This window comes from Euleptes europaea, chromosome 12 (assembly GCF_029931775.1).
Source record: "Euleptes europaea isolate rEulEur1 chromosome 12, rEulEur1.hap1, whole genome shotgun sequence".
NCBI classification, from domain to species: Eukaryota; Metazoa; Chordata; class Lepidosauria; order Squamata; family Sphaerodactylidae; genus Euleptes; species Euleptes europaea.
In genome coordinates, this window is record NC_079323.1 from 18,596,642 (window position 1) to 18,725,489 (window position 128,848).

At 45.0% G+C, this 128,848-nt stretch overlaps 2 protein-coding genes and 1 non-coding gene across 4 annotated transcripts; 1 reads left to right on the forward strand and 2 right to left on the reverse strand.

Moving 5' to 3' along the window:
* Positions 1-21,477: 21,477 nt before the first annotated feature.
* TRNAS-GCU (transfer RNA serine (anticodon GCU)) lies at positions 21,478-21,549 on the reverse strand. Its single transcript has one exon. It is a non-coding gene; the product is annotated as a tRNA-Ser (tRNA).
* A 6,099-nt stretch (positions 21,550-27,648) lies between these two features.
* On the forward strand, positions 27,649-68,850 carry ELMOD1 (ELMO domain containing 1). Of its 2 annotated transcripts, XM_056858596.1 has the most exons (11): positions 27,649-27,742; positions 42,600-42,745; positions 43,579-43,607; positions 48,191-48,288; positions 51,153-51,282; positions 52,994-53,127; positions 54,050-54,118; positions 54,441-54,464; positions 58,901-58,951; positions 60,292-60,425; positions 68,289-68,850. In XM_056858596.1, exons 1-11 carry the CDS (start codon positions 27,726-27,728, stop codon positions 68,459-68,461), a joined length of 1,005 nt encoding a protein of 334 aa, XP_056714574.1. In that variant the 5' UTR covers positions 27,649-27,725; the 3' UTR covers positions 68,462-68,850. The 2 variants fall into 2 exon arrangements, with proteins under 2 accessions (XP_056714574.1, XP_056714575.1); XM_056858597.1 differs by lacking the exon at positions 54,441-54,464.
* A 20,275-nt stretch (positions 68,851-89,125) lies between these two features.
* Positions 89,126-94,333, reverse strand: SLN (sarcolipin). The gene is made up of 2 exons (XM_056858599.1): positions 94,216-94,333; positions 89,126-89,581 (listed from the first exon to the last, which is right to left on the reverse strand). Exon 2 carries the CDS (start codon positions 89,482-89,484, stop codon positions 89,389-89,391), a length of 96 nt encoding a protein of 31 aa, XP_056714577.1. The 5' UTR covers positions 89,485-89,581; positions 94,216-94,333; the 3' UTR covers positions 89,126-89,388.
* Positions 94,334-128,848: the final 34,515 nt, after the last annotated feature.

Below are 128,848 nucleotides of genomic sequence, written 5' to 3' on the forward strand. Positions count from 1 at the left end.
CTGGGAAGCCAACTCTATTTGCCCCCTAGCTCCTTTGAGCCCATAGCTCAATGGGTGAGCATCTGCTTTGCATGCAAAAAGCCCAGGCTCAGTCCATGGCAGCTGTAGTTTAAAGAAGTAGGTATCTGAGTTACGTGAAATGCGTCTACCTAAGACCCCAGAGATCCACTGACAGTCAGAGTAGAGAATAATGACCTTGACAGGTCAGTGGTCCAACTTGGTAGAAGGCAGCTTCATGTGTACAGGGTAGGGTTGCCAGCTCTGGATTGGTAAATACCTGGAGATTTTGGGGGCGGAGCCTGAGGAGGACGGAGTTTGGAGAGAGACTTCAGTGCCATAAAATCCAATTGCCAAAGCGGCCATTTTCTTCAGGTGAACAGATCTCTAGCAGCTGGAGATCAGTTGTAATAGCAGGAGATCTCCAGCCACCCCTGGAGGTTGGCAACCATAGTAAAGGGCCCTTTCCGATTAGGAAAGCAGCACGGGAGGAAGGCTTAAAGGCTTCCCTCCCTGCTCTTCACAGTCCTTACAGGAATCGTTCCCCTGCATTTGTGATTTTCAAAGATGTCCATTCACAGAAATGTCACCTGTAGTAGAGCCAAGATGTGTGAATTGGCCCTGAAGCCACTACTTTTGTTCGGCCTCATTAGCAATTCTTGCTTGACAGAATCAACAGCCAGAGCCCAAGCATATTTACTTGGAAATAAGTCCCACGCAGGAGATGCATGCATCAAACATTTTCTTTTTAAGACTGAACACCTTTTCTTGCATATTAAAACCGGAAGATCACTGTCTCGTCTTCAAAGAGAATGATTTACAGGTTAGAAATTGTAAATGCTTTGGTGAGCCTACGGGTGGTGCAAACACCTCTCCTTCCAGGGTTGATATCTGTTCTGGCAGGGGAGATGAAGCGAATATTTTACAGAATCTCTCTGATTCAAACGGATATTACAGTATTCTCTTCTGCCCCTCAGTCAAATTCCTACACAAGCCTGGCAAAACCCAGTTCTGTCACAAAACATTCGATTTCGGCAGACAGTTGGAAAGCTATGCAGCCGTAGCCAGATATCGTCGTGCTAGCTACGCTAAGTGAGCAATATTTTTACAATTTGCATCCCAACCTTGACAAGGAAGCAGCGAACCAAATGCAACCCCATTGTGCTAGCCTAGCGGGTTTTCAGATGGGTGGCTTTTCAGAAGCTTATCAGGGATTCACATGAAGCTGCCTTATACTGAATCAGACCCTTGATCCATCAGAGTCAGTATTGTCTACTCAGACCAGCAGCGGCTCTCCAGGGCCTTAGGCAGAGGTCTTTCACATCACCTACTTGCCTAGTCCCTTTAACTGGAGATGCCAGGGATTGAACCTGGGACCTTCTGCATGCCAAGCAGATGCTCTACCACTGATCCACGGACCCTCCCCGTGGTGAAGATGAATCATGGCAAGCAAGCTTCCCTCAAAGACCACCTGCCCATCTCTGTGATTGACCTGTGCACTGGGAAGCTGCAGGAAAGGTCTACTACACCTTAAGATCACATGGAGGCAACCATGAAATACAAGTGCTTGGACGCATGAATTGACTATGCCCAAGGTCCTCTGCAACGAGGTTCCCATGGCAGAAGCACAGGGCCAATACGTTTTATCATCCATACAACATTGGAAATACATTGTAAGACCTCTGTGTGAGCCAATTTAAATGGAAAAAATTCCATGTTTTACAACAAGAAGTGACAACGGGCCACACAATATAGAAGGTTATCACTTTACAGCATACCTTTATATGTATATGTATTTCTGGATGTGTTTCTAAAAGATGTAAATGTATATATGACCACTGAAGAAGGCCACATAGGCCTAAATGCGTTTGGGTTGTTTATTGGTCATTTACATTGATTTTTTTTTTATCATCAACTATGTTGGAAAATTAGCAATGATTTTTATATATTATTTTAATTGATCAGCCTGTATGTTTAAGGCCCAGTCTTTTTAATTTAGTGTACACTGTGTAATAAATAATATCAGTATTTTGTTATAATTTTCAGCTCAACTTTTAGGTTCGTTGCACCGGGTTTCCTTGACAGAAACGTCCATGTGGAAAATTGTCCCCTGAAAATGTCTATACTGCTGTGTATAGTTTGCTGTAAGTTAGATCCTATTATGTAATTTTGCATAATTTAATGTGTCATGTTACCATTTATGCGTTGCTTCAGTTGTTTTTTAGACTTTGCGTTGGTCCTACAACTAGGGTTGCCAACCTCCAGGTACTAGCTGGAGATCTCCTGCTATTACAACTAATCTCCAACTGATAGAGATCAGTTCACCTGGAGAAAATGGCCGCTTTGGCAATTGGACTTTATGGCATTGAAGTCCCTCCCCTCCCCAAACTCCACCTCCTCAGGCTCGGCCCCAAAAACCTCCTGCCGGTGGCGAAGAGGGACCTGGCAACCCTATCTACAACCCAAATCCTTATTGCATGTCCCATCTTGTTGATTGTGTTGTCTTACTCTGTGTAATCCACCTTGAGACCAAGTGAGAAAGGCAGACTATAAATAACGTAAATAAAATAATATGCATAACGTAAATAAAATAAGTGAGATGCTGAGTACATGCCATGTCACATGTGTAAGCTATTCTGTCTTCCCAGCATCCCATTTATATCAGACCTTAAATCTTCACTGGGAAGCCAATCCTATGTGCAAGATTTCCTAAGTAAAAATATTACAAAATGGTATCCATCAAACAGTTCTGGATATTCAAAAGCCTTTGAATTTAAGATGATACAACAAGGGAGGGTATGTATTTCAGGACCCTACAAACTCTAATCTGGAGAATCAGGTTCAAGTCCCCACACCTCCGCACGAAGCCTGCTGGGTGACCTTGGGCCAGTCACAGTTCTCTCAGAACTCTCTCTCCCACGCAGAGGCAGGCAATGGCAAAACCACCTCCGAACGTCTCTTGCCTTGGAAACTCTACGGGATCACTATAAGTCAGCTGTGACTTGACAGCCCTTTCCACCACCACTGAATGTTGAGTGCCTCTCTCCCCACACGCGCACTGTCCTTTGGCAAGAGCATGTGTGATTCTTGTTAACACCCTGCCATTTGCTGAATGGGCAGAAAACCTAATTGATATTTATGTCAATGGCACGGCTCCCATTGATTTAAGCAGGGTCAGAGTTACATTAACTGGCTTCAGTCCACCAAAGCATTTAAGGCTCTGCTTATAGGCTGCAGTGTGAGACTAATCCCCCTGGTTACCAATTCCTTGAGGCGGGGTGTCTTAGTCCGTGAGTCACTGTGTCAGTACAATAACTCAAGCGAGTGAGGTTTGTATTGCTGAACTCCTGGGAAGCCGGAGCCATTCCTTGCGAAACACTGAAGATAAAAGAAGCACGCCCTGTGCTAGCAGAGAAGCTGACAGAAAGAAGGATGGGCACAGCAAACCCCCTACATTAGACAACTGGGTCAGCCTTACATGGGCTGGCAACATGGTGATCCATCCCAAATTCTTGGCAAATAGGTACATCAATGTCACGATAGCTAAAGGAGTGGAACCTCCATGTTCGAGAGAGCATACCTCCATCTGTATTTATTTATTTGTTATACCCCTTTTTTCCCCTAAGGGGGACCCATAGTCACTTATGTCATTGTTCGCCCCTCACAACAACAACCCTGTGAGGTAAGTTAGGCTGAGAAGGTGTACCTGGCCCAAAGGCACCCAGCGAGCTTCCGTGACAGAGTTGGGATTCAAACCATGCTCTCCCAGATCCAAGTCTGACAATCTCTCCACTGCACCACCTATCCACTGCTCCATATGCTAAATGTTTGGGACAAGCAAGAGGTGAGGATGCTTCCCAAAAGCATCGAGCTAATTTGTCTTCCCCCCTGATGCTGCTGCATACTAAATCAACATTTTCACTGATCTCACCACCATTATCTCTTTCCTAGTCAGTCAGATATCAGTTCATGACCTACCATAGGGTTGCCAACCTCCAGGTACTTGCTGGAGAGCTCCTGCTATTACAACTGATCTCCAGCTGATAGAGATCAGTTCACCTGGAGGAAATGGCCGCTTTGGCAATTGGACTCTATGGCATTGAAGTCCCTCCCCTCCCCAAACCCCGCCCTCCTCAGGCTCCACCCAAAAACCTCCTGCCGGTGGCGAAGAGGGACCTGACAACCCTAGTCTACCAGCATATATATTAAAGTTAAGATTTTTTTGCCCAACGTGCATTACTTTAACACCGATTTACCTTGAACCTCGTTTGTCATGTTGTAGCGCACTCATCCAAGTTGGAGATGTCCTCTCAGAACCAGAGCTCTATGAATTTCACTATCCCAAATAAATCTGGTGTCATCTCATCTGCAAACTTGGCCTATTTACTGCTCAGCCCTAAACCATTTATGAACAAATGAAATAGCACCAGTATGAGGGTTACCAGCCTCCAGGTGGGGCCAGCAGGTTACAGCAATCAGTTCCCCTAGAGCCGTGTTGGCGAACCTATGGCACGGGTGCCACTTCCGGCACGCGTAGCCCTTTCTGCCGGCACGCACTGTTCCTCCAAGCCGCTGGCCTTTCCGGCTCTGCCCCGCCCCGGATGGGGGAGGCTGTAGCCCAGGGGTGGGGAACCTCCGACATCATTGGCGGTGGCCCCCGGACTCTCCCACAGAAGCTGCCGCCATTGCCGCCGCTGGAGCGTGCGCGGCCGGCCAGGCGGGTGGGAGAGCGGGGAACAGAAGCCGAGCGCTCACACTCGGCATGGCCGGCGGCTTCTCCGGCGCCCTCTGGGCCTGTGCAGGCGGAGGGGCATGGCTGGTCGGTGGGTGCGAAGGAGGCGCCCTCTGCCCCACCCTGCTCGCCTCTCACAAGCCTGCCACCGCGCCCCACCGAGTGGCAAATCCAAGGCAAAACCTCCCATGCATAAATGGCCTCTTTCTTTTTCTGTCTCCCTCTGTCCTTTTCTTTCTCTCCCTTGCTCCATTTCTTTCTCCCTTTCTCTCTCTTTTTCTTTCTTTCTCTCCCTCCCTCCCTTCCCTTTCCCCCTCCCTTCCCTTCTTCCCTTCCTTCCTTCCTTCTTTCCCTCCAGCGGCTTCTCCGGCACCCTCTGGGTCTGTGCGGGCGGAGGGGCGTGTAGTCCTATTCCACCTTTGAAGTGCCCACAAGCTATCTCCAAACACCTTTCCATTTGTCTTGATATGTAGAGAGAAAACACTAAGGAACTAGTTGCCAATCTCCAGGTACTAGCTGGAGATCTGCTATTACAGGTGATCTCCAACCAATAGAGATCAGTTCCCCTGGAAAAAATTGCCACTTTGGCAATTGGACTCTATGGCACTGAAGTCCTTCCCCAAACCCCACCCTCCTCAGGCGCCACCCCAAAAACCTCCCACTCATGGCGAAGAGGAACTTGGCAACCCTAGCCTCTCCCTCTGGGCCCCCTCTGGGGGTGGTATTCAGGTTAAATTGCCGCATTGGCACTCGGCGATAAATAAGTGGGTTTTTGGTTGCAGTTTGGGCACTCGGTCTCTAAAAGGTTCGCCATCACTGCCCTAGAGGAACCGGCAGATTTGGAGAGTAGACTCTATGGTATACTATAGAGGGAGAAACCAAAATCCTACAATGACATGAGAGAGCGTTTCTTGCCAGCACAATCTGTGTTAAAAAGGTAAAGGTCCCCTGTGCAAGCACCAGGTCATTCCTGACCCATGGGGTGACGTCACATCCCAACATTTCCTAGGCAGACTTTATTTACGGGGTGGTTTGCCAGTGCCTTCCCCAGTCATCTTCCCTTTACCCCCAGCAAGCTGGGTACTCATTTTACTGACCTCGGAAGGATGGAAGGCAGAGTCAACCTTGAGCCGGCTACCTGAAACCGACTTCCGTCGGGATTGAACTCAGGTCGTGAGCAGAGCTTGGACTGCAGTACTGCAGCTTACCACTCCGCGCCACGGGGCTCTTTACAATCAGTGTTAGTTCTTGCTAAATTTGTGCTCCTGCCTGTTATAAAATCTTCATAAGCGGTTACACCAGCAGAGATCCCTTCTTACGTCTTAGGATACTCCTTCAGTATATCAAGAATTAAGTTTCAAGTGATGAAGATTTTCGAAATGGGAATACATCCGGATTCCTGTACCAACTACTGCAAACATTTTGTCTTAATACCGTAAACAGTGTTATGAACATTGTGGCTTTTTACTATTTGACCACAGTTTGTCATTCTTGTAGACATATGTTTGTTACTTGTTCAGTCTAATGTTTTAATTATTTATAAGATATTTATGAATTTTAATTGTAATCCTATGTTGTTAGCTGACCGGAGTCCAGCTTTATAATAAATAAATAATCTTCAGCATAGTAAATAATTGTTGATGTGGTTTTTTTATCACGGTGTATTGTGTTTCTGGTTTGTATTTCACACTGTGATCCCTCTGTTTTCCCCCTATACTTTTAAAGACTTTTGCATTCCATTGGGCATCTAACAGCCCATTCCTGACCTTGAGGACTGAAAGTCCTCAGGAGGAGCACAGGGGCCCTCGTCGGTGTCCATGCCACTTGCACCGGTGCCAGAGCCCATTGTGCTGGTAAGACTGGCATGGATGCCGGCGTCGGGCCTCTAACACGGCAGCGTAGCCCTGGGATGCTGGCTCAGCCTCCCACCGTCATCCTGATGGCGCACTTCCTTGTAGGCAGCCTCCTAAGCCCTTTTGGGCTGGGAACGCCCCCTTTGCCCTTACTTCGATGTACGCCTTTTTAGGTGGGATATCCTCGTGGGAACCCTATGGAGCGGTTCCGCAGGGTTCAAGGGTAAGGGCAGCATTTTGGCTTCGGTGTGAGGGGGGGTGAATCCTCCTTTGGAGGTGGCGCGGTGCCGCCACCTCCAGCTACTGGCTCAGCCCTTCCCCTCAGGAATGGGCTGTTAGAGACATAGGTTGTGACATTTTCTACTGGATGGGGCTTCCATTTTTATTTCTTCATCCCAGAGTGCCTCAGGTGCAATCTGATACCATCTAGGCACACCCTGTGCCCAAGTAAGCATCCTACACAGGGTGCAGATAAAGAGGCCCTTAACACCAAGGCCTGAACGATGCATTTCTCTCTCCCCTCTTTTTCTTTGATTTTCAAAAGCCAGCTGGAGAACTTGAAAGCTTCCACTATGTGTTGTGTTATTGTGGTTGGTTTTAATAAAATGTATTACTCGGCATTTGTTTCTGGATGTTGATTAAGCGGTTTCTAATCCATGAGAGGACACACATCCTTTTACTCCCGTGAATACTAAATTAACTCATGAGCCTTGGGTCAGAAGTCCAAGTATACACTGTCTACACTCTGAAAGAACGCCAAAAGGCTGGTGAGGCAGGACTTCCCTTTGCAGAAGTTTTTCCTCCCCTATACAGCTCTTCTATATGCTTTAGATTTATGTCTTTAATAATGGTTTCTGCTAATTTCCTCATAACAGACGTTAGTCTGGTTTGCAATTTCTGGGATCTCTCTCTCTCTCTTTTAATGGTGCTACATTTGCTATTTTCCAAGCCTCTGGTAAGGAAAGGAGCAAACAGAGACATTAAAATAGCCCAGGAGCAAACTGAACTGTGTGGCCCCATGCATTCCTTATAGCACCATAGAGGCTGTTCATCTCCCACCTGGCCAGTAGCGACAATGAAGACGGATATAGGCAGAGGTGCTTCTTGGCTCCAACCTGGCCAACAGCAGCACTAGAGAAGGTAACAGGAGAACCAGTGACATCATCACCACCACTAACCAGGTCCAAGCCGAGCAGCTAACACCACTGGAACTCACCTCAGGTTGCTCCTGGCTTCCAGCAGTCCTCCAGAGCAATGGCCCACCCCACCAGGGACGTTTCCAGTAAGTTAAATAGCCAGCGTGGTGTGGTAGTGAACAGCAGCGTCCACCTTCCAAAGCTGCCATTTTCTCCAGGGGAACTGATCTCTGTAGTCTGGAGACTGGCTGTAATTGCGGGAAATCTCCAGGCCCCACCTGGAGATTGGCAACATTATTTACAGCTGTATCATCTTGTCCACACAGTACAATTGAGTTGTGAATAAATAGGGTTGCCTATTTATTCACAACCCGCGGGAGGTTTTCAGGGCAGCGCCTGAGGAGGGTGGGGTTTGGGGGAGGGGTTTGATTCCCCACTCCTCCACATGAGCGGCAGAGGAAGGGGCTGTGGCTCAGTAGTACAGCATCTGCTTGGCATGCAGAAGGTCCCAGGTTCAATCCCTGGCATCTCCAGTTAAAGAGACTAGACAAGTAGGTGATGTGAAAGATCTTTCTCTGCTTGAGAGCCAGGAGAGCTGCTGCCTGTCTGAGTAGACAATACTGACTTTGATGGACCAAGCCGCTGATTCAGTATAAGGCAGGTTCGTGTGTTCATGTGACGCTAATCTGATGAACTGAGTTGGTTTCCCCATTCCTACACATGAAGCTAGCTGGGTGACCTTGGGCTAGTCACAGTTTTATTAAGAGCTCCCTCAGCCCCACCTATCTCACAGGAGGTCTGTTGTGGGAGGGGAGGTAATTGTAAGCCAGTTTGATTCTTCCTTAAGTGGCAGAGAAAGTCAGCATATAAAAACCAAGTAGGTGATGTGAAACACCTCTGCCTGAGACCCTGGAAAGCCACTGCCGGTCTGAGTAGACATACTGACTTTGATGGACCAAGGGTCTGATTCAGTATAAGGCAGCTTCATGAGTTCACTCTAAAAACACATACAATTTTGGGAAGGGGCCATGGTTGAGTGGTAGAGCATCTGCTTGGCATGCTGAAGGTCCCAGGTTCAATCCCTGGCATCTCCAGTTAAAGGAACCAGGCAAGTAGGTGACGTGAAAGACCTCTGCCTGCGACCCTGGAGGGCCGCTGCCGGTCTGAGTAGACAATACTAACTTTGATGGACCCAGAGTCTGATTCAGTGTAAAGCAGCTTCATGTGTTCAACTCTTCTTCTTCAATGCCATAGAGTCTAATTGCCAAAGTGGCCATTTTTTTTCCAGGTGAACTGATCTCTATCAGCTGGAGGTCAGTTGTAATAGCAGGAGATCTCCTGCTAGTACCCTGGAGGTTAGCAACCCTATGAATAAATACTTTGGCACAACAGTACTGCAAGAGATGTAGCTGTGCATGGCTGCGGGCTCCTATTCGTTTGTCAGTCCTCAAGGGGACAGCTAACCAAGGCAGCAGGGGGGACCGTGGCTCACGTTGCCCCTTGCATGTATGACCCAGGCCCCAGTGCCAAGGCCCTACCCAGGGGTCGGCAAACTCATTAGTCAAAAGAGCCAAATATCAAAAGTACAACGATTGAGATTTCTTTTGAGAGTCAAATTTCTTAAACTATATAGGTAGGTACACTGTTTATTATGACCCAGGCCCTAGCGCCAAGGCCCTACCCAGGGATCAGCAAATTCATTAGTCAAAAGAGCCAAATATCAACAGTACGATTGAGATTTCTTTTGAGAGTCAAATTTCTTAAACTATATAGGTGGGTACACTGTTTATTAACTTAATAAACTTTAATTAAAGTTTTAAGTCTTAATTAAACTATAGGTACACTGAATAAAACTTGATATCATACTTAATAGTGATCTTTTTTATTGATACAAATTAAATTGTAAGTCCCTGCCATTTCCCCCTCCCCGTCCGGAATCCTCGTCTGGAGGCCTGCTCTACCGCCATAAAAGCCTATGGGTAGACCTGGCCTCCGGCTGAGCCCCATTGGGAGGTCAGGTTCACCCATTGGCTTTCTTGGCAGTAGACCTGGCCTCCGGAGGCCCATAGAAGCCAATGGGTAGACCTGGCCTCTGAAGGGGGACTTTTTCCCCTCCTCGGAGTCCAGGTTTACCGCCAAGAAAGCCAGTGGGTTGGCCTGGCCTTCCAATGGGACTCCAGCCGGAGGCCAGGTCTACCAAAGGAAGCCCGCCCCGCCCAACAGGCAGGCAGCCAGCCGAGTCTCCGTCCCTCTCTCGGCCCGCAGTGCCGGCTTCTCACCAGCAGAGGGCGAAGCGGCCGCGTCCTCCATTCAGCCTCCCCCGGAGCTGCGCCTCGCCTCGCCTCGCCAGGGCGCAGCGGCTGCCTTGCCTTGCGCGCGTCTTCCTCCTCCTCCTCGTTTCCCTTTCCTTGATCCCTGCGGTGACCCAGATTCCGACCGGGCCGTGGGGCTCCCGCCGCCCTTGTTGGAGGGAAAAAAAAAAAAGGACGCTGGGCAGGCGGCTTGAGCCTCTGCGGCGCGATGGGACTGTGATAGGCAAGAGGAGAGGTGAGTAAGCAGCCTGGTGGGTGGGTGGGTGGCTGGATGTGGGGGCGGGTGGAGCAAGGAGGCTGCCCTTTTGCACCCTCCTTTTTTTTTCTGATTGCAGCAAGGGGCCCCGGGAGGGGGGCGTCGGCGCCTGCAAACTCCAGACCGGAGCCTTCCCCCCACCCAACCAACCCACCCCTTTTGCATTTTGGCATGCGGTAGAGATGCGATGCTGCATCGCCTCTGCCCCCCGACGCCTGCACCCGGAGGCTCCCAGCCTTCCCTTGCAATGGCCGAGCCCGCTGCTGCTGCTGCTGCACCGGGGAAACGGCAAAAAAGCCCGGCGCGGGTCGCCTAGCGACCGGCGATCAATTAATGGTGGGGAGAGCGCGCGCGCGCTTCCCGGGGCGCCCCGCTCGCCCCGCGCCCAGCGCCACCATCTGCCTGGCTGAGCCAGCAGATGGGGAGGGACGAGGGGGGAAGGCGCGGCGATTGATTGTGGCTTGTGGCTGCAAATAGAGGGGGGGGCGTCTCTTTGCATTGATCCGTTCTTGCTGGCTTGGCCGGGTACGGTTGTTGTCATTGGGGAGGGGTGGGGGGGGGATTCCTTGCGGGCCACCTTGGCTGGGGCTGCATCCTCGTGGCTCTCTCGTCGGGGGAGGGAACTAAAGGAGGCCAGGAAGGTAAGCGGTGGTCGGAAATGCGTTTCCCTTTAGGGTATAACTTGCTCTTTAAAACAAAAACAAAACTCCTGGAGGATTCCTTGTTGCAACAACCCAGAGGCTTATGCCACCTTAAAGGGTTACATTGTGTAGATTGGGTTCTAGTCCTTGAATGCTTATACAACAGTACAATTGTTTGTCATTATTATTAATGACAATTAATAATATATACATTTGTGTATATATACATATATACACATGTATATATACATACATATATACATGTGTGTACGCACACACATATTAACGTTAATAATACACACTTGCCATTTTGCTCTACTGGGTCCTTAATAATATATACATTTTATATTATATATACATATGTGTGTGTCTGTGTGTGTATGTGTATATATATGTGTGTGTGTCTGTGTGTATATATATATATACACACACACATACATACACATACACACACCACTGCCATTTTGCTCTCCTGTGTGTGTATACACACACACACATTAATATTAATAATACACACTTGCCATTTTGCTCTACTGGGTCCTTAATAATATATACATTTTATATTATACACACACACACACACACACCTGCCATTTTGCTCTCCTGGGTCCTTAGGGCAGCTTGCAAAATAAGTTAAGACTGGCTTAAAATCCGTCTTGAAAAAAAAATCAGACTTTGCAAATTATAAAAGGACACTTTCATAATGCTTTGGCACAACACAGAGCAGCAGGATGGTAAAGCCAGTCAGCTTGAGGGTCCCACAGGGCTCCTTGCTGGTTTTTGCGACAACACGCTAACTGGGCTACCCCTCTGAAATTCCCTTTCGAGGGAAAGGAGGCCCGTTTGCCCCTCTCCCCCCATGTGGTAATGAACACGATGATTCTTAACAATTCTATAATATTTTAACTTGTGTGTGTTTTGAACTGCCTGTAGCGCCTTTATGGCTGAGAGAAGGTGGCCCTGATATACCTCAAGTAAATAAATAAATGCTCCATCAGACACATGCCAGGCCTCTTTTCCTTAATGTGTCGATCTAATGTTGTTTTGGAGTAAAAAGCTGACTTGGGGGAGGCTGGCTGAGGCACACAGATGTTTGCTTCTGGACAGACAAGCTCTGAAGTGCTTCTTAGTTTTCTTCTGTGAACTAGCCGGATGGGTTGAATAGGTCCCCAGGTTTGTGAGTCTGAAATACTTGGGAGTTGCTAGCTGTGCTTACCTGATCCTGTTTGTCTTTCCTTGGGTGGCTTAATGGGGTTTACTTCCCTGTAACGTTGCCCAGGATTGCAGCTTGGCAGCGCATCCTTTTTACATGGTCGCAGAAGAGTAAGCCTGGCTTTATTATTCCACGTGACTCCTTTCTGAGTGTGCAAAAATGTGGCAGGCTTAGTCCTTGTGATTAAAGCCGCAATCTTATATAGACTGACCTGGGAGTAGATATTCACAGGGCTGCACGAAAGCGGGTATGAATCTGTTGATACGGGATGTGGATCAGCGTGTGATATATTGAGTGGTTGAGCGCCCATCGATTTTCTCATGAAGGATGGTCACGGAGAAATATTGCTCCCAGCACTACGAGTGGCATAATAATACCTTTGAAAAGCCCAGTATGTTCGCGGATGGGTTTTTGTTAACCAGTTCTGGGCTGGCATCCAGGTGCCTCATGCTGCAGTGTGTGTGTGTCGTGTCGATGGCTCTGAGCACAAGTGGAGGAGGCAATATGGTGGAGATCGGGTCATGAAAACGATTGTAAGAGGAAAGCAACACCTGGGGGCCTAGCCTGGGTTGTAGCAATGCATGGCTGAAATCATCGAGGAAGAAGAGGAGACAGAAGACGTGTGTGTTTCACAGCCATGCCTCCAAGCTGTTAGGAATTAAATTGAATTGGGAGTTGGATGGTTAACCCAGTTACAGCCATTGGCAGTGCAATGATGCTGGCCCGCTCTGTTCCTTTAAAAATATTGGGGTGGGGGGGAACATATTGGTTAACACAACTGTAAACGTGGGATCCTAGTAGGTCAGTCCATTCCAATTCCGGTAACAAAAACATTTGAATCCAAAGGAGACTGTCAAATTCTTAAAAGCATTTACCTGCGTGGTTAAATATAAACCAGGTTGCCCCTTAACGGTCTTGCCCAATAAGTATTTACAAAAAAAAATACTGAGTGTCCTTTGAATGTGAGACAAAAAGTGAGCATCCGTTACATTACAGTTGTCTCATCCCCCTTTCCAAATATTTAATACATCGTAAATCTTAGTTTTTGGTTATTCTACATGAACAGCTGGGGGGGGGGAATGTCAGGGTGGCTCTTCTTCATCGCTTGACTGTAGCCTGATTCCATCACAGCGAAAGCCTGCTTCTTGTAATGAATATGTGAGCAATGTCAGCTTGGCTGCTTGTCGTCCTTCTGCGCAGTGATAAATAACTTGTATCAGCGGAGCAATGATACAAGAAGATGGTGCCTTCTAGCTTGATAACCCCTTTATATTTTGAGTAATTTTCTGAAAGCCTGATCAGCTTTTAAGCTTCCAAGAACACAATCTTCTGATAAGAAACGTTTAAAAACTAAAATGAGACACTTGTGGTGTTTGGCGTTTCATTTGCTCATGGTTTTTGGCTCAGACTGTGCAGTCAGATTGTATGTTTTCAGCATGTTCATGTGTTGAAAACGTAACCTGTGTACAGTCAAAAGGACCTTTGGGAAATCTTTGACCTGTGGTTTCTAATTTTATTTTATTATTCCAAGTCTGCAGCCTATTTCTCTCCCCCCCCCCCAATTTTGGAAAATACAAGTTTATTGGTTGTCCATCTGAAGGTGATCTATGCAGTTTACCTGTTGTCAGTAAAATATCCTGAAGGTTGCTGCGTCTGGGTGGGGGCTAGATTACTATCCTGAGCTCGCTTACAGTTTCCAAATTCTCCACTGAATAGTAATGAATCTTTAATTTTTACCTAGACAGAATGCCAGAAAGTTCCATTGAATAGAGATTACATAAAACCACAGTACACATAACTGAAGTATCTTTTGCTGAGCTGAAAAGTCTGTCGAATGACAAGCTATCTTTTCTCTGTTGCCTTTGTCTGAGGAGCCCTAACCTATTGGGTCTGGCACATCTGACAGAGCTGACATCCGTGCTGTGTTCTGCGTTCGAAATGCCAAGGTAGTGCTACGCTGGGTTATTTTCCTTTTTCCACTTTTGTTTTTTTACCCGCTTCGTGGTGACAGGAACAACAGTGGGAGTGCTAATGTACACATAGCTCCAGATGGTAGCTGGTGTCTTAAACAGGTAATCTAACATTAGTTTCTTGGCATGGTCTTGCGTGCTTGCAGAGAATTTGAATTCGCAGTGACTGTTGCAGATCTCTCTGTTTGGTATTTCTCAAGATCCTGCATCAGGGATCAAATATTGCCAAATATTTGAGGAAGATTCTAGGGTTGAGGCTGGAACTTTTGGCAGGCGACCCAAGTCCAGGAATACCTGAAGGACCATCTCCTTCCGTATGTCCCTGTGCTCCAACTGTGCCCCTCAGGCAGCCATCTGTGGGCTCTATGCCACCACCTGAGTTGGCCCAGCTGGCATTGACCAGAGCCAAGGCCTTTTCTGTCTTAGCTCCTGCTCTGTGGAATGGGCTCCATGAAGAGTGAGGGGAGCCCCCTCCTTGGAGATCTTCAGGAACTGCTGCAATGGCTGCTTGTAGGCCAGGGGTTTTGAGGGGTTTCGAATGGAAGGCATCTTTTAAGGAGAGGGGAGGGAGAAATTTGGGGTTTGTTATTTTATTCTGCTTTTTATTGGAATTTTTTAAAACTATTAGGGTAAGCCACCTTGAACCATGAGGAAAGGTAGATTACAACTGTACAGAGAGCCAGTGTGGTATAGTGGTTAAGAGCGGTGGTTTGGAGCGGTGGACTCTGATCTGGAGAACCAGGTTTGATTCCCCACTCCTCCACATGAGCGGCGGACGCTGATCTGGTGAACCGGGTTGGTTTCCCCACTCCTACACATGAAGCTGGCTGAAAAATAGGAAGCAGATAGTAGGAATCAATGGTCAGTTCTCACAATGGTGGGATGTGAGCAGTGGGGTGCCTCAGGGATCTGTGCTGGGACTGACAAATCTATGGTGAGACCACACTTGGAATACTGTGTACAGTTCTGGTCACCACACCTAAAAAAGGATATTACAGAGCTTGAGAAGGTGCAGAAAAGAGCAACCAAAATGATTAGGGGACTAGAGCAACTGTCCTATGGGGAGCGGTTAAGACGCTTAGGGCTGTTTAGCTTGGAAAGAAGGCGGCTGAGGGGAGACATGATAGAGGTCTATAAAATGATGCATGGTTTGGAGAGAGTGGACAGGGAGAGGTTTTTCTCCTTCTCCCATAATACTAGAACACGGGGTCATCTGCTAAAGCTGGAGGGTGAGAGATTCAAAACAGATAAAAGGAAGTATTTTTTCACACAGCGCATAGTTAAATTGTGGAACTCCCTGCCCCAGGATGTGGTGATGGCTGCCAGCTTGGAGGGCTTTAAGAGGGGAATGGAGGAGAGGGGTATTCATGGCTGTTAGTTAGAATGGATATTAGTCATGCTGCATACCTATTCTCTCTAGTATCAGAGCAGCATGCCTATTATTTTGGGTGCGGTGGAACACAGGCAGGATGGTGCTGCTGCACTCATCTTGTTCGTGGCTTCCTAGAGGCACCTGGTTGGCCACTGTGTGAACAGACTGCTGGACTTGATGGGCCTTGGTCTGATCCAGCAGGGCCTTTCTTATGTTCTTAAGCCAGCTGGGTGGCCTTGGGCTAGTCACACACTCTCAGCCCCACCTACCTCACAGGGTGTCTGTTGTGGGGAGGGGAAGGGAAGGTGATTGTAAGCTGTTTTAATTCTTCCTTAAGGGGTAAAGAAAGTTGGCATATAAAAACCAACTCTTCTTCAATAGGAATGTGGGTCTCAGTGAAAAAGTCGCAAAATGGTGGGAGAAAGGGATAATTTTCAAGAAAGAAGTGGCATGGGGGAAGGGCGTGCTTAACCCCCCCCCCCCGGCTTTTCCTCCATCCATGGTTATGGAAAACAAAACAAAACGCACCTGCCTTGGATAACCATGGTTGATGCAAGCAGTGCTTATTTCAGCACTGTCTGCCCATAAAAACGTTTGACTACATTTAAGACAAAGCTGGGCTTCAGAACTTCAACATGAGAACAGCTAAGAGGATATAGTGCATGTGGTGGTGGTGGAAAGTGCCGTCAAGTCACAGCTGACTTATGGTGACCCTGTAAGGTTTTCAAGGCAAGAGACATTTGGAGGTGGTTTGCCATTGCCTACCTCCGCGAGGATGGAGAGAACCTGCTGGACTGCCTCTCCCGATACGCCCCTCAAAGAGCTTGGCGCTCAGCTGGAGAAAATCTACTGGTGATCCCTGGCTCGAAAATTAGGCGATCATTAGAGATACAGGAATTCATACATCCTGATAATGGTTACAGATTTAGACTTATGCATTATTCAGGCTGCAATTCAATGGGTGTAGTTTCTGTACTGATTTGCCCATGTGAATTGTTATATGTTGGTATGACCACTCGGGCAATGTGTACTCACATAGTAGAACATCAAAGTACTATAAAGAAGGGCTCTTTAGTGACTCCTTTGGTTTCACACTTTAAAACTAAGGGACATGGACCAACTGAGTTCCAATTTTTTGCCATAGAGAAATTGTTCAAACATCCGTACAATCAAGTGGATGTTGATAGGTGCTTATGCCGATGCGAATCCTATTGGATATATACTTTGCAAACTTTCGTAAGCGGCTCTGAGCCACTGACTGGCCCAAGGTAACCTAGCAGGCTTCATGTGGAGGAGTGAGGAATCAAACCAGGTTCTCCAGATTAGAGTCTGCCTCTCTTAACCAGTACACTACGCTGTCTCACAGCCGCAAAGAGATGCCAGTTGCGACAGTATCACAATCTGGAGCATCTGCTGTTCAGAGTGAGATGGGAGGGCGTACATCCTAAAACTCATGCTGGGAAACAGCAGGAAGCCTCTCTGCTTTCTGATGTCTCCCAAGCCCAGTGCCCTGAACTGAGGCAAGATCAGGATTGATGGCGTTTTCTGAGCCAGCCGACCTGGAGATTTGGATTTTCTTTTTTGGCTGTTTCGCATCCCGATATTAACAAAGCCCACCCCACTCTCTGTGGTGCAGCAGGCCAAAAAAGCTCCCCTGATCTTCTGTCAGAGAACTGCTTTTCAAACACTCTTCCCTCTTCGCCAAACTATCTGTCATGACAGGAAAAAGCTACAACATGTTATTCACTGGCTGTCTCCTGGAGATCAGCAGTCAACAGAGAGACTGACTGTGCTCAGTAATTAGTGCTTTCCACTCGGAAGAGTTCAGTAATTCACAGACCGCATAACCCTTGAGTACAGTCCTGTGGGTTATCATTACTGCGGCTCTTTTTTTTTTTTTTTTGGTGTATTGTCGCTCGAGACTTGCTGTCATGTGTTGCAGTGGGTTCTATAAAACGCCGAACAAAAGGACTTCTGTGTGCCTGTTGTTCATACCTCTTGATCCACCCCACCCCCTTGACATTCCTTTTTTCTGGGTTTTTGGTCTTGCTTTACCCATTTTACAGCCCCAGTAAAGTTCTCAGATTTTGGCTGATCTTGGCAATTGGCTAGTATTGGTGGTTGCCACTGACCCCTGACCCACCCCCCTGAGCATGCACAGAGGACTTGCACGAAGAGGAAAGGTCTCAGCTCAGACTTTGCACAGCTCCTTGTAGAAGGACTCTGAAGCCAGGGATTGCCCCTGCTCCTCTCCCCACTTAAAATAATAAGTACCACACTCAAATCAGTTGCAGATTCCCTGCTTGGCTGATGCCCAAGTTGTGACCACATTTTCTTATAATGAAAAAATGTCACTTTCACATGCCATGACTGTGCTGATGCATTATAATCAATTCTCCCATGCTCAGCTTCTAATTTAAGGAAGAGTGGGGTGTAGAATAGTAGGCTGATAAAAGAGCATCCGGTTCCTAGTTCCTTCAAGAAGCGTCTCAAGATCCAGGGGGGCCATAAAACACCTGATTTTGGTAGACTGTAGACAGCTCAGTCTTGTATCAATTTCACTATATTTAACAAAAGAATGGTCTCTATTTGATGTTGATCCTTCCCTGATCTGCTTGGAGGAAGGTTGGCATGTGTGGTTTTACCACTCCCGTGCATACACATTTTGTCCTCACAACAACCCTCTGTGGTAGGTTAGGCTGAGAAAGGATTACTAGCCTAAGGTTACCCAAGGAGCTGTTTGAACCTGGGTCTCCCTGGGTTCTGATAGAGGTGGGGGAATCTCCCCTCTTTGTGTTTCTGTAAATCTAATGTAATCCATCTCTCTTTTTCCTTTTTAGAAATAGAGAATGTGGCAGTCAAGTAACAAAAGATTTAGCTTTGTCCAAAAAGAATTACTTTTATTTAGAAATAACATTATTCTCCATGACCACAACCCCCACCTTTTAAAGAATCGGCTAAATTAACTAAGTACAAGTCAATAGTGCTTACAGCAAATTTCTGGAGCTATTGTTATTTTTTTCTTGTGGTGTCTCATCTCTGCGATTGCAAAACGGGAAGCCCAGGTGTGTCTCTTTCCCTGCCCCCAAGACACTCTCCCCAGCAGTTACACACTCAGCTAAAAATGATCAGGTACATTTAAACCAAAGCACTAATTTTGATGAGTTGCAAAATGTTCACATCTTAGTACTTAGGGCATAACATATGCACAGGAAACCTGGAAGTGGCTTGACTTTGTAACTTACAAGTCTTACATTGGAGAAGTTGTAGCTCAGCAATACTCTGCATGCACAAGGTGTCAGTTTCCGGTGTCTCCTTTGTAATAGCCACAGGTAGCTGGAAGACCTCTACTTTAGACTTTGGAAAGCCGTTGCCAGTCACAGTAGACAGGATTGGAGTAGCTGGGCCAATAGCGTGCCTCCATATGGGGTGCCTTTTATTAGTTCAAATGCTCAGCTGTGAGAACTCCTGGAAGCTGGTTGTTTGGAACCATGCAACTGACCCCGTCAAATTTGCAACAGTGAATGCTGAGTAGTAGGTATTCCAGATTCATAAATCTGCAAAACTGATTTTTTTATTGATGTTATTGAGTTATACATTATATTTAAATCCATATGATGTTATAAAAAAATTTCCCCACCCAACATTTTCACACCGAAATCTTTAACCAGGAGCACAAGTTTCTAAATTTCTTAGTTATATTAGGGTTGACTTCCTCGCATTTTATCCAATTCAAGTACAGAGACCACTTGTCCTTTATTTCCCTTATTTTACTATCCCACAGTGAATCTTTAGCCAATTGTGCCACAATATCTGATTGTATATATTCATACAAATAATCATTCCAACATTCAAAAGTCCATTTGTTTGCTTCTTTCCAGCCTTTTGCTATTGTAGCTTGTGCTGCTAGGATCATAGCTTTACAAAGTTCCTGGGCATTTCCAGTTATTCTTTGCTGTCTCACTGCACCCATAAATAGAAATGCAAAACTGATTGACCTCCCATACTTGACTTTCTCAAACAGTGGAATTAACCACAAAAAACCAAAAGGATGTGAAAATATTTGCCGCCTTTAACCAAACCTACCATACCAGTAGAATGCCGTGTTATGGTCAACAAGTATTTAAAATTCAGTATTTCGTCTTTTGAGATAACCAACTTGAGAAAGTGTTCTGTGTAATCGGAAAAAATTTAAAGGAGAAAGTCAACGTTCCTACTATTGCGACATTTATACAGCATGTTTCAGATATCCAAAGCACTTCATAATATCTCGCTACATTTTAAAAAAGATTTAGAAAGTGAGCTCTTAATAGCTTTTTTGTCCGTTTGTGTAGTTTGGGACCTTAATACATGGCAAAATTTTAATTTTGCAAGAGCTCCCTCCACTGCCTTCTTAAAACTAAAGCATTCTTCAGAGATTTCCAGCCTGAAGAAGAGTTCAGTGTAATATTTGAAAGTTGCATAGAGGATCAATACAAAAAGGATTCAGTTGCTTTAAAATGAGTATGTGATTTCAGACTGGGCTTACCCACTATCAAGATGTGCAGACCGTTATCAGTAGCAGGCATGAAAACGTTTCTGTGCTTTTATGCAGAAAGTTCCAAGGGGGACCTCCATGGTAAACCTGCTGAACTGTTATTGTTAGTCTTTGGTTGGAAAGGAAGCATCCATCATAGAAGTGCTGTATTCGGAAAAATACTGTATTAAAAGAAAGCGAATAAAAACCAAACCAGAAAATACAGAATGATTAGGTAACCCAAAACATTGAGAAACAGAAGGAAAAAAAAACACCAGTCAGATCCATGGTTGGTGATGTCAATTAACTATGTAACCCTATTACTAGCCATGTGACGAAGGGTGGGGGTCAAAAGTGAGATGGTGTGGCTAAGCTTATCTGCAGCTAACCCTGCCCACTTTTGGTCTTGCTTTACCCATTTTACAGCCCCAGTAACAAGTTCTCAGATTTTGGCTGATCTTGGCAATTGGCTAGTATTGGTGGTTGCCACTGACCCTTGACCCCCACCCCCCCGAGCATGCACAGAGGACTTGCACGGAGAGGAAAGGTCTCATCTCAGACTTTGCACAGCACCTTGTACAGGTGCTGTGCAGGTTTTGGCTGTCATGATGTCATCGCTAATTGGAAGGAATGCGGCTCCACTGTTCTCTGCCTTTTTTAAAAAAGGGTTACTTCAGGGAGAAAAGAAAACAATTTCAGCAGATTTTACTGGACAGAAGCAAAGCCCAGGCAGTTCACACGGCAGGCACAAATAGCCAGCCTAAGTGGACCCTGAAGGTTTCTTTCTACCACAGGGAATTCTGCTGGCTGCACGGTAGTAAAGAAGTAGAGATGGACAGATGAGTGTTTTGAGTTTCATTTTGGGGTCAGATTCTGTATATGTGAAAGCGGGTCTGTTTATGCAGCGGCATGCTGAAGTGGTATTTTTAAGCTGGGGCAGATTGGCCATTATGGCCATTGAAACTTCTCCCGTGGTCCAATGGCCAACCCAGTTCCAGGGAAGGCAGCACACATGAATACATGAAGCTGGCTTATACTGAATCAGATTCTTGGCCTATCAACGCCAGTATTGTCTACTCAGATCGGCAGTGGCTCTCCAGGGTCTCAGGCGGAGGTCTTTCATATCACCTACTTGCCTAGTCCTGTTAACTGGAGATGCCGGGGATTGAACCTGGGACCTTCTGCATGCCAAGTAGATGCTCTGCCACTGAGCCACTCACAGGCCCGGCTGGGCACACAAGCTGGCTCTTTCTCCCTATTTCCAGGCAGGGCCCTTTTCCAGGGCCGATTTTTCCTCCCCGACTCCCCATTTAAAGAACAAACTTGTTGTTTTCTTATTCTGTTTAGACATGAAGCTGCCTTATACTGAATCAGAGCCTTAGTCCATCAGAGTCAATATTGTCTACTTAGACCGGCAGCAGCTCTCCAGGATTTCAGGCAGGGGTCTTTCACATCACCGACTTGGCTAGTCCCGTTAAATGGAGATGCCAGGGATTGAACCTGGGACCTTCTGCATAGCAAGCAGATTCTCTACCACTGAGCCACAGCCCCTCCCCAGAGGATAATATGATATCGTCGATATAGCCCCAGGAATGGGGTGAGAAGGGTAAGGAAGGGGGATGAAGATAAAATAGCTTTTATTAGCTTAGCAATTGAACCTAGGAGAGAACCATGTAGGAGAAACAAGCAAGTGCATAATATTCTGGTATCACAGTTGGGGAAGCAAGAGATTGAACTGAAGGCCTGTCCAAGACCATGTAGATCCTAGAAGGCACACAAAAAATAGAGAGCTCTTTTGTCATTAATTTGCAGTATGGGCCCCTTAATTGGCTGTTTAGGTTTGAATTCTATTACCTTTCCCTCACCATTGAAACAGTACCTCTGACCTGCTGGACTTCAGCTTCAGCAATACTGACTGCAGGGATGTTGGATTTGCAAACACACCCTGTGGGTGTTACACTACTACGGCAAATCAAGGCCTCATCATAGCCCAAATGAGCAGCATCAGTCCTGAAAAGCAGAGCGGGTAGCCAATTTTAAGTGTCTTGCAGCAAAAACTAAATGAGAGTCTTGTGGTACCCAGTCTGTTAGGTGCCACAAGGCTCCTGTTAGTTTTTACTTTAAGATTTGTTGTGGATCCACACTGCTGCTGCTTTTAACTGAGCTCCAAAATTCATACTATTTTTTTTTAATTCAAAACAAGTTTCTGGTTTTTCTTTTGCCCTCTGATCAACAGTCAAACCTGTTTCCACTCCTGTTGTGGCAGACAGATGTAGAACACAAATCATACATTTGGAAGAGTTGATGGATCATTAATTTAATGAGCAATCGTACTGTATTTGTGAGTGATCAAGATACTTGGGCAAGGCAGTCCTATGCAGAATCATAGTTTGTTTGGCTCAAAGAAGAAGAGTTGGTTTTTATACCTCGATTTTCGCTACCTTTTAAAGGAGACTCAAGCCAGCTTACAATCGCCTTCCCTTCCTCTCCCCACAACAGACACCTTGTGAAGTAGCTGGGGCTGAGTGACTAGCCCAAGGTTACCCAGCAAGCTTCATGTGGAGGAGTGGGGAAACCAACCCGGTTCACCAGATCAGAGTCCGCTGCTCATGTGGAGGAGTAGGGAATCAAACCCGGTTCTTCAGATTAGAGTCCACCGCCCTTAACCACTATACCACGCTGGCTCCTCTTGAGTAGCTCCGCATTGGATTGCAATATCAGCTGGTTGAATGAGCTTCTTTGCACAATGCTGTGCATCTCAATGCACGTGCCAGAAGCGTACACAGTTGTTTTTGCTTTGGGGCCACTGTCGTGTTGGAGAAGGACGGTCTGCTTTCCTTCCAGGGTTATTTTCTCTCCCCCTTCCTACCCACCCCATCTTGCTGTTATGTAAGAAACATCAAAAGCATCTTCAGGAAGCGTTGGAACCTTGCCTGCTGAGTTCATTAATGAATTGGCTTGCTGTTATCCTTTTTCTGTCATCCCAAAGCAGGTGTCCCTGCAGTCAGTAGCAATTACAGAGGAATTCAGGGACAGTGGCAGGATTCCAGCAGTCAAAAGCAATGTTAATGAAAGGGGTTTTTCTTACTTTGGGCTTACCTGTTTTTTGCAGCAAGGGCTCACAGGAGATCTAGGACGAGGGCAGCTTTTGAGTGGCTTGCTCTCTTCCTCTTAGCAGGTGACACTGTAATTAGTGCATTTTCAGATAGTTTAAAGGGAGAAGAAAGGACAGCAGATCTCTAGGCGGGATAAAAGGATTGCACTTGAACTCACTGGCGCATTAGATTTGCATGGTGGTTTCAGTCATATTTTGTCAGTGGGGTGTAGAGTGAGACTGGATACCCTTTTACACTGTACATGAGGGCTGATTAGAACAATCTTAAGTGAATATGAATTTCACCCTATGAAGTGGCTTCCATAGGCCTATGTCCTGGTTTGATTTGGGGTCTTTTAGTCCCTGTGAACCTGACTCATTACTTCACAGCTGTGAGCTCTTGGAAACCTTTGTAGTAGCATACTGAAATGTTAGCTTGTGCGAAAAAGTATTGGGCCCACTTTGAAAGGCCTGGTCAGGGCTTGGGGGCAGGACCCCTCTGGTTTGGGGTGAAGCTGGGCAACAGCCCGGTGGATTCAGGTGGATCTGGGGGATTTTTACATAAGACCATGGAAAGCATTAGGCAAATGATGATCCATCCATATACAGTAGACCAGAGATCCCCAGCTTTTGTTGAGCCTGTGGACACTTGGGGAATTCTGGGAACGATTAGTGGGTGCCACCACAAAATGGCTACCATGGGAGCTTGGGCCAATCACAAGACATTAGGACATTAAGCCAAGCCTTCTTTTGTGATGGAGGCAGCTGTTTATGAGTGGTTGCTTCCTGAAGACACAAAGCTGGTGTTTCCTGGGCTATTCTAAAGACCTCCTGCTCCAATGAGGTGGAAGAAACTGGCTCTTTGTTTGGCAGGAAGAAGAAGGGGATACTGAGGAGCACATTGGCAGTTGTCATGATGCCCACAAGGGTCATGGTGGGGGATCACTGCTGTAGATATTTACAGCACTGAGATCTAAGATGCATTTCTGCACCAAGGGGGTGGCTGCCATGCTCAGGTGAGGAGCATACATGGTTCCTTTTTGCACATGGATTGCTGTTTGCCTTCTGCTGGTGATCTTTAAAGCTAAGATATATGTGCTTGCATCGCATACGGTGCAGCAGTTAGCATCTCCCCACCCCCCGTACATAAGTTCTGTCAAGTCACAACCAACTTATGGGAGCCCCAGCAAGGGGCTTGGAAGGCAAGTGAGAAGCAGAGGTGGTATGCCATTGCCTTCCTCTGCAGGGTCTTCCTTGGTGGCCTCCCATACCAGTACCAACCGTGCTTAGCTTCCAAGATCTGACAAGATTGGGCTACACCATGCTGCCTTCCCTTTGCCCTCCCTGTAGTATTGAGTTTATTTGCCATTTTTTTCTTGTAGAAAACTGAAGCATTTATACTTTTTAATTTCATAAATATGCCAAAAGGTGTAATTTTATGTTCAAACCAAGTTATAAAAAGATGTATTTTATGTTTGTATGAGAAGAAAGTAAGTGTTGTGTAAATTTCAGTTTTTATCCCCAAACGACTGGGTTTTGTTTTGTCTTTTTCTTTATGGTTTCAAAATTTTTTGAAATTTTACATCTCTGGCTAGCGCTTGCTTCACATGCGGCTTATAGAAAAGATTTAAACAGTGGCAAGGCTTGGGTATGTGCCAGAAATCCTTTTGCCCCTGCTGGAACCCAATTTGTGATTCAAATTACAGTTCACAGGGGGGAAACCCCTCTCCATTACTTTTTTAATAGCTCTGAAGTAAATCTGTCACTGAATCTGTTTTTGAGGGATGTGATATTGGACCCTCGTGAAGGAATAGATCAGTGCAGAGGGGTTGGGGGGAGGTAGAGCTCCCCTCTGTCGATACCAGTATTAATCAAGTTTTCTGGATCAGGCTTTCTTAAAACTTTCCTCACTGCTAGAAGTTAACCTTAACTTTGCAAGATCAAAGCGCCTCTGATCTTCGCATTGATGCAGCAAGGTTATTTGATCAACACAAAAAGACTCGGCTGTGGTATCCACTCTGTATGCATCTTTTTCCTTTTAAGAATAAGGATGGGACGGTCGTTTTAAAAGATGAAAACCTGTGCTTTGAAGCGGGGGGGGGGGGAGGGGGAAACGAGTATACAAACAGTTTTATGGAAGTCTCCCAGAGCCACCCTGCATTGATTTGAAGCTGTGTTCAGGTTGCATCACTGTCTTTGTAGAATAAGTCAACTAAACAGATCTGATTTTCTATTGGTCAGGTCAGGAATGTCAAACATAAGGCCCACGGGTTGGATTCGACCCCTTGAGAGCTCTTATCCAGCCCGCGAGCCAGACACCCCCTTCAGTCCCGATCTGGGCTGGCGAGGCATGGCCCGGCCCGACCAAGTGACATTTATGTCATATCCTGTCCTCGTAGCAAATGAGTTCGACACCCCTGGGTTAGGTCATTCTTTTAGAATTGGAAATGTATATTCAAAAAGACAAGGTTTGCTAAGGAGAAGGAATGCAAAACTTGGGAGTTAGCTCATGTTGTATCTACAAATATTATCCCTGGGAGCGTTATTGTGGGGATCCAGTTATGATTTTCTGTTTGAATATTTATCTCAGAACAAGCCTAATAACGTAGTTTGCATAATACCTTCTGTTCAAAGATCTCCAAATAGTTTGTACACATTAATTAGTAGAAGCCTGCAATGCTCCTGCTCACTATCTGTGTAGTTTGTGTGCATGTTGATTGCATACCATGGAGAAATTAGAGATTTTGCTTTGCCTGAGGTTAAAGGAGAATGTTCGAAAACTGACCCTTTTTTCTTAGATCTGATACAAAAAACAAAACAAAAAACAACCCAGGTTTGATAACAGCGTTTGACAAAGGATTGAATTAATGGGGAAGACACCAGGTTTTGGGAACCCAAAGCAGCTTACACATCATTCTCCCCCGCAACGTTTTATCTTCGCAACCCCTAGTAAGGTAGATTAGACGAGAGATGAATCTTTTGGCCAAGATCATCCAGCAAAACTCGGTGGCAGCATGGGGATTCAAACCTAGGTCTTACATACTGTAGTCTAGCGTTCTAACCTCTATACCACACCATGGTCATAAAGAATTCTGCATCCAGGGTGTGAGCTCAGCAATATAATTTAGAACATATGAAGAGCCATGCTGGATCAGACCAGTGGTTCATCTGGTCCAGCATCCTGTTTCCCACAGCAGCCAGCCAGTTACCCTGGAGAGCCAACAAATGGAACGTAGAGGCCAATGCCTTCCCTTGATGTCATCTCCTAATGCCGGTAATCAGAGGTTTATTGTCTCTGGATGTAGAGGCTCCCTTTACAGATCATGGCTAGTAGCCATTGATGGACCCTACCCTCCATGAATCTGTCCAATCCCCTTTCAAAGCCATCTATGCCGGTGGTCATCAGAATGGCCACTGACTTACAATTCCACAATTTAATTACTCAAAGATTACGGAAGCACTTCCCTTTTCCTGCTCTGAGTCTGTCCATCTATTTTATTAGGTGCCCTTAAATCCTGCCATTATGTGAAAATATTCATCTGTTTTATCCAGAGTCAGATCCTTGGTCCATTGAGGTCAGTATGGTCTACTCTGGTAGCAGCTTTCTAGGGTCTCGGGTGGAAATCTTTCACAACACTGCTTACCCAATCCTTTTAACTGGAGATACCAAGGACTGAACCTGGGACCTTTTGCATTCAAAGCGGATGATCTGCCAGTGAGCCACAATTCTCTCTGTCCACTTTCTCTATCCCGTGTAGAGAACCACTATCATGACCCAGTGTGGTGTAGTGGTTAAGAGCAGCAATTTTGAGCTGCAGGGACTAATCTGGAAAACTATTTGTTTCCCCACTCCTCCACACAAATCCAGCTGGGTGACCTTGGGCAAGTCACTCTCTCTCAGCCCCACCTACCTCACAGGGTGTCTGTTGTGGGGAAGGGAAGGTGATTGTAAGCTGGTTTGAGTCTCCCTTAAGTGGTAGAGAAAGTCGGCATATAAAAACCAACTCTTCTTCTTAGTCATCTGTGGGGGGTTTTGAAAGCGTTGCCTTGTGCATATATACAGAAGTAGGTTAGAGGTACTTTAACTTCCTGTCCTGCCTCTTTCCTTATGCTTCATGGGTGTATTCATGTGTTGTTTTGTTTTTTAAAGCACCACATTTTTATATGATCATTCTTCATTAAAAAAAGAAAACTAACATTAAAAAAAAACAGCTGTAAAATTGCTCCAGGGATTGGTAGAAACTTGTTTCAGTGATATTACCAGAGAGCTGGCCAATTAATGCCCTCTGCAGCTTGCTTTTCACTATTCCAATTGAAACACTTTTAGAAAAGCTGCAGAACATTTTCTTCTCCCCAGAGATTATCCCAGAAGAAGAAAGGGTTATGTTTGAATGCTGTTGGAGCATTTTGAAACTGCCCGAGTTTGTCTCACCCTTTTGTACTTGGGTGCTTTTTTTTTTGTTGATACTGGATTTTTTTTAATATATGAAAAACTCAATTATGTTTGATTACCATGTACTCCTCTTTTACCAAATGTGTTCCACTTGCTTTCACAGCATAAATTCTGAAGAAAGAAAATTTGCCTGTGACCAGTTGAGGACAGTTGCTGATACTGAAGAACAAATCTGCCAAAATGAAGCACTTCCTGAGGTAATGCCCTCACATCTTATTTCTATTCACCTGTCTGTGGATGTAATAGTTAAAACAGGTTACAGACGGTATTGGGTGATGAGTTTAAAAAAACTGTGTTTTTAAAATATTTTTTAAAGTTTCCTTCCAAGGCACAACATTTTTCTGTATCAAGATTCTGGGATTGCTGAACTGGTGCAGATTAAACAGTTTTGTATGTTTTGCACAATTTTGTTTCTCTGCTGGGAACTGAAGCATTCATTTCCTGATTATTGGAAACCCTTTTTAACACCTTCTTTCTGAGATCTCACCAGGCACTGCTTGCTTTAAGTTGAATGCTCTCAGTTTGTTGTGGTTTTTTAATTAGTTTCTTGGTGCTTTAGATCCCTTTAGGGAGAAAAAACCAGCCAATAAATATCCTAACTAAGGCTGACAATGCAGCTGTCAAAACTAGAAGTTTTATTTTGGTTTAGAAGAAGATGAAGAAAAATCTCAGAATATCTAAGACAAAGAGGAGGGGTGAGTTGTGACAACTGTCCGCCCCCCAGGATTGCAGTCAAACAAACGACAGCAAATGGGATTAGCCTTGGAGAGCCAGCGTAGTGTAGTGGTTAAGAGCAGCGACTTCTAATCTGGAGAACCGGGTTTGATTCCCCTCTCCTCCACATGAGTGGCGGACTCTAATCTGGAGAATCGGGTTGGTTTCTCCACTCTTACGCATGAAGCCAGCTGGGTGACCTTGGACTAGTCACAGTTCTCTTTGAACTCTCTGTGCCCAACCTACCTCACAGGGTGCCTGTTGTGGGGAGAGGAAGGGAAGGAGATTGTAAGCCAGTTTGATTCTCCTTAAAAGGTAGAGAAGTTGGCATATAACAACCAACTCTTCTTCTTCTCGGTGATTGATACTATCATCAGTCCAGGAAGTTTTGCTCTTGCTCTAAATTAGTTTATGTTTTGACTACATAACAGGGAACAATCTAATTAGTTATGTAGCATCATATTTTCATTGTGTGCTCACTGATTAGCTGGGATGGCTCTAATCCAATAAGAGAAACAAAAAAAAATTAAGACCAAACATTCACACAATTTATGGGGAAATCAAAAAGGATAAATATTCAAAACTGCACTTGCTCAATTCTGTTCCAAAGAACAAATTTTGCAGTTCTATAACGTTTATATTCCAGGTTGTGTATATACAACCTTTACTTAACCATTTACTATTTTCTCTGTGACAATAAGAAGCTCGAATACAGCACAGGAAAGTGAATCACTCCATAGTTTGTGGCAGTCAGTAAATAGAAAATAATACACTGCTTCAGGTCTTGGGTAACTGGGGACCCATCAAGCCATCTGTGGCCCACCAGCCATGTATTGTAACCCACAGATGTTGGACTTGCCCTTGTTCTTGCTTACTTGGGTAAGCAGTGAGCGTTGTCCTGTTGAGCCCTTAGCGGGGACCCAGACTGTAGGGAGTGCATTTGGCTGGCTGAATTGTGCAGGCCTGGTCATCGAGTGTCAGGGGGTTCTGAAAAACCCATTCCCAGCGATGATCCAGTTTCATCTGAACCGTCACATCCCTGCCCATTGAGCCTGAAACAATTGAATGGAAAGTCATTGAGTCCAGTCTATATATTAGCATCTGGCTGTCCTTGACCAGAGCCAGGGCCTTTTCCGCCCTGGCACCAGCCTGGTGGAACTTACTGCCAATGAGACCTGGGGCCTGGGGGATCTGGTTCAGTTCCGCAGGGCCTGTAAGACGATGCTCCACCAGGCTTATGGTTGAGGGCAGCAACGTTTTTTATATAAGTTGGCCTCCCCTGCTCTGAACCCTTTTGGAGTACATCTTCTGCTGTTGGCACCTCTTCTAGAAGAAGAAGAAGAGTTGGTTTTTATATGCCGACTTTCTCTACCACTTAAGAGAGACTCAAACTGGCTTACAGTCACCTTCCCTTCCCCACAACAGACACCCTGTGAGGTAGGTGAGGCTGAGAGAGCTCTAACAGAGCTGTAACTTGCCCAAGGTCACCCAGCTGGCTTCGTGTGTAGGAGTGTGGAAACAAACCCAGTTCACCTGATTAGCCTCCACCAGTCATGTGGAGGAGTGGGGAATCCAACCCGGTTCTCCAGATCAGAATCCACCACTCCAAACCACCGCTCTTAACCACTACACCACCCTGGCTCTACCCATAGGTAGGAGATTGAACAATGTAAGGGGAATACTGATTGTTAAGGCACCATTTTTAAGTATTAAGTAGCTGGTTTTAATTTGTATTGGTATATATTAGTTTTTAAGATTTCATATATACATGTAAATATATTGTTGTTTGCTGGCCTGAGCCTAACTTCTTTGGGAAAGGGCAGGTTATAAATAAATAAATAAATATACTGCGGGGGTTCGCATAGTGAGACAGCTGTGGAGGGTTTGCATAGTGAGCTGGCAACCCTCTCCAGGGAATAACATGTTGAAGGGGAAGGAATACCTGAACCCCAGAACCAATGGTCCAGTTCTCACCCCCCCACCAACATCATCAAGTATGCAGCTAGAACCTTCAGAAGACCTCTTTGCAAAGACATTTATGGTAACCGTCACTCAGCCCCATTTGTTGGAGACTCCAGAGGACCTGTCAAGAGATCAGGGAGTGCTGCAGGGGTGTAAGACTCCAATTGTCAAGCATGGGCCCAATCCTTGCCTTAGCAAGCTGAATCCCAGCTACATGTTTCTGAGCCTGCTCCAGTACAGTATGTAAGAGTTGGGCGTGGATCAAACAACCATTGTTTGAAACAAGATGGTAGCCATAGAGTTGTCCAAGGTCCTTCAGGTTGACTCCTTGCCTTACAGATAGACCAGCCTTGCTGGTAGGCCTGTTTCAGCATGACCGTGACCCTGCAGGCACCCAGCCAAGATGGGATATAAATGAAAGAAAAAAATCTTCATACCCCAGAAAGTGAAATACTCAGTCATCCTAGGAAGGAAAATACAAGACGGTAGCAAAAAAACCCAAAAAAACACCCAGGGAAGGTGGAGAAAATGTCAGAATGTTGCATGCATGGAAAATTGTGGCTGAAACGTATTGGCCTTTTCGTGTTGTGTGTGTGTGTGTTCATTCTGCAAGATCAAAATTTCTAATTCAGCAGCAGCTTGGAGCTAATTCTTCTCTGTCTTCCTCAATCTTACATAAGGAATCGAGAAGCAGGTCAAAACGTACTCAACTGAAACCTTATTATAGGACCTGAAAAATGACCTTATTATAGGGACTGAAAAATGACCTAGACCTCTAAAGTCCTTTTTTTAAAAAATTCAATGAAGAACATTCCAGTTGAAAAATGGAGGGTATAATCCTTGACACCCTTTCTTGGGAGTATTCCCTTTAAACTCAGTGGGACTTCTTTCACATTAACCATGCATAGGATTGTTCTGCAGAAATCTATTCTGTCATTTTTGATTGTTGTATTTAATAGGACGTAAGCTGCTTTGAGGGAATGCATTGTACCAAAAGCCAGGACAGAAATGTTTTTAAATAAATAAAATTGCATGTGAATGCGTTTGATAGTACTCTGTACACAATTTTGGACCTTGGCTAGGTTGGAGACTAAAAATGTACTCTCGCACCTTTAGTATTCATTTTATTTTAAACTGCTTACTTGAAACAATAACCTGGTTGCTAAGCAGTTTATCCTGAATTGTTAACATGTGCTTGTGGAGTTCCTCGGCTGAAACACAAGGCGTGTAGAAACTCATATATCTTGATAAAGAGTATCAGTGTCTAGGATCTCTTTCTCCACTATTCCTGGTGTGCGCACGAAGACGCCTTCTGCCAAGGCCAGAACTTTTGGTCTCTCGAGGGTCAGTATTTTCTGTTCTGATTGGCTAAGTCGAGGTCTTTCACGTCGCCTACTACCTGATCCCTTTTCGTTTGGAGATGAAATCTTGGCCTTCTGCATGCAAAGCAGATGCTCTTCGCATGAGCAACCGGGCCGGTGTCACCCCTGTCCCCATTGCAGACCTTTTCAAAATTGCTTCTGTGTTACTTATCTACAATATTAGTTCTTGAACCTTTGCCTGTACTACCGGGTTTTTTCTGGTGCTCCAGACTAACAGAGGCTAAACCATTCTTGGCCGTTTTAGAATGGTGTGGTCACAGTTGCATCCTTTTTCTGTGTGTTTGGAGTATGTGTGGACTGTGACGCGAATTAATGTTCTGAATGTGTGGAACCTTTATGTAGTATTAAACAATGCATATCACGTGACTGTATTATAATGAGACTCGTTTCGCACACTACAATGCAGTGCTGCATGAAATTTCTCTCTCTCTCTCTCTCTCTCTTTTTTAAATCTGAATTGTTCAATAACTGGCACAAGGGGGTGAAAATTTCTGGGGCTGCAAATACTGGAAGGGATAGATAGGTGGCTGGCTGGCATGTCAAGAGTGCGTTTTCAGGGCCGTACGTATTTGTGTTATGCCCTGCTGCCTTTCTTAAGATACCTGTTTGCTGACTTGGCTGATCCACACCGCTGTGTCTCTGGAGGGAATTCTTTCCTCCTTTCGACAGAGATACCATTAGCACAGTTGCTTAGGGAAACGGGCTAGGGTTGATCTCTGCGTTGGGTGCTCTCCATGGTGCTGCTGACTGCTAAATTGCTTCAGTCCTAAAGCAGAAACGTTCTACTCGCTTCTGATTTATTTGGGAGGCTCTCTGGACTGACCAGATGCCTGGACTGTGAAACGGGGAGAGTAGATAACGTTCCCCCCTCATTTTGTGATCGGGTATCAAATGAATGTCAACGGGGTACAATTCTACACCTGGTTGTGGCCAGGTAAGAGCCTGGCTGCACACTATGGCTGCTCATGTGAGAAAGAGCCACCTCAAAGTGCTTGGAATTCTGTAGGTCTCCATTTCATTGCTGTCTGAACAAGAGAGGAAGGGTGGACTATTGCTGGTTTATCCCTCTTTTATGTGATCCAAGGAATTTGAGAATGCCTCAGTGTGTGAAAGGAAAAGGAAAAGCCTATTGCCTGAGCTGTTGCTGTTGCCAGTAACCATCTGGTGTTGAGTGAGGCGCAACTAACTCTAAAAAGCAATCTTGAGAGCCCCCCCCCCTCCATTTGTAACTGGGTGTAGGATTGTGGCCTCTTGCTTCTTGTTATAGAGAGAATACTTTATTTTAAATATTTATTAGCCACCATTCTTCCTACAGAGCTCAAGATGTCTTGCAATATTAATAAAATACGTAAAACATTTTTTAAAAAATTAAAAATTACAATTGAGGGCAGCTTTAATTTAGTGCAGTCCTAAATAAAAGTCTTTAGCTGCCTCCTAAAGGTCGAAAGTGAGGGGGGCAGGCGTTCCTCCCTGGGTAGGTTGTTCCACAAGCGCAGGGCTGCCACTGAAAATGTCGTCACTTGTGTATTCCTTAACCAAGCATCCTCAATTGATGGGGCAGTCAGGAGAATCTCTCCCTGTGATCTTAATTTCCGGGCAGGAACATATGGGAGAAGACGGTCCTTTAGATACCCCGGCCTCAAGACATGTAGGTGAAAACCAGCACATTGAATTGGGCTCGGGAGCAGATCGGTAGCCAGTGTAATTGCTGTATTATTGGGGGCACATGGAAGCCTTGTAAACTGCTTTCTGTCTTTCAGTAAGAAGGAGTAACTGTGGTATAACGAAGCCTTTTTAAAGGAGAAAATATAGCTTGCTGGGCTGCAGTTTCAGCTTTGTGTTTGGGCGAAACGATTGGGCCGAATGGTATTCAGCAAAGCCTTTCTTTGTAAGAAATCTCTTTTGAAGGAGCGGCACGTGGCTTGAGGAGTTGAGGCAGGATCCCGCAAGCATTGGTTTGAGTTAACTTCATTTAAGAACACAATGAAAATTTCTTTCCTCAAAAGAGGAGGAGGGGGAGGATGTAGCTTGATACTCTGAAACACGGCAAATGCTTCACCTGAAGAGCCTGATTGCGGGCCTTTCACAAGGTTTCTGCTTTTTGTAGCAATCCAGTGGGGCCAATTTCTGTCTGCCAGGTTGGTTTAGATCCTTGCTGCCCAGGAACCTTTCTTCCCCCTCTGATATTCTTAAGTCTGGCTTGTTGGAGTGACAAATTCTGAAAGCTACTTTTCTGTTCCTCACCTGCCATTCTACCTCAGGGTCCAGGCATCATGCCCCTACGACTTCATCATCTTTGTCGCCCTCTTCTGTACTTTTACCAGGTCTGCTAAATCCTTTTGGAGGTTCAGTGACCAGAAGGGCGCATATTATTCCAAAGGCAGGTGCACAGTTGCTCTATACAAAGGTATTACAATACTGGTTGTTCTGTCCTTTTCCTAATAATCCCTAGCATGGAGGAAAGTGTTTGTGTGTGTGTCCCTTCCTCCGTAGGGCTTCACTGTAGGTGGTAGCAGCAGCTCCTGCAAAAATCCAGATTGCAGAAGAGAAACCCTCCCTCCTCTTTCTCCATGGAGAGCTTGGTTTATCTCCTTTCCAAGTAGGCTTTTACAGAAAGCTGGTGCCACGAGGCCTTGCATGTGCCTTAATAGAAGCCCAGCAGGGAGACAAGCACCTTTCCCTTTCCCAGCCCCTCTGAACATGCTGCAAACATGGGACAGGATCTGTGGCAACCTTAAATAACGATTCGGCTGTTAAGTTGTGGCTGTCCTGATTGTGATAAGGCAGGGCAAGGGTGTAGAATGCCAGCTTGCAGCTTTCTCCCTTCCCCAACCAAGAATCAGATTTCCAGTCCTATAGTGAGAGAGGCAATGTAGATTTTTTGTTGGCTTGACCAGTGAATCAGGTAGAGCGGCCAACCGTCATCCTCAGAGATAGTAGGCCAAGGACAAGCCTGCTTGCCTCTCTGACAAACCATCTGCTCCCAAAGATTTTTTTATTTTATTTTGCCAAGTGTCCCAAAGGCTGAGCTGAAACGCATGCATCCTAGCCTTCCAGGGGATTTTAGAACATCAGTTGTTGTATTTCCCCCCTCCTTGTCTCATAGTAATTTATACAAGCTGTGACAGCAGAGATGGCTTCCTTCTGTATGGCAATCCCCAGTTGCTGTGAAACACCAGTCCTTCCTTTGCGAGACTTCCTAGCTCCCCATGACCAGCTGTGAAAATGGGCTATGGTGTTGAGATAGACCTTTCTCTCTGTGGCAGCTGAAGCATCCCAACTCGTAGGAGCTTTAAGCAGCTGGATGTCAGTATAATCAGCTGTTTGCTGCCTTAGACCTTGCAGCACAAAGTCCTGGATGCCACAGAGCATCCACCTCTAAACTTTATACTTCTGCATCCTGGGTTTGACATATATGTTGTTCAAAGGCAAGCTTTTGTTTTACAGCATCTTGGAGTGTGGGGAAATAACCCTGTCATTTTGCTTAATTTTGTTTTGAAGAAAAGTTGGTTTTTATATGACGATTTTCTCTACCTTTTAAAGGAGAATCAAACCAGCTTACAGTCTCCTTCCCTTCCTCTCCCCACAACAGAAACCTTGTGAAGTAGGTGAGACTGAGAGAGCTCTAAGGGAACTGTGACTAGCTGGCCACAACTGTATCTTGCCTATTTTTTCCCTGAGGGAGCTCAAGGTTGCTTATTTGAGATGATCTCCCCACCCCCTTTATTTGTTATTGTACAACCACAAAGATTAGAAGTCAACTTCTGGCCCCTTCCAGTGTACCTACAGGGTTTGTTCCCTGTAGCCAGCGCTCTTGGTTGTCACTGATTTCCCATAGTGGTTACCTCGGCTCGTGAAGTATCCAAGCTGGGGCACCCTTTCTGCATTCGTGTGCTTTTCAGAAAGATCAATTTGTATGTTTACTAAATATTGGCATTTCTGTATAAGCAGGCATGGGACACTTTGTGGACATGCCTGCCACCAAAGATGGCACCGCATACAAATTTTAATGTGCATATACATGTCCGTATCCATACAACATGGCTAATTCTCACAATCCTTTTTAAGGGAGAGGATTGCGGGAATGAGACCATATTGGATGTTACTGCGCTCTAAGTCAGCTTGCAGATTCTGTTAAAAAAATTCATTTTTGGCACTCTGAAATAACATATTTCCTTGGCTTAGGATCTGCTGCAAGCATGAGACCATTTTTGTTGTTGTCTGTTGCTGTTCTGACAACCCACATTGGTATGCATTGCTAACTAGCCTTTCAGTGCCAGCAAATCTCTCCTCGTGTGTGGAAGGTCCCTTACGCATTCTAGTCATGTCAAGAGAAATAAATCATTGAGGCAGCTGAATCAGGAAGACGAGCTGCAGAATATATAACGTTTTCTGAACGTCTTTCCTCTGGTATGAACTCCGGTTGCTATGGCATTTTTTTCTTTATATCTAAGCAGATGGAGAAGCAGAAAAATCAGCATTTACTGTACCTGGCAAATTAGTTACTGGTGGGAAACCAGGAAGACCACCAAGAAAGGGCTTGTGAACAGCAAGCGTTTTCCCCCCATTTGTGATAGTGTCCTATGCCAGCGTGGTGCAGTGGTTAACAGCAGTAGATTCTAATCTGGAGAACTGGGTTTGATTCCCCACTCCTACACGTAAAGCCAGCTGGGTGACCTTGGGCTAGTCACAATTGTCTTAGAGCTCTCTCAGCCCCACCTACCTCACAAGGTGTCTGTTGTGGGGAGGAGAAGCTTGTTTGATTCTCCTTTTTAAAAAAAGGTAGAGAAAATTGGCATATAAAAACTAACTTTTCTTTCTTTCCTTCCTTCCTTCCTTCCTTCCTTCCTTCCTTCCTTCCTTCCTTCCTTCCTTCCTTCCTTCCTTCCTTCCTTCCTTCCTTCTTGCCTTCTTGCCTTCTTGCCTTCCCAGATTTACAAGCCCCACAGAAATTCCTAAATCTGAGGGTCAAATTTGCTGAATTTGTGACCTCTGCATTACTATGAATTTGTAAGAGGTATTTTGTACACACCGGGTTCTGCTTCCTATCCAAAGCGTAAATGAAACTAATCGTAGTGCCATAATGAATGTGTGTGGTTCAGCAAATGATATTTCACCAGTCCAGAGTAGACAAGACGATTACCCAACCTGTCACTTCTTTCTCATGCCTAGAGCTTGGTTTTCATAGTGCTGGGTTATGTCTGTAAGTGGAGGAAAGAGCTGGGGAGGCGTTTCGCATGTACAAAGGGGGAAAACAGGGCTTACTCTTCATGGGATTGCAACTTTAGTGCTTTAAACACAGTAAACATCTCCAGAGACCTGTTGCTGTTTGAGCACTCAATTCAACATTAATAGAGCAGTAAATGTGTCATGTTAGTTCCCCAGCGCATTCCTTTTAGGGCCTGTTTCACTCACGCCTACCCCCTGCAAACAACCACAGTTTCAGGAAGATGCTTAAAGATCACTGCACACACGATTCTGCATATGGTGTTGCCCCTCACACACCTGACTGTGCTTTTACCTTCTGTGCAACCAGCAGCTACCACTGTGGCAAGTGAATTATGAGTCTCTTCGGTTTTGACTAGGAGCCCAATCCTCCTGAGAGCCAGGTCTCGACAGCTGGTACGAGATTTGGGCACTCAATATCGGAGGCTGATAGAGGGCCGGAAGGAAGCCTCTCTAAGAACTCCTGCAAAAACAGCTTTTTTCATTACCAGAGCTGTTGCCCACATTTCTCACTTTTAAAGAACGTGGGTGAGCAACTGTGGACAATATCTTAAGGGGAAGTGGGGCTGTGCGATTAAGAACATAAAAAAGGCCATGCTGGATCAGACCAAGGTCCATAGAGTCCAGCGGTCTGTTCACACAGTGACCTACCAGGTGCTTCTAGGAACCCCACAAACAAGACCACTGCAGCAGCATTGTCCTGCCTGTGTTCCACAGCACCTAATAAAGTAGGCATGCTCCTCTGATCCTGGAGCTACTTCTCCAAGGACTACTTCTCCAAGGGTGGTTTTCCCCCAGACTTAATTGAAGTATTGGAGTGGCCCTGATTACATTCACCATTGAACCAGGTGTTAAAGAAAAGAAAGCTTTTACTGGCCTGACGATAAAGTTTGATCTGTTGGCCTGAATGCATCTTAACTGCAGCCCTAGACGAGATCCCTGTCCCTTGAAAGCAACCGAGCTCTATGTATGTGGTCACAAACTCACTTTCCTGCCTGCCCAGAAAGTGAAATGTATATTCTAGGTCATGTTTATAAAATGAGACTATCGTCCTCTTATGTTTCAAAGCCTCATTTACATAGCCCTAAACTAAGCTTTTCAATCCACTGAGTCATTGACTAGAAAAGCTTCTCCTTTCTCCGCCCCCCCCCCATCTTATTGTTGATTTCTTGGATTCACTAAGACTTAAATAGCAATTTGTTCTGTTTGTGGTTTTTGAGATCTGTTTGTTGTTTTCATTCTGGGCTCTTTGTTTAGAGAGAGAGCATGTGACAGATTTCCATTTTTAAGATGGTTTGATCAGAAAAAGGATTTTGCAATTGAGCAATTTTTGAGTAAACCCAACTCCAGTCAGGTGCTGAAGAAAACGCTTGTGGTTTTGTATTCTCCGCCACCTACATGCACACCCTTTTAATAGCTTTCTGCTTTTTACCTTATTTAAATTCTAAGCTCCTTTATAATAAAGCTCTGACTTTTTAGTGTAACTATCTGCCTGAGTTTTTTCATATTTTACTTTCATCCTCATGAGAGCCAGCGTGGTGTGGTGGTTAAGGGCGGCGAACTCTAATCTGGAGAACTGGGTTCGATTCCTCACTCCTCCACGTGAAGCCTGCTGGGTGACCTTGGGCCAGTCACAGTTCTCTCCGAACTCTCTCAGCCCACGAGGAGGCAGGCAATGGCAAAACCACCTCTGAACTATCTCTTTCCTTCCGAAGGTCTCTTGCCTAGAAAACCCTACGAGGTCGCCATAAGTCAGCTATGACTTGACGCCACTTTCCACCGCCGCCTCATCCCGATTTGACTCATGCTGTTAGGATAAACTCTGGTAGTGCTGGGTCCATTGGATTTTCTTAAATACAAGGATTAGTCAAGTGTTACGCTATGGCCTTGGTCAGGAAGATGGGGAGGGAGAGCAGGGGTTTACGCAAGTATACGACCTTCCTCATATCCGTGCCCTGCTTTGGCATTTCACATCCTATTAAGGCAGAAAACATACAGTACAGTCCTTAACTCTTCTAAGCCCACTGACTTCAGTTGATTTAGAAAGATATAACTCTTCTTGGGATTGCACTGTTAGTGAATGCTGACGTCAGTGTTATGCTTAACTACATTTAAAAGAATTTCGGGCTGGTGAGGGAAGAAGGGGGTACTCTGCTTTCCTCCTGATCCCTGGACTGTCATTAAGAGATTACCCCCATTTCCTCCGCAGCATCTGTTTAAGTCCTTTCCGTGTAATCTAGCATCGTTTCCGAGGATGCATTGTGTTGTATAAAGATTCTACTGTCTTTTTAAAAAGTAGACATTAATTGATGGTTTTAGTGAACTTAGGAAAGTCAGGACATCTTAAAGTAAAAAACAAAACGCTAATCCTTTTCATAAATAGTCTGCTTTCATTGCAGGATTTCTACAAGCAAGAATTTGTTTTTATTTAAAAAAAAAACAGCAATTGAAAAGATATCAGATTAACTGTACTTGCCTCTCTTGTTCCTAAAGAAGATCTCCAGAGTCATAAGTTTAAGATGGAGGAGTAGTGTATCATTTGAAGGTACCCCACCAAAATGAATATTCTCTCTCTTGGGCTATCTGTATCTAGCTATCTGTATCTAGCTAAAACATAGCGCTTTCTTAAGTTCCCGCTGTAAGTTCCCCCTGACCTCTACTACCTTTCAGATGCTGTGGTTATGCCAAGGCCAGTTTTGTTGATTCGATTTTGAGTGGATGCCGCTGTGTTTCAGCAAACCCACCCAGTACTCAGATCAAGTATGCCTCAATGGATCAAGTAATCCTAGTAAATGTACTGAGGGCGGCAACCAAAATCTAACTACACAGTTTTAAGGTGGAATAACAACAGCACTGGAAAAGCCCTTTCCGCAGCATTCTTTCTTTCTCCCTGACTTACAAGCTGCTGAAACACAAGGCCTTGTGTTTTCACCAAGAGCAACATGCTTTTTGCGCGTGCATACAGCTAAATGGTTCCCCCTCCTCGAAAAAGCTTTTAAAGCTGTTTATTTTAGCTTTATGCTTTATGAATAAGCAAGACAAATATTGTGCTCGGTGCTACACAATAAAAATGCTTGCCCCTTCCTGTAGCTTGCATACATGGAAGCAAACTTAATGGGGGAAGTTGCAGTATGGGAGCTTCATGTGTGTGGGTCTGGAATTTGGCAGTGCAGAATTCATGGTGTAAATTAGAATACCCTGCCGGCTTTTTCTTTTCCAGGCTTCTGAGGTAGCAGGGCTATGATTCTTACCTCTTTCTTTCACCCTCTTTTTCACCCTCTTATTCTTCTGGCAAAGCCTCAGACAAATTCAAGAGGGTGTGGGTTTATACAGCTGTTAAGGGCGCAGACTTTCTGGAAGGGGGACTGATTAAGGAAAGTTTAACTTTTTAATGAGGCTGAATTGATCATTCAGTTAATTTTATGTATCACCAAAGCCATGGGTTTGACAGAAAAGATTCTGTGTATGTGAGTGCTCGAATCATAGAGTTGGAAGGGACCACCAGGGTCATCTAGTTCAACCCCCTGCACAATGCAGGAAATTCACAACTACCTCCCCGCCACACACACACGCACACACACAGTGACCCCTACTCCATACCCAGAAGATGGCCAAGATGCCCTCCCTTGCATGATCTGCCTAAGGTCATAGACTCAGCATTGCTGACAGAAAACCTCCAGGGAAGGAGAGCTACCGTATCACAATCTTAAGAGGAATTATCTTCTCTGAGGAAGAGAAGGGGGAAGGGATCTTCCAGGGTGGCAGGAATGGTCTGTCATTTTAATAGCTACACAGCTGCATTAATAACAATTGATCATTTAAAAAAATATTACCCAGTTAATTAGGAAGCTGACTTTTTGCTGTTCCATTAATTAAATTAATCAGTTGAATGTTGCAACCCTTTAAAAAATCTCCCAAAGGTATCAGTCTTATTTGAGAGTATTCTGTGAAGGTTTTGTGGTTGCAGGAAGGCTCCAAAGTCAGGAGATTTAACCTATATTGACACTGAGGGTGTCTGGACACCAAAGGTCATCTCCTCTGTCTTCTTCTCTTCTTTTCTCTTCTTTTCTCTTCTTTTCTCTTCTTTTCTCTTCTCTTCTCTTCTCTTCTCTTCTCTTCTCTTCTCTTCTCTTCTCTTCTCTTCTCTTCTCTTCTCTTCTCTTCTCTTGCAATACCCCTCTGGATAGCCTGGCAACATTATACAATTGAACATGTGCTTGATAGTAAGCAATTTTTTTGTATTAAGTTTTTATTTTATTTTAAGTGATAATTTTGGATGCAGCTGTGAAGAAAATGAATCTCACTTGTTGCTCAGTTACTGGGTGGCCCACAGTAATATTTACCCTATACCATCCTTGATGTGTCAGCATCTGCAGTACATCCTCATGCCCTGTACACAGGGTTGCACTTCATTGACAGTGGAGAATAGAATTAGCAAGGATCTATGTTGTTGTTTTCCCCCCTAGGGGAACATTCTCTTAACGTGGTGCTGTTCTTCTGTTTTAAATGCATGATTTGGGCAACCCCCGAGAGAGACTTTGTCCAAGGACACCTTGCTGACCCAAGAGACCCTGTTCCCAGTTAGTTCCCAGCCCTGCCAATTTTAATCTAGGAATCCTCCGAAGCTCCTAACTGGAAGCACTGAGGAAATGCCTCTAAATGACCTGTTGCCCTTCTCTCATAGGCTTTTGTTACTTCTTCTGAAGTGAGCTGTGACTCACTAAAGCAAATTTCATTAGTCTTTAAGGTGCTACTGGACTCTTGCTCTTTACTAGTTGTAAACATATTACTAAAATATTTTTAAAAACTAGACCACATCAGAACAGCTACAAAAATCGATCACCAGGGCATAAAATTTCACAGCTGGAAGAGTCATAGGTCTACTATTATCTTCTAATAAAAGAGGTAATGTCTCCGCTTGATCTATATTTTGGAGCAAAGGAAAAATTAAAAGATATTCTAGCCTCAGTGCAATAGTAAAATAGTTGCATTCAAAAGGTGACTTACCTCATTCTCCTCATTTTATCCTCTCAACAACCCTGTGAGGTTGAGAGTGTGTGACTGGCCCAAGGTCACCCAGCATCCTCCGAAGCGGGGATTCGAACCTGATTCCCAGATCCTAGTCTGACACTCTAATCCAGAGGTGTCAAACATAAGGCCTGGGGGCCAGATCCGGCCCCTTGAGAGCTCTTATCCGGCCCACGAGCCAGTTAAGGCAGCTACCGCCACCCCCCACTCTCGATCTGGGCTGGCAAGGCATAGCTTGGCCCGATCAAGTGACATTCGTGTCATATCCGGCCCTCATAACGATTGAGTTCGACACCCCTACTCTAACCACTGCACCATGCTGGCTGGTTCTGTTGTTTAGCAGAGCTATTGCGACACCACCGCAGGGATCATCTGCAGCCTTGCAATTTTAGAGCCAGTCTTCATCCCTATGTTCAGTGGGTGTCATTCCTTTTTAGAATTCCCAATTGCACAAGCGTTATAAGCAGTTAAAAGAGATCACTCTCTTTGGAACGGGATTGTTTTCCGAGGCAGTTGACAGGGCCTTTTTTTTCTCTTTTAAACTAAAAGAAACGCTTTTTTAACGACCCAGAACTGAAAAGTCATTCTCTCGACAGTAAGCCCCAGTAGAATGAGGCGTTAAAAGTATTATTCTTCAGTGATACTGAAAGGAGGACGAGAGTGGCTTTTTATCCCCCCCCCCCTCGAAAGACTCTCCCTGGGGACTGGCTTAACATCTCCCTTCGACATTTCTTTCTGGCAGGATGCTTGTCCAGGTGTGCCTCTACTTCTACTGCAAATGCTTGTGGCGCTGCCTGAAATTTGTCGCGAGGAAACTGACGGGACGGTGTGAGCTGCAGCGGATCTGCTACAGCATGAAGCCCGGGGCCGGCAGGACTATGAAAATCGGTAAGGGGTTGCTGAGCAGCCTTCATTGCTGAACCTTCATTGTGCACATTAAAGAGCTCGATTATAACAGCACTACCTTTCGTGCTCGTCGCGTCTGTTCATCCCAGTTCTTCGGAATACCCCTTCCACGTGGTCGGCCTGCCTATACTTATTATTTGACAACTCCTCGTCTCTGTAGAGCTTTTTGCTTGGCTAGATTGAATGCTAACCCTTCTATGGTAATGCAGGGCAGAATTCTGAATATACCATACTCAGGCAGGATCTGCCCTTGCTCTTCTGGCTCTATTGACTCCTTAGCCCATGCCCTTTTGAAATGCCGCTTTGACGAGGAACTTCGATTGCACTATATTTCCCCCCTTTTAATATACAAATCCAATGCCTCTGTGACTGATATAATGCCTTTTTTACTAAGCGATAGGGACCCCAAGGCTACATTGTCAGTGGCAAGATTTGTTTCAGTCCTTATATCCCTCCAACACTAGATATATGCTGCTCAAGATCAATTGATCAAGGAGCTTCTAAGGGATAAAAGGAAAGGAAAGAACCTTCATTGTGGGTTGCAGCTGTTTTCTTAACTCCCCCGCCCATATAAGCATTCTAATAGCATTGTAATTTATTAGCCTGAAACTGTTTTTCGTTTTAGACTGCTAAATATTTTACGCTGTGTTTATACCACAGCAGGGTTCCTAATTGTGTTACACCGTGTTGCATTTCTCTTCTGTTTTACTAAGTAAGCCACCTCAAGCAGTTTCTCCATAGAGGCGGCCTATAAATTTTATCAATAAAATCAGCTCTTGAAATCCTCAGCAAGTTTCAAAATGTTTTCTTCACAGAAACGTCACTGAGGAGTTCAAAAAACAAGGTAAGTCAAAGATTTTATGTCACAATTTTCTATCCCGTTTTCCCAGTTCTTTCTTCCCACTGGTTTCAGCAGCCCTACAAATAGGATGTATCATTGACAACCAAGACCATGCCATAGTATTCCCTATTACTATGTATGATAGCTGGACAATGAAGAAAGCTGACGGGAAGAAAGTAGATTCCTTTGCAATGTGCTGTGGGAGGAGAGTGTTACGGATACTGGGAACTGCCCCCCCCAAAAAAAGTGGGTTCTCGATCAAATCAAGCCTGAACATTTTAGAAGGTAAAATGACTAAACTGAGGCTACTGTACTTTGGTCGCATTATGAGAAGACAAGAGTCAAAGACAACAATGCTAGGAAAATTGTTGCAGCGCAAAACAAGCGGAAGTCTGGTGGCGCCGTAGGACTGCCAGCGTTTTATTCTGGCATGAGCTTTTGCCATCTACAGCCTGCTTCTTCCAATGCAGTTTTAGCAGGGCCTTCCATGAGGTGTGAAGAGGGGGAAAAACTATAAGTAGCCAAATGAAGGGGTCATGAAATGCAGGAAGTACACGGTGGCATGCAATTATGTAAAATTCATGTATAATCAAGTGCCTCAGCCATTCACAATAGCAGTAATGGTCAATTTTCCAGCCACTTAATTCTCAGTGAGCTAAACACCTGTAATGAGGAAGGAAGTGCAGAGCTTTATTCAGCCCTAGGGAGAGTGGCAAAGAGAGGATGTTGGGCTGCAGTTTCACTCAGGAGTCTCCCCTTACAAAAAAATGTTTTTTGTGTGTGTGCCAACAGTGGTGCCTCCTGTGTAATCCTAAAGAGAGTTATGCCTTTGTAAATTCATTGAAATCACTGGGCTTAGAACAGTGCAATTCTGCATAGGATTGCACACTAGCGTGGATGCTAGTCATGATGCGTACCTATTCTCTCCAGGATCAGAGGAGCATACCTACTATCTTGGGTGCTGTGGAACACAGGCAGGATGGTGCTGCTGCAGTCGTCTTGTTTGTGGGCTTCCTGGAGGCACCTGGTTGGCCACTGTGTGAGCGGACTGCTGGACTTGATGGGCCTCGGTCTGATCCAGCAGAGCTTTTCTTAAGTTCTTATTTTATGCCTTACTGCATTGTATATCCCCTTAAACTCATCTTTTCTTTTCTTTTCTGTATATCTCCTATGTAAATGTCTGACCAAGAAGGACCCACTGCATTCCATCTGATGAAACAGGCTCCAGAACACAAAAGTTTATTCTGGAATAAGCTGTTATTAGTCTTTAATGTGCCACTAGACACCTTTTTTGTTCTTTTCCCAAATGAGATCTTCCACCTGCAAGCAAAAGTGACACGATAACCTTTCTATGACCCCCTCACCCCTGCCCCCCCCTCTCTGACACTTCATTCCACCATATGGGTGAACCAGGCCTTATGGTGTAGTTAGCAGACTTCCCAAAATAAAAGTCCGGTGGCACCTGAAAGCCTAACAGAACCTGCCAAAATATGAGCTTTCTTGAGTCACCACTTTCATGTTTGCCTGAAAAGTGTCTTGCTGTGAGGACATCTGTATCTCAGAAATACGTGGTTTTATTTTCAAGATAAGATTGGATTTTCCTTTTAATGCTGGGCTTGGCTTTTGCTTTGGTGCCTACAAAGTAATAACAGGCAAGGAAAGAAAAGCTTGATTGTGGGGGAGAAAATCTCTAAATTCTTTAGGAGCTTGGTCTTATTTTTCTGATTATAATACAGATGTCTTGTTGAGCTTTAGGGATTCCCCCTCCTTTGCTTAGTTCCCCCCCCCCCCCAATTATAAAACAGGCATCACTTTCAAGTAATTTGAGCGTTGTTGGTTGCCCTTCAATGTTTCATTTAAATGCAAATGAAAAGTTTGTGTAGGTTTTTTTTCCTTTGCCAAATATAGCAAAACCCACTGTTTCTTCTGAATTATTGCACCCCCCGGTGTTAAGAATGCAGTGTGTAAATAGCATTTTTGTTTCTTCAAATGTTTTGTTTTAGTCAAATGCTTTAGGGCTGCTTTTTATACCACTTTTTTTAGGATGTCAAGTGTATTCCATATGATGTGATAATGGTGACCCCAATAATGTGATATGCAAATGTGGCAAACTTATTTTAGCTCATAAAGAGGTAGACATGGCAGAGAGCCAGAACTGAATACTTAACATGTCTGTGGCCCAGTGGTAATCCTGGATCTGCAATCAATTTAATGTGTGAAACCAGCATGGTGTAGAGGTTAAGAGCAGCGGACTCTAATCTGGTGAACTGGGTTGGTTTCCCTGCTCCTCCGCATGAACCCTGCTGGGTAACCTTGGGCTAGTCACAACTCTCTCCAAACTCTCTCAGCCTCATCTACCTCACAAGGTGTCAGTTGTGGGGAGAGAAAGGGAAGGAGATTGTAAGCCGCTTCAAGACTCCTTAAAGGTAGAGAAAAGCAGGGTATAAAAACCAACTCTTCTTCTCTTTACAATCTCCATTAAGAGCTGCAGATTCCTATGTGTTGCTTTGGATTTGTTGAATGTAGAGAGAGGGAATGGAATGGAAAGGAGGAGGGACAGAGGTTAGAGAGCACAGGAAAGAAGGAAGGAATGCAGTTCTTTCTTCCTTCCTGGCCATAGTCTGATCATTTTAAGAGACCCAGATTCAAGTCCAGACTCTCACGGTGTCCTCCAACTTGTTAATGGTTCCTCATCCACATGGAGAGGAGTGACTAGTGGAGTGCCTCAGGGATCTGTCCTGGACCCTGTGTTGTTCAACATCTTTATACAATATTTGGATGAAGGAATAGAGGGGATGCTTATTAAATGTGCAGATGATACTAAATTGGGAGGGGTAGCAAATACGGTAGAAGACAGAGCCAGGATACAGGATGATCTTGACAGGCTGTAGAATTGGGCTAAAACCAATAAAATTTATTTCAACAGAGATAAATATAAAGTTCTGCATTTAGGTAGGAAAAAATCAAACACATAATTATAGGATGGGGGAGACTTGTCTTAGCAGTAGTGTGTGTGAAAAGGATCTTGGGATCTTAGTAGACCAGACACTGAACATGAGTCAGCAGTGTGATGTGGCACCTAAAAAGGTAAATGTGATCTTGGGCTTTATAAACAGAAGTATAGTGTCCAGATCATGCGAAGTGATGGTATCACTTTGCTCTGCTCTGGTTAGATCTCACCTAGAGTATTGTGTTCAGTTTTAGGCACCACAATTTAAGAAGGATGTAGACAAGCGGGAACATGTCCAGAGGAGGGCAACAAAGATGGTGAGGGGTCTGGAGACCAAGTCCTATGAGGAAAGGTTGAAGGAGCCTGGTATGTTTAGCCTGAAGAGGAGAAGACTGAGAGGTGATATGATAACCATCTTCAAGTACAGGAAGGGGTGTCATATAGAGGATAGTGCCGAGTTGTTTTCTGTTGCCCCAGAAGGTCAAACCAGAACCAACAGGTTGAAATTAAATCTAAAGAGTTTCCATCTAGACATTAGGAAGAATTTTCTAACAGTTAGAGCAGTTCCTCAGTGGAACAGGCTTCCTTGGGAGGTATTATGTGCTTCTTCCCTGGAGGTTTTTAAGTAAAGGCTAGATGGCCATCTGTCAGCAGTGCTGATTCTATGACCTTAGGCAGATGATGAGAGTGAGGGCATCTTGGGGATCTTCTGGGCATGGAGTAGGGTTCACAGGGGGTGTGGGGGGCAGAGGTAGTTGTGATTTTCCTGCATTGTGCAGGGGGTTGGACTAGATGACCCTGGTGGTCTCTTCCAACTCTATGATTCTATGATTCTAACAATCTAAAATCTTCTGTCCCAGTCTTTGGATGATTGGGTGAAGACTGGCTTAAATGTGATGCTAGAGAGACAAAAGAACTTACCCACAGGACTTTGCATGTGCACAGCGCCTCCTTTAAACTCGGCCACCATCCGTACAAAGTAGCCTAGGAGTTGCTGTGTGCCTACAAAGACCCGCGGGTAAGTTCTTTCTCTTCTCCAGCGTCCCGTTTGAATCAAATCAAACACATGAATTAACTTGATCTTGGTCTCCAAGAGACACATCCTGACACTTAAGAATCTTTTCTAGCTCCGTCATGGCTGCCCTTACCAGTCTCAGTCTCCTTCTGATTTCTTGGTTTCAGTCTCCCTTTTGGTTGAAGATGGCGCCAAGGAATAGAAAGTCACGAGCAATTTAAATTTCCTCATTGTCAACTTTAAAATTGAGTAATTCCCCAGTAGTCATTACTTTTATTTTCTTGTTGTTCAGCTGTAGTCCTGCTTTGGCACTTTCTCCTTTAACTTTCAGCAGTAGTTGTTTCACATCTTTGCTATTTTCTGCCAGTAACGTGGTATCGTCGGCATATCTCAAAATAATGTTCCTCCCCCCCCCCCAATTTTCATTCCACCTTTATCTAAATCATTATTATAGTTGCCTGTTTTCAGAGTGATGCGTAAACAGATGCCCAATTCAACAGAATCCTCATTTTAGCACCACTTATGAATGGTTACATTCATCTGTTGTCAGTTATTTTTCACTTTCTAGAGAAATAACTGTGATCTGGTTATTTTAAAAAGCATGTATTATATTTTTTTCAGTTGCTGCAGAGTTCACTTAGCGTTCACCCAGATGCAATTGAAAAAACCATAGATGCCATCATGGGCCTGAAAAAGATTAATCCGGATGTAAATCCACAGTAAGTGGAAGGCGGCGGGGGTGTCATCTAATTTTGTATGTGAAAACCTTTGTGCTCTTCGTCTCTTTGGAGACTCTGACTTGGAACCCACCAAACATCATCTTGGCCTCCTCCCCCCAACCCCGGTGCTGCCCCAAATGCCCTCTGAAATGCTGCTCCCAGGGGACAGCCTCCCCCTTCAGGAACAGTATAGGGCAGTTGTTCCCAAAGTGGGCAGTACCACCCCCTGGGGGGCGGTGGGATTACCTAGGGGGGCACTAAGAGGGCAAGGGGACAGCAAGGGGGCGCTAGAGGTGGGCCCCTTCAACTGTGTTGTTCTCTAATTTACAATAGATAAGGCTATGGCACCATGCTGGCAAATTTAGTGGAGACTATAAAAAAAAAATTCCAGATTTTGAAGAGCTGGTACCACTGGATCAAGTTCATCAGTTTTGTAGAATAAATTTCAACTAAAAAGTTTTAATTTGATTTTGAATAGATGTGCAATTAATTGTTACTGTTTTGAAATTTTATTGTTATTATCTTCATTAGTGAGTCATGCAAACCCCCTATTTTGAATAATGCTTTTTATAGGATTAGGTAGAGGGCGCTGGGGTTGAGTTTGTGGAAGCAAGGGTGCGGTGGCTCGAAAACTTTGGGAACCACTGGTGTAGGATATAGATGGTTCTTTCCCCTCCACCATTTTATCCTCTCAACAGCCTTGTGCGGTGAGTTAGCTTTTCTTGGCATGTAGAGGGTAGGTCCGTCAGCGGCCGTGTGAAACCTCCATTTTCAGTGGCAGTATACCTCTGAAAAATCCGTTGCTGGGAAAGCAACAGCGGAGGGAGGCTGTGTTCCTCTGGCAGCGTCTGGTTGGTTACTGTAGGAGGTTAGGTTGCCGTCAAGGCTAGCCCACATAGAGTGTATTACAGTCATCAAGCCTGGATTTTATAGGAGCATGGAGCAGCGTGGCTGGATCAGCAGTGCCAAGAAAAGGTGGGGTGAGAGCTTTTGAATCGGATATAGATGAAAAAAGGCAGCTACTCTAAGCTCCCTTCCCAAAAGGAGTGCAAGAGCACCCCAAAACTCTTCCCTTGACCTAAGAGAGTCAGTCTGCCCTCCCGCCCCCCACACACTGATGTAATTGTCTTTTATTTAATACTACAGCAACTGTTTGAGACTCCAACTTATTTAGGTTAAGTATCACGTTCATTCAACACAAGCTGCAGGAGATGCGGTTGTTTGCGTTTTGTGATGTTTGCGTCTGCTTCGTGAACAGAGCTGACTTTCATCCTGTGCGTGGTTTTTATCCAGCGCTTTCTCGGTACGTTTCGCAGCTCAGTGCGGGCAGTCTTTTAGCAATAAAACCTCACAAGTGCCGACTAGTTCAGAAGGTGATAGACCAGCCCCGTCCTTATATGTGTTGACTCTGAAGACGCTCCGACTGAGCTGCAAAGGACTTCCTCCCAAGATGGCAGCTGCAGCATTTAACCTTTTTGTTCCCTAGTGAGGAAACTCAAAAGCAGTTTCTGAACGAAAAGGTAACGGGGACAAGGTCAGTTTCAGAGGGCAGCCTTGTTGGTCTGCAGTAGAACAGCTGGATTCAAGTCCAGGACCACCTTAGAGACCAACCAGATTTTCAGGGTATAAGCTTTCAAGAGTCAAAGCTCCATTCATTAGATACCTGCCTGCAGTCAACGTTTTGACTGATAGATTCCAACTGATATGTAAAATTCAGTAGCCCCTTTGCCAGAATCCTGGCCAACACGGCATAACTATCCCCCAGGCTATGTTCTGTTTTCCTTCAGTCCCACTTTTTCACTGGCTATCATGGTTGATATCTCTCTTTCAAGCTACTACCCCCAATTATGTCCAAAATGCATGGGAAAGGAGCTCTTGCATACATGAATTGAACACATGAAGCTGCCTTATACTGAATGAGACCCTTGGTCCATCAAAGTCAGTATTGTCTACTCAGACCGGCAGCGGCTCTCCAGGGTCTCAGGCATGGGTCTTTCACATCACCTACCTGCTGTAGTCCCTTTAACTGGAGATGCCGGGGATTGAACCTGAGACCTTCTGCATGCCAAGCAGATGCCCTTCTACTGAGCCACCGCCCCTCCCCTGTTTATTCTCCTCCATGTTTCTTCTCTGCAAAATTTTTAAAAAACAGGCCAACCCAGAGGAAAATGGTGTCCTGGCTAGAACACTGTTTGTGCTGGGATCACTCCCGGCATCTGTTCTTCATCCCAAGGCCCAGTCCCCGAATCTGTGAAAGGAAAGTGCCTCTGTGCACATGCAGAGTATTTTTTCCCATTCCCACCAAACTGCTGCAGCTTATCTGCCTCCCCCTTCCCCACATACTTAGAATGTAAGTATCCAGGCTTACTAGGTATCAGGCATGGTCTTCACTTTGTCCTGAGCCCCCAGCTCTGCCCCTCTTGAGAAATTTAAGCACCACCCTTCCTTCCTTGCCACAAGCAGGTTTTTTACTTGGCCGCCCTGTGACAAAGCAACAACTTGCTTTGGGTTGGGGGAGGGGAAGCAGCCAAAAAAGAGAGGATTTGAAGGAGGCGCCTGGAGGGCAGAGACAAAGACCATTCCTTTCCGAAAGGGAGACCATTTTTTAATGACATGCCCTGGGGAGGCGGTGGTGCACTTTCTCTCCTTCCTCCCTGCCCCATGCAAAACAGTGAAGATGAGCTGCACAGCCTGGTTCTAGGAGAGCTCAGCCTATTGTAAAATGTCATGGCATATATTTGCCTAGACTGATGCACTTTTTCTTCTCTGGCGAACAGGTATATTCCATACCGAGGTAGTATCAATCATGCAAAAGCTCCGATTGCCAAGCCCAAGGTTTAACCGTTGCTTCCTTTTCCCACCAGGCTCGGTGTATCTCTGCAGGCCTGCCTCCTACAGATTGTAGGGTACAGGAATTTGATTGCAGAGGTTGAAAAACTGCGCCGGGAGCCCTATGATTCGGAGGATCCCGGCCATGAAGAAATGCTCCTGAAGGTGAGCGATCGAATCCCATTTGAGACGCCTTCTAGATTGACAGGCGCCGTTTAACAAAAAAAAGGTTGCACTCAGCAAAAGGCTTGTGCGTGCAATAGCTTATTCTGAGCTAGTAGCCTGTTAAGTTAGTTGATGGTCGGATGTATTGGTCTTCTGTAGGGGATATCAATACATAGAAGCCTGTAAAAAGCAGCAAAAGAGTCCCTGGGTAATCACAGGCTCTTTTTCTCTCCTTACCTGTATCTCAATGTGAACATTGGATGTTAATAGTTCCATGGTGTCACTTCCTGCTCTGATTCTTCAGGCTCCTTCCATTCCATTAATGGTGTAGTGGTTTGGAGCAGTGGACTCTGATCTGGAGAACCGGGTTTGATTCCCCACTCCTCCACAATGAGCAGCGGATGCTAATCTGGTGAACCAGGTTGGTTTCCCCACCCCTACACAAGAAGCCACCTGGGTGACCTTGGGCAAGTTACAGCTCTTGCAAAGTTATAGCTGATCTCCAGACTACAGAGATCAGTTCCTCTGGCAGATTCGGTGGTGTACCATAGAGATTGTGTCCCTGCTGACTGGTCAGGGATCCTGGAAGTTTTAGGGGGGGGTTGCCATCTTCTCAATGTGGATTAGGGGTCACTGTGGGTGTGCGAGGGGGAGATAGTTGTGAATTTCCTGCATTGTGCAGGGGGTTGGACTAGATGACCCTGGTGGTCCCTTCCAACTCTGTGATTCTATTAAATAGCACTTAAAACATAAGTTAAGAAGAATCAGCTGGAATATTTTTGCGTTTGACTTCTTAACGTGTATCTCTGAGGCTTGACATTTTCTCGTTGCTGGGTTTCCCAGGCTTCTAAAAATCCAGAATTTGAAATAGTTGGGAACTTGGGGTCTCCTGTTTCTAGCACCCTATGTCACTCTTTGGAAGGTAGTGCTTTCAGAGTTGCAGTTCTCAGTACAGGTTGAGTATCCCTTATCTGAAAATCCAACATCCAAAATGATCCAAAATCCAAAACCTTTTGAATGCCCACAAAGGGTAATAAAATGGCATGTGTGCAGGCTGGTCACACCAACGGCAGGTTCTCCATGATGCCCCATAGGCACAAAATTATTTAAAAATATTGTATAAAATTACCATCACACTATGTGCATAAAGTGTATATAAAGCATACCGTAAATGAATTTCGTGTTTAGGTTGGGGTCCCATCCCCAAGATATCTCATTATGTATATGCAAATATTCCAAAATCCGAAACACTTCTGGTCCCAAGCATTTCGGATAAAGGCTACTCAATCTGTATTTAGGTAGTCGTTTTGTTTCTCTTCTGCGCCCTTGTAAAACTGCCTCATGAAAAGGAAGTCTGATCATTTCTTGCTTCCAGCAAAGCCAACTACCGCTTAGGGGAAGATGACTTTTGTTCTCCCCCACCCCTTTGCAGAGCTATTGAGTATACACAGTGTGTGTCCCTGTCAAGGTTTTTGCACCATTTCTGCATTAGGTCACAGGATTTCCCAGCGGCCATATTAGAAAAGTCTGCTGTGTCTGAGGAACATTTCTCGCCAATATTCCTTCTTTAGCATGTTGCCCCAAGCTCTTTTGAATACTACGCATAAGAATGAAGCCGAGCCCCATAGAGAACCAATTTCCAAAATGTCAATCCACAAACGTCTTGGTTCGTAATTTTACCTGTGATTCCCTCCCCCCTTCCCTCCTGTAGCTATGGAAATGCTTGAAACCTGATTCCCCATTAGAAGCTCGGATTTCCAAGCAGTGGTGTGAAATTGGTTTCCAAGGTGATGATCCTAAAACAGACTTCAGAGGCATGGGCCTTCTGGGCTTATATAATTTGTTGTAAGTATAGCTCTTTTCCTTAAAAACCAAGTACAAAGCTATAAATGCTGCTTCCGCTAATACACTGCAGACCTTATTAAGAGAATCGTAGTTCTGGAAATGTGCAGTATAATTGAAACATTTCCTCCCTTTGGATGAGAAAACACTTTCATGTCAAAACCGTCTGGAGCATCATCGGATGATTCCCTACATACGAAGATTTGGCTTCTGATGTGCAGTGAGAAGTATGAATATAAAGTAGCCAACAATGAGATGCAATTTGTTTGAAGAATGTCCTGTTTCCCCTTTTACAATAGTATTTGTGTAACGTACTATAGGCAGAGAATTTTTCAGTGTGTGTTTCTTAATTGTATGTAAGAATGTGCCCCCCTAGAGAATGGGGGGGGGCTTTTAATCCTCTTTCCCTTCCTCTAGCTTGCAGCTATAACGTACTCCTCTACATTGCAAATGTGTGGGTGGAAGTGTTCACACATGAGCAGTGAGTTTAGAGGTCATGGGGTGGATCCTACTCCTGTCCTTCAACTCCAAGGAGAAAAGTTTGAAGACCTAGGTTTGATGTGGTACACTTTCCTCACTCATTACATACATGATGGAGAGAAGGGGATCGCGGCTACCTCTGGCTCATGAACAGGGTTGCCAACTGAATAAGTATATGGCCATCTGTCAGCAATGCTGATTCTATAACCTTAGGCAGATGGTGAGAGGGAAGGCATATTGGACATCTTCTGGGCATGTTGTAGGGGTCACTGGGTTTTTTTTGGGGGGAGGTAGTTGTGAATTCCCTGCATTGTGCAGTGGGTTGGACTAGATGACCCTGGTGGTCCCTTCGAACTCTATGATTCTATGAACCAAGCCTATGTGTACATTTGTGGCTGTTTTGGTCAGTGTCAATAGACACTGGAATGTGTTTTTCCCCTGACAGATACTTTGCTGAACAGGATGCTGCTGCAGCTCAACAGGTCCTCTCTGATTCCCTTCAACCAAAGTACAGGTAACTTTTGAAACTTAGAAACAACAACAGCCTCTCATAAGCAGATCCTTTTAGTAACCATTTTGTGTGGTTTTTATTGCTGATCTACAAGATATTCTCCCATCTCCCCAAAAAACTTATTTACTTTTAATTGGAGGGGAAACATAATTCGACTTCTGCGTATTCTACGTATTTCTTTCTTTTTTTTACTATTAAATACATTCACTTTATTCCACATATTTTTTTCTTTACTGTTAAATACAGTCACGTTATTCCATGTGATGATGATTTTTTTTAAGCTGCTTGTTTTTTTCTTTCCTTTTTTTCATCTTTCACAATGAAGGGAAGTTACTAAAGAGGACCTAAGGTATTCTTGTTTCCCTTTGCATTCTTATATTCCTTTGCATAACAAACTTTTGAAGCAGACTCAAACTTCAGGGGAAGAAGGGGAAATAGTGCATGTACTTCAGGGTGGGAGGAACGCCCTTCTTGGCAAGCAAGTCCAACTTAGAGGAATGCCGGTGTCTTCCACCAATGCCCTTTCTGTTCTGTCCTGCCAGGGCATCTCCTTGGGAGTCTTCTCTCTTGCAGCTTCCTCACTAGCCGATCTACTTGTGAGGAAATCTCCAGCCCTTCTCCTAAATGCACTTGAGTTAGGGCCCCAGCAGATGTGCTTAAGAGGAAAGCTTGCAAGATCCAATGTGAGCAGGGAAAGCTGGAACTCATTTCCACTATCAAAGAACCAAGAGCAGGCATTCTGGGGTCGCAGTTGGCTAGCTTCTCATGAACCTTCCTTCAGTTTCCTTTCTAGCGAGCTGGTCTCACGGTAGCAAGGGATGGCATATCTGCAATGCAGCTGAGCTGTCATAAGAACGTAAGAAAGGCCATGCTGGATGAGACCAAGGCCCGTAAAGTCCAGCAGTCTGTTCACATAGTGGCCAACCTGGTGCTTCTAGGAAACCCACAAACAAGACAACTGCAGCAGCATTATTCTGCATGTATTCCACAGCACCTAATATAATAGGCATGCTCCTCTGATCCTGGAGAGAATAGGTATGCATCATGGCATTTTTACTAATAGCCATGAATGCCCCTCTCCTTCATGAACATGTCCACTCCCCTCTTAAAGGCTTCCAAGTTGGCAGCCATCGCCACATCCTGGGGCAGGGAGTTCCACAATTTAACTATGCGTTGTGTCGTTCTTTATAGCAACAAGTCTCTACAAAGTCAAATTATGCATTTTGTAAAGAGATTTGTTTGGGGTGTTTACTTCTTAAAGGCTGTTCAGACTCAGTTCAGATGCAATACCAAACCTTGGTTTGGTTTCACATTATAGCAAGCACCCGGTGCTTGTCCTTTCCCCTCCTTTTGCGCTCTCTCACACTGCCTGGTGGCTGGCAAACTTGCCAGTTTTCACCTGAACAGTGGTTTTTGTTCCCCTGCAAACCACGGTTGGTCATTTCAGCAGGCCGATCAAACTGTGTTTTTTCAGCTGTTAGGAAAAGCAAGGAAGTGCCAGGAGAGGGGAAGAACCACAAGCTGAAGTGTCATTGTGATATGCTTTTCCACTTGTATAAGAAAGATTGGAGAAAGGCCAGGGAAACAAAGGAGGTGCACACATGCGCCGTGATGCTATTGGGAAGTTGGGGAAATGTCACTTCCCAACAGCCTCAAATAATCTGTTTGGAAACAATCACAACAGTTTTCACGTGTCCTGGATATGCATCTATCCTGTAAGCAAAGTGTGACAGCCATACATGGCTAGCCACATCCTGTGCCTGTCAGACTGCAATTATAGAGAGTCTGGGGTTATGATCGGATTGTGTACCTATCCAGAAAGCTGAGCATTTCTCATGAGCAAAACTCTTTCTGCCTTGATTTTTCCCGCTTGCAGGTCAGTGTAGCTGGTTTCCCTGCTTCAGTGTAGCCCTAAAGCTCTGAGCCACGACAAGCCGATTGCCCAGGGATAAGCCACGGCACACTCTCACTGAACTTACTGGTTCAAAGAGATGCTTTCTTACGACCCCAGATACTTAGTGATGAACTTGTCAACTGAAGCAGGACGGCTTCTTGTAGCATTGTAACCCAGCTGTATTATGTGGCGGCTATTTGGAGAAATCCCTCGATGTGACTTCAAAGCTTATTTGCTCCCGTTGCCGTTTCTTCCCTCAAGTTGCGTGAGGGAAGGAGCCTGTTCTAACATTTCTCTCACCATTTGTGATGAACATCCTTTCTTATTCATATGCTCTGTTAGGGGGAAAGATCCTTTAAAAACTGCCCTTGGTAGGTAGGGTAGGTAGCGTTTATTGTTCGGGGCCAAATATCTGCCCTTGGTAAATTGCGTATTTACTTACAGATGGGGTTTTTATCAAAGCTTATTTTCGTTTGCTTTTCACAACTGAGTTCTATTTTCCTCTTCTTTCTCTTTCTCTGAAAAGGCAAAAGTGAAAAAGGGTGGGGTTTTTTTGGGGGGTTGCTATCTTCGGCAATCACACTAAAGGGGAAAAAGTGACCCCTGAGTTTGATAAATAGTTAAACTTCAGCATAGTGAGGGGCAGGGCAGAGAAGCAAAAGATACCCTAGGTTTAGATGAGCCATTTGAGTTAGAATTAAGGACGTTACAGGTTACGTATTTGTTTTCCTTACCGCCTTTCTTTCGTTTTCTGAATTGCAAACTGTGGCACTGCAAATCCTGCTGTCGTTGTTGTGTTGCATGTTAATAGATGCTCTGCTGGTTTGTTGTGCTCCTGCATGTTGCTTTTTCTATTAAAAAGCATAAACCAGAGATGGAAATAATCCTAAAGATGTACTTCCCTGTAGTCAGTGTTTTGTTGCCAGTGGTGATGACAATACATGGAACATGTCTATATTTTTTTAGTATTTTGGAACAAGGCTTATTTTTTGTGTTGGGAGGGGGTAATTACTGTTGGTATATTTTCCGCTGCCTGTGCTTCTCAGTATCTGTAAAAAGGCCAAGGGGCCTGACATTACAGTTGCAGTAGGCAAGGATTACCAAATACAGAAAGGAAAGTTCCAAGGACATGTGCTACCCAAAATGATAGGGGTGGGGGAATGCTTCGAAAGTTGGCTTTCTAGCATGGACCATCATGTGCATTGATTGCTCTTTTTTAAAACAAAATTGTAAATACTTGTGATAAAATGAGTTAAAAATTGTAATTAAAAAACATTTCAGAAAATTGGATTATATAGCCTGACAACTAAAACACTTTATAACAGGGGTGTCAAACATACAGACCCGCGGGCTGGATCTGGCCCCTTGAGAACTCTTATACGGCGCGCGAGCCAGCCAAGGCAGCCCCCCCCCCCATTCCTGATTTGGGCTTGTAAGCCTTCTGTGGGCTCACCAGCCGAGGCAGCTGCCCCCCCCCAGTCCCAAGGTGTCAATGATCAACGACTGTTAAGTGAAAAATAATTACTTTAAGAGTGTATTGTTTTAAGCATGTTTGTATTTTAAGTAAAAAAAAAATCATTAATTGGCTTAGCCTGTGTCTTCTATAAAGTTTGTATCTTCGGTACCTGGCACTAATTTTATGGTACACATAGCACGGCCCGACCAAGTGACATTTACGTCATATCCAGCCCCCCTAACAAATGAGTTTGACACCCCAGCTTTATACCCTGAATTTTTGAAAACTGGTTCTTAAGCTTTTTTACTTGGAGTCAGCGAAGGTGTAATCAGGAATACCAAGCTGACTCCTACAGCTTTGCTGCTCACGTTCACCCATCTTCTCTGCAGCCCTTTCCCACATGGCTTTGCCGGTCCCATAATTCCTAGCATGGCCCACATATGTATCATAATCTCAATCTGTTGTTGCCCTCTTTTTTTGGCAAAGATAAACCGCACAGAGAGAGCTTCTGCACATTTGAGTTTATGTTTGTGGACTTCATATCATACTCATGCCCTACATGCAGGGGGGCGAACACAACCCCAAGCCAGGCGCCTGCACCTTGCCACTTAACGGACACAAGGGCCATGTGTGAACCAGCCTCTCAAACACCGAGAAAGTATCCCATTTGGGGCAATAATTTCCTCACTCCTGTGGAGTCACTTGTTTCTTGGGTTTGTATCAAGTGATTTATGTCATACAGGTTGAGTATCCCTTATCCAGAATTCATGGGACCCGATATTTCAGATCTTTCCATATTTTGCAATAATGAGATCTCCTGGGGATGGGACCCAAGTCTAAACGTGAAATTCATTTATGTGTTATGTATGTTTTATATACACTTTATACACATAGCCTGGATGTAATTTTAAACAATATCTTCAATAATTTTGTGTGTAATACCTGCATGTCGGCTCAAAATGTCCGTATTTCGGATCTTTCCATATTTTGGATGTCCGGATAAGGGATACTCAACCTGTATCCATCTTGCAGAATCCCAAAGGCCATACTCAGGTCACCCTTACTCAATATGGAGAGAAAAACCGATCTCTCCACAGAGTCTTCCCCCTACCCATAGTGCAACAGAATTGGCTCATATACATACATACACACACCAACACACATATATGTGTGTGCATGTGTGTATTAGGGCTGCATAGAAAACAACTTATTACTTCAATATTATTTCTGTCAGATACAATCTCTGTTGGGGGTTATGCTAATGTGATAAAGCAAGCAGCTGGTTTTCAGGGGGTGTTAAAAATAAAATAAGGTAGGATTTTAAGAAGTAGAACATTTTAGCAAAACACTACTACCATGCAAAGCCAGCTTTCCTGAGTAATATAAAGAGATTAATTTGCTTTTTGTGCAGCAATGTTTGTTTTTAATTTTTCAGCAAATGCAGCAAGGCTGAGTGGGAGAAGAAAAAGTTTGATAAAGCAATTGGGTGAGTGTAAATTTCAAAGAAGGAAAAATTATTATCATCACTGCTTGTTGAGAGCTCATGTAAGTTCACTTAACTTTCCTGCCTGCTTCTTCCAGATATGAAAGGGGGTGGCTCTTCAAAATGACCAAAATATCTGCCTGTAAGAGGGTTGGATTTTGATCTGTTCAAGACCTTTGTGTCGGAAGAACAGTGAGATTAGAAGAATGACTGACATACTTCAGTCTTGAGCCTTCCGGTCCTTAGAGTCTGCTCTAGCTTCAGTGATGTTTACATCACTGCCATGACAAAACAGGTATTTGCTTTTGCCATGGCAGACCACGCACAAGGGGCTCAAACCATGTGTCCCCCTGTCAGATTACCTGGTCAGGCAAGGCTTCCTAGCCAGCTTCTCATTAATATGTGGAAGGAGAAAAATAGGGGTGATGATCACGTGCAAGATGACTGAGCAGCTCTACAGCAATTCCATGTTGGGTTTTCCGTTACAAACCTTAGTGTAGAGGCCCCCGGCATAATGGAAGCTGACACAAAGGTGACCCCTCTTGTCCACCCTTCCCTCAGTAATACTCAGGCTGTTTCCATGTTGATTTTGCACTTCATCTTGGCTTTCTTACCGCAGCTCTCTTTCTGGAAGCATCTACATGATGTCATCCTCTGTTAGTCCTGTTTCTGTTTGTTCCTCGGCTTTTTAAAACCTAGTTTGGTAAAATCTTTTTTTGAAAGATTGCCATCAAAACGCCTTTGTATGCAGGAAGGTGAATATTTTTGACGTGCTCACATTGGCGCCATTTTCCCTGCCTCCACTTCCACAGAAGAAGAAGAGGAGTTGGTTTTTATATGCTGACTTTCTCTACCACTTAAGGTAGACTCAAACCGGCTTACAATCACCTTCCCTTCCCCTCCCCACAACAGACACCCTATGAAGTAGGTGGGACTGAGAGAGCTCTAAGAGAGCTGTGACTTGCCCAAGGTCACCCAGCTGGCTTCATGTGTAGGAGTGGGGAAACAAATCCAGTTCACCAGATTAGCCTCCACCGCTCATATGGAAGAGTGGGGAATCAAACCCGGTTCTCCAGAGTCCACAGCTCCAGACCACCGCTATTAACCACTACACCACGCTGGCTCTCAGCCACCATTCCCTTCCCCCCATTCTCAACCAAGGGCTTTTAAAAAATAAAATAGCTGACAGATCATAGTGCAAAAATGTCAAAACCATGTATTGATAAGATCTACTAGTTCCTGGTTTCCATTTTTTAAAGAGGAAATCTAATGGGTTTTTTGGCTCAGGACTAGAAACGTATCTTTTTTTTAAAGTGGGAATCTCCACTCTGTGTTTCTTGCAGCTACTCTTTTGCTATTGTTGGCATTAACATCACGGACCTGGCGTACAACCTGCTTGTGAGCGGCGCTCTGAAAACGCACTTCTACAATGTTGCTCCAGAAGCTCCGACGTTAACCCATTTCCAGCAGACCTTCTGTAAGTGTGTGCAGAACCGCATATGTGAAATGTTATTGTTGTCCTGCTTAACGTTCTTCAGTTACAGGTGATCAGTTGTACAAACCATAGCTATTGTTCCATTGGTTGGTTCTGTATTTGGGTTAAGTTAGGCTTTTGTTGGGGGATAATCAATACACAGTAAAATATATATAGATGTATCTGTTTCATGGGTCAGTGAAAAATGCCAGGCAAAAGAAACTCTTCTTCATTTCCAAGAGAAAATAAATGACTGATGGTGTAAAATTGTGGGAACCCCGCCCCTACTATGAATGCAGTGTTTTCTTCTGTGTGAGTCTGAAACGAGCAAAGAAAATCCCAGTCCTAAAGAGCACCAGAGATTCTGCAGACTCTTGTCTGCAGATCTAAGGTCACCCAGTCACCTTCATGGTGGAATAGGGGATTTGAACCTGAATCATGTTGATTTTTGGCTAGCCAAAGAAGATTAGTGCCTGGTAGGTGGTGTTAGAAGAGCCCCATGGCGCAAAGTAATAAGCTGCAGTACTGCAGTCAAAAGCTCTGCTCGCGACCTGAGTTCGATCCCAACGGAAGTCAGTTTCAGGTAGCCTGCTCAAGGTCAACTCAGCCTTCCATCCTTCTGAGGTCGGTCAAATGAGTACCCAGCTTGCTGGGGTTAAAGGGAAGATGACTGGGGAAGGCACTGGCAAACCACCCCGTAAACGTAGTCTGCCTAGTAAACGTCGGGATGTGACGTTACCTTTTACCTTTAGGTGGCGTTAAGTCACCAGGACATCACAAAAAGCAACATATTAAAAATTCCAAAGTTCGTCAGATTTGCTTTTTAGTTGTTCTTTCTAAGTGTGCTCAGAACATTAATAAATATTTGTTTCGGAGGTAGCTGTGTCGGTCTTCAGTAGAAGAGCCGCTTTTGAGTCCAGTAGCAGCTTAGAGACCATCAAGATTTTCAGAGTGTAAGCTTTCGAGAGTCAAAGCTCCCTTTGACTTTCAAAAGCTTATACCCTAAAATTTGTTGGCCTCTAAGGTGCTACTGGGCTCAAATCTGGCTCTTCGTAAATATTTGATAACTCTTAAATCGTATGTTGAGGCTTTAAGCAGCTTTTTTTTTGCTTGCTAGTATCAGCTCATCCACCAGGTGGAGCTGTTCTGTTTGCACAACCATCCAACCAGCTCTACTGATGCTTCCTATTTGGTTTTGCCCCAGCCTGTACCGTTTCCTTCTGTCAATGAGAATGTCACCTGGCTAGACGTGGAAGGATCTTGACTCCAAAGGAACAAAACATGGCAGGAGAAAAAAAATTCAATTATTATTTGCCAAGGCTTTAAAAAATTTTATTATTATTCTAGCATACCACAAAGCACTGTGTGTTTTATCTATCCATCTTCATTCATTCTTGAAACGTGCCTGTGAGGTAGGCCATTCAAAGCTTCAGAGCAGAATCTGAGACTGGGGGAATGATGGCTTCTTTGTGAGACTCCAGAGGAGCAAGGATTTGAACCCAGGGCCTAGCTCAATGACTGACCAGACGCTTTGCAAAATTAAGGTCTCCGGGGGTCTGTAATTAAAGGATCTTGGGTAACAGCAAGAAGAAACTTCAAAACTGATGGTCAGAGAACCAAAAGGAGACTTAAAAAAAAAAACCTTGTTCCATTTTGCTACCTTTGAAAGGAAATATTATAACGCTTAAAATGCTTTATGCTGGTATAATGTTCTCTTGTAAATCATTTTGAGCATCTACGGGTAGACTTATTTAGGCATTGAACTATGAAATAAAAATTGGTTTGACTGGATAGAAGGCGGGTTGGTATCAAGTTGTGGGCAGGTGCTGAGCACTTTTCTTGCTTGCGGTTTTTCCCCAAGCGAAATGCTTCCCTTCATTGAGGGGGGGGCACATGTGTTTCTTCTGGTATTAGCCTCTCGGTGGGGGGGGAAGATACACAATTTGTGTTTGTGGATCTGTGACTGGACAAATGGCATGGGAAGAAAGTGTTCAGTACTCCCTCCAAAGAATACCTGTCTATAGGTTGTCATCGTTCTCCTCCTCCTTTTTTTGCTCTACTCTGGTCCTCATTCTGAGAACAGCCAAATCTGAGAGCCAGTTCACCACCAAGAGCAAGGCAGCATAGCGTGAGATGTTGGGTACACTTTGTACTCCTTAGACCGGGAACGATGCAGCGAAAGACTGCACTCTTGGCTTATCCCAGCAAGTGATCCTCCAATCCCATTAGCCATACGACTGGCGCGTGTTGTAGATTCCACTGCTGAGTTGTATGTGTTAACTCGCAGCCAAGAGGCACCTGATTCAACACAGGGTTCTGGTTGCATGGGGCGGGCGCTTTCACACAGACTGAGTAACACACTGCCAGTCCAGTTTCAGTGCACTTTCCGACTGGATTTTACTGTGTGAAACAGCAAAATCCTGCTTCAAACTGTAGCTAACGTGCTTTGAAAGTAGATTGAAAGTGTGTTATTCAGCTTGTGCATGAGGTCTATAGCAAACTCTGGAATTTGTGCCCATGAACACACCACCTCAGCAGTGTGCAGGTTTTCCCCCCTTCTGTAACCTATCTGCTTGGCCTGACTCAGTAGAAGGCAGCATCTTTTGTTCAGTGTGTAAAGTATAATTTATATGATGGATGGTCATTTGCATCATGTTGAAATCTGAGATTGCCAAGTAGGGCCACTATCTATAGGGTGCAGCAAACGGCTGGGTACCCAAATTTCTGTTGTATTGGTTCAATGAATATAGTATGTAATTTCTTCATTAGATTTTCTTCCATCATGGAGCTTACAGAGGCATGGAGTTCTTAGGCTGTCTCCCATCCACACACGGACCAGGCTAAGCCCTGCTTAGCTTTAACCAGATTGCTGTTTTTTGTGTCTTGAGGCGGTAGCCTAGGGCTCAGGTTTCCCTTCAGCCGTTTATAGTGTACTTTTGGCGGTCCTTCGGGGAACAGATTTGGTTCTCTGCTTGTATCTTTGAAAATTTGCTTCCGCAAACTAGGTCAAGGGCTGCATCTCCTTCATAGCTTCCCTCCCTCGTAGATTTTGACAAGGTAACAGCTTTTGAAATGAACTTAATCATCATTGTTCATTTTGATCTTCTGGGACTTGTCAGTCAGATTCCCAATTACAGCATTCATGATTTTCAAAAGGCTCTTGAGAGCTGGTGTAGCTAGTGGTTAGAAGAAAAAAGAGTTGGTTTTTATATCCTGCTTGTCTCCACCCTTAAGGAGTCTCAAAGCAGCTTACAATTGCCATCCCTTCCTCTCCCCACCAGACGCCTTGTGAGGTAGGTGGGGCTGAGAGAATTCGGAGAGAACTGTGACTGGCCCAAGGTCACCCAGCAGGCTTCATGTGGAGGAGTGGGGAATCAAACCTGGTTCTCCAGATTAGAGTCCACTGCTCTCTTTTTTTTATTAAGCAAAAAAAGAAGCAATATACAATAATACATATATGACATAAGCAAAATATGTAAAATATAATAATAACAAAATTTCAAAATTGGAAAATGCTTTTAAAAAATCCGCACTAAAATTGCAGAACTAGGTAATACAATTATCGATGCCAATGTAGTTGACGCTTCAGTCTAATTCCTTAAAATCGGTGTGCAAACTCGTGGGGGGGATGTTGATTTTAAGATTAAACTTGCATCCCTAAAGCCACATATATACTGTTGCTTGGATAAATAGTCTTAATTTGTAATTAATGCAGGATAATAAAAGTTTATAAGAGTCCTCTGCTCTTAACCACTACAGCACTCTGGCTGTCAGGCTAGGATCCAGAAGACCCAGGTTTGAATCCCCATTCTGCCATGGAAGCATAGCTGGGTTACCTTTGGCCAGTCACATACTCTCAGCCTAACCTACTTCACAGGGTTGTGGTGAAGATTTAAAAAAATGTAAAAAAAATTAAAAAAAGATGTAAGCTGCTTTGGGTCCCCATTGGGAAGAAAAATGGGTGTAAGAAGTGAAACAAACGGAAGTTGGTTTCAGGTAGCCGGCTCAAGGTTGACTCAGCCTTCCATCCTTCCGAGGTCTGTCAAATGAGTACCCTGCTTGCTGGGGGAAAAGGGAATATGACTGGGGAAGGCACTGGCAAACCACCCCGTAAGCAAAGTCTGCCTAGGAAACGTCAGGATGTGACGTCACCCCATGGGTCAGGAATGACCTGGTGCTTGCACAGGGGACCTTTACCTTTTTAAGTGAAGTAAATAAGTAAATCAGAGAGGAATGCTTGGTTTTGTCCAAAGTCTCCCCCTACCCACAATTATTTTCTCATTCATCTTGATACTGGGGGCATCTCCATATAAGCACTGTGTTGCATGCAGAAGCTTCATGTTCCCATTGCAGCGCACGGGTGGCTCTGGATCAGGGTGACTGGATTTCAGGTGAAGTGGCTGAAATACGTGATATCATTTAATCTGTTGTCTGGTTCATAAGAGGTGCTGGTTGAGAGATGGTGTGGTGTAATTGTTGGCTAAGAGTGTGAACTGTCAGTCAGGAAATCTCACCTCTGCCATGAACTTCCTGTGGAACTTGAAACAAGCCACTCTGCCTCAGACCTCAGTCTGTGCATCAACTGTATAAGGATAACATTGCTATTAACAAACTTCCTCCCAAATCAGTCTGCCAGACAACATTGGTCATTTGCTCAGAAGCCCTTCTCGTGATGCCCTGTCCTCACAGGTGAAGTGGGTGACTTCCAAAGAGACAGCCGTTTACGATGGCTCCTTAGATATGGAATATCCTCCCTCAGATAATCACCTGAACACAAAACAAAGCTGCCTTACACTGACCAGTTAGGCAAACGGTCTATCAAGGGTAGTATTGTCTACTCTGACTAGCAGTGGCTGTCTGCGATCTCAGGTGGAAGTGTTTTACATTACACCTCTCCTGGATCCTTTTGTGTGCCGGCTCCTGCATGCCAAGCAGATGCTCTACCACTGAGCTGTGGCCTCATCCCCACGTGATCTTCCTATTTTCAGACGCCCGGTCAAATCATTTTTGTTTACCCAGACATTTAATTTAATTTCTCTTCTCGTTTTCCCACGGGCTCCGGTTTTATATTTTTTACTCTGTCTCACTGGTTTTATTACTTTGTTTTTTACGCTGCTATGTAAATCATATTTTAAACCGGGTATTTTATTGTTGATCATATTTATCGTTGGCTTTTAGATATGCTCTGCACCGCCCCAGGAACCGAATAGTTGAGGATGCGGTGTATAATTCCTTAAAATAAATAAATACAGGTCTTCTGTAAGGAATGCTGAGCTAATGTATGTAGCGAAATGTGCTGTGTGCTTGAAATGTGCTGTATAACTGCTAAGAAATTGTATTAACCAAGCCGGTTGAGTTAAAGCCCTTTACTTTTATTTGGAGGCACAGATGGGTGAACCTGAATGGGAAAAGTCAGTGAGGCTGTATGTTTTAAAACTTCTGTTGTTCAGGTTTCAGGTTGGTAAACCTGTCAGTGGAACTGTCTGGCTTCAAGCTACTTTAAGAGGGGAGGCATATAGGCTGGGTCCAGGGTATGCAACGTTTCATCTGAGGGAACGGCTCCCTTCTAATAGAAACTGCAAACATAACCTCTCGTAAGGTGTGGTATAGCTCAGATGCTGCTACACCATGACATCTTGAATCCAACCTTCCAGCCCACCTGAGAAATTGCAGGTGAGGAGAACCACAAGGCAGCAAGGGAGTTCCTTTATTAAATCAACAGCTAGCCGACCAGTGCTGTTCTTCTACTCATCCCTGTCTGCATCTTTACCAACCTTGAGCCCTGATTGTGAGAGTGAAAGGCAGAAGGAATGGGGAAAAGGCCTGTAGTAAGGGAGGGTATAGAAGGCAGTGAGACAGTGTTGGGTATTAGGTAGCGAGCTTTGTTACATTTCAGACAGACAAGGGTTAATATTGATTGTATTGATGTTAACTAGTTCAAAGGTATGATGTAACCTGCAATATGTTAATTTAGCATTTGGTCAGTGAGAGCATCCGTTGCACACATGCAGCTTGTCACGTACACAAGCAATCTGCATTTTACTGTTCTTTCTCAATATCCTTTGTTTAGAAGAGAAAGCACAGCCCTAGTTAACTTTTGACCACCAACCTGGAAGGATGGAGGGGTGATTCTTCTACTTAGAAATGCCTTGTGTGTAAGCTTAGTACCTGCCAGGAGTATCTGGCAAGTAAAGGTAACTTTAGCCATGTAGAAAGGATTATTTGTTTTAATCTCCCAGTGACCCATTCCCTGATTTTAGTGAGTAAAGGTTGTTTTTATTAAGACAAAGGACTTTGTCTATTTTGTGCGTGTATGTGACTTACTCTATCTTCATTAGGCCATAACCAAACGATCCAATCCCTCTGAAACGGTAGCAAGTAATAAGTCAGTTCTAACAAACAACAGGAAGGGGACAACAGGAAGGAGAGGCAAAGGGATGGGGAAGAACAGCAGTTGGTTTTTATATGCCGACTATCTCTGCCACTTAAGGGAGAATCAAACCGGCTTACAATCACCTTCCCTTCCTCTCTCCACAACAGACACCCTGTGAGGTAGGTGGGGCTGAGAGAGTGCGACTAGCCCAAGGTCGCCCAGCTGGCTTCATGTGGAGGAGTGGGGAAACAAATCCAGTTCACCAGATTAGCCTCCTCCTCTCATGTGGAGGAGTGGGGAATCAAACCCAGTTCTCCAGATCAGAGTCCACCACTCCAAACCACCGCTCTTAACCACTACACCATGCTGGAAGGCAGAGCAGGACTAAGTGGGAGGTCCTAGGAGACGAGGGTGGAGACTGATGTCGGGACTAAGGGAAGTGGCAGGTGATGGAGAACATAGAGGAGGAAGGTGGAACTCTGGGACGGGTGAGGTATGTCTGGAGGAAGCTAGGAGTAAGAGGGGGAAGTGAGGGCTGACCCTCATCCGTCTACTGTATTTCATTACATACACCTATCAGTTCATTGGTGTCTTGTTTTGTGATGTATTTTAAACATGGAATGCCATAGCAGGACTTCTGATACACAGTGTACTCAATAATGGTGAACAGTGGGGAGTCAGGTACTAAATGTACAAGACCAACAAAATATAAAATGGTATCCAGCTATTGGTATAACTTATATTCAGGACTCACAATGTGTTTGTATATAAATGTGAATTCAATAGTAGCCAAGGTACATATTATATTTGCAATGCAAGTCTTACAAAATGACCCTTTATAATACAGACTAAATATATAAACTGTGTCCAGTTTTGGGCTCCACAATTTAAAAAGGATGTTGACAGGTTGGAGCGTGTCCTGAGGAGGGCGACCAGAATGGTCAGAGGTCTGGAATCCATGCCCTATGAGGAGAGACTTAGGGAGCTGGGTTTGTTTACTTTGGAGAAGAGAAGGTTGAGGGGAGACATGATAGCCATGTTTAAATATTTGAAGGGATGTCATGTTGATGAGGGAACTAGCTTGTTCGCTGTTGCTCCAGAGATTAGGACATGGAGTAATGGATTTAAACTAATAGAAAAGCGATTCCACCAAAACATTAGGAAGAACTTTCTGACGGTGAGGGCTGTTCGATGGTGGAATGCGCTGCCTCGGAGGGTGGTGGAGTCCCTTTCTTTGGAGGTCTTTAAGCAGAGGCTGGATGGCCATCTGTCGGGAGTGCTTTGATTGTGGGATCCTGCATGGCAGGGGGAGGGTTGGGGTCACTGGGGATGTGTGGGGGGGAGGTAGTTGTTAATTCCTGCATTGTGCAGGGGGTTGGACTAGATAACCCTGGTGGTCGCTTCCAACTCTATGATTCTATAAAATAATTCTTTTATACAGTGCTTCTTCAGTGGCGCTCTAAACCTTTTGTGTGTTTTTCATCCAACGATAGGCTATTTGATGCATGAATTCCATAAGTTCTGGATTGAGGAGGATCCAATGGACATCATGGAGTTCAACCGCGTGCGGGAGAAGTTCCACAAGCGCATCCTCAAACAGCTCCAGAACCCAGACATGGCCCTGTGCCCGCACTTCGCTGCCTCAGAAAGCTTGATAAACCTGTAGGCGTTGACTGGGTTTGGTTTGGAAACACTGCCTCATTCACATGTTTAGGCCACCATCCTAGAGAATAAAAATCGCTCGTGTACGGAATGACCATAGCGATTGTATGCATGCTTCTTGGTGCAGTATTTCATCTCTCTCGTTCTCTTTTTCGGCACCTCTCCTTGCGCTGCTCCTTTGGGCGGGGAGGGGCTTGTCATGAAAATGGAGTGCTCATATTGCGGCATTTTGCAGTGTTAAAACATTCTGAATTGATGTCCCCGTATGAAGAAGTTTTTTCTATTTTTTTAAGTCTCTTTTCCCTCTCCCTTCCCTGTCCCCCCCATAATTCAGCATTCAATTAAAGAACTGTGGTTCTCTAGCTGTGAGATTTTTTTTTTTGTATATGTGGAATTATTTAGTTGGAAAATGTGTCTTGTGGAAGCCTTTTAACTTAACTGATTTTGTTTTATGATAACTAAGAATACTTTAAAAATGGTCACGATCCAGGTGAAGTTGAGCACTTTTGTATCCCGCTGATTTTTTTTATGCCCTGTGTGTAAATCTTTCCCAATAAAATGAACGGGGCAGAAAAGGGCTCAACTTTGGATGAATCGTGCCCCGTATTTGTACATTATTTGGAACAGTATATGTAACTTGAGCCTCATATAGGCAAAGTAAATGAAAAGGAAAGGCATTTTTCCCTGTGCATGTGTCATGAAAAATATGAGGTTTATGATACAAATGTGGGAATAATTTTTAACACACAATATTTATAATGATGCGACCGATAGTGCAGGAAGTTGAACATTGAGAGAGTTTTGAAAGCATTCACTATGTTGATTGCAAAGATCAGAAAATGTACAGATAGGCAAGGAAAGGAAGGTTTTCTCTTTTTTTCAGAAGTTCACATTACAATAACACCACCATATCCATACGATTGTGACTAAGTTTGATTTGCGCTGCTTTGATAATGCAAGGTTGACATGTTGTGTTTCCACATGTCCTGAGTGCAACACAGAATTGATCATGAGTGTGTTGGGTTGCCTTGAGAGAGGAGCAAATAAAAATCCGTATTCTTAGGTTTGACATATTGAACTCGGGACTTTGAGTGGTCAGCTCAGTTTCTAACTGAGGGCTATGAGGAGTAAATTAACTAGAAGGCAGGAAGGAAAAAACATAGCTCATAAAAACAAGCATAGGACAAAGCATTGTCTTATTTTCTTAAAACAAACACCCACACTCCGTCCAAGTGAAAGACTTTTTGCATAAAACAACCCTGTTAAAATGAGTGGAAAGGTGTACAGAATTGAACCTACGTTTATTTCATTCTTTTTTTATTGGGCTTGTGCAGGAGTCAATCTTCTTGGATTGTGCCCGCCGCTTCTGACACCATGTGTAGACTGTCAAAAATAGTATTTACCATGGCATTTCATACCCATGGTATTTTTTTACCTTCAGAAGTTTAGTATTCTGGGTAGTTTGTGGAGTTGCTTGCATAGCAAGATTGAATTTGAGGTATTACCTAATTATTTGTGGATTATATGAATAAATTACGTCACTCGAATAATAAACTGTGCGTGTTTAATTTCTAAGCCAACATGTTGACTGCTTGTGTGCTTTCAAGAAAAAGGTGTGAAGCAAAATGGTTCAGCAGTGTTTCTTCTAAGCAGCATTTGCGGGGTGAGGTCTGTCTTGCTGCAGCTTTGCACAAGCTTCCTGTGTTTGTGAAGGTTTAGAAAGGGGGGGATTTGTGAGAGATCCCCTCTCTCTGAGTTTACTTCTCCAAATCAAATGTTCAGACGTTGATAAAGAAACAAAGGATTTATTGAAGACATCAGGAGATGAGACAGGCACAGGTAGAAAGCTGCAAGTGAGGGGCTATTCGGGTTTACAGAATATATTGACTCCAGGGCACTGGGGCACTGGGGTTCACACTTATTGTTATGGGAAGTTACAAGCTTGGCATAATACAAAACATCAGACGAGTCCTAGGAAGTCTGGTGAAGCTATCACACTTCCAAGGCCGCACCGGCCTGAGGGAGTACTGACAGGAAGAACAGCGGGGGGGAAGATACTAGGGGCAATCAGGCCTGGCGCCTGAGACCAGAAGGTGTGAACTGCTTTTACGAGTTCACTGATAACAAAGCAAAAGCAGGTGATGGAAAGCAGAGACACATAGACAGAGACCCTCACATTCTGCCCCCCTTAAGGCCCCCCTCCAGGGTTCTCGAGAGGGCGAGGCTTATCGGGATAAGCGAGGTGGAATTCTCGGATCAAGCGAGGGGCCGCCATGTGGGGTGCGGCCACCCACTCGTCGTGAGCGGACCCAAGGTTTTTCCACCGAACAAAGTAAAACAGTTTCCCTTTCTTCCATTTGGAATCTAAAACTTTGGATATTTCCAAATGGGTATCTCCCCCTACCACGGTAGGAATCTCGTGTGCGGGGGGGGGGGTGGAACTGGGGAGCTGGCACATAAGGTTTGAGAAGGCTTATATGAAAGACTGGATGGACCCCCTTGAGGGTCTTTGGGAGTTCCAGTTCCACGGTAACCTCATTGATTACTCTGGTAATAGGGAAAGGTCCCACATAACGGTCGCTCAATTTTTTGCAGGGACGCAGAGAGCGGAGGTTTTTAGTGGACAGATAGACTTGCTCTCCCACCTTAAGTTCCCATCCCAGAGATCGGTGCTTGTCTGCCTGTTCCTTGTACTTGCTTTTTGCCCTCTCAAGATTCTTGAGCAGCCATGGCCAGGTAGATTTGACTACCTGAATCCACTCCTGAAGATCAGGGGTGGACTGGAGCTCTGGCGTGACGGGAGCGGAACCGAAAGGACCGAATTCCGTCCCGTATATTACTTGGAAGGGACTAAAGCCGGTAGAGGAATGAGGCGCATTGTTGTACGCATATTCGGCAAATGGCAGCAGGTCGACCCAGTCGTCCTGGTGGAAATTTACATAGCAGCGCAAATAACATTCTACCACCGCGTTTACTCGTTCCGTTTGACCATCCGTCTGGGGGTGATAGGCGGAAGAAAGGCCCTGTTCCTCCACCCCCATTAGCTTCAGGAAGGCTCGCCAAAATTTGGCAACAAACTGGACCCCCCGGTCGGAGAGGACCTTCCTCGGGATCGAGTGTAGCCTGAGGACGTGTGTGACGAACAGTTTAGCCAAGCCCTGGGCTGAAGGAAGACCTGCACATGGAACGAAATGGACCTGTTTGGAAAAGAGGTCCGTGATTACCCAGAGAACCGTCTTTCCCCGACTTGGAGGTAGGTCGGTGATAAAATCCATGGCGATGACTTCCCAGGGTCGGGAGGGGTTCTCAAGCGGTTTGAGGAGCCCTGGGGGTTTTCCCATCCGTCTTTTGGCTGTGGCGCAAGTGGGGCAGCTGCGCACGTACAGCTCCACATCGGATCTCATACCGGGCCACCAAAACTGCCTCCGTACCAGGTGAAGAGTTTTTATGAAACCAAAATGACCCGCCAACCTGGCACCATGTACAAGTCCCAATACCTCTTTGCGAAGGGAGGATGGGACATATAGTTTTCCCCCTTGCACCCACCAGGTGTTGGTTCGTTCCAAGCCCGTGGGGAGGAGATGGTGCTCCTCCTCCTGTAAGGAGGCGTCCCGGAGTCGCTGTTGGAAGGCTTCCGGGATACCTTTGAGCGTAGGGGGGGTGTCAGGTTGTTGGGCTTGGGACCGGGTAGTGACGGCTAAGCTGGGAACCTCCCCTCGCTGCTCGGGAGTGAACAGGGAGTCGACTGGGCGATCGAACTCGTTGCGATACTGGGGAAGTCGTGACAAAGCGTCAGCTAGGGCATTCTCTTTGCCAGGGACATGCTTGAGGGTGAACCGGAATTTTGCGAAGAATTGGGCCCACCGAATTTGTTTGGCGTTGAGCTTTCTAGCTCCCTTGAGAGCCTCGAGATTCTTGTGATCGGTACACACTTCAAACGGCAGTTCGGCACCTTCTAAAAAGTGCCTCCATATGGTGAGGGCATGTTTGACCGCCGCCGCCTCCTTCTCCCAAATAGCCCAGTTGATTTCGGACTGGGAAAACTTCTTGGAGAAGTAGGCGCAAGGTCTCAACCGCCCCCCTTCATCCCTCTGCAATAGGGCCCCGCCCATGGCCACATCCGAGGCATCCACTTGCACCACGAAAGGCTTGGTGCAATCCGGGTGGGCCAAAACGGGTTCGGATGAAAAAAGCAGCTTTAAACGTTCAAAAGCATGCTGGCACTGGGGGGACCATTGCAAACGGGCTGAGGGAAGCGCGGCGCTAGCCCCCTTGTCCTTGGTACGCAACAGGGCAGTGAGGGGAAGCGCAACTTGGGCAAAGTTGGGAATGAAGTTGCGGTAAAAGTTAGCGAATCCCAAAAACTGCTGAAGCTGGCGGCGGGTAGTGGGGGGTTCCCAATCCCACACCGCCTGGACCTTTGCGGGGTCCATTTCTAACCCTTGGTGGGAAATCACGTACCCAAGAAATGTAATGGAAGGTTGGTGGAACTCACATTTGGACACCTTAGCATATAGTTTGTGCTCCCGCAGCCGCTGGAGCACTTCTCGCACTAGGCGCACATGTTCTTCCATGGTTTCAGAGTAAATAAGGATGTCATCGAGAAATACCACCACCCCCCGAAACAGCAAATCATGCAAAACCTCATTAATTAATTGCATAAACACACTGGGAGCCCCCGAAAGTCCGAAAGGCATGACTAGGTATTCAAACATTCCAAAACAGCTGGAAAAGGCTGTTTTGGGTTCGTCTCCTTCTTTAATGCGAATGCGGTGGTATGCTTCCATTAAGTCCAGTTTGGTGAAGATTCGGCCCTCCTTTAATTGTGCTAGAAGGTCGGGAATAAGAGGGAGAGGGTAAGCGTTAGACTGGGTGACGGCGTTTAGCCTACGAAAGTCAATGCACAGTCTTAAATCTCCCGTCTTTTTCTTCACAAAGAAGGCTGGGGCCGAATAAGGAGCCTTGGAAGGGCGTATGAAACCCCTCGCCAAGTTGGCATCCAGATAGTCTCGTAACACCGCCTTTTCACTAGGGCTCATGGGATAAACCTTCCCTTTAGACAGTTTGCCTTCCCCCACAATTTCGATGGCGCAGTCCGTCTCTCTGTGGGGGGGTAGTTCGTCACATTCCCTAACATCAAAGACGTCCGCAAACTGCGAGTATTCAGTGGGCAGTTGAGGAGAAACGGTGGCCGGGGGGGGTGACCCTACCACAGCGGCGGCCGGAGACCGGACAACCCGTTCCTTGTCATGTAATCTACAGGGGTTTTCGGGAAACGAGAGCACCCGTTCAACCCAGTCGATGGACGGGTTGTGTCCCCGTAGCCAGTTCATCCCTAATACCACCGGGGTTACTATAGGGGCGATGGTAAAATACAAGCGTTCCCAATGTTCCCCCACGGACATAATCACGGCTGCAGTTCTGTGGGTCACCGGGCCCCGTTTAAAATCACTCCCGTCCATTTGGGAAAAGCGGAGGGGTCCCGGAAGCCGCTTGCGCCGGACTCCCAGTTTCTTGGCTGTGTCCTCACTAATCATGGTGCGGGCACACCCCGAGTCAACCAAAGCGGGGAATTCTAAACTGGGACCCCCTTTTGGTAGGGAAAGGTGAACACGCACATATACATTGTCCTCTTGGGCGCTTACCATCGGTGGAGCTCCTTGCACAACAACCGGGGCGGTCTGCTGCGGAGCCCCCTCTACAGCAGACCGACGGCGTTTTTTGCCGGCTGTTCCCACTCTTCCTCCTCGCTGGAAGAGGGGGAAGGAGTGGTGGCGGTCGGGGACCCGTCCGAATCAAAAGTGGTACTTGTAATCCGGGACCCCGTCGGGCCAGTAGAAGTGGAGGCTCCGTCCTGGGGGCGCGCATGGAGAGCGGAGGGTGCGCCGGAACGTCGGCCCGGCGGTCCGCTCCTGCGGCGGGGCTGGTCCTCGGCAGTCGCCTTCTGTGGTTCAGTCGGGGCTTGGCGCGGGGGGTTGGGACGGCCCGAACGAGAGGGGCACTGTGACGCAAAGTGTCCCTTACCTCCGCAGGTCAGGCAGACACCGGTCTCAAAACGCTTACGGCGTTCAGCAGCCGAGGGACCCCCGCTGCCCCCCAGTCGGAAGTCTCGGCCCCGGTCGCTCCGGGGTCTCGGGTCTCGTCCAATGCGTTGTTTGGACAAGGTCAAAAGTTGTTTGCGATTCTCGATGTCGGCAGCGTGGCGAACCCAGCCTTCCACATCCGGGGGGTTCCCTTGCATGAAGGCCCAATGTTGGAGGTCCGGGTTGAGGCCCTCCCTGAAACACTGTACCAAAGTGGCCTCACTCCAGTCCAGAATTCGGCTGGCCAGTGACTGGAACTCACTTGCATACTGCGCCACCGACTTGGTCCCTTGGCGCAGTTGCATCAGGGAGGCTTTAGCCCGCTCTCCCAGAGTCGGGTCCTCAAAGCGGTTTCGGAGTGCTACCATAAACTCGTCCAGGGTTCGCAGCACCGGTGAGCGGAGTTCATACTGCAGCACCATCCAGGCGGCCGCCTCTCCTTGCAGTAAGGAAGCCACGTACTGCACCCGGGACTCCTCGGAGGTGAAGGTTCGGCCTTGTTCTCGCATAAAAATGTCCACTTGGACCATGAAAAAGGTCAACTGGTCCCCTGAACCGTCATACGTGACTTTCAGGTCCCGACGGGACGGGAGGCTAGGAGGCGCGGGAGGGGCTGCCGGTGCTCCGTCCGGGAGATTGCCGGCGGGCGGTTGCACTTTCAGCGCGTCCAGGGCCGCTGCCATCTCACCCATCACACGCTGCATGGTTTCCATCTGCTCCTGCATAGCTTGGCGATCCTCCTGCCACTGCTTGCGTTCTTCCTCCATCAGGGCCTCCTTGCGTGCCGGGTCCCCTTCGAGTCCCGTGCTGGGGAAGGCCAACCGGCGATCCTTCGCCGCGGTTCGGGAGAGAGACCAACCCTTGGGGGAGTCCAGCCAATTGTTGAAAAGTCCTCGGGGACGTCCGTCCCGGCCTTGGTCGGGGATGGGATCCCTAGGCTTCTTTGGCTTGGCACCCTCCTCCTTGGGGTCCGGTTTCTCCGGCACCACCGGTTCGTTCGGTGCATCGGGGGTAGTAGGGGTGTTTTCCTCGTCGCCTTGCATTCTGTCCCAAAAGGTACAGCAGCAGTCCGAGAGGCAATGACTTGCAGCTTAATGTGAGAGATCCCCTCTCTCTGAGTTTACTTCTCCAAATCAAATGTTCAGACGTTGATAAAGAAACAAAGGATTTATTGAAGACATCAGGAGATGAGACAGGCACAGGTAGAAAGCTGCAAGTGAGGGGCTATTCGGGTTTACAGAATATATTGACTCCAGGGCACTGGGGCACTGGGGTTCACACTTATTGTTATGGGAAGTTACAAGCTTGGCATAATACAAAACATCAGACGAGTCCCAGGAAGTCTGGTGAAGCTATCACACTTCCAAGGCCGCACCGGCCTGAGGGAGTACTGACAGGAAGAACAGCGGGGGGGAAGATACTAGGGGCAATCAGGCCTGGCGCCTGAGACCAGAAGGTGTGAACTGCTTTTACGAGTTCACTGATAACAAAGCAAAAGCAGGTGATGGAAAGCAGAGACACATAGACAGAGACCCTCACAGGATTGTTGTATTATTATTGTTTTTGCATTTAATGGCTTACAAGCAGATCTTCAAAAACTACCTCACTGTGGTGATAAAGATGATGCGATCACACCCTCTGTCAGAGGGCCAAATCAGACACGTGTTGGGAATTCCGTGTTTGGTCATCGTCGTGATTTTTTAAAACATAATTAGGAGGTACCTTGGAGCCTAATTTGGATTGGGAGTTTGGAAGAAAGGTCCTGAAACTCCCCACTACAACCATGACAATTTCCCCAACCAATCTTCCTAATAAGCCCACTGTTTACCTCACCAGGGAAACTTAACACGGACATCTGTCATGGGTCTGAGAAGGTCCTGCAGGGGCTTGTCTAGGATGGACGTCCCCTCCTAGCCGCACACCTCCTCCTTCCTGCTTGCCCCCTTCGGCCCTGGAGCAGGCGAGGACCTCAATTAGCTGACACCGCTCTGATCTGGGGGTTCACCAAGGAAGGCCCAGACTTGAGTGCTCCCCTTCACCTTTCCAAACAGCCTCCCTCCACTGGTGAGAGCATTGCCAAGGGAACGGCCAAGCTTGAGGCGTGCAAACCCAGGCAGATTAAAACAAACTCTTATTGAACAACATGGGTAGTAACCAAACAGATGGGGGTGGGCAGAGGCACTTGGGAGCAAAAGCTTTAAGGGGATACGTTTTAATTGACAAGGCAAAGTTAATGCAAGTACGAGCTGGCAAGAAAATAAGCTTCCTACCATTACTGCCTACCGTACCTGGTCCTTCCCAGGTCCAATCCACCCACCTTGAGTAGGGTTGCCATTCTCCAGGTGGTGGTTGGAGATCTGGAATTATAATTGGTCTCCACATTACAGAGGTCAGTTCCCCTGGAGAAAATGGCTGCTTTGGAAGGTGGACTCTATGGTATTATACACCACTGAGGTCCTGCCCTGGGCTCCATCCCCCCAAATCTCCCGGAATTTCCCAGACCAGGTAACCCGGGGTGAGGGATCCTCTCCTACTGGCAATAACCTCTCTGCTACTCAGCTCCTGGGAGGCGAACGCCTTCCCCCTTTGGGGGGGGGGCTATTGTTCCTCTCATATTTTGAGGCTGTTGTATTTTGGTCACGTCATGAGACGACAAGAGTCACTGGAAAAGACAGTCATGCTAGGAAAAGTTGAGGGCAGCAGGAAAAGAGGAAGACCCAACAAGAGATGGATTGACTCAATAAAGGAAGCCACGGCCTTCAATTTGCAGGATCTGAGCAGGGCTGTCAAAGACAGGACATTTTGGAGGACTTTCATTCATAGGGTCGCCATGAGTCGGAAGCGACTTGACGGCACTTAACACACACACATTGTTCCTCTCAAGTCCCAGCCTCCTTGGTGGTGATTAGTCTTCCCATTCTCTCCAATTTCACCCCAACGTAATCACAAAGCTTGGAGGATGCCTGGGAAATGTAGGCCTCGAGGAAAAATCCCAGCAAGGCCCCAGTGGGCAAGAGACTCTCTTGAAGCCTGTATGCTCCTCAGTCTCCACCTTAGTCCCAGGATCTTGACAACATCGTTAACATAACTTGAGGGGGCTTAAGCATCTTTGTGCTCCATGTCTCATTTGGGTTGCCCCCTCTGGGTTGGGAAATACCTGGATATTTTGAGGGTGGAGCCTGAGGAGAAGGGGGGGTTGGGGAGAGAAGAGATCTCATCAGGGCATCATGCCGTAGAGTCCATCCTCCAAAGCAGCCCTTTTCTGCAGAGGGACTGATCTCTGTCGTCCGGAGATCAATTGTGATATCGGGAAATTTCCAGGCCCCACCTGGAGGTTTAGCAACCCTGCTCATCTCCAGTCTCTACCGGGGGGGGGGGGCTTGTACTAGGGTTACCAAGCTCCAGGTACTAGCTGAAGATCTCCTATTACAACTGATCTCCAGCCGATAGAGATCAGTTCCCCTGGAGAAAATGCCTGCTTTGGCAATTGGACTCTAAGGCTCCATCCCAAAAACCTCCCACCAGTGGCAAAGAGGGACCTGCAACCCTACCTTGTACACTTTTGAATGATCTCTAAATATTTGCTAGAAGCCCCAAACTTGGAGCACCCAGCACACACACACCTGTGTTGTCTATGTGGAAGCAAAACCTTTTGTGATGAAACCGTTTTGATCGCTCAGCCCTGATGTGATGGAACTTCAGGACAAAGTGGCCATATGGGAGAAAGCTCTGGCCGTGGGGGACAGACCTGGTCCCAACCAAGCTCCATGATGGGTGAACAGAATGTGTTGAATCTTGAGAAGAAGCTTTGCTGCTTCTGCGTTCATTTCTGATCTGGCTCTGTCACTCATTTTGGGCCTGTTAACAGTATTCCTACATAACGCTTCTCATATGTGACCCACTTTCAGACTGCGCATAACAATGGTCTACACGCTCTAAGGAGTTGCGGTAAATCAACTTTCTGAACTCAATAAAGGGACCTGCCTGTGTGAGTCTGCCGCTGAAGAAAACTTCAAAGGAAGCTCCAGCTGTCTACTGGTGCACCTATTTTATCCAATTTCCTTTTTTGACTGTCATCCAAACTGGAATTCGGTAAATGGCTACAGAATTCAGCCTCCTCTGGAGATCGGCTTTCAAAGAAAACAAGCTGCTTAGCCCTTCAGGCCTTCTTCACACAGCAAGGCTTATAGTTGCACGCACAAAAGCATGAGGTGCGAATAGATCGTTCTTATTAAATCACCTGTTATCGCATGTGTATGATTAATGGAGTCATGGTTGGTTGAGGTTTCCTGTTTTGAACATACATAGCAATAAAAACTGGGTTTCCCCACAATGGATAAAATGGTGGGCTCCGGAAGGGTTTAAGCAAGGCAGGTGTGGGTGCCGTTGAGGTTTTCTGCAGGGGCACAACGCCTCTCTTCTGAAAATCCAGGAGACACACACAGCACAGCCTCTTTTTCTCTCTAGCAGAAAAGCAGCCACAAAATTATCAAATACAACCCCATTTATGGCTTGCTCTATAAAACTGTCCCAGTTTTTTTTTTTTTTTTTAACAAGTTGCCTTCTGCCTCATACATCCCAAGAATGTAATTTTGAAACTGGATTTGGGTCAGAATGTTTGCGGGAGGGAGTGTAATAATGAGGCTCAGAGGCTATTATTTCTTGAAGTTTTGACTGCCACTTAACTGCTGATAAAATAGCTTGAATTGGAGGGGGGGCCCTCTTGGAAACCATCCCAGCTCTGAGTTATTCATTACCCCTCAACCCACTCTACAAAAGGCGAATGGCAGCTTAGGTTTCATAACACATCTGCAAAATATAGATGTTCTGTAATTCTCCAGTACATTATTTGTAATGGCAAGCAAGAATGTTGGGCATACCAACTTCTTCATCATTCAAATGAATAGTGTATTATTTGTTTTATAGGAACCTTAAAAACTGCCTTTTATAGAATCAGATCATTTGTCCACCAAGCTGAATATTGTCTGCTGTGACTTGTAACATTTCTCAGGCAGAGAAGGATCAGGTGATCAAATGGAATGAGGGTGTAATGTACCATTTATGAACACATGAAGCTGCCTTATACAGAATCAGACCCCTTGATCCATTAAAGTCAGTATTGTCTACAAAGGCTCTTCAGGGTCTCAGACTGAGGTCTTTCACATCACCTACTTGCCTAGTCCCTTTAACTGGAGATGGTGGTGATTGAACCTGGGACCTTCTGCATGTTGAGCAGATGCTCTACAAACTGAGCCACAGCTTCCCACAAACAAAAATCACTCCGCGAGAAGAAAATTAGAACTTAATTTTTTTTTGCTAGCCTTTGCCTGTTCTATTGGCTTTCTATTTGTGGATAATTCTTAAGAAGAAGAAGAGTTTATTTATATATGCCGATTTTCTCTACCTTTTAAGGAGAATTAAACCGGTTTACAATCTCCTTCTGTTCTTCTCCCCATAACAGACACCTTGTGAGGTAGGTGAGGCTGAGAGAGCTTGAAGAGAACTGTGACTGGCCCAAGGTCACCCAGCTGGCTTCATGTGTAGGAGTGGGGAAACCAACCCGGTTCACCAGATTAGAGTCCACCACTCATGTGGAGGAGTGGGGATTCAAACCCGGTTCTCCAGATTAGAGTCCACCACTCCTAACCATTACACCACGCTGGCTCTTAATGTAGAGGAGGGTGGAAAAACATGATACCTGAATCTCTACCTTGAAGTCTGATGTGGTCTAGGCCACTCTGCCACTGTAGCAGTCAGTGTGGGAGACAGTGTGGTGTAGTGGTTAGATTGCCAGATGAGGATCTTTGAGACCCAGGTTCAAAACCCCACTCTTGCCATGGAAGCTTGCTGGGTGGCCTCGGACCAGCCGCACTCTCTCAGCCTAACAGACCTCAGGATTGTTAAGAGGATAAAATGCAGGAGAGGAGAGCTATATAAGCCACTCTGGGTCTCCATTGAAAAAAAATAGCCTACTTCCCCCTCATTCTGGTTCAAGTTTAGCCTAGGACTCGATTCCTCCCTCCACCATGTGTATACGAGTGGTGAACAAATTCTGAAAACAGGAAGCTATTAGTTTAGCATCTCTTTGATGTGCTAGTTTTTTTCTTGAAATTTTTTTAACGTGGGGAAGCACTTTGAAATGCAATTCTCCCCACCTGCAAACTGAATTGATACTGTGGTTTTTACTGTGTCAGGAGTCTTCTTCCTTGTTCCAATGTATGAGTAAACTAGTAAGCCTTACTCCAGCCCTGTGAGGCTAAGCCAGTATCACTTGCCCCATATTGCACTTAATGGCTGTGAGAGAACAATGGTTTTCCTAAGGCCACCCAGTGAGTTTCAGGGGCAACTTTTCTCATGTTCTTATATTCTATGCCTACACCAGATTCCAAGACTAAAATGTGTCTTGGAACCGAACGGTTTCCTAGATTGGTATCGTAATGCCTAGATGTGATGTTCTCTTTTGCAAGTCTTGCTTCAGATCTCCCCAGCTTCAGAGGTGGTAGCGATAGCCATGAAGGGAGCATATGAATCTGCCTTATACTGAACCAGACCTTGTCTACTCTGTATTGAAGGGAGCATGTGAATCTGCCTTATACTGAACCAGACCCTGTATTGTCAACTCGAGTGGCTGCAGAACTCCAGGGTCTCAGACTTTCACACCACCTGATCCTTAACTGATAGGATTGCCAGCTCCAGTTGGGAAATACCTGGAGATTTTGGGATTGGAGCCTGAGGAGGGTGGGGTTTGGGGAGGGGAGGGACTTCAATGCCACAGAGTCCAATTGCCAAAACGGCCATTTTCTCCAGTTGAACTGATCTTTATCGGCTGGAGGTCAGTTGTAATAGCAGGAGCTCTCCAGCCATCACCTGGAGATTGGCAGCCCTATTAACTGAAGATGCTAGGGCTTAAACCTAGAACCTTCTGCATCCAAAGCAGATGCTCTTCAGCTCAGCCATGGGCCCTCGATTAAGGATAGAGCCTTAGTAGTAGCATCCCCTTTTTGGAATATGCTTCCCTTCTCTCTTTGCCTGGTTTCTAGTAAATTCAAGCATACAAGGATTCACTGGTCACTCTACCTTCCCTGTGAGGAGGGCCAAGCAGACCCAGATGAGTGTTCTAGCAGCCCTCATAAGCTGCAGGTTCCTGTGGCCGGCAAGAACAGCTAGGCACGAGGTCAAGAAGGACAATGGCCACCTGCTTCCCCCCAGTCTTCCCCATCTACTCCCGTTCTCCAGGCTGAATGTCCCTGAATGCGTAGCATGAAGTGAATGTCACGCCAATCCCCATATGAGAAATAATTCAGTGCCTTTCAGCCGCTCTCAGGAAAGGCTGCGCTGCTCAGACGATGAATTCATTTCAAACTGCAGAGAGAACCAAGGTGACGGAGAACACCCCGAAGGGGCAAGGCAGGAAAGCTACAGCGCTCGAGAGTAAGGTCGGTGTTAGCTGAATTGCAAAACAAGCCGAGACTGAAACCTCATTACTCTGTCTAGCTCTTCTAGAGCAACTGCACATCCTCCAAGAGAATAGGCAGCAGCTGCTAGGGAAGGCATATTCATCACCACGGAGGCACAGCCCTGATCACTTTTTCCCTTGGTAGTTACCTCACATGGGTGCCTTCCATAAAGAGCCAGCTCAGCACCCTTGAAGAAGAAGAAGAGTTTGTTTTTATATACCTCTTTTCTCTACCTTTTAAGAAGAATCAAACCGGCTAACAACTGCCTTCCCTTCCTCTCCCCGCAACAGACATCCTGTGAGGTAGGTGGGGCTGAGAGAGCTCTAAGAGAGCTGTGACTAGCCCAAGGTCACCCAGCAGGCTTCATGTGGAGGAGCAGGGAAACCAACCCGGTTCACCAGATTAGAGTCTGCCTCTCACGTGGAGGAGTGAGGAATCAAACTCGGTTCTCCAGATCAGAGTCCACCGCTCTTAACCACGACCACCATGCAGTCCCCCTTGCTCCTCTGCTGTCCCTCCATCTGCAGTATTCTGAGAGCCAGCATGGTGTAGTGGTTAAGAACGGTGGTTTGGAGTGGTGGACTCTGGTCTGGAGAACCGGGTTTGATTCCCCACTCCTCTACATGAGCGGCGGAGGATAATCTGGTGAACTGGATTTGTTTCCCCACTCCTAGACACGAAGCCAGCTGGGTGACCTTGGGCTAGTCACACTCTCTCAGCCTCACCTACCTCACAGGGTGTCTGTTGTGGGGAGGGGAAGGGAAGGTGATTGTAAGCTGGTTTGATTCTTCCTTAAGCGGTAGAGAAAGTCGGCATATAAAAACAAACTCTTCTTCTTTAGAGAATGGTGGTCCACAGTTTGAGCCCCCTAGGCTCTTTCCCCCTCGATCTATGCTCAGCATTCCTGCCCAGAACCAATATCCCCCCTTGAGGGCTTTTTATACTCCTGGGAGCTGGGCATCATGACATCAGCGCATTTTGTCTTCACGGACATCACTTCCAGCTTTCGGCAGTCCTCTCGGCAGTGGAGTTGCCAAGCCCAGGATGAGTTTTGGGCGGCGGGGCTCAATTTCCTGTCACATTGGTGCTGGAAAGTGCTGTCGAGTTGCAGCTGATTTGTGGCGACCCCATAGGGCTTTCAAGGCAACAGACAGTTCATTCATTTGTTTGTTTACTTTATTTATATCCCACCTTTCTCCCCAATGAGGATGCAAAGCAGCTTACGTCGTTCTCCTCCATTTTAGCCTCACAACAACCCTGTGAGGTAGGTTATGGTGAGAGTATGTGACTGGCCCCAGGTCATTTGCCACTGCCTGCCTCTGCGCAGCAAACCTGGACTTCCTTGGTGGTCTCCCATCCAAGTACTAACCAGGACCAACCCTGCTTAGTTTCCAGGGCCTGATGACATGGGGCTAGATTGGGCCATCACGTGCCTTTTGCATGTCTATGAATCTTTTGTTTGCTACCTTTTAATATGTCATGGAAACATCTCATTTCCCCACCTCTTCCAATAAACGGCTTTTACTTTTTGACCGTAAACCTATGTTTTGTGGATTAATAATCCACCTACCCCTGTGAAGGCGTCTCCTAGTGATGCTATCAAAGCTCGTTCCCCATTAATATTGAGGTTTCTTTTAAAGAATGAAATAACGGTTGCCTATAAAGAACCAGCTGGTGGTAGCTTATGGGTTTGTTATAGTCTTTTAGTCAAGGAGCAACACCCTGTCTGGGAGGGAAGGGATTTGGGCCGGAAAGCACTCTGCACATTCTCAGTGGGCTGCCCCAATCTCTTTTTAATTTTTTATTTCTGTTATGGCACTCACTGGGTGCCTAGAGGCCTAAATGTGCCCTTGCGTGTTGGAGACTCAAAACAGAACACATCAGGCTATGCAATGAACCATGTTCTCTACCCTCTCCCTGCAATTCTGCTGCAGATTTGCTTGAACAAAATTTTAAGCCTTTCCAGAATTCAATAGGAGCTTTAGTCTTTATTAAAGAGCATCACTAGTGTTGACAGATATTTTAATTAGCTTCAAGCAGGTCGGTTGCCTGAAAGATGCTTAGTTGCTTGATGTCTCTTTGCAGCTCTCTGCGGTGGATGTGTACCCTGTATAGAGCTGAGGTGGGGGGGGGGGTAGAGAAATGAGAAACAGAACGAACAGATGCCAAAAAACATACTGTGGGAAACAGTACGAAGTACATAGCTCACAGGCATCACTTGAGAGGCTAGTAAGAATCCTTTTAAGGAAGTGTGAATTGTCCTGGATATCTGGGTCAGTCATGGATGCTCGGACAGGCTTGAATTTCAGGCAACATGCCTTTGAATTTCCAATTTTAAGTGCCTTTAAAGGAGGCAAGTCCATCAGCCTGGAGAGAATGGAAAATGGGATACGTGTGATCCCTCGGAATGAACATTACATGCCGCTTTTGACGTAGGCGTTTTGATTGTTTTTCACTGGAAATAAGCGTAGTTAGAAATGCCACTGGTGGGGGGGGAGTTCCCCCCCCCCCAAAAAAAGAAGGCTATTTGGCTACTGAAGGCTATTAGGAATACTTACTATTCACAAAAGCTGTAGAAAGAGTGAAAGACTCGGATCTGCTGGTCTAAGTTTAAATCCTCGTAAACCTCACTGGGTGACTTTGGGCAAATCACAATCTCTCAGCCTAACCTACCTCACAGGGTTGTTGTGAAGATCAGATGGTTCTGCTCTGAGCTCTTTAAAAGAAGAGCAGGATACTGATGTAATTAATTACATGTTCTGAAAGAACTGTATGATGATTGTCTCAATTACATAAACATTTTTCTAGACCCCAAATCTCACCAATTTAATAATGTGGTTATGCTAGACCAGGGCTTCCTAACTTTGGTCAAGTCCTGTCTCTCCCCCCTCCCCATAGCTAAGGACCTCAGCATCTGATCACTTCCCACAATGACATTAGAAAGAACTCACCAGGTATCTTGAGATGGACATAAGATGCTACCTTTTACCAAATCAGACCATCAGCCCCTCTACCTCCGCATTGCCTGATTTGACTGGCAGCAGCTCTCCAGGGTCTAGGGTTGCCAGGTCCCTCTTTGCCACCAGCGGGAGGTTTTGGGGGTGGAGCCTAAGGAGGGCGGGGTTTGGGGAGGGAGTTCAATACCATAGAGTCCAATTGCCAAAGCAGCCATTTTCCCCAGGTGAACTGATCACTATTGGCTGGAGATCAGTTGTAATAGCAGGAGATCTCCAGCTATCACCTGGAGGTTGGCAACCCTACCAGGGTCTCAGGCAGAGAAAGGCCTTTCCCAGCACTGATTACCAGTGATTGCTGCATTGGAAATGCCTGGGGACTTCTATGTGTAAACCTTCTGCTGTACCATAGAGCTGCATGTATCTGTAGCTTCTCTTCTGTGCCAGTGGGATGTAAAGTGCCTTCAAGTCGCAGCCGACTTATGGTGACCCCTTCTGGGGTTTTCATGGCAAGAGACTAACAGAGGTGGTTTGCCAGTGCCTTCCTCTGCACAGCAACCCTGGTATTCCTTGGTGGTCTCCCATCCAAATACTAACCAGGGCTGACCCTGCTTAGCTTCTGAGATCTGACGAGATCAGGCTAGCCTGGGCCATCCAGGTCAGGGCAACAATACTATAGCACCATGGATAAGCAATCTTTGCCATCATCCCTGTGGCAAGAGGGAAGAGAGGAACTGCATAAGACCATTGCATGCTTTTAAAGGCCCCTTTGGAAGGGCGCCAGTGGATCCAGAGGTTCCAAAAGAGATGATCTGCACCCTGTATAAATCATTCAAACAGTTTACTGCATTGAATTTTGTTCTAGGATCCAATCGAGCGTCAGTTCAAACATTCAGCAGAGCATGTGGAACAATTAGATATACAAGCTGGAGTGACGTATTTGAATTTATTCCCCCATTTCAAAGTCTCACAAACATTAGGCAGAAGACTAGCCTATACGGCTGCTGCTCTATAATGCGCTTTGCTTAACATGCGCAGGAGGATCTTCACATGGGTGCAGAGTCAAACATGTGATTCCTCCGCATGCATTCTGTAGCCATTCATTCTCAGGAAGTGTATGTCCTACATGTCCTTGTAAAGTATTGGCACGTGTGCAAAGTCACTGGTTGTGTAAAAGTTCAGCTGTCCTTGGAGATTGTCCACATGGCAATTTCTGAGTTGAGGCTATCAAACTTTGGTCACATTATGAGAAGACAAGAGTCACTGGAACAGACAATCATGCTAGGAAAAGTTAAAGGCAGCAGGAAAAAAGGAAGACCCAATAAGAGATGGATTGACTCCACAGCCCTCAATTTGCAAGACCTGAGCAAGGCTGTTAAAGATAGGCTGTTTTGGAGGATATTGATTCATGAGTCGGAAGCGAATTGACAGCACTTAACACACACACGGAACAATTATGTTACTGTGCTGTTAAGCATACTTTTTTTTCTGCTCTGGTATGTATATGCTGGTTTGTGTGGCTGCCGTTAGCAGTATGCTCTAGGCTAGGTCATTAACACTCAGCATGTGGCTGGACAACCCAGGGAAACTGAACACCTTCCAAGCAGCACATGTGCTTGAAAATACAGAAGATAAACAGCTGCATCATTCAGCTGCAGGGCAGGAACTGACTGGTTTGTGCATCTGCACTAAATAGCCTTGGAAAGCAGACCAGTTTTCCCCTCCTAGCCTACAAGCTAAGCTGAGGATAAGCCCTGGGCACAGCGGATGACCCGTCTCAGCTGTGTAAGTGAGGAATGATTTAATGATCCTTGGAGGATGTCATTCATGACAGCATTTGTCAAACTTCAGCTCTTATTCATGGTTTCATATGGGTAACACCAAGTGATGCCTAGCAAAGTCTCCTTGACCTTTCCTTATATAACTAAAAAAAAATCAAACCCAGCTGCCTTTGGGGGATCGCCCAGTCGTCTTCATGTCTTATAGCTTTTGTTCTTGGTCTAAGGCATTTGACATTTTCTTTGTGTAAGGTATTTTGTGCTTAGTCCTAAAAAATAATCTAGTTAGTGATGAGTTGCTGATAGGGGGTGTGTGGAGAGAGAGAACTCACGGTGGTAGTGGGGGGGGATGCATTCAGAGGCACCTTTGCAGTGACTGCTAAACCTGCTCTTTTCCCTGCCAAAACTGATGGGAAGGGAAGGAATGGAAAGTCCCAGTCCCCTCCCCACCTTTGCTTCTCCACTCCCCCAACCTCCCATCTACAGGGGGAGGGGGCTGAGCAGAAAAACAGCCTGAAAGGAAAGGTCAAGCTCTTCTTGAGGGAAGGGACTGTGGCTCAGTGGAAGAGCCTTTGCTTTGCTTGCAGAAATTCCCAGGTTCAGTCCTAAGAACATAAGAAAAGCCCTGCTGGATCAGACCAAGGCCCATCAAGTCCAGAAGTCTGTTAACACAGTGGCCAACCAGGTGCCTCTAGGAAGCCCACAAACAAGACGGCTGCAGCAGCACCTTCCTGCCTGGGTTCCACAGCACCTAAGATAATAGGCCTGCTCCTCTGATCCTGGAGAGAATTGGTATGCACCATGACTAGTATTCATTTTGACTGGTAGCCATGAATAGCCCTCTCCTCCATGAACATGTCCACTCCCCTCTTAAAGCCTTCCAAGTTGGCAACCATCACCACATCCTGGGGCAGTGAGTTCCGCAATTTAACTATGCATTGTGTGAAGTCCTCAGCACCTCCTGTGGTATTATTTACTGTGATATATGTATATAATGGTATAGTCTGCTCCTCCCCCATTATCTGTTGGAGTTAGTAAGGTCCCAGAGGGATGGGTTTTTGTTACCAGTTTCTAGTTTAGTTGATGTTGCTGTGAACTATAGCTGGGGCCTGTTGGAGTTGATGTTATACAAATAAAAGCTGTTTGATGGACCCAAACGTGAGTACTCTTGCCTGATGCTGTATGACTTAAAAGGGGATCATTACACCTCCAGTTTTAAAAAAAGGACCAGTGATGTGATGTGAAAGACCTCTGCCTGTGGAGAGCTCATGCCAGTCTAAGTAGGTAATACTGACCTTGATGGAGCAATGGTCTGATTCAGTATAAGAAAGGTTAATGTGTATTCAAAGCTAGAATCTACCTCTTCCTCCCACCCAACCCCAACCTGGCAACCGTCTGTTCAAGATTGTAGCCCCCGCTACAAAAAAAAAAAAAAAATACCAGAGCAAAAAAGTGAGATGCAACTTTGCACAGTGGGTAGTTTAGTCCACAGCACCTAATATATTCGGCATGCTCCTCTGATCCTGGAGAGAATAGGTATGCACCATGACTAGTATCCATTGTTACTAGTAGCCATGAATAGCCCTGTCCTCCATGAACATGTCCACTCCCCTCTTAAAGCCTTCCAAGTTGGCAGCCATCACCACATCCCGGGGCAGGGAGTTCCACAATTTAACTGTGCGTTGTGTGAAGCCCTCAGCACCTCCCGTTTTAAAAAAGGGACCGGTGATGTGATGTGAAAGACCTCTGCCTGTGGAGGGCCAATGCCAGTCTAAGTAGGCAATACTGACCTTAATGGCAATACTGACCTTAATGGAGCGATGGTCTGATTCAGTATAAGCAAGGTCCATGTATATTCAAAGCTAGAATCTACCTCTTCCTGCCCCGAAGAGGGACCTGGCAACCCTACTCCTAGGAAAAAGTGCTTTAGGACTGCAGTGTGTGTGTGTGTGTGTGTGTGTGTGTGTGAGAGAGAGAGAGAGAGAGAGAGAGAGAGAGAGAGAGAGAGAGAGAGAGACAGACTCAGATGCAACTCTGCAAATGCAACCAAATTGTGCAGCTTCCAGTACGAGGATCGTCCAGTGACATTTTTGTGACCTTTCGCAGCACAGGACAATTTATCATCTTAGTAGGGGTTCTTATGTTACCACAGCGGTATGGGAACCACAGCAGTATACACAAACAACCTTCAAGGACAGAGTTAAGAAAATAAGAAATGCTTCATATCTTCTTTATTAAAATGGCAGCAGCAGTGAATGAAAAAAAAGTTTTCCACATTTCTTTCCGCCAAGGAGAGATCTGACTACAGAAAGCCGATTCAACAATGTACGTTGTAGAAGAGTGGTTAGGATCAAAGAGGCATTCTGGGTAAATTAATGTCGACATTTGCTGTAGACATCGTGGTTCCATGTCAAGTGCATGCACGGGTTAGGAAATGCCATGCTTTCTAGATACATTGTTGTAGAATAATTTACATCATCCGAGATCCATTTGGCTATTTAGGTGAGCAAATCCAGGAAGTATTTTAGAGTAAAAAAAAAAATCACATTACAGATTTTGCACACAAAGCCAAAGACACAGGGCACACATAGGAGCAGCAGGCTTCACATTATTTCCCAAACACACATCCTTCAGTGATGCCATGAAGTGGGTGAGTCTCTCAGTCCTGGTAAGACTTCACCAGAAGCCACATGAGAAGCACCGTGATCAGCACTATCATGAAGTTGAGGAAAAGCTCTTGCGTGGATCGATCCATGGCCAGGAATGGACAATGGAAGAACGGAGGCCAGCGGAGGGAAGTGGAAGAGGAGTCTCTCGTTTCAGGTTGTCCTTGAGATCAACCTTGTCCTCTCCTAAAGAAAAAGGAAAACCCAACAGAACTAGAGTTGTGGGAAGATTGGAAGCCTACCCCAAGAGTTATTTATACTGTTATAAGTAAATGTTATTTCTATTGCTAACTGTTAGAACATGCAGGGGATATAAAAGGGCAAGAGGTATCTCTGACAGCTTATCACCTTCTTCAGTTTCTACTGCACAAAAAGGGTATGTTCCCCGTGACATCCCCACCCACAAATATATCCCTCATGTCATGCAGTCCTGGGAATCCAAATTGGATTTGCAATCATTTTTCTTTAAAAAGGGGAAGGGGGTAAAAAAATATGACTTTTGAAAAGTGTATGTCATTGAAAACTTTAGAAAAAAATTGTAATGATTAACATTATGGTATTTATCCGTTATTCTTCAAGGGAAACTTTCTCTCAAATATGTTGTGATGTTCCCTTGTAGCTGTTTCAGTTGTGTGTGTTCAATGAGCTTTACAGTCGAGTCACCCAATAACAACATTTGATCGGGCTTAATCTAATCTTTGTGGCAGTTTGGAAGTATGAGAGAAGTTGGCCTCTTCAGAAAGAGGGTTCCTCATTACTTGGGAGGATGTTGTGCTCTCAGTTTAACTGCAGGTGCGTCGACAGTAGGAGTTTTGTTGCTTACATGTGACAGGTCTCACATGGCACTGGTAACATTTCAAACAGGCAATCAAATTGAGCAGACAGATGGTGAGTCTACATCTCATGCCAGCACTACAACTCCCTGGAGTCCGGGGGTAGTGCTGGTCTATGAAGCAACTATGTATGCTTGCCATCGTATGTGGTAAATGTGAGGAATGAATTGATGTTTCTCCGTTGTCAAAGACTGCCAGAACAATGTAAGGATCCCAACATGTCGTAAAATCAACCACGTTTCCCAACGGTAACATAAGTGAGCTCCCAAAACAACCTTCTGTAAATGGAAATAGCCACATAGTATGGTAGCAGCTTTTTTTAAAAAAAAAAACCACTTATCTAGTAGCTCTAATTGCATGATGAGTTGGTAAACTATTGCCTCTGGTCATAAAATGTGGCAATCCTCCTCCTCCCTCAAATGAGGAGAACTGGAGAAGCGGGAGCTGTATGTCTATTCCACCCCACCCCTCAGTAATGTTAAGCCCTTCTTCAAACCAAATGTGGTTCCTGAAATCAGCCAGGGACTGAATAATCTGAGGACATCAGTTGCATCTGATCTGCCAAAAAAACAGTTCCATGATGACACACAGCCTGTAATATATGTTCATATTAATTTAGAAGTCCAACTAGACATGCTCCTGGGGAAGGTAGGTGGGGCTTGTGATGTAATTTCCTAAGATGGGTGCCTGGCTGAGCCTTGTGTAGTGTGACTCAAATAAAGTAGCTAGATTTGAATCCAGTAGCACCTTAGAGACCAACGTGGTTTTCGGGGTATAAACTTTCAAGAGTCAAAGTTTCCTTCATCAGATACCTGATGAGGAGAGCGTTGACTCTCGAAAGCTTATATCCCGAAAATCTTGTTGGTCTCTAAGGTGCTACTGGATTCAAATCTAGCTGTTCTACTGCAGGCCAACGTGGCTCCCCTCTGCAACCATCAAATAAAGTAGAGTTTATTCCTTGCTTTGCCAAATAGAATCTCTATTTTTGGGGCCAGTCACATACTCTCAGCCAAACCTACATCATAGGGTGAGGATAAAGCTAAGGAGAGGAGAATCATGTTGTTACCCACTTTGGATCCCTATTGGGGGGAAAGTGGGGTATAAATATCTTAATAAATAAATAAATAAAAACTGTCAATCAAGTGCTCTCCATGTTTGTGTGGGTGAATGTGAGCTAACCATCTATAAGGGTAAAGAAACTTTTTCATCCAACAATATTTTTTTCAACAACGTGGGAGCTGCTTAGAAAGGCTGAGGGAACAGGTCAGGGACAGAACTTGTACTTTAAGTTTCGGAGGGTAGCCGTGTTGGTCTTCAGTAGAACAGCTTGATTCAAGTCCAGTAGCACCATAGAGACCGACAAGATTTGGGGTGGGGGGATATGCTTTCAAGAGTCAAAACTGCTCTTGTCAGATACTTTAAATGTTCAGTACCTGGCACCATTCCTTAAAGTATCTCGGGTATCAGGACAGGGGTAGATGAGTCTGTGGAGATCTGCTACTAGTAGATATTACCAGACTAGGCAGACCAATGGCCTTGCTCTGTAGAAGGCAACTCCCTGCAGAAATAGAGACAGCAAACTCCCTGCCATATTAAATTCTGGGCTCTTTCCAAGTTCCTTGTGCTTATCTTTGCCAAAAGAAAACTGGAGGATCTCTTCCCTGCCTCCTTGCCCTGCTAGCATAGCAACCTATGCCAGCAAAGGAGCAAAATCTTGGAACTGCACAGATGTTCAGATTTCAGAACTTGAGTTGGGGGGGATAGGACAGCTACCAAAGTTCATCAGAAGAGTGCCAAATTATCACCTGAATGCCTGTATGTCCACCCCTCCCCATGTGCTGTTATATAGTTTTTAAAAGGTTCCATCTGTCAGTCAGCTTAAAGGTAAATATGTCCTCTGAAATAGTGGATGTGACAGTAAATTCCTTTTCTTTACTTTTTTGTGTCAACACTCTCATTTGTTTTTATATATTGAATGATTTACCTTTTCCCTTTTTTCCTTTTTGTATCCCCCAAAATATAAATAAAATTTTAAAAAAAACACTCTCATTTAGCACGTTTTTAAAAAAGACTTGCCTGTCTTAAGAGCTTTGTCCAAGGTTTTTAGAAACAGAGACAGCAAACATCTGATACACATGAAGAATTTTAATCAGTGCTGACTCGCCTGCATTAAATGTCATGTGCTAATTTGTATAGGTTAGAGAGTACACTGCTAATTATTGCAACAATTACACCTCGCTATTTTAATTTGGGCAGAGGCATAGAGAGACTGAAGGGACACAATTTAGACCATTTAAAAGGGATGCTCTTTCTTTCTCCCCTCCCTCCACACACATACATACATTTTTCTGATCATTTGTGATTGTTCTTTAAAAGTTCACTAGTTCCAAGTACAGAAATCGCATCAAATGAGCTGAGTTGGGTTTCTTCCTTTGCTTGCTTTCATGTTTTAATCTTACATATATCCAATATCGTACCTTTTAAACCTTGCTAAGAATCTTGTCCCCCATCACTGAAATCTCTTCCTCCAATGATCGTTGTCAAAGTCTGAAATGGTGCCCCTTGTAGGATTTTACAACAATTGGCATTAACCACAGTTTACAAGATTCCTGTTGGATTTTCTGTTTTTCTGAGGCTCTTTCAGGTCATACATATTTCCCACTGAAAGCCTTCACAATGTTCTTGAGCTAATTTTAGTTGAAGAAGGCAACATAACTGAGGCTCTGCAATTCCATGATGCTGCAGTTTATTTTATTACATTTCTACCCCGCTCTCCCCAACCCGAAGGTCAGGCTCAGAGCAGCTCCCAAAGGTCAGGCTCTGAGCTGCTTCCATAGTTCCCTATGGGTTGCACTATTATTTTCCAAAATGTTTTGAGCAGCAAATAACTTACTTGAATTGAACTCTGGTGATCTTTTTTTTTCACGCCTTCCTTTAATTTTTCAGGTCCCCCAGGTAAGGAACCTGAATATATGAGATCCAGGTAAGCCATAGACACAGTGACAGCCAGTCCTAGGTATCTTTCGTGTAAATACATTTCACTGAGATGAATGGGACTTGCTTCCAAATGTGTGCGCATTGCAGCTTGAGAATACTGATGCTACTATTATAACATTATTATATTAGTAGTGACAGTAGCATATAGTAATTCAATCCAACGGTATTGCTTCAACAATAGTAAGCATTTACTTTAGTCCAACTTTAACAATAATAGGTGTTTAAAGTCTGCTTTTTCTAAATGGTCAAAGCACTTTCTATACATTATCGTAGTGATTCTTAAAAACAACCCTGTAATGTATACAACTATATTATTGTCCTTCTTTCACTGATGGAAACGGTGACTTATGTAAGGCTACCAAGTAACATCATGAGTGAGCTGAGATTTGCTTCAAGGAGTTCCTACACTATCGTTATGCCTCTTCCATCTAAAAGAGAATCAGTGTGATGTGTATTGCATTCAGATCTAGGAACCATGAGTTCAAATCTCCCACTAACAGTCATGGATTTGATAAATAGCTCTCATCTAGTTGCTCACTTCCCGCCTCAGTTCCAGATCTGTAAAATGGGAATAATAGCAATCTGCCTCAGAAGGTTACAGAGAATAAGACCACTAAAATGAAGCACGTGGTCCAGTAAAGCTGACCATAGTTACGAAGCAGGAAAGCCTTGATGAAAGTGATAAATATACATTTGTGCATGTGTATGTATCTATTTGTGCTCAAGGTAGCAGCCAAAATGTGTTCTATAAACAATTAGCAATAGTGTCATATTAAAAAAGCAGGGAAAAGTCAACATTGCACATTGTTAGTACAAGAAGGCTCTAACTAGAAGTTTTGTTCATAAGCGCATTCAGTTAGAAAGACAGTATTTTTGCACAGCTACATGTTAGTTCTTCTTTCTCGCCCTCAGGAGACTCAACACTACAGAGCATCCAGCCGTCCTGGAAAGAGGACGATCTGGGCATATGAAATACATCTCCGGCTCTACCTGAACAGGACTGGTGGAGCTCAGGGCTTCCGGCTGTGGTACCCGAGGCCTTTTCAGCTTCTCCTCATCTCCCAGAGCCGTCTGGATTCCCAGATTTCTCTGCTGGGACTAAAGTACTCCGAGGAGGGGAGGGGTCAGGGAGTGCTTTGGCAACAAAAGCAATGACATCATCCATTGCATATTTAATGGGGGCAAGGACGAGGAGCAGAATTCAGGGCATTCTATTTATGCATGGGGGAGGATGGGGGGCGGGGAGCTAGGGTACTCTTCCTTCCCATATTACCTTTGGATTCCTTCCTCTGATTGCTTGTAAGAATGCCCACGGATTCTTGTCAGGGTAGGATCCTTCTGGGTTGTTTTGATTCTGCTTCAAAGCAGAGAGGCTCATCCCCCAAAGGAGAAGAGATATGGAAAGGGCCTGGAATGGTCTGTATTCTTCGGGATCAAGGCAAGGCTGTCCTCCGCCTTCATGGATTCCAGATTCTGCCCAGCTTACTTGACAAGCGCAGCCACCTGTCACTGCCTCGCGTCCTTATTATAGTTTCCTTCTTGGCTTCTCATGTTCCTATATGTTTAATCCAAGAGAGAACAGGAACAAAATGGCCTTTGTAGAGAGATGTGAACGGATTTCTGCTGTAATATGCACAGGATTTGAGCTACATTGATTCTGAACCAGCTGAATGGCTACACTGTCTCCCTCCCCCTGCAAACAGGTGACTCCTACAGCATGGGAAGTCCAAAGACGTAGGGTTGCCAGGTCCCTCTTTGCCACCGGCAGGAGGTTTTTGTGGTGGAGCCTGAGGAGGGTGGGGTTTGGGGAGGGGAGGGTCTTAAATGCCCTACAAAGACAGGAAAGAAAAAGTATAGGGACTGGAAGGGCATTTAGGTGGTGCCACTCTTCCAGAATCATAGCTCACACCATTGTGCAGAGTGCTGCAGCTTTCACGCTTTCTGTTGCATCTTCTGACATTACATCTTTTTTTGGCTCTCTCCAGGCAGACTTCCAACAGGGGTAGAGGCCAATGGCCAATCAACAGCTGTTGTAACCAGCGTGCATCTAGTTGCTCTGAGGAGGGGTTGCCTGCTCTGTCGTTCTAGTCTGACTCTTGCATCACCGCAGGCTGCTTAACAGTCAGTGGTCTGGCCATCATGTGACAGAGACAACTCTACCTGTGGTTCTGCAGTCTGTCAGTGCAGCTTTCAATGCCTGAGTTCACCAAGAGACTTGAAAACCTCATTCATCTGATGTGTACTGAGAACTCCCTTCTTGATGATATTCAACATAAGTGTGGATTGTTTCACAACTGGTGTGCCTCTTTTAACGGGGTTTGGGAGATATACCCATGCACTGCTCATAGCCAATCTCAACTGTTTTCAGCATGGGGCTGGCACTGGTACCAGAGTGTGAGGATCCACCCACAGCTGCACAGTTGTGCTCCATCTAGCAAAGGGGAGAGGCAGGCTTATCTGGGTTCAAAAACCCCAACTCACTGTTGGTGCATGATTAACCAGACAGGATATGTGAGAAGCACAAGAGAGTGAATAAGGGTTACTGGAAAGAACAGCTGCAGACAGTGGTCGCGAACCTCATGAAGGTGTCAAAGAGATGGCCACATGGGAAGGTGTTAAGCAAAAGGATTGGAGCCTGGAGCGGCCAATCAGCTTGATGGCCGTCCTAATTGGTTGATCATGCAAAGTCTGAGCTGTGGCTGGGACGCCTTTCAAGCTGTTGGCTAGTTACTGCCATCCTCATGCCTGTGCTGTTCTAGTACGATGCCTTTTCTCTGCAGTTTTCCATGCCCTGGTATACATGGCTGGATTCAATACCCTGGGCCAGTAGAGGATTTCAAAGGCCCCATGGTGTGTCTTTTCCTAGTATGCCCAGTTGGTTCTGTGGCTAGGGAAATGGTCTGCAGCATGTGAAATATGGGCTCTACTCCTGTCTCCTCCTAGTTTGCTCTTGATCAGCCTGTTATTGGCCAAAATATTATCTTAGTGTTTTAGCATTCCACTTGATGGGACTAAAATCCTGATTGCCTTTCCCCAGTGAGCTGGTGGGGAGGAGGGAGGATGCCTTCCATGAATATGCAGTTGTGAGTTTAGTTATTACTTCCTTATTCTCTGTGTCCCACTTGCTCCTCAGGGTACTCTCTTCCCCCAGCCCCCTAACATACCCCTCCCAAGATCTGAATCCTTGCCTAGGAGAGACTGTGGGCTTTCCATGAGGATTTCCTCTGCCCTGGGGATGTGTTTGGCTGATACGTCTGGGGTGACCATTCTTCCTTCTTTTGCCAGCGAAAGGGAGAAAGGGTTTGCAGAAGGGCATTCAGACTCCCATCTCTAGAACTTCCAAGAATGTGGTAAGTACTGGATACACCACAACCCTCCTCACAGCAAAGTGCTCTGTTATTTCCTTTGTTCCTTCCCTCAGTCTGCTTTCTGTGTGGCTGGGAGCAAGATGATGTCAGGGAGGTGTGCCGGCATCCTCACGCATTGGTTGGCTGGTTCACAGGGGCGTCACCAGCATGCCGGTCCATGCTAATTTGTGGATGTGTGCAATGTCGCTAGGGACTCCAATGCAGTTGCTATGCTCTCAGCTCCTTGGAGTGCGATCTTTTTTGTCATTTCTTTGCTCTACCGAGAGAACATACAATATCAACTAGCTGTGCTGGCAGGACAGCAGATTCAGCGATGCACCAGCACCCGGAGCTTTGGTTTGGCCTGCCTGACTCCTCATCTTAAACTAAAGGAGTCTTGTGGTAGCATAGACTTTTCTCAAAACTGATGGCCTCACACAGCATCGATTGGCTTTGCTTCTTGCTTCTGTGGCTGTGAAAGAGGACAGAGAGATGGAACCTGAGGCAGACCTATCCCCGGCTGCCCAAATTGGGTTGGCCTGAGACCTGAAGAGGCAAGCATGCAGTCAGGTAAGGAGTAGGGCTGAGGTGGAAGATATGGAGGAAGTAGTAGAAACATGCATAGATGTTGTGGAGAGAGAGGGAGACAATAGCACTGTGCAAGCAGGAGGGTGAAGAAGGGCTGGGAACCTGTTTTTTTGTGTGCGGACATGGATGAGAGAGGTGAAGGAAAAGGACTGGGTTGCTGGATGGGAAAGCAGAAAGGAGACCTTTAGTGGGAGCGAATCTCCATTTTTCCACCCAAACTGCTACCAAACATCAGTGAGTGGCCCCTTAAATAATGGTGCCTTAACAACATATCAAGTAACATAAATAAAAACAGGATGCAGAATTGCACATCTTTAAAATTCCCACGTTTGTGTGATTCTCAGTCCAACAGCTGGGTCTTTTTTAAAGCACTGAATCTTTTATTGGCTACTCATCCTTTCTCCAGGAGTTCAGGGGGGTAGGTTTATCCTACTTCAGATGACGCTGTAAGAAACTTTGGTCAGCCCAAGACCATTCAGTTGTGTCACTGGCTCACATTTGAACACAGATCTCCCAGTCCCACAGCCAGCACCCATTACATGGCCTCAAAAAGCCTCAAAAAGCATGGTCCTTGTTGGTCACCCACCCATCCCTGTCTTGCCCTGCCTGCCAAACGTCTGGTCGGCAGGATTCCATCTTTTCTAAAAGGTTTAAATATTGGCTTCTCCACATCTGCTCTGTTTGCATCAGATCCCATGAATTTGAGGGTTAATCATTTATTTATATCACGATGGGTAGTCTGTCAATAGCAGTAGAAAATAACAAGAGACCTGTAGCACCTTAAAGACTAATGAAATTTCTGGCAGGGTATGAGCTTTCGTGAGCCACAGCTCGCTTCTTCAGAAAGCTTATACCCTGCCAGAAATTGTGTTAGTCGTTAAGGTGCTACAGGACTCTAGCTCTTTTCTACTTATATCATGTTCATCCCACCTCTCCCACTGTTCCAGGTGGCTCACAGAATTTTAAATAGAAGAAACTATTTTAAAAGAAGTTAAACTAGCAGAGAAAATAAACAGTTGAAGAAACAATTGATGAATTCAACCAGCAAACGAATCAAATTTGTTAGCGAAGCAAATGATAATAAGGCAAGAACCTTAATAATAAGGCCAGAATCTCACATGCTAGACGCGAACCATTTAATTTTATTCCAGTTTGGCACTTTCTGCTGCGCAGAGCTCTGTTGAAATGGACATAAATTTGTTTCGGTGGCTGCAGCATTTCAATCTGGCTGCAGCTCCCAATGGACTCAGCACGCATGCAGTCGGATCCTCAAAATTCTACACACACACATACAAACATATATTTTACTGCAGAAAGATGAAAACGTTAAGGCAACATTTTGGCATTCAGCATTTTGGATTCCTGTCCTAAGCAATCAAAAGAGCCAGCTTGAATTTGTTATTGAACTTTGGCCATATTATGAGAAGACGGCACTTAACACACACACAAGATGTCACAGACTTCTCATGTAGAAAGGATTTCACTAATGTGGCAGAGTTTTGCTGCAAAGGCTCACAGGGTATTACCACTTGAACAGCCTCTGCGCCAGCTTGTCGTCTCAATGACGTTGCGGTTCTGATTGCAAAACCCTGGCTTTACATAGCAAGCTGTCAGGAATACCAACATAGCTTGTCTCCCTATCCAATGCCTCCCTGGTCTCGCCCACCTATTTACACAGTATCGAGTATACTTTAGGTCTTAGAGCTGATTTCTGAGTGCCAAATGTGGAGAAATAAATTTCCTTTTCCTCAAGCAAAGGTACATGACCATTAGTGTGTTGAATGTCAGGGTCATACCTATTAATATGCATGTATACATGTGTAAAATTTCAGCTGAGAAAACATACCCATAGTAACTTAAGAGGCAGTGGCCTATCGTGTTTAAATTTGATTTTTATGCCATCTGGCGAGATAGGTACAGCTCTTGCAAAAAGCGCAGTGCTGCTAATAAGCGCTGCATAATAAACTTGACACTGATAGGGGAGGGTTAGTTGACCACGATTATGAAATAAATCAGTTTTCCATGCACTGAGAAAAATGAATGGGGGCGGGGACTGAAATCCAAGTCACCCAAGAACTTTCTTGAACCACCACCCTTTCCTGTGTGTGTGGGGGGGGGGGGAGGTTGGTTAGTGATCCCAGAAGGGCCTTTTCAGCTGCTAGACCAAAAAAATTGGTGGGGGGAGAGAGAAGAGGAGGAGGAAAAGGGAGAGTTGGTTTTTATATGCCGATTTTCTCTACCACTTAAGGGAGAATCAAACTGGCTTACAATCCCCTTCCCTTCCCCTCCCCACAACAGACCCCCTGTGAGGTAGCTGGGGCTGAGAGAGTATAACTTGCCCAAGGTCACCCAGCTGGCTTCATGTGTAGGAGTGGGGAAACCAACCTGGTTCACCTGATTAGCATCTGCTGCTCATGTGGAGGAGCAGGGAATCAAACCCGGTTCTCCAGATCAGAGTCCACTGCTCCAAAGCACCGTTCTTAACCACTATACCACACTGGCTCTCCAGCAAAACCAAACAAAAAGCAATGTATGCATGCATTCCAGTGAGTTTTGAATTTGGCTACTAGTTTCAATCTATGAAATATGGTTTAAAAAACAATCCAAGTCCTTAAAACAATCTTCACTAGCCATTTTTCTTTTTCTAATTGTTTTTTTTTCTTTTTGTAATTGAAAGTTTAAAATAAAAATAATTAAAAAGTTCTCTGTCCATTAGGGGGCAAACAGGGCCACGGGAGGGAGAGACTTTGCGCTTCCCTCCGGTGGCCTTTTTGCCATTGGAAATGGTGCCGAGGGAACCCCAGTTAACCTTCCTCTGGCACCATGTTGTACATCCCAGGGCACTGGTTCCAGTGGCAAAAATGGTACAAGAGGGAAGCCCAAAGTCTTTCCCTCCCCAGGGCTCCACCTGTAATCAACCAGAGAATCTGAGTGCAGTTGCAAGGTGAGTCCCTGCTTAAACATAAAGCCGTAAATCAGCTCAGGAACCTCTGTCCCGACACACGGATTTCGGATTGTGTATTTTGGCCCTTGAACACATGAAACTGCCTTATACTGAATCAGACCCTTTTGGTCCATCAAAGTCAGTATTGTCTACTCAGACTGGCAGTGGTTCTCCAGGGTCTCAGGCAGAGGTCTTTCACCTACTTGCCTAGTCCCTTTTAACCAGAGATGCCGAGGATTGAACCTGAGACCTTCTGTATGCCAAGCAAATGCTACCACTGAGCCACAGCCCCTCCTTCGTTTTCTACTATTTGTAAAAAGCACGTGGATGCTATTCACCCATACGGGCCCTGTGGGGCAGGTGCGTGCACTTTCTTGGAAAAGTTTTCAGGGGCATCTGATTTATATTTTCAAAGCAAAAGGCCAATTTGCGACGCATGGTCTTGTTGGAATACTCCCTTGGCTGAATTTCACACGATGGTATCTCACCCGTATCCTCCAATGTAGTGTGGCCCCAATCATGTGTAAATCAGAAGTCTGAGACGTGATATACAGTGCAATCCTAAACAGACTTATACACTTCTAAGCCAATTGAAGTCACTGGGCTTAGGACTGCACAGATGAAGTGCAAATTTGTGCATGGGTGGGGGAGCCTTTGCAGGGTTCCCCACCCCCCATTTCTAGAACAAACTTGGATGCTCTAATCTTTCAAACATGCCCTGTCCAAGTTTCCTCCTCATGCCTTGCATATTCATATTTAAGGCACTAATCTATATTTAACTTGTGATAAATTCTTCTTCAGCAACATGCCAAGGAGCACGTAGTTCCATCTTGTGTAATCTTACACAACTGGAGTGCAGCCTCTCATAATGTTATTTAATTGTGGAGAGTCAAGCAAATGCCCAAAGAATATGCTAGTTTGGTACTCCTACCAGCTTTCTGTACCCATGCTCCCAACTGCCCAGAGTAGGGTTGGCAACCTCCAGGTACTAGCTGGATATCTCCTGCTATTACAACTGATCCCCAGCCAGAAGGAGACAGAAGAAACAACCAGAGGGGGGAAAGAGGGAGATGGGAATGAAGTGTTATGATTGTTTGAGATGGCTGGAGATTTCCTGCTATTACAATTGATCTCCAGCCGATAAAGATCAGTTCACCAGGAGAAAATGTCCGCTTTGGCAATTGGACTCTATGGCATTGAAGTCCCTCCCCTTCCCAAACCCCACCCTTCTCAGGCGCCACCCCAGAAACCTCCCGCAGGTGGCAAAGAGGGACCTGGCGACCCTAGCCCAGAGTCAGTTGAGGAAGGGCATGTGGGTGGCACACAGTGGTGGCACTCGGCACTCATGGTGGCAACATCATTTAGCAGGAATGAGGAAGGCATGCACAGTGCTTGATCCTTGAGCAGAAGCAGCTGACTCAGTTGCCTTGAGGGAAACCAAGCTCATGGATAGAGTTTACCAGGTTAGATGTTAAAAAAAAAAAGCCAAGTCCTATTATTAACTGACATTTTAGTGAGAAGAAAAGTAGGCTCTGACCAAATAAACAAAGCATTAAAACAAGGATCCAGCATCTTTATTCTGTCAAAATTAAATTGACAGACATACAACAATCATACAAATACTGATTCAGGTCTCTGTCATACGCATCCCTGGTCCTTGAGACATATTTAATTATTTTAATGCCCCCTTCTTCATATATATTCGATTGCACATTTTGGTTATCTTTTAAAATTGCAGTCATTTTTTTAATATAGATAAGGTGGTGAATTCATGATGTTGCAAATACCAGCCAATCAGTGCTGTGCACAGCTGGCTTCTGCCAAGCACTCACAAAACTGTTTTGCTAGAAGTGAAAGACCCAGCTCGGTGTAGTGGCTTAGGATCTGGGAGAACCAGGTTTGAATCCCCAGTCTGTCATGAAAGTTTGCTGGGTGACCTTGGGCCAGTCACACACTATCAGCCTAACCTGCTTCACAGCATTAGTAACAGTTAAAAAATTTAAAACGGTGATAATTAAGAACAAATAAATACAAAATCAGTGAAGTCAATATCAATGAAAACATTACCAATAAAAGCAAGACAATATAAAAACACTTAAAACAGATCAGTCTAAAATTTCGTTGATAAAACAGTCTGTAGACTAGGTAAAAGGTAACGGTAAAGGTCCCTGTGCAAGCACCGGGTCATTCCTGACCCATGGGGTGACGTCACATCCCAACGTTTCCTAGGCAGACTTTGTTTACGGGGTGGTTTGCCAGTGCTTTCCCCAGACATCTTCCCTTTACCCCCAGCAAGCTGGGTACTCATTTGACAGACCTCGGAAGGATGGAAGGCTGAGTCGACCTTGAGCCGCCCACCTGAAACCGACTTCCGTCGGGAGATGTAGACTAGGAGCTGACCATAAATAGGTAAAATTATGTGTAATCAGCCTTGAGTCACTGCGAGAAAGGCAGACTATAAATAACATAAAATAATAATGATAATAATTAGTAATAAAAAGATGGAATCCCTTGGTTTGTTAAAAACCTGGGTAAAGAGAATTATTTTGGCCTGGCACCTAAAAGAGAGTAAGGTAGGTGCCAGGTAAGACTGAAAGGGTAGGGCATAAACGATTCTCAGTTTTGGCTGACAGAGAGGGACCAGCCCATGGTCATCCAGTGAGCTTCCATGGCACGGTGACGATTCCAGTCCCTAGTCCGACATTCTAACCAGTATACCATGCTGGGTCTCCGTTCAATGAGTCATGCATTCATAAATAACCACTTTGGAAATCCTGTTTGCTCTCTGTCCCCATGAGAACCACTGAATGCTTGCAGGAACCTTGAAACATTCCCTGCGTGCCGGTATGATTTGAACAATTTGGCCTTGATCTTAATCGCGGCCTCTAAACGCCACTGTAACAGTGTAATGGGAGGGAGCAGATATTTTCAGCATAGGCACGTAGCTACCAACATGTCCTTCGATGCAGAGAGGATGCAGAGATTTCGGAGAAGCTGTTGAGTAGCATTTAAATGCTAACGGATGGCGATCTTGTATTACAGGGTGCATACGTATCTTGATCTATAGCTGATACTTTCCTAATCTTCCTCCACGGTGGGCACGGCCTAGAAGATGCCGACAACAGCCATGCCAGAGGTAACAGTTGTGCTTCTCACTTCCCTGCTACTGATTGTTATGCACCAGATCATGTTGCCCTGTGAGCAGACGGCATGTTTTCTCTTATACATAAGGCCTTTTCACACATACTGCAGTTGCTAAGCGACTTCAGGACACACTCCCTCATCACCCAGCCTGGGTAAACTAGAAATAAGGACAGCTGCAAAAAGTATAAGGCGAAGATTGGGCAGAGAAAGGGCTATTGAGTCAAACGCGCAGAGAGAAGCTGAGACATGTGCTATAGGGAAGGGAGAGGGAAATAGTGTCTAAGTAGTTGGATTTCTTGGGGAAGGCACTGGCAAACCACCCCGTCAACAAAGTCTGCCTAGAAAATGTCAGGATGTGACATCACCCCATGGGTCAAGAATGACCTGGTGCTTGCACAGGGGACCTTTACCTTTTTAGTTGGATTTCTGCATCATAATGTTGGTTACTAGCTATACTGACAAGCCCTCATCCACCAGTGCAGATAGGCCAAATCTCCTCAGCTTTTATTTTTGTAAAGAATTGGCTCTATTTGCAAGCTTTCTCAGGACTAAACTAAATGTGATGGTGGCAAAAGGGCCAACCTGTGGCCACTATCACCCTTTTAGAGATCCAGCGTGTTGTAGTGGTTAAAAGCGGTGGTTTGGAGCGGTGGTGGACTCTGATCTGGAGAACCGGGTTTGATTCCCGACTCCTCCCCATGAGCGGCGGACGCTAATCTGGTGAACTGGATTTGTTTCCCCGCTCCTACACACGAAGCCAGCTGGGTGACCTTGGGCTAGTCACATTCTCTCAGCCCCACCTACCTCACAGGGTGTCTGTTGTTGAGGGAGGGGAAGGGAAGGTGATGGTAAGCCTTCAGTGGTAGTGAAAGGTGGCATATAAAAACCAACTCTTCTTCTTATTCTTTCAGAGGAGAAAATAGGCATTTAAAAATTTCTCAGTGCGGAGGGGGAAAACAAGATCACCTGTTGGCACCTTGCTGCAGGCCCCTGTGACAATTTTTAAATAGCTATTTTCAGATAGGAACTGGGAAACCTAGGTTCAAATCCCCACTTGTGCCATGGAAGCTTGCTGGGCGACCTTGGGCCAGGCACACATTCTCAGCCCTGGCTAGTATTTGGATGGGAGACCTCCAAGGAATACCAGGGGTGTGACGTGGAGGCAGGCAATGGCAAACCACCTCCTAACGTCTCTTGCCTTGAAAACACTACGGGGTTGCCATAAATCAGCTGGCTATCCACACAAAAAATGGCTATCCTAAATCTTGGCACTAAACATGCTTGCTTCCATGTGGGGGGGATTAACTTTACTTTACATCCAAAATGCAAATAAGCAAAATGCTTTCAAAAAACCAGTCTGTTTTCTCTGATACGGGTTTGAAAGCAGTGGTTATTAACTTTACTCTTTTCACAGTAAGGATACCAGCAGATATTTATTGTAGAATTGAGGTAATCTGTTTCAATGCATAACCAGAAACCTCATTCTCTACTTTACAAATGTATCTGGGGGTCGTCGTGGATTGCGCTCACACCTGGTCCAAAAACAATAATCCACGCATGTATTTTATGCATCACATTTGGGTACTCTTGTATTATTCCTGTTCTTCCTCAGTACCTGTCAAGGAATACTTGAAATTAAGGGCTACTATTGATGCATTTGGAGACACTGGCTGGTTTTTGTATTTTATTTAACTTACTGGTTAACACTGATACGGCAAGAGAGAAGCAGGCTTCAGATTATGACATGATGGACTTCTCCCACGATACCCCGGGAGCATTTTTTTCTTTGTGAGACGCAACTGAAGCATGTTTTTCTCTCAAGATATTTCGAGCAGATGAATGCAGATTAAGTCCCACCTTCCCAAAGCAGCTGTTCCTACCGTATCAGAAAATGCAGGAAATAAAGCTTCAGAAGGAAAAAGGTGAGGATTTGAGGCTAAAGCTAATGAGTCTCTGGGCGAGCTGATATGGAACTAAATAATTGTACAGCCCTTATTTTCAGTGCTGGAACGTGGTTGGTTGTAGATACAGATTATATTCTCCTCTTCCTAATACTGAGGCACTGAGAATTGAATCCAGACTTAGTGTGAGAGCCAAAATGTACACAAGAGATTCATAATTACTGGATCTTCCAGCTGTTCTCTTTTGAATTTAAATGCAACTGCAGGTGAATGTCAGTTTCTATTGCACATTCACAGGAGAAACAAGTACTATTATTTTTCTCTTGTGTTTTTCAACATATTCCAAATTGCCCGCTACCTCAAGTTGCTTTTTGTTCTGAGTGGGTACCATTTCTTTTCTGACTGCAGAGCTAGTAGAAGCTTGGTAGGGGTAGGGTTGCCAACTGCCAGGTAGTGGCGGCACGGAGGCTCAAAAATATAATACCACACTGGAGAATAACAAATAAGTATGTAATGATATCATGGCATTAATTCATGCCAAAAACATAAAAAATCAAAGCATCATAAACCAATAGTAACTTTCAAACACCTCTAGTAAGACTGAACAACACATATCCTAAGTAGGGCAGGATCCTCCCGTCCCCGAAGAAATTATATGATAGTCCCAAAGTAGTTCGCTTATGAATGAGGTCCAAAAAAGTGCAAAAAAATAATAATATTGTTCAATATTATTTAAGTAATAATATAGTGACATAAGTATGACTGTTTGTCAATTTCACAGCTGACGGTCTACGGACAACGTGCTCATTTTCCAAATGGACTTAAAAGTTTTATAGTTGCCTTGAATTGTGCTGGAGCTGAAGAAAGCCTTTGAAACATGCAATAACGACTAGCCACACGTCCTCCTTTTTTTGCACTTTCTTGGACCTCATTCATAAGCGAACTACTTTGGGACTATCATATAATTTCTTCGGGGACGGGAGGATCCTGCCCTACTTAGGAGATGTGTTGTTCAGTCTTACTTGAGGTGTTTGAATGTTACTATTGGTTTATGATGCTTTGATTTTTTGTTTTTGGCATGAATTAATGCCCTGATATCATTACATACTTATTTGTTATTCTCCAGTGTGGTATTGTGGTATTGTATTTTTGAGCCTCCGTGCCGCCATTTTCTTTAACTCAGTTAATATTGGCACAGGTGTTTCCACTTATTGTAACTGCCAGGTAGTAGCAGGAGATCTGCTAATTCAACTGATCTCCAGCCGATAGAGATCAGATCACCTGGAGAAAAATGGCCGCTTTGGCAATTGAACTCTATGGCATTGAAGTCCCTTCCCTCCCCAAACGCCGTCCTCTTCAGGCTCCGCCCCCAAAATATCCCACTGATTCAGAAGAGGGACCTGGCAACCCTAGGTAGGGGAGGGGCAGATTTAGAACTAGAAAACAACACTAAGGGGGGAAATCCACTCCTCCCGTCTCAGTAGGGTTGCCAGCTCCAGGTTGGGAAATACCTGAAGTAAAACATCTGAATGTTGCCTCGGGTGCCTATCTATTTTGCAAGCTGGAAAATGAAGGGTGTAAATAAAACATTTTGAAAATAGTCTATAGGACTGTTTTGAAAATAGTCCTGTAAATAAACGAGAGATTTTGTCATCTAAGTTCAGAGTATGTAAACCTCGGCATTATGCAAAAACAGAAAACGCTCATATTTTTAGAAAAAGGGTTCCATAAATAAACATCCTTGTAATGTGATTAAGGAGTAGCAATAAATATGAATATGTCCTTGCACTTAATAATAACAGCAAATAGTTCTGTGTTACATACAGTCCAATGTTTCCTCGATGAAAACTGAGACACGCTCATATCACCCTCGTTCTCATACCTGCTGAGGGCTGTGCTCGATCTGTACTGTGGAAATGCCTCTCCTTCACTGATTTATAGGGCAATCCTAAACAGAGTTATATCCTGCTACATCCATGGCACTGTTTAGAACTGCGCTATTAAAAGCCGAGATGTTTGGTATTGTGGTTAAAGACATAAAGAGAAAACCATTATTGCCGTTCGATATCTTATCAACATGAGCCTTAGCTTATATGGCGAGCTTTACTGTTCATGCAGTTGAATTTACACACATGCACACTCTGAGATTTAATTGCTCAGGACTGGAAAGGGAGGCTAAAGGTGTTTTTACTGGGTGTCGAGAAATGGGCCCTGGTTGTGACATCTCTAACAATATGCATTAATAGCATTTTAATAAGACTTCCCCATCAGGCAAATGGAGAACCAATATGCGAAGATTCCAGGAAATATTTATTCGCTTTGTTTAGACTCCACCTTTGTCCCCAATGGGGACACAAAGCAGACTATATCACTCTTCTCTTCTCACAACCATTCTGTGGGATAGTTGCAGTAGGGATGCCAGCCTCCAAGTGGGAACTGGGGATCCCCGGGAGTTACAGCTGATCTCCAGACTACAGAGATCAGGTCCCCTGGAGAAAATGAGTGCTTTAGAGGGTGGACGCTATGGCATTGTACCCCAGTGAAGTCCCTGTCCTCCCCCAGGGTCCACCCTCAAATCTCCAGGGATTTCACAACCCCTACCCCCTATCTCCCGCCAGTGGACAGGGGCAACCCTACGTTGCATGTAACTAAGCCCAGAAACCCTTGCAAAGTATCTTCAGAAGGGGGAAATTTGAATCCGAGAACAAAGAGGAGGCAAGACCTGAAGTCATCGGAGGGGTGACTGTAGGGTTGCCAGGTCTCTCTTTGCCACCGGCAGGAGGTTTTTGGGGTGGAGCCTGAGGAGAGAGGGGTTTGGGGAGGGGCAGGACTTCAATGTCATAGAGTACAATTGCCAAAGCGGCCAGTTTTCTCCAGGTGAGCTGATCTCTATCGGCTGGAGATCTGTTGTAATAGCAGGAGATCTCCCGCTAGTACCTGGAGACTGGCAACCCTATTCACCACTTTTACCCTGTAAGCTTCCAGACCTGTGTTCGTGAGGTGGATCATAAGGAGGATCCAAGCACCTGTGGGGGAAATTTCAGGGGAATCAGAATCTGACAGTAGGAAAGAGGAGGATTGGTCACTTCAGTCCTGAAACTGAACAAGGACAACATGTAGCAGGGTCGATGTTTACAGAGGCTGTTGTAACTTGACCTACTTATATTTTTCTTCGACTAAGAATAGAAAATTCCAGGCTTCTTGCCACCTACTAGGACTGCCAACAGTTTAAGAGAGTGAAATCCCATGCAATTTATAGGTTGGGGTTACTTACAGACAGGGGCAAACTGGGAAGTTAAAACGGCTCAGGAACATGCCAAGCACAGCTGTGCCTGCAGCCCTAGAAACCAGCGCAGTCCTGGCTGCAACACCAACAATGGGTGGGAGGGGTCACATATCAGCTTCTCCCACAATTGGTGGTGCAAGAACAGACCACAGAAGGTCAGAACCAGTCCGCCTCTGCAGCGCTTGCGGATAGGGTTGCCAACTCCAGGCTGGGAAATACCTAGAGATTTTGGGGGTGGAGCCTAAGGAAGGTGGGGTTTGGAGAGGGGAGGGACTTCAATGCCATAGAGTCCTTCTTCCAAAGGCACCACTTTCTCCAGGTGAATTGATCTCTGTCACCTGGAGATCAGAGGTAATAGCGGGAGATCTCCAGCCACAACCTGGAGGTTGGCAGCCCTTCTTGCAGAGCTACTGGGGCTTGGCTCTCCTTGGCACTCTAGAGCAGCAGCTCACCGGGAACTTTCCCGGTAAGTTAATGGCCAGTCCATTTCTGCTTATTAAGATCTACAGGAAAGCCTTTCTCCTGCTAAAGGGCCTTTTATGCAGGGACATTTCCCCGCTGTCACCCCCTCTGACGGCTTCAGGGCTTCCTTTCGATTATGCATGCCTTTCCTGCCCATTGGAGATCACCTCGCTCTCCCTGCGCGTTTTGCCCGCATTTTCCAGATTCTGGCTAAAACAGCATCTGGAAAACATGGCCAAAACGCCTGGGGAGAGTGAGGCAACCTCTGGCGGGCGAAAATGGCATTGCATAATCAAAAGGAAGCCCCAAAGCGGTTGGCGGGGGTGACCGTGGGAAACCTCCCTGCATAAAAGGCCAAAGATTTCAAAGACTGGTAGGACAAAATAGTAATTAAAAAGGATCACTGTAGCCTAAAAATAGCCTTGTGTGTGTGTGTGTGGGGGGGAAGTTCCAGGATACCAAGATTTCACAAATTTTTTTTAAAAAAAACAACTTTTTAATATATCCATTTTTAAAAGATTCAATACTTGCGGCTGTCATAAACCTGTCTTCTGTTCTTTCTTTTGAAATTCACCATGTCCTGTCACAGCACAGTTGCAACTGTGCATCAAGCCATTTCTGCCGAAGTAACTGCTGCTAGTTAGCTGTCTTCAGACTTCAGCCTTTGCATTGTATTTCTTTATTTATTTATTGAAACCTTTGTATGCCACCTCTTCAGAGACTTGTTCAAAATAAAAAAGATAAAATAATTGTTAAAAGTCTTAAAAATTAACAACCATGATGATGATGATGAAGAAGACAAAGAAGAGTTGGTTTTTATACCCTGATTTTCTCTACCTTTAAGGAGACTCAAACTGGCTTACAATCTCCTTCTCTTCCACTCCCCACAACAGACACCCTGTGAGGTAGGTGGGGCTGAGAGAGCTCTAAGAGAGCTGTGACTAGCCCAAGGTTACCCAGCAGGCTTCATGTGTAGAAGTGGGGAAACCAACCCGGTTTTCCAGATTAGAGTCTACTGCTCTTAACCACTACACCATGCTGATAGAAGCACAGATGCATAAAAGCATACAAAATTCCATGGGAAATTGCAGAATTGCAATCTGACTGGGCTAAACCTCACAAGTAGTGCTCTCCATACTTTTCTGCCTCATTTTCCATCTTCTTGCCAAGACCACATATAATTGCAGTGGTGTAATAGCTTCTTGCCCTGACGTGGATGGCCCAGGCTAGCCTGATCTCGTCAGATCTCAGAAGCTAAACAGTGTCAGCCCTGGTTAGTATTTGGATGGGAGACCACCAAGGAATACCAGGGTTGCTGTGCAGAGGAAGGCACTGGCAAAACACCTCTGTTAGTCTCTTGCCATGAAAACCCCAAAAGGGGTCACCATAAGTCGGCTGCAACTTGACGGCACTTTACACACACACACACACAATAGCTACTTGCCTGCAGGCAAGATGTGAATTATGCAACCACAAGGCTGAGGCTAATTCTGTGGGTATTGCCCACCCATGGGCACATTCCTTCCCAGACTGGTGCTGATTGGTCAGCAAGATCCAGGTAACAGGACTGCCCACATAATTGCATCATGCGCACACAGCCTATAGGTGCATAGGATCATACCATTGGGGAGTGGCTCCCATACTGCTATGAGTATGGCTATAGGCGAAGAGGGAACTCTGGAGCAGTTTATGTTAGGCTCATTACTTTCATGGTGTGGGAGCTCCTTCCCATCCTGCTTAGATAATGTCAGAAGGTCAACCCCTGTGGGGACAACCAGTGGTCCTTCTCAAGCGGCCTTGACATTCTAGAACCGAGGAGAGCGTCAACATTGTTAGTATCAAGATTAAATTAGAGGAGAATTCAGTAGGCAAGTCTCACTATGAATTTGTAAAGAGGGCCAGCATGGTGTGGTGTGGTTAAGAGCGGTGGTTTGGAGCGGTGGACTCTGATCTGGAGAACTGGATTTGTTTCCCCACTCCTACACTTGAAGCCAGCTAGGTGACCTTGGGCTAGTCACACTCTCCCAGCCTCACCTACCTCACAGTCTGTTGTGGGGAGGGGAAGGGAAGGTGATTCTCCCTTAAGTGGTAGAGAAAATCGGCATATAAAAACCAACTCTTCTTCTTTCTTCTTCTTTTGTTATCATCTTAGAGAATTAATGAATGAGCAAAAAACAGCATATTTAATTATATAAAGCTAGAATGGTGTAAAAATGGCAAGTTATTGAAATCAAAACAAAATTGTACTTGTTATACCCAGAGATTGGTTGCTTCTCTATAATGTGTTTTGTTATGTTGATTTTGTTATTTTGTATTGTACATTTCTTTATGTGTTGATGTTTTTGAAAAAAATAAAATTAAAATTAAAAAGAAACACTGGGAAGAAACACTGTGTGGACTTCTCCCGCTGTGTGGACTTCAACTTGGGGCTTCTGACATTACCCAATCAGTGAAGGAAGGAGATGTACCCTAGCAGCTCAGAAGCCATGCAGATAACAAAAGAAGGGGCCTCGATTTGTTTGTGATGAAGTATATATGTAGCGCCTTCTGATTTATCCCCGTTCTCTGGCTTCAAATGTCCAAAGTGTCATAATACAGCTTTTGTCAATCGGCAGCCCTGTCTGCCTGCCAAGGGGGAATAACAAGACAGTCCGGACCCCGCAAAGCATCGCTGTGTACATCAATAGCTTAGGGCTGCCTAGCAGCTGATAAGCAAAGACTGGCATGTCTCTTCAGCAGAGCCAATTTTTACACCTCTGTGCCACAAGCCCCTGTCACACAGGTCAGCCTCAGACGGAGGCAAGGGGGCACGCAGGGACTTCAGCCTGGTCGAGCTAAGCCCCCCAGCTAGCAAATGGATTCTAAGAGGATTTTTGGCAGCTGGGCTAAGATTAACTGATTCCCAGGCCGCCGTGACCTGTGACTTGGATGGCGGCAGAGAATCAGGAAAAGTTTAATTTGTCACATATTCTCTCCAGCTTCCGTGCCTCCTTATTCGCAGTGGGAGGAATGGTTGCCAAAGCATCAGAGAGGGATACTTCATGGCATGTTGTTTTTAAGAGTTGCGTGACAGGAATACACACAGCTACTTCCGTGATAGCAATACAGCACTGGCCCTGTTCACACATTGCAGTGAACACACGTACATTCTGCATATATGTGCAGACATATGTTTGTAAGAAAGAGCCAATGCGCATTGGAAACTGGGAACTGGTACCTGGATAAATGTGTGGTTTATATCCCACATTCAGCTGTACATGTGAGCATTACTGAGCGCATGTGTGTGTGTGTGTGTGTATACACACACACACAAGTGTACACTATGCTCAGATTGTATATGCGTTCACTGAAACTTGTGAACAGGGCTTCTGTGTACAGTGTACACTTTATTTTTCTTTATATGAGTATTGAGCAGTTCTCATGTTACATTTAATGCATGTACAGCTGAACATGTGATTTAGACCCCACATTTATCCAGGTACTGGTCCCCAGTTTCATTTGTAGAGTAACGCATGTTGGTTCTTTCTGACAAACAGATGTACACATGTACATGCAAAATGTACATGCATTCGTTGGAACATGAACAGGGCTATTGAAAATGGATGAACCCACTGAAATTGGGTTCAATTGGCTTTGCCTGTGTTTTCTATAAAGTTTGTATCTCCAGTACCTGGCATCAAATTTTGTGGTACACAATAGCCCAGCCTGATGAAGTGACATTTATGTCATATCTGGCCCTCGTAACAAATGAGTTCGACAGCCCTGCTCTAGGCGGTCGGCAACCCTCCCGGTAGGAGACTTTGGGGGCAGTCATCCATTGGATGCTGTTTGCTTTTGGGGTCAGTGACGCCACTTTATAGAGTAGCTGAGTGGTTGCCTGTTCCCTGGCTAGAGAGAAGAAAAAAAGTCCTGTCCCTCTCATTTACTTCCAAGTTATGAAAAGTTTCATCTGCCCCTATCCACTCATTACACCTCTATTAAGGGCAGGACTGCCAGTGTCCCACCAGCCATTGGGTGGTAATATTTACCTCAGCTGCATCCACTGCAATGAGAGAATGAAGGTGTATTTCCTAGCCAGAGCGAAAGAGTGCTTCAGCTCAGCCTGGAGTCACACAACGGGCAAAATAGCGAGGTCTTAGCTGGACTTTCATGCAGCACCTGCTGAGCGGGATTAAGGAAGACCCCGAGAGCTTAACTGAACTTCTTCATCTCCGCGGATGATTGTCTCTGTTGACTTTAATGCAGCCATGAACTCAGAGCAATAAACCTCCAGCATGTGCAATCAAAACACATCTTTATGCTCTGATTACAGCCGTCTTTCTTTATGGGATCAGAAGGGGAGAGAGCCTGCAAACCCGTTTTTAAACATGGATGAAGTAAATCAATTGCAATTTTCACTGGTTTGCAGCGATTGGCTGTCTCAGGACTTCGGCATCTTTTATAAATGTGTTGCACTGGAGCAAAAATGGTAGGGGGATTTGACAGAGGAGGACTTTGGGGTCCAAAAATAATAACACTACATTATCTGACATTTTATTTCTGGCAAAGTATGCTCTACTTTTGCAGTGAGGATTCCCCACTCTTTGACCTTCTCCCCACATTTAGACCTCCTTGCAACCCCTGGCCACAGGAATGCTTCTGTGGTCTTTTGTGCATGGCTGTTTCCCTTGCAGTCACCCCTCTGATGACTTTGGGTCTTTGTTGTGATTATGCATGCCTTTTCCGACCATCAGAGGTCTCCTAATTCCCCACCCTCCTGCATTTCCCCGAGTTTTGCCAGCCTTTTCTGGGACCTGTTTTATCTCAAATTTGAAAACGGGGGCAAAATGCAGGGAACTGCGGGGGGGGGGAGCAAGGCAACCTCTGGGGAGGGGAGGGACTTCAATGCCATAGAGTCCAATTGCCAAAGCAGCCATTTTCTCCAGGAGAACTGATCTCTATTGGCAGGAGATCAGTTGTAATAGCAGGAGGGCTCCAGCTAGTACCTGGAGGTTGGCAACCCTAAGCAGAGACCATAGGTCACCTCAGTTTCTTCTGTGATTGACAGATGCCACTCAGAGAGCTCTGAATTACACCTACCCTCAGTAAATATCATCTGCCTCTTGAATCCCGCGTAATCTCTTTTTCGCTGGCAGACACTAATCCGGAAATAATGGATTGTGTTGCCAAATTTCTAGCACTTGTGGTTTCTCTATGCCGTTTCAGAGATGGGTTCTCATTCACCATGTTGTATTTTAATGTTTACTGTTTTGTATTTTACCTTGTATTTGTTTTTGACTTTGCTCAACACCTTTGGTTAGAGGAGGGTAACAATTAAAGGCATAAAACTACATTTGCTAACATTTAGTTTCTGGCAGTGCCCCTATGCCATTAAATGCTATGTGACGGGCAAAAATTAGCAGATGAAGGTTCAGCTCCAAGCTTCTGATAGTTTTTTGTGAAGGCTCCAAAGCCTTCTTATTATTATATTGGTAGTGGAAAGGGCTGTCAGGCAGCAGATGACATGGTGACCCCATGGGGTTTAAGGCAAGAGATAGGCTGAGGTGGTTTTGGCGTTGCCTTCCTCAGTTTATCATTATATTACTTACCTGCAAAGCCGGTTTATCATAAGAACATAAGAAAGGCCCTGCTGGATCAGACCAAAGCCCATCAAGTCCAGCAGTCTGATGTGTGAAGAATAAAATGGAATGAAGGGAATTCTTAGCACCTCATCAAACTATAGATCTTTCAGGAAGTAGGGTTACCAGCTCTGTGTGGGGAAATTCCTGTAGATCAGGGGTGGGGAACCTTTTTTCTGCCAAGGGCCATTTGAATATTTACAATATCATTCGCGGGCCATACAAAATTATCAACTTAAAAATTAGCCTGCTATATTCTTGGGCGGTCCTAGCAGCTCCATAGCTAACGACTCTTCTGCAAGGGGGGAAAAGGTTCCTTTTCTCGGCAAAACAAACTCACATCCGCCTTGAATAGAGTCTCTTCCTGTCCGCGGGAGGGGGCGGATCACCAGTCTTAGATCCTTCTGAGCTAGAGATCTGCCAGGACCCATAAAGGGCCAGACCAAATGAATTCGTGGGCCTTAAACGGCCCCCGGGCCTGACGTTCCCCACCCCTGCTGTAGATTTTGGAGGTGGGGCCTGAGGAGGGTGGGTTTGGGGAAGGGAGGGACTTCAATGGGGTATATTGCCATAGAATCCACCTTCCAAAGCAGCCGTTTTCTCTAGGTAAACTGATCTCTGTCATCTGTAGATCAGTTGAAATCCCAGGGGATCTCCAGCCACCACCTGGAGGTTTAGTATAAGCAAGAGAACACCACCGATAACTATTTTGATAACTATTGGAGTTGTTGCTGTGTCAGACTTTTTACAACCACCTGGAGGTTAGCAGCCCTATCAGGAATCCAGGACAGATAATGTGTTGGGAAAACAAATAGACGTCTAGAGTGAAACCCACCCTCCGTGGCTTCTGCCCTGAGGTGTCTGATGCTAGTGACTGACGTGCTAAATGTAAGACTTGAATTTCTTTCCCCTGTCTGTTGCGCCAGGCTCATTCAGCAAAAACACACTTTAATCGATCTGCCATGAATACAGCTGCCAATGCAAACAGCTGGGCCCAACTTTGGGAAGAGCCCAAAGTTTCTATGCTTAATGAATATCTGCTTAATGCCCCCTGCTGGCTTCAGGACCGCACACACTTATGCTTAGCAATGTGGAATCGGACACTGCTTGAGCAAACTTCCAGCAAACACGTTCCATATTCAGAAGATTTATTTACAGCTATTACCAGGCAAGCTTAAGTGTTGCAGACAATCTCTGATAAGTAAAAGCTCTCCAGGGTACCCAACTGTATGAAAAAGACATCTTGGGATTTCTCAGGAAGTCTGACGTTGTCTTGAAAAGAATACCCTGAAGAAGTGTCATAAATAATGGAACACATCCCGGTTAAATATTCATGCGGGTTGTTTCTGGTTTGTTTACTGTGTTTCAAAGCTCTTGATTGTGGGGCAATGCTGCTCTTGGTTCTGATGTAGGCTCTTTCAACGTGGGTATGGTGGGATTTAGGGAAGGGTGGGGTAGAGTTAAAGTGAACATAGTAATGGGCCATAGGTCACACTATTTGTGTCAGAATTCTAGCAAAATAAAACAAAAAGCAATGTATGCATGCATCCCAGGGAGCAAGTTTTGAATCTGGCTACTATTTTCAATATATGAAATATGGTTTAAAAAACAAACCACCCAAGCCCTTAAAACAATCTTCACTAACCATTTTTTGCCAATTGCCTAGATTCCATTCATAGCAACCAGAGATGAAGACGAACAGCACTAGTTCCAAGATTTAGTATTCACTTTGCATTTACCCTTGGTAAAACTCTCGCTTGAGTCATTACCTCTTTGTGTTAGTTACACTACATATTTTGCAGCGCAGTTCATAAATCTCTGAGATTTCATATTGTTCCATTAGATTGTTCTGCTTCTGGATTAATGTTCACAGCCTACAGAAGCTTCATATAGAAAGAGAAAATTTAGCGGCCTCTGGAGATACCAGGAGCTGGAGGAGAATCACACTGTGCCCAAGGGGGCTTTCAACGTCCTGCAGCCACACTTCACTCCAGAACTGTAGACACTTCTGTTACTCACTGCAGTGGGCTTGTATTAATAACCTGGTCATACTCCAATACTGATAATCTGTCACTATTCCTAAAATGTTTGGTGGAATAAAAACATTTTAAACCAGTTTTTTCTATGATAACTTCAATAGATATCCCTGTGGAAAAGAATCTAGAATGTGGGCACCAATACTAAGAAGGTCCTGCTCCCCTTCTCCATCTAACTTCACACTGCAAGTTCTGTTTTCAGATGATCTGGCAGCTGTCACTCTGTGATACAGTCCTATGCTACTTGGCAGTGTATGTGCATATGTGGTCATGGCCATTAAAGCTATGGATCTTCCCTATCTTCTAAGATTTTGCTGGGAGGGAGGACAACAAAATTGCCCCCCTTCACAACTGGCCCCATCTCTGAAATTGCTTCAATGCTACAAAGTCCTTGGAAGCATAGGATCCTACCATGGGGCAGTGGTTACCAAAGTCCTGAAGCTGCAGGTGAAGAGGGTCTTATTTGTTAATGGTGCTCAGCCTCTGGGCATCAAGATAGAAAATAATGCCACGTTTTGATTATTTATAAATTTTACTTGGAACATCACATCTGAAGAAGAATGCTGGGTAACCCAAAACTCGCTCAAAGCAAATTTTAACCTCAGTTGATGCAATAAAGGTATCTCATTGTGTGCTCTCAATTGACTATTGGTAAGTGAAGCAAAATTGTCTAGAAGCAGAATCTCTGCTCCATGACATGTTTATATTAATACAAAGATTCTTCAAGCCTTCTTTGATTTTATCTGCCCGGCCCAATGAATTTACAAACCGTGGCAAACTCCATAATCCCTTGATTCGAGTCCGGAAGCACCTCAGAGACCAACAAGATTTCTGGGGTATAAGAAGGGAGCTTTGACTCTCAAAAATAATCTCATACCCCAAAAATCTTATTGGTATCTAAGGCGCTACCAGACTCCAATCTAGCTATTCTACTGCAGACCAACACGACTGTCCTCAGAAACTACCTCCATTATCACCTGTGGTTTTTGAAATGTTTTGGGCAAAGGACCTCACAGAATATATGCTGGGTGTCTGCTTCTGAGCACATTCCTGCCAGGTTGGGAGAGAGTCCACTTCATTTTGGTGGTGTTTTTTCGTTTACACTAAAAAACAACATTTTACTTTGCCCAGCTCCTTTTCTCTAGCCTTTCCACTGCTTGGGATTACGGCTTTTTCAGTGGTGCCTTTCCACATTAAATAACCCCATTGAATAGACATGAGTAGGATTCTGAGCAGACCAATTTAGAATAGGTCTGTTTTTCCTGTTTTATTGTATCAGCTCCTATGTTTTTAACAGTAGCCAGCACAGTAAGTAAGCAAGTGAAGGTTTCCCCTCAATTTATCTCCACACCAGAAAAAAGCTTCCCCTGATTAATTTCTGTGTCAGATTATTGCTAAAAGCACAGGAAAGAAAGGGTAATCCTAAGAAGTAGCAAACTTTCTCCCCCTCCCAATTGTCAGATTCCCCCCGCCAAATTTCATCCCACATAAGTACCTATCATCATTCACATCCACACATAAATATTTCTAGTTCTAGTTCTCTAAATTTGGTCTTCGCAAGGTTAGATTACTATAATGATTTTGTGGGGGTGGGGGCTGTCTTTGAAGGTCACTTGGAAACTTCAGCTGGTCCAAAACGCTGTTGTAAGATTGTTAACAGGGACATGTAATAATGAGGACATTATGTGGTGTGAGCTTTAGACTGGCTTTCTCTGGGTACCTCGATCTTTAGAGGAGCAGTGGGTGTTGATCAGAGATCGTGTTTTCTGTTGCAGTGGCGTAACATCTCCAGAAAGCCCTCAACATACTTTGCAGATCCAAGTGCCCTCTTCCTTTGTCAACTTCATGGTCTCTTACGTCCTGGAGCCTGGTGGTGTGGGTGAAGAGACACGTCTCCTCCCAGGCAGCACAGACTGGCTTCGAGGAGGGAACTACGCAGAGGTTTGGGGGTTGTTTCGATATAATTTCAATTGCTTTCCTTTTGGAAAACCTGGGGTTTAAACATGGTAATAAATAAAACAGCCCTGTAAGGAAGTTCAACAATATTTTCATTCTCACATTGCAGAGCGAGACAGAGTGGTTTTTTGGAGGTCACTTGCAAGTACAATAAGATCTGAACCATTGATCTTCCAAGTAGGGATGCTGTTTGGCAAGTGAACATACCATGCTCAACAGCCCGTGATCATTCATGAGCTGAGCCTTGGATCTGTTTAGTTCACTGCCATCGGGGTTGAATCATGGCTTCGTGGCTGCACGATAGCTTGTGGTGGAGCTTCATTTCTTTGCCTCCAGGTGCTTTTGCATCTGGGCAGCGGTGGTGGGAAGTGCCGTCAAGTTGCAGATGACTTAGGCCACTCGGTAGAGTTTCCGTGGCAAAAGACGTTCAGAGGTGGCTTGTCATGGCCTGTCTCTGCATAGCAACCCTGGTATGCCTTGGTGGTCTCCCATCCAACTATTAGCCAGGTCTGACCCTGGTTAGCTTCCATGTTCTGATGAGATAAGGCTACACTGGGCCATCCAGGTCCTGCACAGTAGGTGAAATTAATTCTCCCCCATGTTTACAGAAGGCTGGGTCACATAATTAAATGACATAGTTAGGGAACTACAGCTATGCCTTCCATAAGGCTGTACGGAAATGCACAAGTGTGAAATAACCTCATTAACACTGACCTAAACACCGTACGGTAAGAATTTTTTAAAACCCAAAGTATTTGTAAAGAACGGTGGCTGACTGATTTGATTTGGTCACCGTTTGTTGATATGATTGGTTGGCAAGGGGCGCACAGCGGTGACAGATCTGTGGGGGAAGGGGGGAAACCAGAGCTCTCACTGGGCTGTGTGAGAACAGATCACGCACGCATAAGGCACTGCAGATTGCTCCGCACTGCACTATTTGAATACCTGAAAAGTAACCTAACAAACAGGGTTGTACTCAAAAACAGCTAAACCATCCATGAAAAATCAGCACCCGGTTCACGACCAGCAAATTGGTAGGGTTGCCAACCTCCGGGTACTAGTAAATCCCTAAGGAAATAATTTCAGTACACAGCCACTGATCGTTTTAACTTATGCAAATTTACTTATATTTTTTCACAATATGCACATGTATATGCGTAGCACTCTTCTCACTAAAGTTCTGAGCTGCAAATAGCCTAAACGTGTTGAAAATTATAGGCTTAAAACTCTATGTACATAAACAATTTTCTTCAAATAATACATTCATCTCAGAACATACAAACCCCCGGGGGAATCATTCTTACAACCAGCAGTCGGGTCGCAAAGTCTTATTGGATATATTTCAATTCGCCACAACTCAGGCAGTATAAATCAAGATTGTTTCCAATCGCGGTCAGCTGATCCCGCGTAAACCAATCCGGTGGCTCCAATCCCGTTCCTGCTGGTAAGCCGGTTTCAAACGCTAGCTTCAGTAACTTCGCGTTGTTGTTGTTATGGTAATTATGGCACAAAATATGGTTACAAGTTCCCAGTTGTCTTATCCTTGTTTCGCAGAGTAAACTTCGCTTCATCAGACTGTGCCCTTATTCATTTCTAAAACATTAACAACATATGAGTATATACTATTGCCTAACACCCCCACCCTTGTGTAAATACAATTGTGAATAATAGTGAACTTATCCTACCTGACTGCAGCCTTGCAGTTCACAGGCATGACCCATAGTCTCTATTTCTTAGTAACATGCACTGTGGCCTTTCTTTAAATAACATCTACCAGGTGTTGATACTCAAGTCTGCTGGGATAAGTATCCTGTGTAAACTTCTATGACAATATAATTAATTGTATAAATATATTTTTTTGATTTTTAAGATATAAATATTTTAAACAGACTTTTAAGAAAAATTACAGAACATGATTCCTATAAATACATAAAAGGACATCAAGACCAAGTTTAATGGGTAAATGTGATGAATTAAAATGCAATAAATATGATTAATAATTTAATTGTAATTAATTTTATAAATAACTAGACAGATCCAAAGCTGAATTTAACCCATAGGGATGGATAGAGTGAAACAAATGAATGAACCTTGCCTCTTGCTGGCATAGGATTCTTTCAGCATTGACATAGGGGCCTTTTTGTATTTGCCAAATGGCAAAAAATTGTAAATCAATATCTCTATGTCCTTTTTCTATGAAGTGGGGGACCATGGGAGCCTCTAATACCTTGTTGCGAATTCTAGACCGATGTTCCCCTATCCTATACTTTAATGATCTAAGGGTTTTACCAATGTAAATTAAATTACAAACACATTTGATGATATAAATTATTCCCTTTGAATCACAATTAGTAAAAGATTTAAGTACAAAACGAAATCCTGTTTGTTGGCAAACAAATTCTTTCACTGGTAGTGATAGATGACATTGAACACATCTTCCACATGAAAAATGGCCTCTAATAATAGGCTGGACCTGCTTTTTTGCACTAAAATCCGATTGTATAAGGTGGTCCCTAATCGCTTGAGTTTTTTTTAAACCTATTTTAGGTAAAGAATTGCACCCAGGGATATCCCCAATTATGTGCCAATTATTGTAAATTATTGCTTTTATTGCTGGAGCTAAGTGTGTATAAGTTAAAGAAAAGGATAATGATTTACTCTCATTGATTTTTTTATCTTTTAATAGCTGTTCTCGATTCATGTTCCTAGCCCTATAAAATGCTCTTTCCACTATGCATTCAGGATAACCCCTAGTTACTAAAGATCCCCTTAGTTCACTGGCTGCTGTCAAAAAGTCTTGTTCTCTTGTAGAATTTCTTTTAAGGCGGACGAATTGGCTGTAGGGGAGGCTATTTTTTAAATGAGAAGGATGGAAGGAGCCATAATTAAGAAGTGAATTTTTATCAGTATTTTTCTTATACGCACGTACAGCTATTTTACCTTCTGCATTGATGAAAACTTCTGTGTCCAAAAATGGAATCATAATGGGTGAAATCTTACCTGTAAATTTAATGTTGTTGTGGCTATTATTAATGCTTTGTATGAACTGTGTGTATGTTTCTTGATTGCGTACTATAATAAAAATGTCATCGATAAATCTAATAAATGTGTGAATGTGCTGTGTGTATATGGAATTGCTGTAAATAAACTGCTTTTCAAAATAAATCATAAATATATTGGCTATAGAAGGGGCACATGCTGAGCCCATGGACACTCCCCTGGTTTGTAAATAATACTGCTGGTCAAATCTGAAATAATTCCTTTCAAAAATTAAATCTAATAATTCCAACAGAAAATGGGTAGGTGGTACATCAGTCTCTCTTGTAAATAACAATTCTGCAATTACTAGCTGGAGACCTCCTGCTATTACAACTGACCTCCAGGCGAAACAGATCTGTTCCCCTGGAGAAAATGGCAACTTTGCCCATTGGACTCTATGGCATTGAAGTCTCTCCCCTCCCTAAAGCCCACCCTCCTCAGGCTCCACCCCAAAAGCCTCCCACTGGTGGCAAAGAGGGACCTGGCAACCCTACAAATGGGTCACAAATCCATCCAGAGCCAGAACTAGCTAATTTTGCACCTGAGGCAAGAATATAAAATTGCAAAAAAAACACCAACAACATTCTTTCATAGTAGTAATTTCAGTAAAAAGGTAAATACATAAATAATAATAATAAATTCATTTTAGTCATGATATACTTTTTTTGCGCCCCTCAGCTTTCTGCACCCGAGGCAAGTGCCTCCTTTGCGGTTTCTCCATGTGTGTTTTTACGACGTTGAAATGTTCTTATTTGAATGGCTTTTGCGGGCTATCGCTCATAAAGCGAGGTGTTAATACAACAGCAAACAACAACAACAATTCCATTTATTAGAAACATCCCAAGAGCTTCACCAAAGCTCTCTTTTAACAAGGAGAGGTCACTCCAACAGAGCGGGTCAGGCATTCAATTAAATCTAATGCAGCTGTAATTCTTCTTGTACTTGAGATAGCACTAATCTTCCTAATGGCTTCAGTTGTGTGCAGGCCTTAGCAGAACAGTGGCCACCGAAAATTACACAGTTAAGATATAGTTCCTTTTATAAATTGAATAATAAATTACTAGGACACGCTTAAAATATACAATCAGTGTGGTGGGGTTTTTTTTTTTACAGAACCGCGTGGGGTCAGTAGGTGGCTTAGCTTCTACGCCTTCTTAGAACAAAGAGCAGAGAAAAGAGATGTGGGAGTCATGAACTGCTATAAGGTAGCTACAAGAGAACTGGCTGGAAATTTATAAGACCTTCTGTTAATAGATTTTCTGCTGCATTCTGGGAGCCGTGTTAACATATCGCTGTGCACACAGAATTCGTGTGCGTTTAGGAGTGCCTATAACAAAATCTTTGGATCGGGTCACCAGCCTTCACTCAGAAATATGATGAGCAGCCCCATCCTAAGACACCACACACACACACACACACACACACTGGCATGGCCCCAACACAATACACATGAACCCGTGAAGCTGCCTTCTACTGAATCAGACCCTTGGTCCATCCAAGTCAGTATTGTCTACTCAGACTGGCAGCGGCTCTCCAGGGTCTCAGGCAGAGGTCCTTCACATCACCTACTTGCCTAGTCCCTTTAGCTGGAGATGCCAGGGATTGAACCTGGGACCTTCTGCATGCCAAGCAGAGGCCCTACCACTGAGCCACAGCCCCTCCCCTCCTCCTACCAGTGGGGACTGCCTCCACCATATCTCCAAACATGTAGGGGTATCTTTAGGATATGTCATGGTAACTCAGGGATGCATCTGAACAGCAAGTAGTCCTCATCCTAAACTCTTTCGGGCCAGGGTTTAGGATGAGGCTGTTAATCTTGGCTCATGCTCCTCACAGATATGTCTGTATATTTCCCTAGGATTAAGGAGGGAAGAATAGGTTGCATGTGGTTGTCTAGAATAGAACCAATAGAACCATGTGATGCTGGACAGTACCACTTCAGACAGTGGGGACAGGGATGACATATTTGTACAATCCCTCATATAAATAACAAGCATGTCAAGGGTAAGTATGCCAGTGTAGCCTCCTCCCTGATACGTTTACTTTCTGTGCATGAGATTTGAGAGAGAGAGAGAGAGAGAGAGAGAGAGAGAGAGGAGAGAGAGAGAGAGAGAGAGAGAGAGATGTAATTAGTAATGTAATTCCCCTACTTGGAAGTGTGAATGGAAAAGTCCAACTAGAACAGCTGCTTCAATTCAGTAAATTGGCTTGATTTATACATACCTCAATGGTTTGGTTGCTGCTTCCACATAGTTTTTTCCTGGCAGGTCTACAAAACACAAAGGGTGAAAACGCATGGTCGCTTTATCCTCCTTTAATCCCTGTTTCAGCCTGGATCAAACGCATGCATTTCACCTAATGTGCATTCGATCCTGGCTAAAACAGGGATTAAAGGAGGATAAAGAGACCGTGCGTTTTCGCCCAAAGTCCCCTGTTTGAGATCTTACAGTGATATCTTCATCATACTGAAGTGGAAACCGAACCTATAAACTATGCCCATTCATTTCATAGAAACATCCCCACATCAAATTGCACATGATTCTTTTATGTAGCTTGTGTCCTTTGTTCAGTAAATGTAACTAAACGATTTATCTGCATGTGAGAGAGCGAGAAAGCCTACGTCCTCTTCCATGCAGAATCACATACAGCAACAAAATTATTTATTCCTGGGGATGAAGTGCGCTATGAAGAGAACAGGGCTCTCTTGGTGCCATCTAGTGACCACAAGATGGTACTGCACAATGCTTAGAACCTCCTAACATGTAAAAATGCTTATTCCCCGCCTCCCAGTATAAAGTAACCTCAGCCAGTTTTCAAACAACCAGGGTTAGGGAGAAAGGCTTCCATGACAGAGATCAGAGCTTAGGTTCGTTTGCGCCAAGATTTCCCTAGATCCTTCTCTATACTGTCAGAAGTACATGAATTCATGGGAAGAACAAAAGATCTCAGAGCATCTGCAGAGTGCTTCTTTCAGTTCACTTGCATCTAGGGTTGCCAACCTCCAGGTGGTGGCTAGAGATCTCCTGCTATTACAACTGATCTCCAGCCGATAGACATCAGTTCCCCTGGAGAAAATGGCCGCTTTTGCAGTTGGACTCTATGGCACTGAAGTCCCTCCCCATCCCAAACCCTGCCCTCCTCAGGCTCCACCCCCAAAATCTCCAGTTATTTCCTAATTCGGAGCTGTCAACCCTACTGGCATCTAATCTAGGAGGGAAGAAGGCAGGTGCAAGGTCTTTTTAAAAGGATGGTCTTGAATTGCAGAAGGGTGGAAATGTGGAGCAGAATTGGGGCAGGATTGGACAAGGCAGTTGGGTTGGAGGGGGAGAATGAACAACCAAGACTGAGCTTCACCTTGCCAAATGGATAAGACCACCACCACCCCATAATCCGAGTGCTTCCTTCTTTTCTTTGGTTGATAATAACAGGTACTTAACCTTCCTCACACACACACCCTCTCTGGGGATTAGAAGAATGGATTATTGTTATTGGTTCCAAGACTGGTATTTTAGAGAGAGAAATTAGGCAGCTTTACAGCCACTGGCCCACTGGAGGGGAAAAAATATTTTGCTCTGTAGATGAGCCAATCCTTTCTGGCAATGAGAAAAGAGAATGAAAAAGTGTGTGTGTGGGTTGCGATTTGGGAATCCTGCCAGCACAGGAAAAATGGAAAGGGGGACCTATTCCAGGTTGTGCAGAACAAGACTCTGCCTGGGAAAATGGTCTGAATAAACTGAAATCCCTTGCAGTTTCCTCAGACTAAACCTCCACTGAATATAGTGGGGCTCACTTCTGAGTAAACATGCATAAGATAGGGGAGAGGCTTTGGCTCAGAGGTACAGCATCTGCATAGCATGCAGAAGGTCCCAGGTTCAATCTCCGGCATCTCCAGTTAAAGGGTCCAGGCAAGTAGGTGATGTGAAAGACCTGAGACCGTGGAGAGCCGCTGCCGGTCTGAGTGGACAATACTGACTTTGATGGACCAAGGCTCTGATTCAGTATAAGGCAGCTTCACGTGTTCACGATCACACTCCACAAGCCACGAATGTCCTGATTCACACTCTCCAGCCTCTCAAATAGAGTAAGAATAGCCCTGTCTAGCCCCATCTCATCAGAGCTTGGAAGCAAAGCAGGAGCCGCCCAGGTTAGTACTTGGATGGGAGACCACCAAGGAAGCCCAGGGTTGCTATGCAGAGGTAGGCAATGGCAAACCACATCTGCCCATCTGTGGTCTTGAAACCCCCATAAGGGGGTGCTGTAAGTTGGTTGTGACTTGACAACACTTAATTATTAAGTATACAAAAAACCCTTCATGCCCTCTCCCCCCCCCGTCTTCACCCATAAAACGGACCCCTGAATACTTACTGTGAGGGTTCCTACTGTCTACCCTGACTACAGGAAAGGGACTCACCCGTCTCTCCAGATGCCCTCCCCCTCAGAGTAAGAACTGGAAGCACAGACTTTGGGGCACCATGAGAGGTTGCTTCTCCTCGCTGCCTTTGTTTGGAAACTTCGGGTCATTCCCAGCAAAGTAACCAAGAAAGCAAACTGAGAACCTTTCCCACCCATTTTAAAAAAATAACTTTTTTGCCAATTTTGTTTCTGGGCACAAGATATAGTGAGGTGGCTGGATCCTACCGTGAAGAGTTTCTGGCTTAAAACCATGACACCTATGAACTTGAACCTATCAAATGCAACTGAATACAAATTTCTCTTGCCTGTCTGTCCCAAAAGAAAATATAAAAGCAATGGATACCTGGACCCAAAGAACTGTGGCTCTAGATCTTTAAAAAAGCAACAAGCAAAAATTCACTCCGAGTGCACTGAATATGCATTTATTTCATGGCTTTTCAAGAAAGCTACATCATGAATTCCATTTTGTTTTAAATATGTCACAATAGTACTATATAAAAATCCTACTTCCTTGTTACTTCCTTGTTTTAATTTTCTGAATAACTTATTGCTATTCGAGCAACTCTTTTTTACATTGGGGGACGGAGTCAGCAAGTTAAATTTTTCCCACAAAAAGAAAACTCCTAGAGCACAGAGAAAAAGACTGTTGTAATGTGGTCCTTAGCATATTTGGAAGTTAAGCCCTTTCCTGTTCAAAAGGCACTTAATTCATAGCAAAGGACTGAAGACTGAAAAGCCATATAGGTGGCTGGCATCGGCCTCTCTGAATTAATGGAGGACTGACAGACTGCATCCCCAATGTTTAGGTGGCACAGTTGAGATTCTCTGTTTTTATGCTAATTGTGTTAATTTTCAGCAGCTAAGGATACAGTCTAAACATTACTTCATTGCAGTGCTAGAGGCTAAATCTCAACCTGTTTTGAGCACTACCAGTTTCAATCATTGCTAAAAAGTATTATTATTAATAATAATAATAAGTCAGTTTATTAATACAGCGATTGCCAGCAAAAGAGAACAAACATATATTAAAAACACTATAAATAGAAAATAAGCAATTACTAAAAATCCAGATAAAATATTCTCTCCTTAAAAAAAATGGCCAAAGTTTTTAATAACTTAGGATTTAAAATTATTGACTTTACCTACCTTTTCTGAACGAATTTTAATTGCCACCGAACAGAATTTAGCTACACAATAATAATAATAATTATTATTATTATAACAACTACAACAGGTGGCACAAAAAGGTCCTAACATAATTGCTGCCACTGACAGTCAAATGGAAGGGGCATCTTGTAAGGGGGAGGTGCTCATTCTATGGGTCATGAATTGACCAGATCCAGACGACCACACCCACAAATGGAAGCAGGGGGTTCCTTATGGATCTACACACACAAACGGCTGTTGGGGTGCAGGGGAAGAGATAAAGACCCACAAGCAGCGCATTGGAGATGCGTAAGGTGCTTCTATATTGTGTGGGCCGCACTAAACCAACCATCAGTGTTATCAGCTCACTAGTGAAGGATGGGAAGGCCAGAATGGCTGGCAGCCTCAGCCTAGGAGCCCTCCTACACACCCAACAGATGATGAGTGTTGTAGACGAGTCAGTGATAGGAAGAGGGGGGACACGCACAGCCTTCTGCTTGGCCCTGAATATCTCTACACTGAAAGATCACTGGAATGTGTGAGAGCTGCCAATCGTAGAGTTGGAAGGGGCCATACAGGCCATATAGTCCAACTCCCTGCTCAATGGAGGATCAGCCTAGAGCATCCCTGACAAGTGTTTTTCCAGCCTCTGCTTAAAGAGTGCCAATGAGGGGGAGCTCACCACCTCCCTAGGTAGCTGATTCCACTGTCTAACAACTCTTACTGTAAAAAAATTTTCCCTAATATCCAACCGGTACCTTTTCACCCGCAATTTAAACCTATTATTGCGTGTCCTATCCTCTGCTGCCAACAGGAACAGCTCCCTGCCCTCCTCTACAGACAAGTTTTTATTGCTGCATTGCCATTCTAAAAAGCTTAGTACCCTTCCCTCCTCTAAGTGACAGCCCTTCCAATACTTAATGAGAGCAATCATGTCCCCCATCAACCTCCTCTTCTCCAGACTAAACATTCCCAACTCCATCAGCCTTTCCTCATAAGGCTTGGTCTCCAGGCCCAATACTAAAGCTCCAGTCCAAACTTATGAGCATATAGTATTTGGGGTACAAAACCACAGCCCGTTAGCTCCAGTTGGCTATTTGGTGGGATGGAAGAGCAGAACAGACCCTTCCAAGCTCTGATCAGCAGTTTTCAGAATATCTCATTGGCAGCACACCTGGATGGAATCTGGGAATTTGGTACACCACAGCAATACATGCATGCAATTCTCTGTCTAGCTAGGGATCCAGGCGCAGAGGCCTGCTTGCGGGGGTGTATGCTCCTCAACTACATCAGGGATGCCAAGGTTCATTACGCCCTAATTGTATTCTTAGCTGCAACAGGCATTGGAAGTCATACAGTTGAGTTCTGAGGATTTGTAAACGCAGGTCATTAGGCAGATCTTCAACAAAATAGGTTTAAATAAATTCAAGAGTTTTTTAAAATTATTATTATTACTCTATTTATAGTCTACTTTTTTCATTGAGACTCAAAGCAGATTTCAGGATCCTCAAACTGCAGGCTCTGCTTGAGGGCTTCCCTTTGGCTTTTGACTGGCCACTGTTGGAAACAGGATGCTGAACAAGATGGGCCACTGGCCCGAACTGTTCTTCTAACTATGTAAACAACATCGTGTGGCATTAGAAACTCTGAGGCTATCTTCTTCTTTTCAAAGAGCTGAGCTACACAAAGGTTTTGCACTATGTAAACTTAAAAAAAATATACATTGCACACCTATGGAACTGC

Excerpts from the sequence above, each read along its gene's own strand:
- ELMOD1 (XM_056858596.1), top strand. Across the intron at positions 51,283-52,993 it reads ATGAAGAAATGCTCCTGAAG|CTATGGAAATGCTTGAAACC; the intron begins GTGAGCGATCGA and ends TCCCTCCTGTAG. Across the intron at positions 54,465-58,900 it reads GTTACTAAAGAGGACCTAAG|CAAATGCAGCAAGGCTGAGT; the intron begins GTATTCTTGTTT and ends TTAATTTTTCAG.
- SLN (XM_056858599.1), bottom strand. The coding sequence starts at position 89,484 with ATGGATCGATCCACGCAAGAGCTTTTCCTCAACTTCATGATAGTGCTG.